General features: G+C 37.1%; 2 protein-coding genes across 4 annotated transcripts; one reads left to right on the top strand and one right to left on the bottom strand.

Moving 5' to 3' along the window:
- The first annotated feature begins 38,769 nt into the window (after positions 1-38,769).
- CHMP2B (charged multivesicular body protein 2B) lies at positions 38,770-69,898 on the top strand. 2 transcript variants are annotated; one of them, XM_020893269.2, is made up of 6 exons: positions 38,770-39,094; positions 56,178-56,269; positions 60,255-60,449; positions 63,995-64,097; positions 67,893-67,999; positions 68,203-69,898. In XM_020893269.2, the coding sequence occupies exons 1-6, from the start codon at positions 39,061-39,063 to the stop codon at positions 68,311-68,313; spliced, it is 642 nt and encodes a 213-aa protein (XP_020748928.1). In that variant the 5' UTR covers positions 38,770-39,060; the 3' UTR covers positions 68,314-69,898. The 2 variants fall into 2 exon arrangements, with proteins under 2 accessions (XP_020748928.1, XP_020748929.1); XM_020893270.2 differs by lacking the exon at positions 56,178-56,269 and having other exon boundaries at positions 38,811-39,094.
- Positions 69,899-74,719: 4,821 nt separating this feature from the next.
- POU1F1 (POU class 1 homeobox 1) lies at positions 74,720-90,210 on the bottom strand. 2 transcript variants are annotated; one of them, XM_020893267.2, is made up of 6 exons: positions 90,069-90,210; positions 86,517-86,666; positions 79,206-79,430; positions 76,590-76,754; positions 75,785-75,845; positions 74,720-74,930 (listed from the first exon to the last, which is right to left on the bottom strand). In XM_020893267.2, the coding sequence occupies exons 1-6, from the start codon at positions 90,208-90,210 to the stop codon at positions 74,720-74,722; spliced, it is 954 nt and encodes a 317-aa protein (XP_020748926.2). The 2 variants fall into 2 exon arrangements, with proteins under 2 accessions (XP_020748926.2, XP_020748927.2); XM_020893268.2 differs by having other exon boundaries at positions 86,517-86,588.
- Positions 90,211-144,179: the final 53,969 nt, after the last annotated feature.

The following is a 144,179-nucleotide window of genomic DNA, read 5'->3' as shown; positions in this document are numbered from 1 at the left end:
AATGCGTCTGTGAAGACCTACAATACCTTATAGAACTAACACCCAAAAAAGATGTCCTTTTCATTTTAGGGGACTGGAATGCAAAAGTAGGAAGTCAGAAATACCTGGAGTAACAGGCATATTTGGTGTTGGAGTACAGAATGAGGCATGGAAAAAAACTAATAGAGTTTTGCCAAGAGAATGCACTGATCATAGCAAACAACCTCTTCCAACAGCAGAAGAGAAGACTCTACACATGGACAACACCAGATGGTCAATACCTGCAGCCAGATGGAGAGGCTCTATACAGTCAGCAAAAACAAGACTGGGAGCTGACTGTGGCTCAGATCATGAACTCCTTATTGCCAAATTCAGACTTAAATTGAAGAAAGTAGGGGAAACCATTAGACCATTCAGGTATGACCTAAATCAAATCCCTTATGATTATACAGTGGAACTGACAAATAGATTTAAGGTACTAGATCTGATAGAGTTCCTGAAGAGCTATGGATGGAGGTCTGTGACATTGTACAGGAGGTAGGGATCAAGACCATCCCCAAGAAAAAGAAATGCAAAAAAGAAAAATGGCTGTCTGAGGAGGCCTTACAAATAGCTGAGAAAAGAAGAGAAGCAAAAGGTAAAGGAGAAAAGGAAAGCTATACACATTTGAATGCAGAGTCCCAAAGAACAGCAAGGAGAAAGAAGAAAGCCTTCCTCACTGATCACTAGAAAGAAATAGAGGAAAACAATAGAATGGGAAAGACTAGAGATCTCGTCAAGAAAATTAGAGATACCAGAGGAATACTTCATGCAAAGATGGGCTCAATAAAGGACAGAAATTGTAGGGACCTAACAGAAGTAGAAGATATTAAGAAGATGTGGCAAGAATACACATAGGAACTGTACCAAAAAGATCTTCACAATCCAGATAATCATGATGGTGTGATCACTCACCTACAGCCAGACATCCTGGAATGTGAAGTCAAGTGGGCCTTAGGAAGCATCACTATGAACAGAGCTAGTGGAGGTGATGGAATTCCAGCTGAGCTATTTCAAATCCTAAAAGATGATGCTGTGAAAGTGCTACACTCACTATGCCAGCAAATTTGGAAAACTCAGCAGTGGCCACAGGACTGGAAAAGGTTGGTTTTCACTCCAATCCCAGAGAAAGGCAATGACAAAGAATGCTCAAACTACTGCACAATTGCACTCATCTCAAATGCTAGCAAAGTAATGCTCAAAATTCTCCCAGCCAGGCTTCAATAGTACATGAACTGTGAACTTCCATATGTTCAGGCTGGATTTAGAAAAGGCAGAGGAACCAGAGGAACCAGAGACCAAATTGCCAACATCTGTTGGGTCATTGAAAAAACAGGAGAGTTCCAGAAAAATATCTACTGTAGCTTCATTGACTACACTAAAGCCATTAGTGTGGATCACAACTGTGTGGATCACAACAAACTGGGAAATTACTTAAGAGATGGGAATTCCAGACCTCCTGACCTGCCTCCTGAGAGATCTGTATCCAGGTCAAGAAGCAACAGTCAGAACTGGACATGGACAAACAAACTGGTTCCAAATTGGGAAAGGAATACTTCAAGGCTGAATATTGTCACCCTGTTTATTTAAGTTATATGCAGAGTACATCATAAGAAATGCTGGACTGAATGAAGCACAAGCTGGAATCAAGATTGCTGAGAAAAATATCAATAACCTCAGATATGCATATGACAGCCCACTCACAACAGAAAGTGAAGAAGAACCTAAAAAGCCTCTTGATGTAAGCGAAAGAGAGTGAAAAATTTGGCTTAAAACTCAACATTCAGTAAACTAAGATCATGACATCTAGTTCCATCTCTTCATGGCAAATAGATGGGGAAACAATGGAAACAGTGACAAACTTTATTTTGGGGGGCTCCGAAATTACTGTAGATGGTCACTGCAGCCATGAAATTAAAAGGCACTTGTTCCTTGGAAGAAAAGCTGTGACCAACCTAAACAACATATTAAAAAGCACAGACATTACTTTGCCAAAAATGGTCTGTCTAGCAAAAGCTATGGTCTTTCCAATAATCATGTATGGAAGTGAGAGTTGGAGTATAAAGAAAACTAAGTGCTGAAGAATTGATGCTTTTGAACTGTGGTGTGGCAGAAGACTCTTGAGATCCCTTGGACTGCGAGGAGACCCAACTATTCCATCCTAAAGGAAATCAGTCCTCAATTTTCATTGTAAGGACTGATGCTGAAGCTGAAACTCCAATACTTTGGCCACCTGATATGAAGAGCTGACATCAGGAAAAGACCCTGATGCTGGGAACGATTGAAGGCGGGAGGAGAAGGGGACGACAGAGGATGAGATGGTGGGATGGCATCACCGACTCGATGGACATGAGTTTGAGTAAGCTCCGGGAGTTGGTGATGGACAGGGAGGCCTGGTGTGCTGCAGTCATGAGGTTGCAAAGAGTTGGACACCGCTGAGTGATTGAACTGAACTGAACTGAATTGATCCAAGCTTCATGCCAGATCCTACATGTAACATCTCATTTAATACAACAACCCTGTTTGATAGAAACCAGTATAGTGCTCCAATGGTTAATGCAGTGTCTGTGTTTTAAACAGATTAAGTTGTTTGCAAAATGCCACATAATAGCCAAGAGTTTAACCTATGGCCATACTTGTTTCCAAGCATTCTGCCCCCTTGTTAGGCAGATAAACCACAATCATTTTATTAAGGTTTATCATTTTAACAATATTATTATTTGTAAATCATTTCTTAAATTTTCAAATGCTTGATTCCCTGGATTTACTATCATTTATTAAACATTTCTGATTTTAAGCCCAATATTTACTATTGTAATAGAGTGAAGTTTATCATTGTAATTAATATTTGGTCTGCTTTTTGATGATCCTTTGAGATTTTATGGCTATCAGCATAAGTGCTACACCAAGGAAACTATCATTTTTAAGAAGTCCATACTCAGAAAGATTGCTGATATTCTTGTTTCAACAATATAAGCAGCCCTCAATCTTTTTAGTTGCCAGCTCCTTTTATTGAAGACCCCAGAAAGCTTTTGTTCATGTGAGTCAGAGCTATTTGCCATATTAGAAATTAAAACTAGGAAAAGATGTAAACAACTAAACACAGTTTTCTCTAGTTATCAGAGTGATGACTCATCACCCACTAAGTAACATGCAGAAAACTGTCCAGTACTCTGTGAGAGAATGAGAGTGAAAGGGCAAGTGATATCATGGTGTTAAGAAGATGCTTTGACCACGTGGTTTCTGTGACAAGTTCTGGAGGAGTCCCAGGGATCTATGGATCACTCTTTGAGGACCACGGCACTATATCATACTTAATATTTTAATTCACCATTTTAAAAAATCTTTTCATTTTGGTGGACAAAGAACAATATATCATCCTTGTTTTAACTTGCATTTCTTTGGATCATTATGATTTGTATCTCTCCTTTTATGATCATCCCTCCTCTTGTAGATTTTTCCTTGTTTTTCACTTCTTATTTTCATTCTGAACCAGAATTGTCCAATTCAAAGTCTCTTCCCATCTTCCCTTGAAATGTAGACAATAACACAACTTAGTTTTTCATCTTCATTCTAGCATGCTGAAGAAAATTTATGTTATTTGTGGTTGACTTCTCTGACAGACCTTAAGCTCATAAGCCCTCAGAATAAGTCCTCCTCACTATGTACATGCCACAGCTGATATGTGTGGGCCCTACAGAACCTTCCAGAAAAAAAAGACCTCTGTGTTGGGATACTGATTATCTGTTTAACTTCTCTCTGAATGTTTGTCATAAATAATCTCCCTTAAAGTTCCCTAAAGGTAACTTTGTCATTCTTTCCTCCCCATTGTTTTCACAGGTACAAGTCAGGAGAAAAGTCATCTTCTTAAACATCTTCTCAGTCATGTCCGACTCTTTGGATCCAATGGACTGTGGCCCGGCAGCAGGCTCCTCTGTCCATGGAATTCTCCAGGCAAGAATACTGGAGTGGGTTGCCATTCCCTTCTCCAGCGGATCTTCTCGACCCAGAGATTGAACCTTATCTTCCGCATTGTAGGCAGATTCTTTATTATCTGAGCTACCAAGGAAGCCCAGAGAAAAGTAATAAGAAAAGAAACAGAAAAGAATACATACTTTCACCCACTGCTACTGTGCCACCAGATTAATTTCTTACTGCTTCTTCCATATGAGTCTTCAAATATTTGTTGCCAGAATACTGATATTCTATATCACCAACCTTTTGCTATTTAATTTCATTGTCTTGACTTTAAAAATAATTCATTTCTAGATGATGCCTACACTTACATTTCTAACCATCATCTATCCACATTTTTCACCTTAACATATAAAATTTGGATTCATCTGAATAGAATATTGCAGGAATAATATTGTTTCAGCTGAAATTGTATTGTCTTGTATGAATATTAATCATATGTCCTGCTATTGAACATAATACTCCATGTTTAAAAAACCTAATTTGATTTTTCCACAATATGGTTAAGTTTATCTCAAAAAATCCCTTGCAGCATTTAGGTTTACAGAAATTATGTTCTGTCAGAATACTTTATAATGGCAGCATTAAATATTGCCCTAAGGAAAAATATAGCTAAAAGTTTACTGAGAAATAATATCTTTGTGCTATGGCAAATTAGAATAATTTTTTTTCTTTCCTGGAGATAATATTTTATGGCCATATTTTGAAAGAGAAGCTATATTTGCCCACAAAGGAGAATATTTAAATGGGAAAGTTAAGGATTCATGATGCATTGCTAAATTATGAATTCGACTGCCACTTCCATACATTTCCACTCATAAAAGCCCCCTTTCCACTTTGTACTAAATGAAGTGGTTAATAGTTTGGGCAGAATACTTAGCTTCTGAAAATAGCCTGCAGATAAAGGATGACATTGGTGATAAATATAATATACAACTGACAATTTACATACAGTGCTCGTGCCTACAGTAGTACATAATAATTAGCAAACACCCCTGGCAACTCTCTATATCCTCCCCTCCATCTGTTGCTTCACTTTGAGTTTTAGGCAACTAGGATATTGAATATTTAGAATGTTTTTCTGGACTACAAAATTTAGTTTTACATATGTAATATATATGCATATATATTATATAATGCAGTAACTAATATTATTGACTCCAGTACTCAAGAACTTTTCTATACCTGGCATTTGTTAGGCTATATGTCAGATATTTGACAAACATTTCCAGACTTCACCTATATATCTAGCATCCCTCTAGATCTTTAAGGATGGCAAAATCAGCTCTGAGTATTGTGAAAGCAAGATCACACAAAAGATTACGTAGAGCAGCTGAAAATAGCCCGTACCAAGGAAATGATCACAATGGCTTAAGAAATATTGTCTTTTTCCTAGGATATGAGACCAAATATTTAATGACATCAATGTGATAAATTAAGAAAGCAAAATTATGTTATAGAATAGTCCTTAAAATATGGATAATAAGAATAGATAGCCTGAGTTAAAATCCATATTCTGCTACTGACTAATCAGGTAACCTGGTCAAGTTTCTTTACCTCTTTGTCTTAATTTTTCTCTTTGGGTTAATGTTTGCATTTGTAAAATGAACATAATATCTCTAGGGTTGTTATAAGAATCAAAAAGGAGCTAATATTCATAAGCACTTATAACAGTGTCTGCCATAGAATAAATTATATTAGTGGTGGTTAAATGAATAAAAAGAAATAAACACACTATGCTTATTTTAGACATAAAACTATGAAAGATGCCCAGATTTGCTTGTGCTAATCAATCACAAAATTCTTATTGTCTCATATTATTCTTTTAAAAATCACTTTATTAAGTGTTAATAATATGATAGAATGAATTCAGTTGACTTCTAACCACATTTGATCATGAATATAATATAATACTTTCACTTCAAAGATAAGATGTCTATTTTTATACTGACCATTGCTTTTTGGGAGTGTTCCAAATGAGACATGTAACTTAGTATAATAACTAACTATACTGAGTAGTCAATATACCCCAAATTTTTTATAAATCTACACAAAGTCTTGTATTACATGTGAATATTTTTAATTGAACAAGAGACCATAATTTAAACTCTGCAGGTATAGATTAGATAATTCATCACAGTTTGCTCTTTGCTGGTCCCAATAAAAATGAGGTGGATCTAAACCATTAATGATGGACAGTGTAATATGAGAGTCGTGGTGGTGCTATTACTCTTCGTTTGCTGATATAGTCCTTTTTAAAATGTATTTAATATTTTTTTCTTGTATCTTTGTCTGAATATCTTTAATTTTAGAATGAATGATTTTACCACATAGTTATAATTAGCAGTACAATAGTAATTTGAAATGGGCAAAAAAAAAAAAATTGTTCAACTCCCTTTATATTTTATATAAGTTCTAAATACAAGGCAAACAATGAAGGAAACTATCCTTTGCTTCCTGCTTTTAAAATATAAATGACATTAGTATTCTTTAGCAATGAAACAATCTGATACCTTAAAGTTAGAATATAACTCCCTAATTAATCTAGTTGTATCTGTATCATATCCTGTCATCTGGTCTTCAGTCGTGTCTGACTCTGTGACCCCATGCTCCACCAGGCTCCTCTGTCCACGGAATTCTCCAGGCAAGAGTACTGGAGTGGGTTGCCAGTTCCTTCTCCAGGGACTCTTCCCGACCCAGAAATCAAACCTGGGTCTCCCACATTCCAGGCAGATTCTTTACCATCTGAGCCACCAGGGAAGCCCTGTCAGTATAATTTATAATAAATGTAAATAAAGCACAAATAAAAAGCTATCAGTTCAGTTCAGTTGCTCAGTTGTGTCCAACTCTGAGACCCCATGGACTTCAGCACGCCAGGCCTCCCTGTCCATCACCAACATCCTGGAGCTTACTCAAACTCATGTCCATCGAGTCAGTGATGCCGTCCAACCATCTCATCCTCTGTCATCTCCTTCTCCTCCTGCCCTCAATCTTTCCCAGCATCAGGGTCTTTTTCAACGAGTCAGCTCTTCACATCAGATGGCCAAAGTACTGGAGTTTCAGTTTCAACATCAGTCCTTCCAATGAACACCCAGGATCTCCTTTAGGATGGACTGGTTGGATCTCCTTGCAGTCCAAGGGACTCTCAAGAGTCTTCTCCAGCACCACAGTTCAAAAGCATCAATTCTTCGGCACTCAGCTTTCTTCACAGTCCAAGTCTCACATCCGTACATGACCACTGGAAAAACCATAGCCTTAACTAGATGGACCTTTGTTGGCAAAGTAATGACTCTGCTTGTTAATATGCTGTCTAGGTTGGTCATAACTTTCCTTCCAAGGAGTAAGCATCTTTTAATTTCATGGCTGCAATCACCATTTGCAGTGATTTTTGGAGCCCAGAAAAATAAAGATAAATAAAGCACAAATAAAAAGCTATGGTTGTAGACAAAGTCTAGATGTTGTTGGCTGATATGGCTGTCATTTAGTTACCTGGATTCAGACTTTAGTAAATTTATCAAAAACTGGGCTATTTGGAAAAATTAAGCTTCTGGATAATTTATTAAGATTAGCTCCTGTACCAGTTAGCTTTTGCTTTGTAACAAACCACCCATAAAATATAATGGTTTAAAACAGCAATCATTTATCATCATTGTTCACAAGTAAACAGTTTGGTTGGATGGCTCTGCTGATCTGGGTCAGACTTGGTTCATCTTAATCACTAGGTAGTGGCCATCTGGACTAACCTAGCTGGATGTTAGTCAGATGAAACCCAGGAACAACAAGGATAACTAGAGCTGTCTCTGCTCATGTAGAAATTTAGCTGAGCCTTGTTCACATGGCAGTCAAGAGTGAGAAAGGGAAGAATCACCCAAGGCCTCTTGATGCTTGGATTCAAGGCCTGTACATCACTCTGTCAGATTCTGTTGACCAAAGCGAGTTACAAAGCCAGCCCAAATTCAAGGATTGGAGGAAAAAACTCCATCTCGTAACGGAAGTAACTGCAAAGAATTATGGTCATTCCTACAATCTACCACAGACACTCTGGGTAATTTAGCAATAAATCTTTAACTGAGCTGAGGTCTGACCTGAGTACAAAGTATACATCATGAGCCTTGTACTTAACAAACTGACTGTTTTCTGTCCCCCCTCCTCCTTTTTTTTTCTTTTCTTTTTTTCTTTTTTCTTTTTTTTTTTTGCCTCTGAGGACTTCTCTTTATAATATTGACAAGAAGATGGGAAGCAGGAAAAAACAGCTGGTCCATTTGGCCTCAGAAAGCCCTGAAATATTTTAGCTGTGGTTCAACTAAACGATTCGGTTGTTGATTCACAAGAAAATATTTACAGGCTAAAGCTTCTTGATTTCATGTCAGTAAGTCAAATTCCTACCCTTTAAATTACTTTGAATTAGCTGAATAAGAGTAGCTGTTGCAATGGTAAACAAACTTGTATTTATTAAAAAATACTCTGTAGAATCCCAGTTGAATTGGCCTCCCAACTTTCCACATAACCATGTAACATAAAGTGAGTATTTCAGCTATGTGCTTATGATCTTGCTAACTAAAAGTGTATCTGTAACAATCTGAAGTTTTGAAATGTACAAACTGCTTGTTAACCTGTTTTCCTGTTCCAAGAACAGCATTCCTGCCTGTGCTTTACAATGGACGCCACCTCATCCCTGTGTTTTTTTGTGAAAGAGTCTTCTAAACTGAATCCTTACAAAGGTGGCAGAAAGGATTGATTAAGAAGAATGTATATGGTATATGTAATGTTAGCATAGTTTACAAGCATACATGTGTGTAAACCCATACCTGTCTTTGCTAGGCAATTTCTTTGATGTCATTTTCCACCCATGTTTGCTCCTCATCCTGTAACTCCTATCTCAATTAATGGCAACATTTTCTGTTTTGTTACTGAAGCCAGAAACCCTGAAATCCTCCACTCTCTCATTCTCTGTCCATAATAAATAACCAAGTCATACAGATTCTAATCCCATGATCTCTCTGCCATCTGACTCCACCACCTCACCATTCTTGACAGCAATTGTGTAACTTCATGCCTGAATCTTACTCAAGTTCCTGCAACTGTGTCCTGACACATTCCCTTCAAATCACTCCCCTTTCCTCCAACCCACTGCCCGTTCTGCTGCAGGAATGAATTCCCTAAACATAATTCTATTTATGTCATTTACTTACCTAAAATTATACAATGGCAACTCATGGCCTTAAGGCTAAAAGCCAAACCTATGCATTCATGGGAAAAGATTTTAAAGCACAATTCTTTCTGCATTTAATTAAGTTCTCATGACAAGGTCTAGAACAAAACAACGGGTGCTACGTGTTGCCACATTCTGAAAAGGAGGTGGTGCACTTTCTAGGTGGAGTGACTGAAAAAGTTGAAAAATCTGATTTGCAACCCTCCACCTTTCACCCACTTCCAGGCTGAAGTTGTAGAGAACTTTTATAGTGCTTTAACAGATATCTCCCTTCACACTCAGATACACACACACATACATACATATTCTCACACACACACATATAATCCTGCACTCTTAAGCATTGGCAGAGGGGGAAGTGGTTCTTTCCTCTTGATCTCAGGTGAGTGACAGGGTCTTTAAGAGAAATATTTGGCCCTAGAAATTTGTTACATACAGAAACCAATATAAGAACTATATCTAAAAATTCCACAGAGGATGGACTGCATGTAAAGGAGGATGGATCCACAGAGGATGAACTTCTTTAAGCTATGATGGGAGCAAACCACAGAAGGCAGAAGAAAGGTATTTGTTCCTTGACTTTTGGGCAGTGGGGCTCTGTGTTCAAGCTGAGCCCTTTTAAATGTTACATAGATGCACCAGCCCCGAGCACTTGTCTCATGCATCCAACCTTGACAGGTAATCTGTTTCACACTTGATAATATACATGTTTTGATTCTGTTCTCTCAGATCATCCCACCCTCACCTTCTCCCATAGAGTCCAAAAGTCTGTTCTATACATCTGTGTCTCTTTTTCTGTCTTGCATATAGGGTTATCGTTACCATCTTTCTAAATCCCATATATATGCGTTAGTATACTGTATTGGTGTTTTTCTTTCTGGCTTACTTCACTCTGTATAATGGGCTCCAGTTTCATCCACCTCATTAGAACTGACTCAAATGAACTCTTTTTAATGGCTGAGTAATATTCCATTGTGTGTGCATTGGGATGACCCAGAGGGATGGGATGGGGAGGGATGTGAGAGGCGGGTTCAGGATGGGGAACACATGTAAATCCATGGCTGATTCATGTCAATGTATGGCAAAAACCACTACAATATTGTAAAGTAATTAGCCTCCAACTAATAAAAATAATTGGGAAAAAAAAGTGTTACATAGATGACTGCCTGGTACGTCAATGGGACTCCAAAAAATGGATGACACTCTGCATGCCCAGGAGCCTGATAGTGGGATCATAAGCAAATGGACTGTCTGAGGCCAGCATTTCCTGCTTTAAAGGTACTGCAATCAGGAGCCGCCAGCAAAGCAGGTGCCTGAGGAACCCAGGAAATGTCCAGCGCTGAGTGTCAGTGGGAGCAGACATTCCCAGGGCACCCTCACTAGATGACACCTGGCCTTTCAGTAGGTTCTTTCCTATGTTTTACATCTCCTAGTGCTAATCATTAACCCTGAAGGGGGCCAGAGTAGCCCAGGGGTGAACTGGGAGTACAAGATGATCCTTGCCCTGGAGAAACTCTCCCTACTCCTGGCAAAGGAACTGGAATTGATGCTGTGAAAAGTGAGGATGGGAGAGAAAGAGAGGCAGATGTGGGGATCAGGTAAAGATAATACAACTTTTCCTTATGCAAATTTTCTTTCCCAGAAATTTACTATAAATTTTTGTCCAGAATGTATTTATATACACTATGACATAATATTCAGAGAGATAAAAAATTCGATGACATACCATTGCAGCATTTAGTTTCTTGTTTATAGAACTAATCTCTTCTTTTTAAATTTTTTTAATTTTTAATTGAAGGATAATTGCATTACAATATTTTGTTGGCCATGCATCAGCATGAGTCAGCCATAGGTATACATATGTCGCCTCCTTCTTGAATCTCCCTCCCACCGTATCCCACCCCTCTAGGCTGTCACAGCGCCCGGGTTTGAGGTCCCTGAGTCACAGAGTAAATTCCCACTGGCGATCTATTTTGTATATGGTCGTGTGCATGTTCCCATGCTACTCTCTCCATCCATCCCACTCTCCCCTCCCCCACCCCCACCCCCTGTGTCCTCAAAGAGCTAATCTCTTCTTAGTCACAGATACATTATGTACTTGAACAGATAAGATAAAATGCCCTAATGTTTCTCTCAGAAAGGGAAATAAAACATCAAAACCTCAAAAGTTTTCTCAATGGTAACAAATAAATGCTCATAAAACTTAATGAACTCTCTGGTTAAAGGAATTTAAGAACAAGGGGAAATATTCTCTAGTAACCCCTCTGGCAACATTTTAATTATAATGCAGTCTCCCTCCCCAGGCAATGAGTCCAATCTATTATAATATGAGCAACAATCTATTTACTACAACACATTAAGAAATCCAAATATCTGGAACAGGTCATATCTCATTTGCTATTGCTGATTAAAACAAATAATGGAGTAAGATGGTTTTCCATCTCTCTCTCTCTCTTATTTGAATCACCACTGTGCTCGTGTCTAAGATTATTTTGGAAATAAAACTAATACTTCAGTATTTGAATCAAGATAATTTTCTAAATTGTTTTGAGAACTATGTTTGTGAGTACTTTTTTAGTGCTAATTTAGAAACTCTTACCTATCTGTACTTTATGTCTTTTGTTGACTATTTCAAGGAGGTCATTTCTGCATAGGTCATTAGACTGTGTCAAAATATCACTACTTGAGTCATGTGAAAAGTGAAATCCCCTCCATGCGTGATCTGAGATCATTTTGTAATCATTTACATGAATTGTCTCTAGTTTCTCTTTTTTGTGTGTGAATTACAGAAATGGTACTGGAACCCACCACTAGAGTCTCAGCTAAATGATAAACACCAAGGAGAGCCAAGCCATTCTAGACCTGCCACTATAGGCCCTGTGTTAAAGGACAGACTGCCTTTCTCCATCTCACTCACATCACAATTATCAGCTCCTTTTTTGTGAATTCAAAGATTTCTCAGACTCCTGTTGGTATATCATTAGTTCCACTTTTCATACAGAACAAAATCTTGAAAAGACAGATTATCTATGCGTAGAGGAAATGATTTTCCCTGAAGGGCATTTTCTTTCTCTTTACCCAGTGTATTTTTAAATGTCTCAAGCGATGAGGCTGGCTGTTCAACCCAGTTCAAGAACACACTTTTATTCAGCCCATTATCTATCATCATGAATTCAAACCTGCTGTTTCTCTCTGCTGATAATCTGTCATCTAACAAGAGCAAGGATGGCTCTAAACCACAGAGCAGCAAGCAGCCTTTGATGTGCCTTCCAAGGAGATTTATTCATTGAACTCCACACACACAAAATGGATTCAATTCGATATTTCCTTGTTCATGTTTTACACAATTCTCCATGCGCTCTACCCCTTTTGGAAACTTACAGAGCTACTACAGAGAATTAAACAAATATTTAAAAAGTAGAAGAAGGATGAATGGATGAATAAAATTGTATACTTAGTCTCTCAAAATTAATCTTCAGGATAATATTTTAATTTAATGTTTATTTTATATTGGAGTATAGTTGATTTATCATGCTGTGTTAGTTTCAGGTGTATAGGAAAGTGATTCAGCTTTATACATATGTATGTATATATAATATATATATACCTCCATTCATTTTCCGATTCTTTTCCCGTATAGGTTATTATAGAATAATGAGTACAATTCCCTGTGCTACAGTAAGTCCTTGTTGGTTACCTATTTTATATATAGTAGCGTGTATATGTTAATCCCAAACTCCAAGTGTCATTATTTTTAATGGGACATAAATCATTATTTTCTGCACAGAAATAAAAAGCAGAAGGGATGTCCTGCTGAAGAACTCTCTCTCCTGAATGTCCTTATTCTTCCTTCATTATGCTATCCATGTTCCCAGGATAGCAACATTAATTTGACATGGCTGAATTATGCTACCTACTGTTCCCTGTATAGCACGTTGAGGGCCTGAGGCTGGGTTTTCCCGCTTTGGGGATAGGGGGCAGAAAGACATTTCTAACTCTACTCTAGTATGAGAAGCAATTAAGCTACAAGTTGTTTAGCTGTAAGCAGTTAACCTCACAAACCTAATAAATTATTTGATTATATAGAATGCGTAGGATTTGACCCCTTTTTGTAAATAGGCAAAGCTTATTTACCTTGCAATAGGTAAATTGCAAAGTTTGTATTATTTTCCTTGTTTTGGTCATTTAACTATTTGAACATTGCCCCTCTTATTCCATGCTTTGGGATATACAAATGGCAAATAGGATAGCTGCAAGGGCCCTTTCGTTGCCAAATCATTCAGTTTGTATTGTCTTTGCCGCTACTATTATCACTGGTTTAGTTGAAGATTGCACCACTTTATTTCTGAATAAAAGAGAAAGCAGCCTTTGTTATTTTGGTCCCCTCTACTCAATTAAAAAACAAACAAACAGGCATAAAACCCTTCATGAACACTAATGAACCCAAAATAGTCTGCAATTAATTTCAAATTCACTGCTAGTTTCAAAAATTAGCTAACACTGCAAATTGCACTGACCATGATCAGGCCCTTAATAACAAGGCCTATTGTGTGAAATGTGCAAGTCAGCAGAAACACAAATGAAAACCTTTCGGCTTCAAACACATGAAAACAAACAGAGCAAGATGAAATCTGAATTTTCAAAAAAGCTTTAAGCCACTACATCTGACACCAGATAAATTAATAAATCACTTTAAAGAACACATTCTTTTTTGTGTACTGATTCTTGTGAGGTCAACCCATAAGAGGTATGAGAGCAAAATTCCTCCTTTTTTCCTAAAACCTCAATAAAAATATACCAAGAAGTCTTAGGTCATCTGCAGGGCTAATGATAGGTAAGTGACTTTTATTATTATTATGAGAATTAATTTGAAACTATGCAAAATTAAAGAAGTTCAAACTGTTATTTAATCTAACACAAAGAAAGATAAAATGTTGGGTTATTATTGTACAGCTGAACAATTTTCTAATTCTGTTTTCAATCTTAATATTTCTGCAGTTTCTTTGCTATTAAAGAAGAATTCAGACAACTAAATCACAAATTTATGTTCATTTTCACTCTCTCTATATATTATTTTCAGTTTCCCTGGTGGCTCAGTGGTAAAGAATCCACTTGCTAAAGCAGGAGACAGAGTTTGATTTCTGGGTGAGGAAGATCCTTTGGAGAAGGAAAGGCAACCCATTCCAGGATTTTTGTCTGGGAAATCCCAAAGACAGCGGTGCCTGGCAAGCTACAGCCCATCAGATAGCAAAGAGTCAGACAAGACTGAGTGACTAAACAATGATGATATATTATATTCACTGTTTCTGTAATTTAAGGTAATATAGACTTGTAGTAATCATTTCATATTATTTGTATTTGCTGTTCTTATTTACCTGCTTTTGAAGCAATACAACTTTGAGGTATAATTTTTGAAACAGTCCAAATGTTTCAAATAGCCTACCGAATCGCAGTATACCGTCTAGCATCATACTCCAGGTTTAAATTCCAGTCTCATCATTTGTCAAATGGAGAAACCACTAAATCTATCGAAAACTTGAATTTGCCAGTCATATAGCAGGGATAACTACCTACTTCATAGGGACAGAAATTGCAGGGGCAATTTATAGGATTGATTCAAAGAATATAGGAAAGATATTTTTCTTCTTCTGTAATTGTTCTGTTGATGACCAGTTTCCATTGAATTCACCACCTTGGCCTTTCTAGACCTCCTCCAAATCTCTGTAACTCATGGCCAATCCTTTTGTTCTTCATGCCTCGTCATTTGCTGCTTCCTGTCTTATGAGAGTGCAACAATTTTCCTTCATTGAAACTCTGTCTCTTGAATACCCTCTCAATGAAAAACCTACGCAACACTTCCTCCTATTCTTTGAAAAGTCTCATTCCAAATTCTTAATGACTTGCCCAACAAAAGAAAAGCAGATGCTCCCCCAAAACTCCAGGTTCCCTATATGTGACACCACACAGAGAAAAACCTCATGTAAAGATTCCTTTTATTCTCTTCATTAATTTTTTCCTATAGCACATTGTTCTGCATATGAATGTTATGTATACAGTCAATTATCCAAGCTAATGGTGGCGAGCTGTGGGAGAGATAATTAAGAAGAGCAGATAATCTACTCTGCTATTAGTGCAGGTGTCAGCAAAGAGTCTGGCCTGAGACAGCATTGTAAGGGGTGTGTGGTGGGGTGAAAGGAGGCGTGTGGTCCCAGGATAGTTACAGAGTAGTAGAGAAAAGACTCTAAGGAGGGGTGGGGGAACCAAGCCTGGTGAGGGGGAGGCATTAGGACAGGTGATCACTCATTAATAGGAATGTTGTGGATAATCCAGAATGTAACATTATGTTTAAATGCCTACCTGGAAAATGATACTAATTGGTCTAAAGTCCCACTTGATTTGTATCATGAGCAGTTAGTTTCCCCTACTCCATAGTTTATATTTTGAAATGACAGACCCTGCCATGTGTCCCAGAAGTCAATATCACAATTGTGCCCTTGTGACCAATAAAGGAACTGGCATAATCCAACACCAACACTGGGAAATCATTTAATACACATATTCTATTGAGTATGGGTTGTTGCCGTTAACATACAAGTCAGAGCTGTGAAAGTCACTCAGTCGTGTCCTCCTCTTTGCGACCCCATGGACTGTACAGTCCTTGGAATTCTCCAGGCCAGAATACTGGAGTGGGTAGCCTTTCCCTTCTCCAGGGGATCTTCCCAACCCAGGAATCAAACCCAGGTCTCCCACAATGCAGGCAGATTCTTTACTAGCTGAACCACAAGGGAAGACCCAAGTCAGAAAGTATACCTTAAAATTATGACCAAGTGATTTTTAATTAATTGTTTCAATCAAGTGATCTGTTTAAAAGTGCAAGAATATGTGAGCATCTCTTCACTAATTGAGTAACTATCACGTAAAGGCCTATTATATGGTTTCCTGACCTAATAATGTTCATGTAGTGGTAAGATTATATGTGTTCCAAGAGGCAATGTACTGTCTCCATACTGTGAAGACAAAATAAGCATTTCAATACTCCATATATGGAATAAAGTCAAAATCATCAACCAACAAAAACTAAAGAAATATTTAAATATACATGGGAGAGTAGCAAGAGTTGTTCAGAGTACTTTATTTAGTGCCTTTAAAAAACTGATAATAATGAAAATTCCTTGGCAATCTAAGAGCTTCTTTCACTTTTTACCATCCAGAGCATCAAAGGAGGCAAAGAGTAGCAGATGCAACCTTTCGATTTACAACCATCTTCTTCCAGCTTTAATGCTCTGGTGTCCTTTGGGCAGAAACACTCCAGGGTCTCAACTAGTGTGTTTTTCAATTACTGATACTATCCTGCCCTGATAGATAGGAAGTGATAAAACAACAAGTAAGAAATCATTTTTCATAATTCTTCAGAGTCCAATCTAGCCTCAGATCTGCTTCTCTTGCAGTCCTTCATGTTGTACAAGCTGAATTTTAGTGGATTCCACAGCCTCACGGTGGAATCACTTCACATATTTTTCAGTAGATTAGCCTCCGGAGTATTTCTTTCTTACTCAAAGTCTACTAAAACAGAGGATGGCCTATAAGCATTCTCACTGAGGAGACATAAATTTCAAACAAAATATTGAAGGAACCTTGCTTTCCGATAGTTCAAACAATATATTTTCATGGAATAAGCATCCCATTTTCTTTCCCAAATTGGTTGAAGGAATCTGGAATATTTAGATGAGGTGTTAAGCAGATAAAACCTCAGTTGATTTGTAAATCAGGAATAGGAAAACTATGAAATTTCTTTGCTAAAAAAGAAATTGAATGTCCAAGGAAATTAAAATGGCAACTTGCCATAAAATGATCTCCTCTTTCAAAGAAGAGGATCAATAATATATTAAAGCACTAAAAATTGATATAAGGAGTCCATTTTAATTGGCTTCACTGTTGAGGCTAATAGGTATTAACTTTCATTTTTATAAAATATTTCCATGTTAATGACTCCAAGATCTATTGTTTCAAGGATTTTCCTGAGGCACATGAAGCTAAGGTTGAAAGCAGTTAAGGTTGCTTGAATTCCTTTACAAGCCTATTATAAGCCAATATTCAATCAAAATGATTATTGCTAGCCATTAAAAAAAGCTGCTAAGTATCAAGGGTAATAACTCTTGCATGTTATTACTGGGAATCCCTACAAAGCAAAAGGCTTTTGTATTACTGTTTGCAAAGACTGCTTAATTTATTTGACGTCCTTGGGAAAAAGAAAAAAATCTGCTGTTCAACCAGAAAAGAAAAAAAAGAGAGAAAGAGTAGTCTTGTCCCCATTATCTCTGAACAAGAAGTGTCAGGAAGCTTCAGGCTAGAATTAACATGAGATAGGCTATTACAGTTGTAAGAGCATTTAGCAGCCGTCCCTACTGACTTCAGGGTGATAATACACACAGCCCCATGTAATCTATCTCTTCTACAGCTCTTTCTTTGCGTCTCTCCTCCTCTCATTCTTTACTAGTATACATGCTTTATTGTAAAATTTAATAAGTGGTAAACAGCAGCATTTTTCTACCAAACTGACACCACTGGCAAGAGTTTTACCTTCAGCAAAGTCATTTAAGAGTCACTGCTTATATGTAACCATTTTTTTAAAGCCAGATATAACATTCAAGCAAAGGAATATTTCATGACTCATGCTCTAAAGAGTAGACTATATCTGGCATCCTTTTCACTAGAAAAGTGATTTTCACATATTATTAATTTTCATAGAAAGAGAATGCAAATATCATCAAATTGAAGTTCAAGAAAAGGATTGTTTAGAATGTGGTATCATAGTTAATGAAATAAAATTCAGTAATGTTAAGAGGAAAAAATATTTCTTGATGATTCAGAATATCTTTAATTATTACTGTAAGTAATAATATCTACCTAGAACTGAGCATGCTCCAAAGGACATTTAAACCAGAGCAGCCCCATCTTCGAAACTTGCAAGGTAGAATGTATAAGAAATGATATTTGAGTATTTTTAGCTCCCAAATTTCTCCAGTTATTTCTAGTTTAATTTCCCCTAAGTTTCCCTAAATTGGTATTATTCCATCCCTTGAAGTTAAAAATAAAAAGCAGAAGAAAAATGACATATGTAATTCAAATCTTAGGCATCCCCCAAATCCAACAAATACCAAGCTAATATAAAATCAAATTATTTCCATGAAAATTTCTTTTAAGCCAGGTGTTTTCAACCTCAGCACTAATGACATGTAGAGATGCATAATTCTCTATCCTGGGGTACCATTCCTAGTATTATGACACTGGGTTTAGCAGTATCTCTGATTTCTAACCATTATATTCCAGTAGCACCCTCCACACTACACCATGAGTTGTGACAACCAGAAATGTCTCCTGAGGGGCAAAATCATCCTCATTGAGAACTATTTCTCTAAGTGGAAGACCTAATCTAAATTTGATAATGTTTTCTTGCATCATTAACTTTGGAAAAAGGAACTATCACCGAACTCTCAGTTGCAAAATTTGAAAATGATTCACACACTAGCTGTGGCAAGACAGAGCTGGGCTTCATGTACATTTCCTGCACACATTCTGGGAAGCTGAAACATCATTATACATATACAGGCTTAAGGCCCAAATACCATGAACATCTGTAGATACCGATGTCTTAGTTTTCTCTGGCTGCCGTAACAAAATACCACAGACTGAGTGGCTTAAACAACAGAAATGTATTTCTCATAGTTCTGGAAGTTGGAAATCTGAGAGTAGGGTGCCAACATGATTAGGTTTTTGTGAGAGATCTTCTCTTGACTTGCAGACGGATGCCTTTTCACTATGTGCTCACATGACCTCTTCTTTGCATGTACCACGTGCCAGAAAATAGAGCAAGCTCTCTGATGTCTCTTCTTGTGTGTGCATGCTCAGTTGCTTAGATGTGTCTGACTCTTTGCAACCCCACAGGCTGTAGCCTGCCAGGTTGCTCCATCCATGGGATTTTCCAGGCAAGAATACTGGAGTGGGTTGCCATTTCCTCCTCTGTGGGATCTTCCCAATCAGGGATTGAACCTGTGTCTTGTGTCTCCTGAATTGGCAGGTGGATTCTTCACCACACAGTTCAGTTCAGTCACTCAGTCATGTCCAGCTCTTTGCAACTCCATGGACTGCAGCACACCAGGCTTCCCTGTCTATCACCAACTCCTGCTGCTTGCTCAAACTCACGTCCATCGAGTTGGTGATGCCATCCAGCCATCTCATCCTCTGTCATCCCCTTCTCCTCCTGCCTTCCATCTTTCCCAGCATCAGGGTCTTTTCTAAGGAGTCAGTTCTTTGCATCTCGTGGCCAAAGGTTTGGAGCTTCAGCTTCAGCATTAGTCTTACCGATGAATATTCAGGACTGATTTCCTTTAGGATTGACTGGTTTGATCTCCTTGCAGTCCAAGAGACTCTCAAGAGTCTTCTCCAGCACCACAGTTCAAAAGCATCAATTCTTTGTTGCCCAGCTTTCTTTATGGTCCTACTCTCACATCTCTACATGACCTCTGGAAAAACTATAGCTTTGACTAGACAGACGTTTGTTAGCAGTTTGTCTTTACCACTAGTGTTGCCCTATATGTCCCTTATAAAGCCACTAATCCCATCATCCAAGACCCAATCCTCAAGTTCTCATCTAAATCTAGTTACCTCACAAAGGCTTCAGTTCCTAATACCTCCATAGTAGGCATGAATATTTGCTTTTATTCTATCTTTGGGTGCCTTTGTCATTGAAACAAACTTAAAAATAAAACAATAACAAAGAGTGAGAAAATAATAGAAGAGATAAAATAATAAACTATCACATAAATGCTTATGGAGTACATTATACAAGTTTATACTATGCAAATATTTAAGCTTGGGCTTAGTAACAAGAGATAGAAAACCATGAGCAAATTTCTTCAAAAATGATTGACAATTTTCAGGGACTGATCATAAACACAAAAGTTAACTGCTGAAGAAGAGGAATGGTTATTGTTCTCATGAATCCAAGCTTTAACCTTGAAGAAAATGCAGGCTTCTAGAAGTAGATTAACAGCAGTACCTACATTAACCAGCATTTGGGGTTCAAAAGGTACTACTGTGAGTCTTGTGCACTAGTAGTAGGCTTGTTTAAGATAGTAGTGAGAAAAAAGATTGCTTTTCATGAATTCACAAGTTAGGTATAGGAATCGATGGGTTTTTGTAAGAGTTGTATTCTTTTCTTTTTAGGAATATAAAATGTTATTTTTTTTCATTTATTTTTATTAGTTGGAGGCTAATTACTTCACAGTATTGTAGTGGTTTTTGTCATACATTGACATGAATCAGCCATGGATTTACATGTATTCCCCATCCTGATCCCCCCTCCCACCTCCCTCTCCACCCGATCCCTCTGGGTCTTCCCAGTGCACCAGGCCCGAGCACTTGTCTCATGCATCCAGCCTGAGCTGGTGATCTGTTTCACCCTAGATAATATACATGTTTCGATGCTGTTCTCTCAAAACATCCCACCCTCGCCTTCTGCCACAGAGTCCAAAAGTCCCCTGAGAGTTGACTAGGTCTAGTGTCTCATTGTGAAATAATTTTGCTAAAGATACAACCCCTAAGGGTTGTATTCTTGAGAATTATTTTTCTTTTTCAAAGCTGCTAGTGAAAGGTATGCTAGAAGAATTACTCAACTAGGAGTAAAATTCAAATTTTTAAACCCCTATTTACCAGATATGATTTTAATTTGGGCATTTCTCATTCCTCCTTCTTTAGCAAAATTATTTCACGATGAGACACTGGACCTAGTCAACTCTCAGGATTGATTCTGAAAGTTTAAATCCTGAAATTCTTCTCACAATCACTTATTATTTCATAGCTCTCACTGTCTGTCTACACTACATTTCTGCTCTGACACCAGACAATGATTCTGTAGCTAACCCCAGCCTGCTTAGCAGCTCTGTGCTGATTTCACACTAATGGTGCTTTCACCACTTTCCTGAATTCTCTTCCTTTCTCATCTTTCTACTATTATACCCTCAGTGTGTGTTAGTTGCTCAGTCATGTCCTTCTCTTTGTGACACCATGGACTATAGCCTGCCAGGCCCCTCTGTCCACAGAATTCTCCAGGTAAGAATACTGGAGTGGGTTGCTATTTCCTTCTCCAGAGAATCTTCCCAACCGAGGGATCGAACCCTGGACTAGTACTCTGCAGGTAGATTCTTTACCATCTAAGCCATCTGGGATGCCTGTATGCCCTCACTATCCACGGATCAATACAAGAATTGCCTTCAATTCTCTTTTATTATCAATGCCTTACACACTGGTAATGATGAATCACATGAAAATATTTATTGGAGTTCACTCAAGTTACAGTTTCTCATTTCACCTATACCACTAAAGTGCTTACTACTGTAATTCTCTTCTTTTCCAGTTTCTCGAGACATTTGTTGTGCTTACTCTTATATGCCTTTCAAAACCCCAAACATATTCTACACTGTTAAAAAAAAAACTGAGTATCACTCAAAAACTCCATAACTGTACTACCATGCTCAGTTACCTGTATGTAACGCCATACATTCTTTTTTCCTTTTCTTCTGCCACTTCAGATTTTTCCTATTCTCAGAGAGTAAACTTTTGACCCGTGAACTGGAAATTTTATTCTTCCTACTCTGGGCTCTCATTCCACTAAATAGCCTCTCTATCTTTACATTATTGAAACTCTGTTTTTCTAAACTAATTATTGCGAAACAATTTGAGTTTTGTTCAATTTGTTCAATCTAAAAACTCTGCCTCAAAAAAATAAAAACATAAAAACTCTGCCTCTCACACCAATCCCCTCAAAATAAATAAATAAACAACTTTCCTCAATATTAGTATCTCCTTCAGTTACTGACTCATCTTCTTCCTTCCTTTTGTGGTCAAACATCTTGAAAGAATACTTTGTTCTTAATTCTGTAAACATCCTGAGTTTCTACTTACTCCTTGTCAATGGTATATAGAGTAGTATAAACCTGCCTTCAGCCTTTATAGTAGGCTGTATATCCTTGGGCAAGTTATATAAATTTTCTAAGTCTGTGAAATTTAATACCTATAGCAAAAATTTTGTAGGACAATTATATGTCATAATGTTACATAACACTTGCACAATACCCAGCACTGTGTAAATGGTCTATAAACAGCAACTACCATCATTCCTATTCTTTCATATTCTTATTGTTCCTACTATTGTTTCAACTCACTGTATTTCACTTATGCTCATGACCTCATCCCCAATTATCTTATAGAACCGCTCTTCCTATACTCACCAATGACTCCTAATTGTCAAATCCAGTGGACTATCTAAAAAGCTTTATTCTATTTGAGTGTTATTAATATTTCATATAGGTAGATGCTCTTGTCACTTGAAATACTTTCCTTGATGTTTCTGTCGTCTGCCTCTCTTAATTCTTCCTTTCACTATTCCTTCACGGTCTCCTTTACTGACTCTTTGTTCTTTAGGTAAAAGTGTTAGTCTCTCTGTCATGTCTGACTCTTTGTGACCCTGTGGACTGTAGCCCACCAGGCTCCTCTGTCCATGGGACTTTCCAGGCAAGAGTACTGGAACGGAGTGCCATTTCCTCCTCCAGGAGATCTTTCCAACCCAGGGGTCGAACCTGCTATCTCTTGTGTCTCTGCATAGGCAAGCAGATTCTTTACCACTAGCACCACCTGCCTTAAATAATCCCCCTCCTACAAACTTTATTTTAGTAGTCTCTATCTTCTAGTCTCCAGTTCTAATTTTGGTCCTATCATACCTCAATTAAAATACTCAATTCATTGTTTGTCTAATGACTTTGAACTCCAGTTTACCTACCACAAGATGACCTTCTCAAAATTTAATGTTAGCAATCCAACGTGAATGTACTTATACTATGGAACTGTACACTTAACATGGTTAAGATGGTAAATTTTTTGTCATGTACAATTCATAAAAATAAAGTTAAAAATCAAATGCTGGAGAAGTCTTCAGTGATTCCAATTACTACAATCTTCTCATTGCAAACTAAATATTTCAAAATCTGTTTCCAATTTATTCCTCTAAATTCCTCTAATACTGCTGTTTCTGTCATTCTGATCTTTGCATATATTGTTCCCTCTACTCAAAATGTGTTCCCTTTTTGTCTAATAAGCACTTATTCATGATGTAATCCCTAATCTTTCTTCTGTTTTCTCAGAATCTCCCAGGTAGAGCCAGTGACTTCATATAGTTATTTCAATAATAGTGTTTTTGTACACATACACATACATAATACAGTGCTGAGGCTTTCCTGGTAGCTCGGCTGGTAAAGAACTCAACCGCAATGCAGGGAGACCCTGGTTTGATTCCTGGGTTGTTGGGAAGATCCCCTGGAGAAGGGATAGGCTACCCATTCCCGTATTCTTGGGCTTCCATGGTGGCTCAGATGGTAAAGAATCCATCTGCAACGCTGGAAACCTGGGTTCAGTCCCTGGGTGGGGAAGATCCCCTGGAGGAGGGCATGGCAACCCACTCCAGTATTCTTGCTTGGAGAATCCCATGGACAGAGGAGCCTGGTGGGCTACAGTCCATAGCGTTGCAAAGAGTTGGACATGACTGAGTGACTAAGCACAGCAAAATACAATGTTTATCACCTTATAATTATTTCTTCTCCATTTCTCCCCAGCTAGACTGTAATGACATTAATCACAAGACTATACCTCATTAGACTTTTTATCCCTAGTTTTTAGTACATTTCCTAGAACAAAATTGTTACTTATTATGGATTGTACAAATAGATGGATGAGAGTAGGTAAAAAAAAATGGTGACATGTAACATTGTGAAAATCCCTATTATAGTACTTTATTTAATCTAAGATGACATCAGTTCTCAGAAGTACCTTCTCTTACGTGCAATTGATAAGGAAAAAAAATCTGCCAATAAAATGATATACTTTCCTGAAACATATACTTTTTATTTTATATTGTTGGAAGAGCTTTTAGACTTATTTAGATGCAAAAAAAGTTAAATATAATTTATGAATATATTTAAAGAAAAATATAAGACTATATCACTTTGGGGAGGGTACATAATTTTCTAAGTCTCAAATTCAATTGATATGCAATTTCTGAAATATGTTTACTTTGAGAGACTACTTTTTTGAATTTTTTTTTATTCCTTCATCAGTGAGCATGTTTTCATACTAATTGTCATCTTTTGTCCTGCTAAATGTGTTTTTGATGCATGGTTATTTTTTACATAGTCACTATTCCCTTCAAAATTTTCATTTAGGTTCCCATTCAGCAGTTTTTATATCTGACACTAGATTAATCTTAGCAGGTGTTAACAGGTAGCTGTCTTTCATCAACAAGGGGTCACACCCTCCTTTAAATGGTCCTTAAATGATTGGTTGGTTGAAAATCATGAGGTTGCAGTTACCCACTCACAATGGCAGCAATTAACAACTAAGTCATTATAGTTTGGGGTAAGTTTATGTTCAAACTGGTCCAATGCATGCCCACTAAATAAATCAAGAAGTGAAATATTGCAGCTCACTAAGAAATGTTCCTACTTGTTTCTTCCAGAAAATGTATATCCAGTCTAATAGTTCAGACAATTTTCAACCTACTGTGTGCATACATGAACCTATGTATGTGCATACAAATATGGAGTAACATTTCTGAGGAGATAATTTTCAGAAATATTTTGAGGTTAAAATGCAACATGGAGGAAACATTTGACCATTGGCAATTATGCACAATTTCTTGGTGACACAGTGTCTTTCTTCATCCATGCCCATAATCTTCATCTTCTCAGTGCTTTGGTATTGATGGTCTAACTTGGAGGCATGTCAAAGAGCTGCAGGATTCATCAGCTTATCCTAGTTGACTAAATCAGAATTTATTCAGTTTTCTTCAACTGAATCACATGTTGCTGGAAGTGAAAGTGGTAATATTAAACTAGCTGAAGTTTCTGGCAAATGGATGGGAAGCATTTTAAAAATAATCTGTGTTACAACTCAGTTGGTCTTCTCACTAATTTGAAACTTCATCAATCTAGGCTGAGATATATGGAAATTTCTCTTTCCTTTAGTTACAGAGCCTGCTGCATGATTTCCAATCTTTTTACAGACATCTCATTAATGAACCATATGCATGTCCTATGTTCTTGGGTCTCACTAATGCTTTTGGTTGTTGTTTTGGTAAGAAATTATAGAATTATGTTTATTTCTCCTCTCACCCATACTTTTCATGCACTGTTCATGATTTTCACAATTTTGACTACCCATCCTTGAAATTCTCTTTCTTTCTGATTTTCCTAACACTAAACCAGAGATCCTCAACTTATTTATTTGTGCTGTTTATTTAATTTTTCTTGGATAAAGCTCACATTTCACAAAACAAAGAAGACAAGAGATTGCTTTCTTTAAAAAAAACAAACTGGTATGTTGAGAACAAAGTCTTCACAGAAAGTCATACAAAGAAAGGAACTGGAGACACACAACTTCACAACTTTTAACCCCACATTTCAAAACTCTGGTTTTCTTCAATGGTGGGTAAAGGAGTTGAAGCAAAAAGGTATTTATCAGGCAGCAGAGACAGGAAAGGATCTAACTTACTTTTAATAACATTCAGTAATATACATTTAGTAACATGCTTATAGAAGTCAAGGGGGTGATTTCTTGGTTCACCAAGATTTCCCTGTATCTGCGAATAACCCACTAATAGGCTAAGTATTAGTTGCTCAGTCATGTCTGACTCTTTACAACCCCATGGACTGTAGGCCTGCGAGGCTCCTCTTTCCATGGAATTCTCCAGGCAAGAATACTGAAATGGATAGCCATTCTTTTCTCCAGGGGGTCTTCCTGACCCAGGAATTGACCCTCTGTCTCCTGCACTGCAGGTACGTTCTTTCCTGTCTGGGCCAGTAGGGAAGCCTGATTATATTGTCCTCTAACCTGCCTATTCTGAGTGTATCTGAATATCCTGGGGTAAATATTTGATCTGAATTAGGCATATTGACTTGGTATCCTTGGAATTCCAAATTTTTAAGGAAGAAACACAAAGGCTTACTGGGCATTTTACCTGTGTCATATTAATGAATGTCAATACCTGGAATAAAAAGGCATTTCTTCGGCTCCTAACAGTCATCCTAGTCCCTCTTATTCAACTAAAGTATACTTTTCACTCTTTCAATGAAAGTTGTAATTCAATATTAAATACTGCATAGATTCACAGTGAGAATATACCATTTGCTGATCCCTCATATAAGACATTCCAAACGCTGCAGGGTTGGGAAGTGTGTTTCTCTTTTGTTGCCCCTCACAGACTCTGGAATAAAACCAAAAGTCCAAATCATGCACATTTTGTGAATAAAATTGAGCCTTATGAGAATCTTGGTAGGTGAACATTGTCAGGACAGATATTTTGTTATCAGGTTAAATGTGATTCTCAGAGTTTTATTAGGAAGTTCAACTCACTTACTTTGTATCTCTTAACCATTTGTTTTCCTTATCATCTGGGCTCTGAGGATGGCTGTATGTTCAGTTACTTTTTATTGTCTGCTCTTTACAACACACCTGTGAGTTAGAGAAATATGATTATTCATACTGTACAGATGGTGGGACTAAGGTATAATGCCATCTACAACCTGAATAGCAGAGTCGGAACCAGGATTTATGATTCCCCAAACCTCACATAGAGCAGTATTTCCCGTGATATCCATGCCCTCCCCTTAACATTCGTGAACAAAAAGCTGCCTATAATTGCAATCTTTAATCAAAATGCCAACCACTTTTCCAGAATGGGCTTGGCTTTTTCACTGTAAGTGGAATATATTATTTATTAAAATATAGGTAATGATTATTAGTAGTACTCAGAGATAAGTTTTAGCTTATTATTGGAAAGTATTATCTTCTGTGTTAGGTATAAGCTTAATTCCTTCTTCATTTGATTTCTTATTTAGGACATTTTAAAAAATTTTATTTTATAATGGAGCATAGCTGGTTTACAATTTGATTTTAGTTTTAGTTGTTCAACGAAGTGATTCAGTTATACATACACATATAGGACATGTTTACTAAAACAAACAACACTCTCTGGTGGGAAAAACGTGTTGGAAATAGCATGAAGCTAAGCTCTTAACCCTTGTGGGAACTTGCCAGCTTAGTCACCTAGGGTAAATGACGTTTTGTGTCAGAAACATATGAAAATTCAGACTAAACTTATTTTACTACTGGTAAAGAAAAGGAGTACATAGGGAGAAAAATAATTTGGACTGATACATTTTGTTATTTATAAAGCAGCTATACATCAATATTGAATTGATAATCAATATTAATAAAAAGGCCTTTCCCCCTCTAAAGACTAGATACAAAAAGAGAACGTATTGGCCTATAGTGTGTATTTCCCCCACTCCTTTTCTTCTCTGGCTAATTTTGGAGAAACTAAATTGCTTGAACATACAGAATAATATTAAAGTTGATTTTCTATTATGTAGAAATTAAATACATCTTTGCCATATTTATCATCTCTATAATATCCAAATTAAGATTTATAATATCCAAATTAAGATTTTTTTAAGTGTTTTCAAAGTTTAGTTTACCATCCATGTTGAGACTTTTTTTGCTGTCAGTTAATGAAGCGCAGGAGCTAACCTAATTCATGTGATTCCCATCTGTCATCGCTGCAGCAGTGATGAAGCCCAAAGTGAAATTCCATTCTTCATTTAGTTCCTGTACCTTGATATTAGTCAGGTAATCAAGCACAACTCCTGGGGTCTTGCATTTTCAGATGAAGAAACTAAGGTCAACTGACTTGGCCTGGGTCACACAGCAAGACATCTAAGAACAAGGAAAAGATCCAGCATCCTTGGACTTTCTCAGACATTACCAAGACCACCGAACCATACCACCTTCTCAGGTAATTGCTTTCTCTGATATCGAGTGGGTCACATTCTCTTACCTCTATTTTTTTCTTTTCTTTTTAAACAGAATTTCTTTCTTCTTTCTCTTCATCTCTTAAACAGGCATTTAGAAATGCTGTTCACTGTTTAGTGTTTCTGGTAATTATCTTCAAGGAAACCAGAATACAAATTTAAAGTAGTCATTAACATGCTGATTAGAAATTTCTCTCAAAGACTCAAAAGGCTGGAAGAGACCCCCAGAGATCATCTGATCCAGCCCCTGACTTCAGGCATGTTTCACCTAAACAGTTTCCAGCAGATGGAAAACTATATTTATGACCCCCAAGGAGAAAGTCCCCATCCTCCCTTGGTAGCAGAACTCTGTGCTTAGACCCGCTTTTCTATGTAATGCGTTATGTGCAAAATGTAGAAAAAGCAACCGCCCACTTTTGTAACATCAGATATTACCAAAATGATGGTTAACCATAATTTATACTTGTATTTATATGACTTATCTGACCAACATTTCTGACTCAATTTTGGGAAGTCTTCCTTATCATTAAGCATTATTTTGATATAAAACTTTTTGTAATTTATTTTTCAATTTTTAAACCATATTCTGGAAGATACTGCATCTTCATGATTTTAATTTAGGTAAAATGCTTGCCCTGTCTATTTTTGTGCCTTTTGCTTCTTAAATGCAGAATGTGTCCCAAAGGAATACTAGTATTTTCTGTCAGTCTCTATTTCACCATTCTAACTTGAATAACCTTACACTGAATTTGAGGGAACTGTGAGACTTAAGAACTGTTTCTAATGGTTTAGAAATTGAATGATGAGCTGAGTGCATGTGTATATTCTGACTTGTTCATGAGAACTGCCTTCATCACTTTCTAAGTTCTTTAGCAGATTGTGGATAAAGGCTTCTCACCCTCATTCATGTTCCCAATCCCACCCTCATGTTTCCAAACCCTTTCCTGGATCGTTCCTTTCAGGAACTGAGTTCAGCTTTGCCATTTATGCTTCTGACCTAAAATAACTTTCTGTCTTCATTAAAATCAGAATATACTTATAAAAATATTAGTGTTCTGAATCTCCGTATTGATGGCAGAAATCACTTGTTGAAAAAAAGTTTCCTAGTTCAAATGTATCCTGAAATGTATCCAAGAGAATGGGGAGTTTACCCAAAGGGCTGATCTCTCATATTTACACAACTGACCTCAATGAGCTACATGAATTATACCCTGGGCACTGAAAGTGGGAGGAACATACCATCATTTCTTCATAAACCAAAATGTCTCAATGCCTGCACATTTCTCAGAGGCTGCCTTCCAGATCCTTTCTTTATTCTTCTTTATTATCTGCTTCTTTATTAAGACAGATCTATAGGACAGGACAAGCACTGACCTGAGACCTGAGTCACTGGAGTTCCTTGTAGAACTCACACTGACCAACAGTGAGCCTCGGCAATTCTTTGTTATGGGTCATGATAGCTATTTGTAAAATGAAGAGCTTGTAATAGATAACTTTTAAGATCCCCTTCACCTCTAAAATTCTAGCACAAGTGAATGAAAAAATGAAGAAATAAATGACTGAGTAAATTATTGAGCATTCTGGTCTGTGCTCAGGATCTCAGTCATGTCCAACTCTATGATCTCATGGACTGCAGCCCATCAGGTACCTCTGTCCATGGCACTTTCTAGGCAGAAATACTGGAGTGGGTTGCCATTTCCTTCTCCAGGAAATGTATTTATTTCTTACAATAAAACTGAGTGGCATTAATCCAAAGTGTATTTTTGAAAAATATTTAAATTATATGCTAAATGATGGTTGAATATTGTTGACTTGATATAAAGTTTATTGAAACCTAAGTTGTCAAACACATGTGGAGGATAAAAGAAAAAGGCAGTCAGTCATCTAAACATTTAAATATGTTGATTGTCAGTACTATGAATGCAGTTTGAGTCTAAAATAAATACCAATTAAATAAAACTGTCATTAAATACAAATGTACTATATCCATAAGAAAGAATTTAGAACAAAGCATTAAGCCAAGTCTGTTTCAGTGAAAAATTCCATGTCAGGACGGAAAATTCCATCTTGATGGATCCTGATCTTTTGGACAAAAGGCTTTTGTCCAAAGATCTTTTACTCCCTTTCATAGAAATTTGCTAGAGCTGATGTGAGAAAGCATCAAGAATACTCCCACAAAATGAAAATAGGATAGTTTAATATTTTGAACACACCTGACTATGATGTATTGTAGTAGAAAAGAGCAGTCTATCCATGTCAGTGGGGTCAACAGTGCTCTTTAACCACATGGGTGGTGTTCCAAAGCACAGGGGAAACAATCTACAACTCAAATATCCCAAAGAATGCTATGCAGCCCAATGATTCACACTTTTTATGAAAAACACAGCCTCACTTCTGGCAGGCAGAATGTTATTCCTCAAAGAAGTTTACCTCCTAAAGCCTGAAACCTATGGATATGCTTTGTTACATGGCAGAAGGAAATCAGTGTCTAGATGGAATTCAAGTTGCTAATCAGCTAACTTTAAAACAAAGAAATTTTCCTTGAGTGTCTGACCACGTCCAATGTAATCACAAGTTACCTTCCATGTAGAAGGTTAGAAGACAGTGTCAGAGACAGATTTGAATATGCTAACCTGCAAGACTTGAAGATGAAGAAAGGAGCAAGGGCCCAAAGAATTCAGGCAGCCTCTAGAAGGAACACATCCCTGATGAAACCTTCATTTTAGTCCATTAAGGCCCATTTTAGATTCCCAGGCTCAATAACTAAAATATTACATTTGAGTTAAGTCACTAAGGTTGTGATAACTTGTTACAGCAGCAATAGGAAAATCATACAGCATCCTTCTGGTAATAAAGTCGAGGGTAGCCACTCAAGGGAAAAGTTGGGAATAAACAACTTCTGAACAGCCTTCTTTATAAGCCAGTTTCCTATTCCAGCTGATCTCAGACTTGCACTTAGACTCTCCACATCTCCAAATGCAACAGCTGTTTTCATAAAAATGGTTTTAAACTATGAAGTCTGTTCTGATGTATCAAATCAGCTTTCTCTTCTTGAATACAAATTTAACCCTTCTAATACAATTACTTTTCTTGTAGGGTTACTCGTCATCACTAAAATATGTTATTTTTAATTTGGCAACTAACTTATCAAATATTTCTTTATACTTCTTTACGCTGTACATGGAACAGATAATCACTAAATATGATTATTGTTTGCACTATTGTGAAGACTATGTAAAAAGTTAGCTAGAGAGAATTTCACAACTGTGTCTAAATACATATTAACAAGATTTCAACAAACTGAGTGCCCAGACTTCTTTTATAAGTGATTGTCTTAAATTTTTATAATATAGAAATATTAAATTTTTAATTATATGTTTTGAAAAGGCTAGTTTGTAGCCTAAACTGTCATTTTCACATATAGAGAGAGAAGATATGAAATCCTCATATTAAACTGTGAAAATGTGATACAGCATTCCTCCAACATATGAACATTGTACATAGATATTACTGATCACTGCACTTGTGTCTATCAACAAGGTCCAGTTTATGAACTTTAGACCTTCTTACATTTTTTTGCATTAAAAATAACTAAAACTATTTTCAAAATTATTTTAACTTTTCATCTACTCTTGGGCATCTTTGAGCTTCTGGGCCAATTTTTTGAGTAGCCCAACTATCTGAAAGATCTCCAAACTTAAAATTTATAGTCATACATTCAATTAAAGATGCAATTTTGTTAGTGACCTCAAGAGACCATATAGTGTGGCATTTAATTCTTGAGTGCATGTGTGAATGTTCATGTCATATCCAATTGTTTTGTGACCCCATGGACTGTAAACCACCAGGCTCCTCTGTCTACAGGATTTCCCAGGCAAGAATACTGGAGTGGATTGCCATTTCCTTCTCCAGAGTATCTTCCTGACCCAGGGATCAAACCCACATCCCCTGCATTGACAGGTGGATTCTTTACCACTGAGCCACCAGGAAAGCCCCAGAGGAGTACATTTATCTTTTTAAATTGTTTAACTCTTGACACACCACTAGTAATTGTAATAGACTTTTAACTTCTCTAGAACAATCTTCATGTCTAACTCATTTTTAGATCCCTCAGAGTTACTTCCCTTGTGGCTCAGCTGGTGAAGAATCCACTTGCAATGGGGGAGACCTGGGTTCAATCCCAGGGTTGGAAAGATCCCCTGGAGAAGGGAAAGGCTACCCAGTCCAGAATTCTGGCCTGGAGAATTCCACGGACTGTACAGTCCATGGGGTCACAAAGAGTCAGACATGACTGAGTGACTTTCACTTTCAGAGTTACTAACTAGCACTATATATTTCATAGTACATGTGCTCTTTCACTGTTTGTTACTGAATAAGCAATGACAAGAAAGCCACATAAATGTAGCTTGAAATGAGTACTACTCTGAAAGGTCAATGTATTTGTATAGAAAGTTCAATGCCATTGTTTTAGTAAATTATTCATACTTACTAATTTACCAAGATCTAATATCCAGAGCCTTTCTTAATTTCTATTCGTGTGAAATAGAAAGTGAGATAGCTATTAAGGTTTATTTTATTGAAGAAGCAAATCCATTACCCCTATGTTGAAGTTCATTTCTATTTTGTATGGTAGTAGCTCTGTACTCTAGAATTCTTATTGATTGAAGAGCAAATATACACATATGCTGTGTTGTGCCAGGGGGCACAAATTCAGTCTTGATTTACTCATGTGCAACTCCTATTAACACTGAGAAATTCAGGGCAAAGTTTAGTTTATTTTTCAAAAAGGATAACACTGTTACATATTCCAAATAACACAAGAACACTTTGTGACTATAAAACCAATGATGTGCAGCCATACACATTTAGGGTACTCATTTAGCTTTTCATTGACTAAATGTCTGCCTTGTCCAACTCATTTTTTATAGCAGATATTTTATAAAGCAAGATTTGACAAAGAGAAAAATGAGGTGAATTTCTGGAACTATAAAAGCATGGAGGCAGAAATTATAGGGAATATTTGAAATTTTAATGCAAAAACATGGTGAACATGCTAAAATATGGGAAAATGTTGCATTTGGCTTGCACACATTATTTGGTGCATAAATGTTGCATACATTATTTGGCTTGAAATGGATATACATGTGTTTAAGATAATCCCATTTGAGTGTTGGTCCTTTATTTTAGTCAGATGGAATAAGTGATGCCTCTCTGCTTTGAATTTGGAGAAGCTGAGAGAGGGGGATCCATGTATAAATATTGAGCCCTGACAAGAGATGGAAGCCAGCAAGTGAAGATAAAACAAGAGGTCCTTCTCTAACATACCTTTCCTTGAAATCAAACCTTGGGTTCCTCTGTCAGCAAATGTGGGAAGCAGCAACCTGAGACAGCCCACACTCTTCGCTGTCCCGTCGCCTGAGTACACACAGCCTACCCACTCACAGCCACGTGGTAACCGACAAGAGCCAACAAAACTGACTACGAAGCATAGACTCAGCAAAGGAGTCTGTCCCCACATATTCTGACTCAGCACCTTGCCAGCTGGACAGCTGTGAAAAGCCTTTTGATTTCTCCCTTAACTGCTACGTGTTTCAAGAAATAAGAGATGTTTGAATTTTGCCAACAACTCTTTCTGCCCTAAGTTTCTAAAGTACTTATAAGTGAATCAATACAAACATGAATGAATGTCTCCAGGGATGCATGAAACTTTTATATGTGGGCTACAATTATCCATAATCAAGAATAGGATGGGAAGACCGAATAGGAATGCATATTTTTTAAAAACACTAAAATTTTTACTTGACTAAAATCTTGATGTAATTCAAAAATTAATAAAATGAAAGGGAGTTCTATCAGAAATTCCATGTAGATAACTAATGGCATAATTTTTTTAGGATCGCATGTAAACAATTATGTTCCATGTGAGTGATGCACAATGAAGAGAAATGAATAGGAAAGCAACCTGGATGGTTGCTGAAGTTCAATCTGTGGAACAGGTGTGTGTGTGTGTGAGTGTGAGCACATTCACACTTGTATGTGTAGTCCAGACATAAGTATTGAGATTATGCTGATCTCCTTCTGAGAAATAGAATAGCATGCTCTGCTCTGATTCACATTTTGACAGGACCACTCTGTCTCTATACTGATACAAAAGAAGAGTGAGGTGAAGATGAAAGCAGGGAAATGCCAATTACATAGATGGTTATGATCTGGAGGAAAATGAAGGTTACCTGAATCAAGATGATCCAAAACCCCTAAAATATGTTTATCCTCTTGGCTTTACCGTATCTTTAAAGGTGAAGCCAATAAGATTTGATGGCATTACTTGTAGGGAATGGAACACCCTATCCCAAGATATTTGGGCTGAGCTATATTTTATTCATAAAAGAATTTCAAAATTTAAAAGAAACTTAGAAACCTTCCAATCAGGCGTTTGATTCTTCAAAAGAATTCTTTCTACCACAACTTGCTCCTGCTTGAGCACTTCTGTGACAAAACGCTTACTATCTCATCCAGCATGCATCCTGTTTTCAAAGAGTTCTGCTTTTGAAAGCTCTTTTCTTTACACTGAGCCAAAACTTGTTCTGTGATGGACACGTATGCTATCATCACATATAAAAAGAAATATATATTTGGTCTTCATCCTCATTTCTGACATAAAGCTCCAAAACCCTTGAAAATTCATAAGTGATAAAAGCAATAAATATGTATTGACATTCATAACAAACCTCTTTCAAACACACTGAGTTTATGATAATAAAGCGACTTTTGTAAAGCTTCTTAGGATGGTGACTGGTCATGAGAGGAACGAGCCATGTGTTAGAGGGTTAGAATTTTGAGTCTCCTTCCTCCAACCTCTGGAGAGGGGAGAGGGGCTGGAAATTGAGTTCAGTCATCACTGATCAATTTTTTAATCAGTCCTGCCTTATAAGGTATTAAAAATCCAAAAGGTTGAGGTTTAGGGAACTTCCAGGTTGGTGAGCCAGAACACATCCACATGCCACCTTGTCTGGGCTCAAAACTCCATGGGGACAGAAGATCCTGCATTCAGAACTTGGCTCTAGCTATCCCTCCACCTGACTGTTGATTCATATCCTTTAATATCCTTTGTAATAAACTGGTAGTCTAATGCAGGTGTCCCCAATCTCTGGGGAGGTTGGCTGGGACCTCCTGTCAAATCAGCAGCAGTATTAGATTGGAAATAAAGTGCATGGTAAATATAACATACTTGAATCATCTCAAACCCCCTCCCTGCCTGCCAAGTTTGCGGAAAATCTGTCTTCCACGAAATTTGTCCTTGGTGCCAAAAGGTTGGAGACCACTGGTCTAGTGAGTAAACTGGTTTCCTGAGTTCTGTTGAGATAATCTAACAAACTAACTAAACCCAAAGGGGGTGCTTCCCAGGTAGCCCTAGTGGCAAAGAACCTGCCTGCCAATATAGGAGATATAAGAGATGTGGGTTCGATCCCTGGGGTGGGATGATCCCTTGGAGGAGGAGATGGCAACCCATTCCAGAATTCTTGCTTGGAGAATCCCATGGATAGAGGAGCCTGGTGGGCTACAGTCCATAGGGTTGCAGAGTCAGACACTACTGAAGTGACTTAGTATGCATTCAAAGGTGGGGGTGAAGGGTTATAGGAACATCTAGTTTATAGCTGGTTGGTTAGAGGCACAGTTAACAATCTGGACTTGCAACTGGCACCTAAGGTGGGGGGGGCGGTGGGTGGAATCTTTTGGGACCTAATGCTATCTCTGAGGAAATAGTGTTGGAATTGTTGGAACTGAGTTAAATTGTAGGACACCCAGATGGTATTGGAGAACTGCTTGGTGTGGAAAAAAAAAATCCCACACATGAGAATTGGAGTTGGAATGTAGTAAGTGAATGATAAGAGACGAAAAGCTGGTAGAATGGTAAGAGAAAATGGTGGAGGAACGCAATTTGTTTCTTCATAGTATGTCCCCAACACATAACATGGTATGTGTCATTAGGAATATAACAAATATTTTTCAATGAATAATTTGGAAGACTAGTATTGGGCCATAATTACCATAAGATATTAAATCATTATTTCTTAAGATCTAAAAATAACATTAGAAAGTTTTCTCTGTCCACTATGCTCATACATGTTTCTTGTTGATTCAGTGAGTTTGTATGTGAAAATGTTGGTTTTAAAGAAATGAAAAATACCATAGTGTTCTACTTTATGACTCCCTGAAAGTGAAAGTCTGTCAGTCGTGTCCCACTCTTTGCGACCCCATGGACTATGCAGCCCATGGAATTCTCCAGGCCAGAATACTGGGAGTGGGTAGCCTTTCCCTTCTTCAGGGGATCTTCCCAACCCAGTGATCAAACCCAGGTCTCCTGCATTGCAGGTGGTTCTTTACCAGCTGAGCCACAGGGAAGCCCAAGAATACTGGAGTGGGCAGCCTATCCCTTCTCCAGTGGATCTTCCTGACCTGGGAATCAAACTGGGGTCTCCTGCATTGCAAGAGGATTCTGAGCTATCAGGGAAGCCCCTATGACTCCTCGATGTCTTAAATCTCAGTTATATTTAAGTGTACACACCCTTCCACAAGGTGGTGGTGGTGGCTTAGTCGCTCAGTCGTGTCTGACTCTTGCGGCCCTATGGACTGTAGCCCGCCAGGCTCCTCTGTCCATGGGATTCTCCAGGCAAGAATACTGGAGTGGGTTGCCATTTCCTTCCCTGAGTGATCTATAAAATATAAACAGGTACAGTTTGGCCACCAACTAATCAGAATAGATTCCAGTTTGCTTATCCAGCTATCAGCCTGCTTCAAACTAGGGGAGAATGACGTTATTCCAGCGCTGGGTTTAAATACTACACATCTCTATTTTGTCTTTATTGTAATGAAGAAGCCCCATCTTGAGCTCCTGCTGTGCACTTTTGGAAGGTCTTCCATATGGTTGCTGCTAAGTATTCTGGCATTTTCCCAACTGTTACAATTGGGTCAGTGGGGGGGATTGTGTAGGAGTAATAAAACAAGGGTGACTGCAGCAGGGAAGAAGAGGATCACTACACACATAACAGCTTATTGCCTCTCAGGCATTCAAGCACTGCTCAACGCCATTCATTACAACAGGCAGCCAGGGTAAACTGCCTCTCTGCCATAGAGCTTACTCCAGGAAAGGCCAGGCCTTGGGTGCACAGACTGCCCTGCTTACCTTTTTTCCCATTTCTTCACTTTTTCAGCTTCCCACAATATCTCAAATAACTTGAGAAGGAGTAAGACGATTATACTTTTCCTGAGAAAAGAAAGTTTTCCTGAGCAGATTCTTAGCTAAATTTTAGTAGAAATGGCAGGAAGAAGAGTTAGCCCTCAAGGCTTTGATGTCTCTACAGGGGGATAAATGAAGAGGGGAAATCTGACTGCTTCAAATACTTAAAAATCCTTGAGACATAATTCATAAAACCAGAGGTGACTGATAATACTGATACTGTTATTGAGGTGTCTTCCTACCAGAAATCACATCTTTGGGGAAAAGTACTATTGTTTTCATCCTGTGGAAGGCAGTGTTGCTTAAAGCACTAAGAGATTGGGAGAAAGAGTTCAATGCAAAATTAAAATTATAAATAGCAAAGTAATATATTAAACAGAGATGTGTACAAATACAAACACACAGAGAGTGAAAGCGGGGGAAGGAGGGATGGAGGGACAGGGACACATACACACACAAAAATGAACAATGAATTTAAGATCTTGATCCAAACATAGTATTTCCCACATTTATGCTTATATACAGAAGGATTCTTTAAATAATTCATTATGCTTTTCCTTGTACATAATATAAAGCTTTTGTTCCACAGTGAACACCGATATACAGGTATGTAGTATTCTAATATCCCAGGGACGGCAGAGCCTGGTGGGCTGCCGTCTATGGGGTCGCACAGAGTCGGACACGACTGAAGCGACTTAGCAGCAGCAGCAGCAGTATTCTAATAGGTTCACAGTATAGCCAGCAATTTTTCTTGAGCAACTGCAAGAAACAGATATTAAAAAACAGAGTTGGAGACATTAAAACCGGTGTACACCAAATGTGTGTGGATTTCCTTTTTGTTTCCAGTCAAGAGCACTAAATAAAACACGTTGCATTAAGAAAGTTGCTCCCCACCCTTCTCCCGGCCACTTCCAAGCCTAGAAACCGGATCCCTGGAGCCCCACACCGGGTGATAGGAGCCCCGGGCCCAGGGCCGCAGTGAGCGCCTTGGGTCCCGCAGGGGGCTGCGCGGGTGGGCGTCGGGGAGACTGCTGAGCCAGTCACCGCGGAAAACTCCCAAGACAAACACCACCAGGGCACGGACCTTAGCATTATCATCAGCCCCTGCACTTATGAAAGGCTTGATATATACAGCAAGGGGCTGGTCATAAATCAACTGGTTCCGGGACGACCCAGGCTTGTCCTAGGGGACTCTGGGGACCCCCTACTTCCAGCTTCCTGGTGGGCACGGAGAGCGCTAAGGGTCATCTCTGTCCCTAGGTCCGCGGAACCCGGACCTAGAAGCCACCTGAGCCCGCCCGCGATCCCCCAAGTACTGCTAGCATCGCAAGCGGTGCATCCCTCGCGGCGCCAGGACCCATGCAAGCTGGAGAGCGGGCAGCCGCTGAAGTGAGGGCAGCAGCCGCGGCTTCAGGCGCCGCACTGCGCAGGCGCGCGCGCAAACGCGCAGGCGCCGCCTAGAAGTGACTTCTCCAAAAAGTGTCTTAGTTCGCGGTCACCTGAGCTCCGGGCAACTCGGCTGCGGCAGGCTTCGTGGATACCCGCTCTCCGCGGGGCCTAACTGCAGACCCCGCCCTCTTCAAGTGCCCATCCGCTCTGCCATCCCGAACCCTTCGAGGGGCTGTCATATCTCTCCTTGTTCTTTCTCACTCGCTGGCCGGATCGGGCCGAGCCGGGCTGCCCGGGTGCGGTCCCTGACCATGGCGTCCCTCTTCAAGAAGAAAACCGTGGATGGTGAGTTCCGTGCCTGGCCGAAAAGGCCTAGCTCTGCGTTTCCCAGGCTTATTTGGGGGACTTCCGGCCTTGACTCTTGTTGCTGTCCCTGGGGGCGGGGCTGGATCAAGTGGCCCCACAGGTGACCGCCTTCGTGCGTCACTTTTCCGCTTCCCTGTCTCTTCGGACGCGCCCTACCTCAGTCTCACCTGGGCAGTCTGGCTTCCTCTCTCTGATAACAAGATCCTTAACAGCCCCGCCCCGTCCCCAGGTTTCTCCTTCGGCTGTATCCTGAGCATTTCCAGGAGGCAGGATGCGGTTGACCCTTGAGTGCCATTAGACTTGGTGATTTGATAAATTTCTTGTTGGTTTCCTCTGAGTGGTTTGCTGCTCCTTCAGTTTGGAGCTGTACTACTTGGGGGCATCCAAACCGGAAACCTGTGTTGACGTGGGGGGAGGGTGTAATAGGCTCGTTACCGAATGAACTTGGTCTGGACCCGTCTTGCCCTGGGAACACCCCATCAACAGAGATATGAAATAAATGCTTCTTGACTGACACCAGTAGAAAAATAAAAGAAATCCAGGGGAGGTACCTGGATTTCGTTTTCATAGTTGACTTCTGTCCCATATAAATATCTTGCTGTCTAAAGTAAGAAATGTGGTTTGCATTATCTGCATAGACGCTTACGTTTTAATATGCTTGCATTGCTTCAGACATTTAACTCAATGTCATTTTAAGGGGAAAAAGTGAATACAGGAATATACAAATTGGTGTTTATGAGCAATGCTTATCATATATGCTTATAATAGCTGTTTAATTAGCCTTGATATTTTGCATTGACTTTACCAGGAATCAAATTCATTCAAGTTATTTAGAAATCGTGTTTCTCATTACATGTTGAGTCTAGGTTGTTGCTGGTTCAATCAAAGAATCACTTCTTTGTAAGGGTCTAACTGCCGCAAATGGAGCAGTGACAGCTAGACAGTGATTGGTACAAACAGGGTGCTCAGTCCAGACGTGGGGTAACTCCTGCATTCCTTTGTATTGACTGTTCCAGTGCCGCCACAATTATTTTGTGGAGGATGACAGAGATAGCATCTTTACCCTCCGAACTACCTTTTACTTCAGCACATGTCTTTTTACCCCTAATTTGTCACACAACATAACACTGTGTGACACATCATAAGAATTTTTGGTTATTCTGAGTGGGTGAAATTGACTTTCTATTAACTGAGAAATACCACTTACAATATTTGAAATAACTATCAAGTTTGGGTAGAAAGTAATACAATTATGTGAAATGAGTTTTATGTGTATTTTACCTGAGAATGTTCATCTTTAACATGACACTATTTTTTCAGTGTTCAGTACCAACAGTATGGTTTTCAGTTATTGTATAGTACTCCGGGGGTGGGGGGGGGGGGAAGGTTTTTTTTTTTTTTTTGGTTATTTAAGTCTCATAGAGTGAGAATTTACTAAACAGAGGGAAAGGGTTGCATCTTCTTACTATGATATTACAAATTAAATTTTTTAAATTAACATTAAAAACCAAACATCTTAGCTCTAATTGCTTGTCTGTCAAATTACAAAGACATAAAAATCAGTTCTGTATTCTCAGTGCTGCTCTTCCTGGTGCTTTTGGCAATCCAGTGACTATTGTACTTGAAGTATAGAGCAGAGAAAAAAAAAAAAGACAATGAGGGTGTGCAGTGAGGATGTTTAACTGTATACGAATTTACAGCTGGGTTAATTCATCCAAGAAATGATGTTTTTGCTAAACAGACTTCCTTGCGAGAAAAAGATCTTAAGGACTTTTGGAAGGAACTATACTACTGACTTAAAGATCTGAGTGTGAAATTTCTGAATATAAATTTGGCCACTATGTACATTTTACTATAACCACCAAACTGCATATGTGATGTTTTCTTAAATTATCATGTCAATTCAGATCACTTAATGACATCTTAATTGTAGATCTGTACTTTTATTATTTTGATGTGGAGATTTTCCGATGCTTTTATTCTTTATTTTCTCAGAAAAAAAAAAAAGATGTTTTGTTTAAAAGCTGACAGCATTTGTCTTAGCAATAATGAGGCTATATATTTTGAAAGTGAATGTATTCTTAGGCATTTCTGCCAGATCCTCAGACTCGTTGATTATTGATCATAAGATCTTTCACTGTATGCTATCTTTATACCTGTTTCAGCAGTAATGAAATTCTGATATATAAGAAAAATATGTAACTGCTTATAGAGCTGGAGAATAATTGAATCTTTCTTGTCTCTTTGGATTGGCTAGAAGAGTTGCATACTACATCATTAAAGAATACTGCATATGTAAATTAAAAGGGGAGAAAACATTACAGCACTTATTACTATTCAGAGTTATGTTTAATTCATTTTTGACACAAAGATGAACAAGTCTCTGCAGTGTATACTTTGTTACAGAAATTAATGAGAATTGTAGCTCAGTGTTAAGGAAGAGAAAGATTCTTTTGAATTTGAAATTACAATTGACTACTTGGTTTTGCTTTTACTGATTTATAAGAGATACATACACACACACACACACACACACACACACACACATTATATAGGACTTCCCCAGTAGTTCAGCGGTAAAGAATCTGCCTGCAATGCAGAAGACATAAGAGATGTGGGTTCGATCCCCTGGGTCGGGAAGCTCCTCTGGAAGAGGTCATGGCAACCCACTCCAGTACTCTTGCCTGGAGAGACTCCATCAACAGAGGAGCCTGGCGGACTATGGCCCATAGGGTCATGAAGAGTTGGACACAACTGAAATGACTTGTGTATATATATATATATATATATATATACACACACACACACACATATACACACACACACACACGCATATATGTTTTTGTTTTGTTTTCCTTTTGTATTTTTTTCCCTAAGTGGACTAATGGCGACCTATTTTTTGAATCTTATTATGAACCTGTAAATCAAGATGCCATAAGGACTTGTGAATGCACAGCTAAATATGCCTGTTAAAAAGTGAAGCTGTTTAAGCACTATATACTTTTTGTCTGTTATCCTCAACAAAGACAAATTTGAGGTGCTAGTCTAAGCCAGCGCACTGTGTTAGCACATTGTATCTGTATCTTATGTAATTCTTACAAAACCTGTAAGTGCTGTTGTCAGCTCCATTTTATAGATGAGGAAACTGAGAAGCAAAGGACTGAACACTTGGCCCAGGATCATTCAGCTACTAAGTGAGAGAGTCATGACCTCCTCTCTTTGGGCATTATCATCGTTATTTGTTTCTTGTTGAAAAGTCTGTAGCACAATTTAATTTTGCTGTTCTTGCTAAGTACATGGAATTCTCAGCATTTGGTAGATACCATGGAGTCGCAAAGAGTCGGAGACGACTGAGCGACTGAACTGAACTGAACTGATGTAAGGCATACGTTTTGTCTATAAGCCAAAATTTTCTTAGAGGAAGCATTTTCCCTTAACTCAACATTTTCTTAGGAAGTATTTTCCAGTCTCATTTTACTCTTCATCTAAATCTCTCAAAGGAGTGATGATGTCTCCTATCTCCTCTTTACTTCTCTAACATCCCCCCACCTGCCATTGTACAGCAGTTTGATTTACATCTCATGTAATAAATGAGATCTTGCTAAGATCATCAGTGACTTCTAGATCACTGAATCCCATTTTTAGTGATCATCTCTTGGGCTGTGTTTTGCATTTGATTTTGAAAATAATTTCTTCCTTGAAATTCTCCTTTGGTTTGCATGACATAACACTGTCTTCATTTTCCACAAATTCCTCTGACTACTCTTTTTCCTTTTATGTTTTTCTTTTCTTTCTTCCTTCCTTTCTTATTTTAACCTTCCCTTTAAATGTTAATGTTTTTCTTGGTTCCATCTTGGATTACCATTATTATAACCGTACATTTTCTCCCTACATGATCTTATCTAAACTGTTATTTTAGTTATAACCTAAGTTCTGCCGGATCCCAATTGTGTATCTTTAGATACATTTTTCTGAGTTTCAGACCAGTATATCCAATAGTTTGCTAAGTATCTCCACTTTGATGTCCCAGAGTACCCCAAATTAAAAGAGGTCCCAAAAAGAATTCATCACCATCTCCTTCAAGTCAGTTCTTTTCCTGGATTTTCCTTTTCCAATGTGTAGCAGTCCTTAATCTTGCCCCCTACCTTTAATTAATTACCAAGTCCTCCTTTTGTCTCTTAACTGTTTGTCACATATGATCTTTCTTTTTCTCATTCAGGTCCCATTTATCTTAAACTTTTTTACATCACTTTTTGTGTTTCCTTCTTGTAGCTTCATAGCCTTTAAATCATTCATCCGTAAAGTTGCCTGTGTGATTGATATATATGAAATCCCAATCTTACTATGCTCCTCCTCAGTATAAATCCATTTATTGAGTCTCTAGCACGAAAGGATCAAGTGAGTGCCATGCTTCCTTACTAGCCATGTCATTTTACTGTCTGAGAACCCTTCTCATATGCATCTGTATATACTGTACTCTTTCTCACTCTGACGTATTTTTAGTTATGGTACCTGTATGTGTAGAGTTCTCTTTTTTTCTTCCTGTAGCTAATTTGAACTGTCTCAGGTTTTTTTCTTTCTCTAGAAATTCTTCTTCAGTGCCACCTCAGTTCAGTTCAGTTCAGTCACTCAGTCGTGTCTGACTCTTTGCGACCCCATGAGCCACAGCACACCAGGCCTCCCTGTCCATCACCAACTCATCACCAACCAAACCCATGTCCATTGAGTCATGATGCCATCCAACCATCTCATCCTCTGTCGTCCCCTTCTCCTTCTGCCCTCAATCTTTCCCAGCATCAGGGTCTTTTCAAATGAGTCAGCTCTTCACATCAGGTGGACAAAGTATTGGAGTTTCAGCTTCAACATCAGTCCTTCCAATGAACACCCAGGACTGATCTCCTTTAGGATGGACTGGTTGCATCTCCTTGCAGTCGAAGGGACTCTGAAGAGTCTTCTCCAACACCACAGTTCAAAAGCATCAATTCTTCGGTGCTCAGCTTTCTTTATAGTCCCAACTCTCACATCCATACATGACCACTGGAAAAACCATAGCCTTGACTAGATGGACCTTTGTTGACAAAGTGATGTCTCTGCTTTTTAATATGTTATCTAGTTTGGTCATAACTTTCCTTCCAAGGAGTAAGCGTCTTTTAATTTCATGGCTGCAATCACCATCTGCAGTGATTTTGGAGCCCAGAAAAATAAAGTCAGCCACTGTTTCCACTGTTTCCCCATCTATTTCCCGTGAAGTGATGGGACCAGATGCCATGATCTTAGTTTTCTGAATGTTGAGCTTTAAGCCAATGTTTTCATTCTCCTCTTTCACTTTCATCAAGAGGCCCTTTAGTTCTTCAATTTCTGCCATAAGGGTGGTGTCATCTGCGTATCTGAGGTTATTGATATTTCTCCTGGCAATCTTGATTCCACCCTGTGCTTCCTCCAGCCCATCATTTCTCATGATGTACTCTGCATATAAGTTAAATAAGCAGGGTGACAATATACAGCCTTGACATACTCCTTTCCTGACCTGGAACCAGTCTGTTGTTCCATGTCCAGTTCTAACTTGCTTCCTGACCTGCATACAGGTTTCTCAAGAGGCAGGTCAAGTGGTCTGGTATTTCCATCTCTTTCAGAATTTTCCACAGTTTATTGTGATCCACACAGTCAAAGGTTTTGGCATAGTCAATAAAGCAGAAACATATGTTTTTCTGGAACTCTCTTGCAAACTATGTTAAATGCCTCACTCCTTGTGCCCTCCCACTTTTTTTTTTTTTTAAAACATCTTGATTTGTATTTTCCTGAATGAAAGTAGATCTTCATGCACTTCCAAAGTTGGATTATGCTTTTCTTAAGTTTTTCCACATTTCGCATTTGGTTGGTTGCATAGAGTCTTCAGCATAAATGAGAATGACTCTACAGCAGTTTAGAATTTAGAGACTAAATGCCAAAATAGTGGCATTTACTAACCAAGAGTGGTGTTCCCAGTATCCAGAGCATCGTATAGTCTACATCCATCTTATCACCACCCACCTTGAACCTTAGTACAACTTTAGAGATAATTTGAAGAATGTTATTGACAATAGAGGAACAAAGCTTCCTGGGTTTTAACTTATTGGGTGCTGTTTACGTATGCTGGTTTTCCAGAGTTCAGAACTTGTGAAATTTTGACTAAGTTGGATAAATCTGTCAAGAGTCAGTTGTGATGCCACATTTTTGATAGCACAAGAGGGGATAAAATTTATCATCTACATAAATTAGATCCCCTTCAGAAATATCCCTGCCTTCTTCCAGATAAACTACAACATTCTCATGGTGCTACCTACAGTACCCAGATCTTTCTTTGCATGGTATGTGTTCCCAGAATGACTATTATCCTGAATATTTTAAAACTCAAATTTTGCTTTCTGGTTGGTTCCTAAATTCTTGGCACACCAAAGAAAAATAATTGAATCATGAACACAGTACTTTTCTGAGCAAAAATATTGCAACATTTTATTTATAGGAATGGAGACTATTTTATTTTATTTTTGAACAATTTCAGATCTAAAGAAAAGCTGAAGTGACAGTATTCAGTGACTACCCATTTTCTCATTGCCTCAGTGTACCAATTATTAACATTATGCCACGTTTGTTTTCTCTCCGTCCTCTATGTATGTATGTATTTTTCAGTACATATGTACACATATCTGGGTTTTTGTTGTTGAATTATTTAGGATAAGTTATAGACATCATGAAACTGTAAAATCCAGCAAATATTTCCCAGAATAAGATATTCACCTGTATAACCACAATGGCATTATGACTCTCAAAAAATTTAATAGTGTACAGAAGTGAAAGTGTAAGTCTCTCAGTCGTGTCTGACTCTTTGTGACCCCATGTACTGTAGCCCACCTGTCTCCTTTGTCCATGGGATTCTTCAGGCAAGAATACTGGAGTGGGTTGCCATGTCCTCCTCCAGGGGATCTTCCCGACCCAGGGATTGAAACTGTCTCTTACGTCTCCTGCATTGGCAGGCATGTTCTTTACCACTAGCGCCACCTGGGAACCCCCAATAGCATTATTTAATATGGAGTGAAATTCCAAATTTCCTTAGTTGTCCACCCAACTCCCCCCAATTCATTACTGCTGTTTTTGTTGCTGTTGTTTGTGGGGGAAGTGATTACCTGGGTGATGAAAAGACTTCCCTACTTACGTGGAATTTGAGAGAAAAACACAGTGTTGAGAAAGAAATAGTTATGTGATGATCGGGTACTTGAGCCTTCTAGGCATAGGGAACAGTAAAGTAGGAGGCCCTTTCAGAAGCACAGGAGCAGTTATTTCTGTATGAAATGTCTTTCTTTTATATTTCTCCATTCCAAACATGATTCCAAAGGCTGGAGTATTAATTTTCATGCTAGCGTTTTCTACCTTCAAGTCCATCCATTTATCTGTGAGACTGTTCTTTCAAAGGATCTTTCACTCATTCCTTTACTTATCTAAGCTGAAAAATGCCCTTGGCAGTTTTCTGAAGTTGTTATTGATGAGGATGCTAAAGGCTGAGACATGAGACCCAAAGATCTGCTGACAGGTGACATCTTAAAACCTTCCTTAAATTCCTGAAAATGCTGATATTTTAATAATCATGAGCAAATTCATTTCAAGAGTTCCTCAGGGCTTGAGTTATTTTTGAGACTTTCCTGGTTGGGGAAAAGCATTCCTTGTTGCTTCCTTTTATGCTACCATAGGGCTAGACTCCTATTCTCTTCTTAGTGTTCCCCCTCATCCTTTCAGGTGAGTCCTGCTGAGTTTTTCAACTTCATCCTGGTTTTTAAGCAAATCCCTGGCTGTCTGGACCAAGTACAGAGTAAAGCTGTTGGCATGATTCTCTACTGTCCTTTTTGTTTCCCATAGTTGTTTATTTATTTTTTGTTTTTATTTTTTCTTTATCATGTATTAAAACTGGATACATTTTCTCTCAGATTTCTGATATACCATGTCCAAAGCCTGAGAAACAGGTTTGCTTTGCATATCAAATTCTGATTTCTTCTCAACCACTCTCTCAGTGTCATTGTCCTTCTGCCTCTGTAAATTTGGTTTTCAAAGCCAACATTATCTAGTTACTGACCTCTAATATTAATATTTCTTTCTTACCCCGTAACCTTTGAGTTTGTAACATTTTTGCAGTTTTTTTTTTTCTTTTTTCTCCTCATCAACCTAAGGAGATGGTATATCCCCACAGGGCCAGTACCCCATCCCCTTTCTTGTTCATTGTGGAGCTCCACATGACGCTTCAGCTGAACTCACGCTCGCAGCTCTTCTGTTCATAGCCACGATCAGGGTTTATCTGATACTCCTTCACCCACTCTACCAGTGCCACGGTGGCCTCTGTTTCCTCTGATACCACCTTGCAGAGCCTGCACATAAAATACAAAGAGGACACTCGCTTTCACAAAAGCCAGTTCATGGAGATAGTAAAGCAGGATCTGGAACCATTTTGTGCTCCTTTTTCAGTCCATGTGATCGTTAGATTCAGGATAGGCAATAAAGTTGCATAAATCAAAATGATTTTTCTCTGAAGAAATACATTTAAAAGCAGAGAATATGGTATATATTAAACTGAAAAGTCCGTCATGACCTTACCTTACCTTACCTTGCCTTAAAGTGGCAAACCCAGTTCATGGTAGAGCCAGTGCAGTCTAGGAGGCCAGCGTAAACACAGCTGAGGGGTATAATCTGTGAGTTGTGCCTTAGTGCTCCTGAGGCACAGTAATCCTGACTGCAAGCCTGATCTCCCTCCCTTCTCTCAAAAGATAGGTACTTGAAAGGATGAAAAAAAAGAAAAAAGTGGGCTTCTCTGATACTTCAGTTGGTAAAAAAAAAATCTGCCTGCAATGCAGGAGACCCTGGCTCAATTCCTGGATGGGGAAGATTCACTGGAGAAGGGATAGGCTACCCCCTCCAGTATTCTAGGGCATCCCTTGTGGCTCAGCAAGTAAAGAATCCGCCTGCAATGCGGGAGACCTGGGTTTCATCCCTAGGTTGGGAAGATCCCCTGGAGAGGGAAAGACAGCCACTCCAGTATTCTGGTCTAGAGAATTCCATGGCCTGTATAGTCCATGTGGTCACAAAGAGTAGGACAGGACTGAGCAACTTTCACTTTTCATATCTGCAGCTTGTAATTACTTTTTGCTTTAATCCTCAGATGTGCAAACAGTATGGACATGAACAGAGTATAGAAATAACATTTATGATTCAAGCTGGGGCTTGGCCTCAAACCCAGTAGAAAATTCTAGTGAGCTACATCACATGGGAGACCCTTTTACATTTTACTTTTTATTTTTGGACTCTCTGTTTTTCTTTTCTTTGTAAGCAGATAGACCTTATTGACTAGGAACCAAAGAATGACCTTAGGTCTGTTTATATCTTCTGAAGTCCAAAATATAAGTCCGTGATCTTATCACTCTTATACACATGTGTTACTTTGTTCAATAAGAAGAGCCTGAAAGGCTTTCATGCCCAAGGTGGAGCTGGCCTGAGTGGCCTTTTCTGTGCTGTGCTGGATGTGGGCGAGGAAAAGATGGGGCAGCCCGCGATGCTTCTGACGTGGCCAAGAGGTAACAGAGAGCACACCACAGGCACATCCATGTATTTTCACAGTTTGGAAGTTCAGTACTTCCTTCTTCCTTAGTAGAAAATGTCATAAAATCTCATAGCTCAGATTTTGCCATTGTTAAATTATCAACCGTCTTTCTTGATAACTAGATTTTATTGGTAAATTATTAGCCATCTTTCTTGATAACCAATAAATTTTTTTACACATTTTTAAAGAACCTGTTAAATTATGTCTATAAGATAAATCTTTTCACATTTTGGTATATATATATACACATATATATGTTTCTACTCCCTTAGATTACAGTTAACTAATATATTAGTAGAGTTGTTGACATGAAGTAAAACGGGAATACAAATAGGTAAATAAAGAAAATATACTTCTTGCTCTTAGCTTGTAATCTTAGGAAGAAATCAGACCTACTAAGACATAAATTTAATGGGAAATAAACTCTGACTTCAGAACATTAGGAGTGTCTCAGAACCTTTCTCATGTTATTTCTTCTGAATTATTTGAAGACCAAATTATTAACTAGGAGTTTAGTACAGGAATTGTTTTTAAAGAAAATTTGTTTTACAGGATACACCCATTATCTCATATGAAAAAAAATATTGTACTGTCTTTTCCCTCTTACCTTAATATATTTTAAAGTGTTACAGTTTTGTTTTATACAATCTAGTGTATAACATTAGATGCTCTGGGATTATAGCTTAGAACTCTTTAAATATTAATAGGTCATTAACAATAGGCTGTGAAATATGCGGTAGTTAATTTTCTTTATTTTTCCTTCTCTAATATACAGTGACAGTTATGGTACACATAGTTACATAAAATTAAGAAAAGTGAAGTCAAACAATTTCGATTACATTATGTTTTATTAATGTATCATGTCATTAAAGTACATGTCATAATACTTGTATTTCAACACAGATGGCTGTATCTAGTCTTTACTCTGATTCTCTGACCCCAAGTGTCTCCAGCACTTCAGTTCCATCCTAACAACAACTGTTCGGAGTCAGTACAGACCCCGCAGATTAAGGGCCCTGTCCACAAAACTGTCCTCATTTAAGAGGCCAGTCACAAGTCCTAGATTGTCACCAGTACTTCTGACTGACCAGCTATAAACACTAATGTCACCACAACTCCCTCTTCAGATTTGCAAACATACTAGAACAACTCTCAGAACTCAAGAATGTAATTAGTATTGCCAGTTTATTTATAAGAACACAACTCAGGAACAGCCAAATGGAAGCAAGGTATTAGGCAGGGGGATGGGGTGAGGGTGGTGCTCAGAGTATCTATGCCTTCTCTGGACATGTTACCTTCCCAGAACATCAGTATGTTCACCAACCTGGAAACTCTTTAAGAGTTTTTATAACCCAGTCTCTGACTCTGCTCCCCTCCCCTGAGGGATGGGGCTGAAAGGCCTCACCTTCTAATCAAGAATTTGGACTTTCTGGTAAGCAGCCCCATCCTGACCTCTCCAGAGGTACACTTCCTTAGATCAAAAGACATTTCTATCACTCAGGAAATTCCAAGAGTTTTGGGAGCCCTGTGCCAGGAACTCAAGACAAAGACCAAATATAAATTTTTCATTATATGACCTTAGTAATGAAAAAATGTCTATTGATAACGTTCAAGATAGGGGAACTATGTCCAAAAAATGGAAATTGGGAGGGTTTAAGTAGTGAGGATGAAAAGGATGATGATTGTTTTGAAAGATGGGGAAATGAGAGCTTTCTTTGCTCTTTTGTTTAGTGTCAGTCTGTAGATTTCAGAGGAAAAACATCATGTGTGTAGACCTAATTAAATTATGTCCACCTAAAATTCATATGTAGAAGCCCCAACCCCTAATGTGACTGTATTTGGCGATAGGGTCTTCACGGAGATAACAGGTTAAATGAGGTCATGAGGTGGAGCCCTAATCCAGGAGGACCAGTGTCTTTAGAAGAAGAAGAAAAGATACCAGAGGAGAGGCCATGTGAGGACACAAGAAGAAGGTGGCTATCTGCATGTCAAGGAGGGCTCAGGAAAAACCAGCCCTGCCAGCACCTCAGTCTTGAACCTCTAGCCTTCAGAACTAGGAGAAAGTAAAATTCTGTTGTTTCTGCCACCCAGTGTATGGTGTTTGTTATAATAGCCCTAGCAAACTAATAAATCATGTTTTTTAAGGATAGGATCCCAGCCAGTGCTCCATGAAACATTTCTACCCAAGAAATGCTAATAGAGTTTTCTTTAAAAGGATTCCTGGTTTAATGACTTTGGAGAATAATCGACCACATATTCTTCCCTTAAAGGTTGACAATGTACTTTTGTATATTAAATGTTCTTAGAAGCCTTGAAGCAAAGAAATTGGTTTAAATTTTTTTCAACTTGAACATTTCCCAAATATATTTGCCTACAGTCTATCTCCTTCCTCTTTTTTAAGTGAAACATGATTTCCATCCAGAAGTTAGTGGGAGGAGAGAGCTCCCTCTCTTCTCATCTCTTATATAGCTATTGTATGGTTTCCTATTGCTGTGTGTAAGGAACGTATAGAATGTGTCTTTAGTAAATCCTCAGTGTGAGCTGTCCACAAATATAACTTAGCCGAGAAACAGAGTAAGTAAAGGAAGAGAAATAGATGTTTTGTAAGTAGGATTTAGGAGCTCTGACATCTTATTTTTAACTTTTATTCAGTCATTGTAGTTGATTTTATATAATGACTTAAAATGTTTTTCATTCTGTTTAACAGTATTATTTGTTGATATCTATCTCTGTTTGTAAGGATTATGTACCTGATAACTTTATTTTTTGTTTTCCTCCAAACTTCACAGTCAGAGGCTTTGGAATCAGAATGCCTGTGGGGTGAAGCCTAGCAGTTTTTCTCCCTTGGGCAGATTACCTCACCAAATACCAATTCCCGCCTCTGAAACAAGTGAAATAATAGTACCTACCTTTGGGGGTTGTTGTGAAGCACTTAATATACCTGTTACTCAGTATAATTAGTTATTTTTATTCTGAGTAAAGTTTCATTATAATAAGAAATGTGTAGAGTATAAGTTGTGATGCTCCATCACTACAAAAGATAATGGTTGCTGGCTTTGCTGCTATTTTAATTGAGTTGAAATTCACTTAACATTAATCATTTTAAAGTGAACAGGTCAGTAGCATTTAGTACATTCACAATGGTGTATAACAACCATCTCTAGTTCTAAAACATTGTCATCACCATAAAATAGAGTCCTGTGTCCATTAAGCAGTGACTCACCTCTCTCTCCGGTTCATGGACATTTGGGTTGTTTGCACCTTTTAACTATTTTAAATAGTGCTGCGTTTGTATAGAGTAATGGTTTAGATACTTTTTTTTCAGTTCTTTTGGGTAAATAGGAGGGAAATTGTGAGGTGAGTTGGTAATTTAATGTTCAACTTTGGAGGAGCTACTGAACTTTTATCCACAATGGCCGAAATAATTTACATTCCCGCCCACAAGAAGAACTAAAGAGCCTCTTGATGAAAGTTAAAGAGGAGAGTGAAAAAGTTGGCTTAAAACTCAACATCGAGAAAATTAAGGTCATGGCATCCAGTCCCATCACTTCATGGCAAATAGATGGAATAACACTTATCAATAAAAATGATGTATAAAATGATAAATGGAAACAGTGAGAGACTTTATTTTGGGGGGCTCCAAAATCACTGTAGATGGTGGCTGCAGCCATGAAATTAAAAGATGCTTGCTCCATGGAAGAAAAGTTATGACCAACCTAGACAGCATATTAAAAAGCAGAGACATTACTTTGTCAACAAAGGTCCATCTAGTCAAGGCTATAGTTTTTCCAGTAGTCGTGTATGGATGTGAGAGTTGGACTATAAACAAAGCTGAGCACTGAAGAATTGATGCTTTTGAACTGTGGTGTTGAAGAAGACTCTTGAGAGTCCCTTGAACTGCAGGGAGATCCAACCAGTCCATCCTAAAGGAAATCAGTCCTGAGTATTCATTGGAAGGACTGATGCTGAAGCTGAAACTCCAGTACTTTGGCCACCTGATGTGAAGAGCTGACTCATTGGAAAAGACCCTGTTGCTGGGAAATATTGAAGGCAGGAGGAGAAGGGGACAACAGAGGATGAGATGGCTGGATGGCATCACCGACTCTATGGACATGGGTTTGAGTAAGCTCCGGAAGTTGGTGATGGACAGGGAAGCCTGCAAAGAGTCGGACATGACTGAGTGACTGAACTGAACTGGCAATGTACAGAGCTACCATTCTCCACCTCCTCAACACTTATCCCCCCCACCCCCGCCTTTTTTTTTTTGTTATAGCCATTTTGGCAAATGGGAAATGGTCTCTGATTTCCCTAATGAGTAGTGATACTTTGTATCTTTTCCAAATATTTGTTGGCCATTTATGTATTTTCTTTGGCGAAATGTCTGTGCAAAGTGTTCACTCATTTGTTGAGTTGTCCTTTGTTTTTGAATTGTAAGAGGTTTATACATATATATATATTTTTTTTTCTGGCTTCTAGACTCATATGTAATGGGCGTATATATTCTCCTATTTTTTACATTGTCTTTTCACTTAATAAGGCCCTTTAGTCACAGTTTTTAGTTCTCATGGAGTCTGCTTTATCTATATTTTTCTCTTGTTGCTTGTGCTTTTAGTGTCATATCTAATAATCTATTGCCAAATCCCAAATCATGTAGATTTACTCCTATGTATTCTTCTAAGACTTTTATGATTTTAGCTCTTATATTTGGGTCATTCTTCTCTTTTGAGTTAATTTTTCTATATGATGTGAGGCAGGAGTCCAATTTCTTTCTCTCTTTCTTTTTGTTCATGTAGCTGACTAGTTTTCCCAGTGCCATCTGATGAGGAGACTCTTCTATCTGTTGTAGTGGTGGTAGTTTTAAATTCTACCTCTTTACTGTAAAGGTACTCTAGTAAAATGATTAAGACCACTGATTTAGGAGACAAAACTTGGATCCAAATCTGGCATTACTACTCACTACCTTGTGACCTTGGGCACATTATTTAAACTTATTAACACATATTTTCTGATACATGTAAAATAATAGAAAAGCCAACTCCATGGCATTACTGTGAGCATCATACTGAATTGTTGTTTTTCAGTTGCTAAGTCATGTCTGACTTTTTTGTGACCCTATGGACTGGAGCACCCCAGGATCCTCTGTACTTCACTATCTCCCAGACTTTGCTCAAATTCATGTCTATTGAATCTGTGATGCTATCTAACCATCTCACCCTCTGCCACCCTCTTCTCTTTTTGCCTTCCATCTTTTCCAGCATCAGGGTCTTTTCCAGTAAGTTGGCTCTTCATTTCAGGTGGCCAAATATTGGAGCTTCAGCTTCAGCAGTGGTCCTTCCAATGAGTATTTAGAGTTGATTTCCTTTAGGTTTGACTGGTTTGGTCTTCTTGCAGTGCAAGGGAATCTGAAGAATCTTCTCCAGCACCACAGTTCAAAAGCATCAATTCTTCGGTGCTCAGCCTTTGTTACGGTCCAACTCTCTCATCCATAAATGACTACTGGGAAAACCATAGCTTTGACTATACAGACTTTTGTCAGCAAAGTGATGTCTCTGCTTTTTAATGTATTGACTAGGTTTGTCATAGCTTTCCTTTCAAGGAGCAAGTGTCTTTTAATTTCATGGTTGCAGTCACTGCTTCCACTTTTTCCCCTTCTATTTGCCATGAAGTGATGAGACCAGATTTCATGACCTTAGTTTTTTGAATGTTGAGTTTCAAGCCAGCTTTTTCACTCTCTTCTTTCACCCTCATCAAGAAGCTCTTGAGTTCCTTTTCACTTTCTGCCATTCGATATCGTCCTCATATATGAGGTTGTTATTTCCTCTTGCAGTCTTTATTCTAGCTTGTGATTCATCCAGCCCAGCATTTCTCATGATGATACTCTGCATAGAAGTTAAATAAGCAGGGTGACGATATATAGCCTTTCATACTTTTGTCAGTTTTGAACCAGTCAGTTGTTCCATGTAAGTTTCTAACTGTTGCTTCTTGACCTTCATACAGGTTTCTCAGGAGACAGGTAAGATGGTATGGTACTCCATCACTTTAAGAATTTTCCACAGTTTGCTGTGATCCACACAGTCAAAGGCTTCAGTGTAGTCACTGAAGAGAAGTAGATGTTTTCCTGGAATCCCTTTGTTTTCTCTGTGATCCAATAGAATGTTGAGCATTTGATCTCTGGTTCCTCTGCCTTTCCTTAGTCTAGCTTTTACATCTGAAATTCTTGGTTCACATACTGTCGAAGCCTAGTTTGAAGGATTTTGAGCACAACCTTGCTAAGATGTAAAATGAGTGAGATGGTGTGGTAGTTTGAACATTCTTTGGCTTTGGAATGAAGACATCTTTTCCAGTTGTGGCCACTGCTGAGTTTTCTAATTTTGCTGACATGCTGATTGTAGCACTTTAACAGCATCACCTTTTAGGATTTTAAATAGCTGACCACATTTCGTCAGAACTCTTCACAATGACTTGTCCCTCTTGGGTAGCCCAGCATGGCATGGTTCATAGCTTTATTGAGTCACACAAGCCCCTTCGCCATGACAAGGCTGTGATCCATGAAGGGATCACATACTATATGTAAAGTACTTAGCAGGTTTCCTCGAAGTGAGGGAACAGTTTGGCAAACATTACCATCCATATCTGTGATCTTTTGAAGTAATCACTATTTAGTAACAATTAATCTAAATTATAGTCGATCAGTTAGACTAATACTTTAATTCTTCAAAAGGTAAGACTGATGGATCCTCATAAATTGAGATAAATGAGAAAGACATTAACAATTAATGGACACTTACAATATATCAGGTCATTGTGAGTGTTATCCGCACCTTCATGATAATTTTTATTTTATCAGAAACTGAGGTTTAGAGTGTAAACTCTAAAGTGAGTGTAAACTCACTTTACAAGAAACCATCATATTGATCTAGGAGCAGAGGTGTGATTCAAATTCCTGTCTGCTTCATTGTAAGGCTGGCTGCTTCTCTTTACTCTGTTATAATGATGACGACTTAGTGTAGAAAAAAAGATTTAATAAACACATTGCCTGTCTTCCTTTTTGGAACTTCATGTAATATTGAAGTAGGGAAGAGATGAAAAAGGTTCTCTGTGTGTGTGTGTGTGTTTGCTCACTTGCTTGCATACATGTGACATATATATTTTTGTCATAAAAGCAATGTATAATAATCAGTTCTCTAAGGGAGTATTTTAGTGTGATTTATATATTCTTTTGACTAAACCTCAGACTATAGTTTATTTGTACTTCAGTGGTTTTTTATATAATCAATATTTATAATTCATTCTAACATTTGAATAATTTTTAGTATATTGAAACAAAAAAATTTAACATCTTGTAAATTTTTTTTTATTGAGGTTTCTAAGTCCAGTATTTTAAGTGGTATTAAAGAAGATCTTACAATTCATACATTTAGGATTCTTTTGTGATTCTCTTAGATGTAATAAAGGAACAGAATCGAGAGTTACGAGGTACACAGAGGGCTATAATCAGAGATCGGGCAGCTTTAGAGAAACAAGAAAAACAGCTGGTAAGTAGAACATTAAATTTCAGTTTAACTTTTCTAACAAATTTAGAAGTCAGTGTTGGAGTAATTAGCTAACTAGGAAAAAGACACATGGCAGGTGGTAAGTGATTTACTTTACTAAGAAATGGCATTTAGTACCTTCCTGCAATTTCTGCTTACGGTTGTTTACTGTGTCATTCTCCTGATTTTTATCAGGAGTCTTTATTCTGCTGAATATAAAGTCAAATTATTCTTCTGTCTGTGAAAGACATAAATGCCTAGGAAGAAATAATTGCTTAAAACAGCCATCTTCTTCTCAATCAACAGCAAACATAAAATAGTCCTAGAACACAGGAGACCTACACAATATTGTAAAGCAGTTATTCTCCAGTTAAAAATAAATAAATAAATAAATAAAAGAAAGGAAACAAGAGAGGGTTGCAAGAAAATAACTATGTTAACCAATGGGGTGTCTTACTTTATATTTTAACTCTTATTGACAATGTCTGTGATAGTGAATATACTTTTAAAATAGATTGGCTATCTTTAAGAATTTTTCTGTTATGTTTTTAAATGTATATTGCTTAAAACATTTTTAAAAACCAACATGGTTGAGGTATAGTTGACATGCAATTGATTGTCCATGTTTAAAGCAAATAATTTGACACATTTTGACATATGTATTAACTCATGAAACCATTAACACAGTCAAGGTAATGAACATATCCATCATCCCCAAAAGTTTCCTTATTCCATTTATAATCGCTTCTACCCATCCGCTTTCTCCCCGTTTCCTCCTCAGTTAGGCAAACACTGGTTGTCATTGTAGATTTTACATTTTCAAGAATTTTATATAGATGAAGTCATAAAGTGATTTCATTTTTATATGGCTTCTTTCATTTGTAATTATTTCGAGCTTAATCAGTGTCATTATGTGTATCATCATTTTTATTGATAAGTGTTATTCCAGTGTATGGACATTGCAAAATTTGACTATCCGTTTACCAGCTAATGAACATTTGGGTCATTTCCCGGCTCATTTCAGGGTTATACTGATCCTGTGCTACTTTCCTCATATTTCTGATACTTTTTGTTGCTGGTATATAAAATACATTCTTTTTTGGTACATTGATCTTTTATTCTGTAACCTTCCTAAACTCACTTAGTCTAGTAGTCTTTTTGTAGATTCTATTAGGTTTCTACATAGACAATCATGTCATCTGTGTAAATAAAGTTTTTCGTCCTTTTATCATTAAGTATATTAGTTATAGGCTTTTTGTAGAGGCCGTTTCTCAGGTTGAAATTCCTTTATCTAGTTGTTGAGAGTTTTTATCAGGAACTAATTTTGTCAAGTGCTGTCTTTTTTTGCCTCTATTGAGATGATAATTATGTAGTTTTTCTTCTTTAGTTTGTTAGTATAGTGAATTACATAACTGATGATTTTCCAACGTTGAATCAAACTTTTGCTATTGGGATAAACTTCATTAGTAGTGATCAATTTTTTAAAAAAATTTTATATCAATTTGTTGAAATTTTCATAAGAATATTAGCATCTCTGATCATAAGAACTGTTAATTTGTAGTTGTCTTTTTGTGTGGTGTCCTTACGTAGTTTAACATCAGAATACTGCTGACCTTAAAGCATGAGTTGGCAAGTGTCCCTTTCTGTTTCATTCACTGGAAGGATCTGTGTGTTTCTTTTTTAAACATTTGATCAGTTTCATCAGTAAAGTCATTAGAAGTAAAGTTTTCTTTGTGGATAGATGTTTGAACTAAACAAAAATCCCTTTGTGGCTAGATTTTTAAATTCCAAAATTTGCAATTTTTAGAAAATAGTTATAGAATGGATCAAGCTTTCTACGTTTTGAATGAGGTTTGGTAGTGCACATCTGTCAAATAATTTGTTCATCTCTACTAAATTTTAAAATGTAATAACATTGTGTTTGTAATATTTTCTTGCTATTCTTTAACATCTTTTGGTTGTTAAGTGATGCCCTCCTCTGCATTTTCAATATTTGTCATTTGTGTATTCTCTGCCTCAGTTTTTTTCTCTCTTCTGATTGGCAGTGGTTTATCAATTTGATCAATTTCTTAGAAAAAGCTTTTGATCTCATTAATTTTATTTATTTTTTCCCTTCCAAGTTTATAGATTTCGTCTCATGTTTATATATTTCCTTCTTTCGATATACTTTGTGTTTTATATTCTCTGCTTTTTTCTACTTTCTCTATTTTGAAGCCTACTAGATACTCTGTTTTTCTAAATGTAAGCTCTAACATTTGCATTTCTAAGAACTGTTTTTACTGCAGCTCACATATTTTGATATGTGCATTTTTATTTTATTAAGTTCAAAATATTATCTCATTTCCCCTGTGATTTTTTTTTTTCTATGTTGTTATTGTTGTCGCGACCTGATGTACTGCAACATGCCAGGCTTGCCTGTCTTCCACTATCTCTCAGAGCTGGCTCAAACTTATGTCCATTTAGTTGGTGATGCCATCCAACCAACTCATCCTCTGTCTCCCCCTTCTCCTCATGCCCTCCATCTTTACCAGCATCAGGGTCTTTTCTAATGAGTTGACTCTTTGCATCATGTGGCCAAAGTATTGGAGCTTCAGCTTCAGCATCAGTCCTTCCAATGAATATTCAGAGTTGATTTCCTTTAGAATTAAGTGGTTTGATCTCCCTGTTGTCCAAGGGACTCTCTCCAGAGTCTTCTCAAGCACTACAATTGGAAAGCATCAATTCTTGCATGACTTATTTTGAACCATGTTACCTAATTTCTGCTTGTTATTTTCCTTTCTTATTTTTCTTACTGCTTTCTAGTTTAATTTCACTGTGTTAGAGATAGTACTTGTAGGATTCCAATCCTTTTATTTTTGTTGAGCCTTGTTTTCTGATCCAGAATGTGGTATATTTTTGGTAATCCCTTTTTTTTTTTTTTTTTTTTTTATGTGCACTTGCAAAGAGTATTCTGCTATTGGCGATGGAGTTTTTAGTGAATGTTGGTTAGGTCAAGTTGGTAATAGTGCTTTTGTAAATCTGTATCTTTATAGTTTTTCTGTCCACTTGTCCTAAAATACAGCAATATACTTAAGAAAGGAGTTGTTGATGTCCCTTATGCTACTTGTGTTTTTGTGTTTGTCCTTTCAGTTCTATCAGTTGCACTTCATAAATTTGGAAGCGCTATTTAAGGTGCATACACATTTAGGATTGGTTTGACATCTTTATGTATTAATTCCTTTATTATGAAATGCCCCCTTTTATTCTGGTAATATTCCCTTTTCTTTCTTTTCTTTTTTTTTTAACCTAGTTAATGTAACCACTCCAAATTTCCAGATTTTGCCAAGTATTTATATAGAATATATTTGTTCTATCCTTTTACTTAGCTTTATTTAGCTTTGTTTTGCTAATCAAAGTTGGTTTCTTGAGATAGCATATATTTTTAATGTTCTGAGAAGGAAATGGCAACCCGCTCCAGTATTCTTGCATGGAGAATCCCATGGACAGAGGAGCCTGGCAGGCTACAGTTCTTGGGGTCACAAAGAATCGGACACGACTTAGCAACTAAACAACATCTAATTTGCCAATCTGTCTCTTACTGAAGATAGTAAATGGACCTTTTCATTGAGGATAGTTGTCTGTATTACTAGCTTCAAATCAACCACTGTACTCTTTTTTTTTTTCCTTTGCCATCCTCTACCAATTCCTCATTTGATTTATTTTTTCCTACCTACTTTTGGATTGAGTTTTTAAATTTTCTGTTGGGCTTTATGTGAGTACTGTTTTGTAGACTTGCTTTGTATGTGTAGAACATAGTACTAGTTCCTTCTTATTCATATAAACATGTAAAACAATTTGCCCTCTCAAATGACTATTTGTATGACTTTGTAAAAGCCTCTTTCTTCATAATCAGGGTGAAAGGGTATAATGTATATGCTCTGTCTGTTCTTCTCAAATCACTGGACTCCCCCTTTAATGATCTTACTCCTTCTGTTATTTCCTCTGTTAGGAATTAGAAATTAAGAAAATGGCCAAGATTGGTAATAAGGAAGCTTGCAGAGTTTTAGCCAAACAGCTTGTACATCTAAGGAAACAGAAAACAAGAACTTTTGCTGTCAGTTCAAAAGTCACTTCCATGTCCACTCAAACAAAAGTGATGAATTCTCAGATGAAGATGGCAGGAGCCATGTCAACTACAGCAAAAGTAAGTGGTGACCTTTATATCCATAGCTTTTTGATTTCATCTGAGATGTTTAAATATCAGCATTCAAATTAGATTGAAAGCTCCTTCATATATATATATATATATATATATATATATATATAAAATATATATATACATAACATATATATGGTGGAGAATCTTTGTAATTTTTAATCAAATGAGTTATAATTAAACATAATCCAGATAAATATTTCTAGGCTTTTTATCAACTTGGTTTAATATAAAATTTTTATTTTAGGTACTTCCACTGTTCCAGGATTGCATGTAGCTTCTAAATTTTTTAAATTGACTTAAAACATTATTTATTTTTTTTCCTTAAATTTTAAAAAGATTTTGGGGCTTCTTATTTCATATGCTGTGTATTTTGATATAATGATTTGAATTATAATTTCCTCTTGATTCATTTTCATGAATATCTCAGAAAGATGCATGAGTATTTTCAGAAGAATTTATCAGTTCATTTTATCAGGAATCTAAGTTTAACTTACAGTCCTTATATTAAAAAAAACAATGTGTTTTACTGTAGAACTTAAAAGACTGTGAGCCTTTCAGACATTTAATAAAGAATGAGCTCTTTGATGTGTATTAAGAACTGTGAAAGACCAGAAGAAATTCAAGATAGGCTCTGCTTTCACATATATTACATAGTTCATTTTGGGAGTGGGAGAAGGTTTAGATGTGCTAAAAAGGAAGCTTTACACTCTACAACATTCTGTGCTCCATGTTTCAGTGAACTGTGCAGATCCTTGAATAGAATGATGTGAAAGACTTTCTGGAAGACCAAAATTATCAGTAGGCTTTAAATAAAGGGAAGAAAGAGTATGAATATGAAGCACTAAAAGAAAAGATTAGCCACAGAGGAGAGAAAGTACAGGGTTATATATATTAGGAAAATAGTCCATAACTGTTAATTCTCATTATTTGCGGTAATTGCATTCTGTAAAGTTTGAGGAACACTGAATTAGGGAATATCGGGCCATTGTTCCTAGGGGAAATGGAGGGTTAGGTTCCTGTGAGCCTTTGATCACAATTGTTAACTAGTCTAGACCATACTTCAGCCCTAAGCTTAGGGGAGCATTGTAAACAGTACAATCACCAACCAAAAGCAAAAAAGTAGACCACAAAGATGACACTAATTTCCATTATTAGTGCTGAGTCAAGATGGCATGGTGTCATCTTGGGAGACTTAAATTGGAATTATGCTTGTTGGGCAGCTCAAACTTTGTGCTACTCTATGCATGTCCACAAACAAGCATAAAAGTACTGCAAGTACTGACATGAGGTTAGAGATACATTTTAGTGAGTAGGCAAATTCACAAATAAGGAGTCCAGAAATAATGAGGATTAACTAAAATTGCCTTTTAGACCACAAAACACATGAAATAGAATGTGTCCATTTTATGTACAATAAGTACAGTGGCACATGGTGTTCCTTAAAAAACAGATTGTTTCAAAGCTGTTAATTCTGAATAAAGCTTATTCTGTCAGTTTACTTACTTTTGATGGATCTTAGTCATTTACAGTGGAAATGCATGGTTCAGAGCAAAAAAAGTTTGTTTTCTTTTTTTGGTTTTACAAATCGATAGAACTAAGTATCTGTCTAATTTGAAGATAAGTTCCTATCTGAAGATCACACACCTGGGCTGGATAACTTTTCAATAATACTGAGGAGGAAGACAACTCATTTTGCAATTTTCTGCAAGTAATAGGGGAAGAAAACATACCTAATGTGGTCCTGCTATATAGCAATGTGCAAATTAGAATTTTCACTTAAATTTCTTAAAAATTTGTTAATTCAAGAAATGTTTGTTTAGGCCCTCTAAGTAGGAACTATAATAAGTGATGGGGATGAAATGGGACACATAACCAGGCAAGTGCTGATTAAAGTCCATTTCCAAAGCAGCCCATTTGAGAGGTAGTTTTAGTTCAGTGATTGGGCTTCCTGGTGGCTCAGATGGTGGAGTTTGTCTGTAACGCAGGAGACCCGGGTTCAGTCCTGGGTCAAGAAGATTCCCTGGAGAAGGGAATGGCTACCCACTCCAGTATTCTTGCCTGGAAAAATTCAATGGAGAAAGGAGCCTGGGCTGGCCACAGTCCATGAGGTCATAAAGAGTCGGACATGACTGAATGACTAACACTTTCACTTTTTTTCCCTTTAATTCAGTGATTAGAAACATGAGCTTTGGAGTCAGATTACTTGGGTTCATACCTTACTTGATAGCTGTGTGATCTCGACAAACTCTTCATTCTTCATTTGTGATAGGAAATGGTAGTACCGAGTACATAAAGACTTGTTAGGTTTAAATGTATTTAACTTTAAATATTATTATATTGAATACATAGAGTGCTTAGAACAGTGCCTGGCACACAGAAATAATATACATCGGCATTAGCTGCACTGTTATCACTGTCAGCGTCGTAGTTGTTACTAGTGTATTTTTGTAACAATACTGTAATTTGCAAGTAAAGTCATATAATTTACACCAATACATAAAATAAACTTTTATCTGTAGTGCGTAGGATTTAACAGGAACATCTGTTCTAACCTAGGGTGTCAGAAACTGTTGCCCTAAGGTAGGAAACTGAAATCTGAAGTATTTATAGTGAAAGCAAATAAAGAAGAGCATTCTAGCAGAGGGACGGTACATGCAGAGGTCCTGTGGTGGGGGGAACACCGTACATTTAAGGAAATAGAAGATCAGTGTATCTAGAGGGCAGTGGTGCAGAATGAGACTGGCTTGTTAGGCAGGGTTAGGATGTTTGGTCTCACAGGTCAGTTTATGGAATTGGGTTTTCAGTGCTAAGAACAACACAAAGCCCTTAGAGAAATTAGGCATGTGTGAGCTGGTGGGGGATGGGAGGGTACAGTGTTGTATTTGAAAAAATCACTTTGGCTGCAGCATGCATAAAAGACTGTGTTTGCTTCCTATCTTTGAACTGACATATTTTATATAACACACATACAATAAACAGATATACCCAGCTACATATATGATAATTTATAAAATACTTTGGCCATACATTAATTTGTTTTAATAAAATTAGTTGTGAATATAAAATATTCATGTTTTTTGCAAAGCTCAATGTTTTTATCATTTCTTGAAATCATGGTTTTAAATGAATAAATACGTTAAATATGTGTCCTATAATTCAGACATTACAATTTTTGGAAAAAAAATAAATTTTTTTTAAATTTAGACATTACCTGCTTGCCACATAATAGACAAATGTAGTTTTCCTATATGAGTAGCAATGGATTTTGTTATCAATATTTTTTTATTACTTAATTTTTTGCCTACTGTTCAGATGAGTTTTTCCACAGTGGTCTTTATTATAAAGATGTTAAGCAGATGGTTTCAAAATGAGTAATTTAATTTTTTTTATAATATTAATACTTTTATGTTTGATTATGGCAGAATGTTTATCTTTTAACAAATCTACCTTTATTGATGTATTCCCTTTGGACTTATTCCATAGTAAAATTTTCATAATTATGTAACATGAATCTTTTCATATATTTAAAGACAATGCAGGCAGTAAACAAGAAGATGGATCCACAAAAGACATTACAAACAATGCAGAATTTCCAGAAGGAAAACATGAAAATGGAAATGACTGAAGAAATGAGTAAGTTTGATAAGTTGTAATGAAATTTTCAGTTTTTTCATCTTTGAATTAGCAAGTTTATTTACTAACAACCTCATATGTTCATCCATGAAGGCACAAATGAGAAAAGAAATGATACAGCTCCCTTCTAAATAGATGACTGTATTGGAATTTCATCAAGTTTTTGTGTAAGGCTCAAAATTCTATTAACATTTAGCTGAAAGAAAAATGTAAAATATGTGATGCCATATTTCTGTGCTATTTGGCCTCAGCAGTTTTACTTTATAGATTAGAGAATCAAAACCAACTTGTGAATAAAACAATGCTTCCTAGTATAAGTTAGATAATTTAAGAGTTTTGTTGATTATTTCATACTGTAGAAGATCTGTAAATATATAGAAGATATATTTATATATTTTCATATTATAGAAGATCCTATATATTTCATATTCTAGAAGATCTGTTTATATTAGAGGTAGAGGTAATGGAGCTCATTTGTTCTTTTTTCTTTTCCCCCTTCCAGAGTCTAAATTTAATATTTAATTTTCTTCTTGTTGAGTATAAACTTCATACTGTGGTAGAAATAGGAGGAATAAGAGGAATAAGGCTATAAACAAATTTATCATTACACTACCTATAGTGTTGATATTATTTCTTTCTTTCCTATATTTTTCTATATCTTATAAAGTGTGATAATATAGATGATTTTGAATCTTATCTTGCCTTTAAAAAACATAGTAGTATAACATAAACATGTCCTCATAACCTTGAATTTTGTTTTTTTTAATGGCTTTAATATTCTGTAACATCAATATATCCTAATTTATTGAACAATTCTTATATTGGTTGGTAAGATTGTTTTAAAATGTTCAGTTTATGTGACAGTCCTTTGATGAATATGTTTCTGTAATATCTTATCTGAATTTCTTCAGTGTTCTTAGACTATTAACTTTTATAACACTTTTGGCTCATCAGTTCAGTTCAGTTGCTCAGTCGTGTCCGACTCTGTGACCCCATGAACTGCAGCACTCCAGGCCTCCCTGTCCATTAACCAACTCCTGGAGTTTACTCAAATTCATGTCCATTTGAGTCAGTGATGCCATCCAATCATCTCGTCCTCTGTCGTCCCCTTCGACTGCCTTCAGTCATTTCCAGCATCAGGGTCTTTTCAAATGAGTCAGTTATTTGCATCAGGTGGACAAAGTATTGAAGTTTCAGCTTCAGCATCAGTCCTTCCAATGAATACTCAGGACTGATTTCCTTTAGGATGGACTGGTTGGATTTCCTTGCTGCCCAAGGGACTCTCAATTTGGTTCAAACTACCAGATTATTTCAGAAGGACTATCCAGTCTTTATTTCACCGATAACAAATGAGCGCCCCTTCACAGCACCCTGGTCAACATTGAATTCTTACTTGTATAATACATTGAATTGTTACTTGTATAATATGTCAAAACTGGCATCATTGTTTCACAAAGATATTGTCTAACTATTTTACAGCTATATAGGGATATGTCAGTGTAGCTGTTGTTTATCTCCTATTTTTATCTCCAAATTTTAATTTGGCAGCATTTATTGTATAAAGTAGTATCTAAATTACTAGGATTACTAAATTCAAGCCTAGTATTTTATTTCAGAGTATCTGTTTTCCTTCTGTGGTTTAATGACACTGTGGTTCCTTGGTGGCTCAGATAGTAAAGAATCTGCCTGCCATACAGGAGACCTGGCTTTGATCCCTGGGTTGGAAGACCTCCTGGAAAAGAGGGCAATGGCCACCCATTCCAGTATTCTTACCTGGAGAATTCTCTGGATAGAGGAACCTCATGGGCTACCTTTCATGGGGATCCAAAGTGTCCGTCATGACTGAGCACACATGGATATGTCTTTGACAGTTTCAAAAATTCTTTAGTTTTTACTTTAACCTTTACTTTTAAAAATCTAATTTTTCAAAAACATCAGTAGTGAATTTTTAGTGACTGAGAGAATTGTCATTTATATAATGATCATAGTAGCTAACATGTTTTGTGAATTCCAGTGATGGCACAGGTGTGAGCAGGTCTTAGTGGAGGAATTAAATATTCCATTAAGCCATAATGAAGAGAATCAATAAGCCTGTATTTAAAACTTGTATCTGTCATAGTTGTTCTCATTTGTATTTTAGTAATTTGCAAGTCTGAAAGAATAGTAGTTATTGGTAGTTACTCGTTTTTTCAGTAAAGTGTATTAACATTAGTATTTTCATTCAAAGATAAATACAAGGTTTAGATGGACATATCTTTTTCAAATTAGAATTTATATTTTACAGTGTTGTTCCAGTGCTTGTTCACATTCAGGTTTTGGAAACAAGATCTTTGGGAAATTTGTATTACATCTTTAATTTTGTTAACACTTTTCCTGAAAGCATTTTTCTCTGCTAATCCTTGGTTACACATTCCAGTGCTTCTTCTCTGTCCTCTTCTTTCATTTTTTTCTGTGAGTGGTTTTTCATTCAGGCCCTTTTTAACTCTAACCTGGACTCCCTACAGCCCTTGTTACTACACTACCATCTGAGTATCACTGCTAAGTAATTTTTCTGGAGGGAGGCTTACTTCTGAGCATGCTGATAAAATTCCCATAGTGGCACTTTTCTAACTATAAAAATAAAGTCCCACATTGTAAATCAAAAACAATTTTCAGGTCAAGCCCCTTTCTTTTCTCAATGCAAATATTGAGGCCCAAAGTGGTAAAGTGACTTCCCATAAAATTGCCCAGTTACTGAGTGTAAGAACTGAGATACTAAATAAAAGTTTAGCATTCACTTTACTTTTTCAGAGATGGTGTTCCTTTTTTTTTTTTTTTTTTGGCCTTAAGCTCTTTAGCTTTTTCCAGTTGATTTTATACTATTAAACTAACACAAAAAATCAAAATTATCAAACAATGTTCAGTAGAGATCTTAACCAATATCAAGCTTTTTTAGCAGTGTCAAGGATACAAGCTATTAAGATACTCACGCAGAACAGAGAGGGGGCGGGGCCATCTGAAATGACTCTCCAAATCTTTTCTTCCCATAACAGACATAAGCATCACAGATGATATGTCTAATCCGTTTCCTTATTTCATGTTGAACAGAACATTTACAAAGTGTAGGAAATATGTTAAATTTATACCTCAAATGATCACCTATCTTATGTGTTATTTTGGAGGAACTCGTAGATATAAACCCATACATTGTAGCTACAACAATCCTAAAACGAAAACAGCCTGCTAAGTTCATAAACAGGGACTCTCTTGCAGGCAAGTATTAGTCTGTTTACCAGACACCCAATTAGCAGGTTATTTACAGAAAGATCAAGCTAGGTTGCTTGTTTCTTCCTCTGGGACCTTCCCCAGTGATCATGTTAATAGCAATCATAGGCCAGTTTTTTTTAATTCTTTCCTTCCCAACCACTTTCCATTTATACATCTTACATAGTCAAACAGAAGCACTTACTCTTCCTTACATGTGTCCCTGTTGCTTTCCACTGTGTCTTTGCTCACGCTACTGTATCTCTATGTGTCCTTCAGTGACCATCTCAAGTATTTTTTCCTTCCAGATGGGTGTCATCTCTTCCTTTTGAAACTTTTATAATCATTTACCTTTCCATTTATCAGAATCTATTTTTTTTTTCTTCTTCTGTTCTCCTTAAATGTAAACTACCTAAGGTATTTACTTTTCTCCATCTATTCATAGATTTTATTTGCACTGTGTAAATTACATTGCTGGGCCTTTTTCTAAAAATATAAGCCCAACCTGAAATCTGCTTGAAAGTAACTTTTGCTTCCTCTCCTCCCCTCAAGTCAATGACACGCTTGATGACATCTTTGATGGCTCTGATGATGAAGAAGAAAGCCAAGATATTGTGAATCAAGTTCTTGATGAAATTGGAATTGAAATCTCTGGAAAGGTATGAACGAATGTTCTATTCTCTCAGATGGAAATACTTTCTCTTCACTTCATTTTTTTTTTAAGTTTTCCTTTATGTTAGCTGTATGTTTTAAAATATTTGTTTGAAAAGTAAATTATACCTCTTTGCAGCACATCCTTTATGTCCTAACCCGAAAGTTTGTTAATACACATTTTTTTTTTCTTTTTCTCTCTTTAACATAGATGGCCAAAGCTCCATCAGCTGCCCGAAGCTTACCATCTGCCTCTACTTCAAAGTCTACAATCTCCGATGAAGAGATTGAACGGCAACTCAAAGCTTTAGGAGTAGATTAATCCAAAAAGCCATTATATTTTGCCTATTATAATTATTTAGTATAAACCAGGCACAGTGAAGATTCCTTTTACAAAGCACATTTATTTTGCAAAAATGAAGACCATGGTAAACAGTTGTTTCCTAACCCATGGCTATTTTGACTCTTTTGCCAAAGAATGACAATGATGCAAAAATGGGAACAGTTTGGATTTTAATTAGAACTATTTGAGAGTGATGATGTGTAAAATGTTGACTTCTTTTCTGCATGGCCTAGAGAAATTATATTCATTCCTTAGTGTATTTATGTTCTGAATCTTTTTACACAGAATACAAATCTTGTTAAAGCCATGAGGCACCAACTTAAAGAGACTTGTAAGAATATTAAAAGTATACCATTAATTCTGTGTCTGTTACCTGTCCTTTGTAAGTGATATGTGTTATGACCATAGGCGGTTCAGCTGCCAAATTATTTTTAAATCACCTAAAAGAACAGTGCTATTTGAACATCTGTGTTAAACAAAACCTGTTATGAGCTTTTCTTTTCTTTTCCTTTGGGAGAACATTCTACTTGGTAAGTTTATTACCTTTGAAAATGTGCTTGGCACCTGCCTTAAATAGTACAAACATATTGTGCACATCTTTAAATTATTTTAACTGACAGAAAAGAACTACATTTTAAACTCAAATTGAAGCCTCTTACAGAAATTAACCAGGCTCTTTTTTAAAGCTTATAAAGTGAATTAAATATAATTAGCAAAAACAGACACTGAATTAATAACATTTTATATTAATAAAACAATATATTTTGGTCTTTCTTCCCAGAACTGAGGAAATTTCCTCCATGTGAATTATAATTTAATCTCTTTAGTTTTGAATTGTATTAATGTGTATATCAAACCTTCATTGAGGTTTGATGAAGCCATCATCCTCAATTAAGTAACACTACTATGACAGTACTCAACCTAAATTTTAAAAATTAGCATTTTTTTCTTGGTAAATAAACTACAACTTTGTCAGAAGTTACTGCCTGAATGTGTGTTAATGTATTAACTGCATTTTTTAAGGTTAAGTTGCTATGGTATTTAATGTATGTATAGAAAGTGAGAAGAAATGAAGACATGGCAGATTAGTTAGATAGAATTTAGCATCAGGTTAGCTTTGAAAAACCATGTTGTCATATATGGATTTTAGCACATCCCACCCTTTAAAAACTCTTCTGAAGGAGATCAAATAGCTGTAACCTGGTTAATTTGGGACAATGGATGTTTTGGACTAATATGGACAACATAAATACATTTTAGGACTAGTGGACATATGGCATAAGGATTGAGAAAAAATGAAAACCTAAACTTTATAATCCATAAACCATTTTATAATGTTCAAAGGTAAGATTCCATTATTGATAACATTAAATACAGTCACCCTGAACATTGATGGGTCAAAACATTTTACTTGATTATGGAATGTTAACACAGGACTTGTTTTGATTCTTGGATGTACATAATAATGCCAACTAACTTTATTTACTTTCTTGTTTACATGTGGGGGTTTTTGTTTTTAAAATTATTTTGTTAAAAAAACCTCAATAAAGATTTATTGCTGTTATGTTTTTTCCCCTTATCTCTTTTACTCTATTTTTGATTTCTGTTAAAGTTAAAAGTTTTATGCATATCTGGTAATTTTTCAAAAGAATAATTTTTATTACTTTCTTGAAAGGAAAAATTAGATAACAATGCTGTTTATATTTTAACAATAATTGTCTGTTTAAGAACTAGCAGTTGGTATAGAACTGAGCTTGTGAGTGGAATAAATCTAATAATTGGTGGTTTCACATGAAATTTATCTGATAATTTCTTTCCTGGAACTTGCAGGAGATAACCATTTTTAAATCTAAACAGATAAGTCTTAGAGATGTTTTAAAAAGATTCCAGTCAAACATGAATGCCACAAGACTTTGGGACTCAAAGGAAAGAGTAGAGTCATTTTGATTTGGCTATATTTATAAAATGCTGTAGTTTTCATGAGCATTGTCTATAAATTTGTAAGTTATGCTGCTTTTTGTTCAGTCGATAAGTCGTGTTTGACTCTCTGCGACCCCGTGGACTGCAGCACGCCAGGCTTCCCTGTCTTTCACTGTCTCCTGGAGTTGGCTCAAACTCATGTCCACTGAGTCGGTAATGCTTTCTAACCATCTCACCCTCTGCCGCCCTCTTCTCTTTCTGCCCTCTCTCTTTCCCAGCATCGGGGTCTCTTCCAGTGAGTCAGCTGTTCACATCAGGTGGCCAGAATATTGGAGCACCTTCAGCATCAGTCCCTCCGATGAATATTCCGGGTTGGTTTCCTTTAGGATTGATCTCCTTGCAGTCCAAGGGACTCTCAAGAGTCTCCTCCAGCACCACAGTTGGAAAGCATCAATTCTTCAGAGCTCAGCCTTGCTTGTGGTCCACCCCACATCTGTACTTGACTACTGGAGAAACCATAGCTTTGACTATACCTTTGTCAGTGAAAAATAAAGCTTCCTTTAGACCCTTAGAATTAGTACACAAGGATTCTTTCACACTGAGTTTAATGAAACAACTGATTTATATGGTTACTTGAGTTTCCTCATTTCCTACTTTTGGCAAAAGGATTTCTTTAGCAACTGACAAGTGTGCCGATAGAAAGTGAGCTGAGGAGGATAGCAGTTTCTCTTACTGAAGGATGCAGCCCGATGTCATATTCTGTTACTGGATGTTAATGTCATGGATGGGGGAGATCACTGAGTCTGAGAGAAGTAGAATTTGGTACAAGAATGTCAATACTCATCTTCGAGAACATAAAATGACCATCCCTGTCAGCTGATTGTGTTTCACAGACTACTCTGTTTGGAGGGGGAGTGCCTGGTTATGGCAGAGGTAGTGGAAATGAGTTCACGAAATTAACACAACCTTGTAAATCAACTATACTTCAAAAAAATGAATTTTAAAGCAATGTGCCTATGTAGACCAGAGTGGGAAATCTGGTGACCTGTGAGCTTCATGTTACCAGCACAGTGAAGTGTATTATTTGTAATGAATACCTTTAGGAGAAGCCTGCCCTCACCCCATGGACACATATACATTCCTTACTAGCCCAGTAGCCACACTCCTAGCCTGGTCCTGGTGGGCCCAATTTAAATATGTACCCCTGTTTCAGACATTCCCATGTTTAAACTGTGTATGTGCAAATCTGGAAAAGAAACCTGTGATAACTTACTCTCTTGATGCCATTACTCTACATGAACAGGGTTTTGCAGCTACAGAAGAATAGATCAACTTTTCAATTTCTATAGGACCTGAGTCCATAGATGTGTTTAAGACAAATCCTATTACTTAGTTCTTTCAAGAGTCAACTGGATTGAATTTCCCTTCAAGGAAGCCTGAGGATCCTCAAGTCTGATTTCAGGTACCCACTATAGGAACAGCATACATACTCCCCCTCTCCACAAGCCATCCTCCCAAGAACCTGAAAATACGCACGGGTGCACACACACAAACATCTCTGTCCCAAACACTGAAAATATTTCTTTTAACTATTTTTACCATTAGATAAGGAAAGTGAAAGTGTTAGCCGCACAGTCGTATCCGACTCTTTGCAGTCCCATGGACCATAGCTTGCCAGGCTGTGGGATTTTCCAGGCAAGAATACCGGAGTGGGTTGCCGTTTCATTCTTCAAGGGATCTCCCCGACACAGGGATTGAAGCTGGGTCTTCCACTTTGCAGGCAGATTCTTTATTTTTACCATTAGATATCGAAAGGTAAGTTAAATGAATTTCTTAGCCACCTCTACAGGGTAAAACTGAGTATACCAATAGGTATAAGTGACAAACAGATCCTTCCATCTTAATGGAACTCAACCGAATTCTTGAAGATGTCCCACAGAAGAGCTCATAAAAACGGAAAGGCTGTGTGGCTAATGTCAGCTTTGGATGTATTCCCAAATGTTAAATGCATAGACACTGCACAGTAAATCACATTTGTCACTTGTTTAATTGCAGCTTAGAATTCTAAATAACATTCACCATTTTCTATTTTTAAGGAAGCCAATATCTATTAAAATACTATCTAAATAGTTAGAAAATATAGCCTCAAAACTCATTTATACAAATGAATGAATAGCAAATACCAGTACATTTACAACTAGTAAATAGCTAGTAATAAGTGACTAGTATTATTACTATTACTAGTAATAAATAGTAAATAAGGGATTGCTATTTCAATATTAAAGATTGCCTCAAAATATTTTTTAGGGACAAAAACTGGTTTCCAATGCTAACTGTATCTAAAGTTGAAAAGAATGACCTTATAGAAGAATGTCTGACTATAATCTAAACTTAACATCTGTAGTGATGGCTGAGGCACATATCCGTGCTTGTTTTTGCTATACAGAGTCAGATTAAACATTCCCAGAAGTTTCATATTTAAGTGCAAAGAGTCACTATTCTAGATTTATAATGCATTACTTTTGCTTTTATTTGCAAGTTTCAACAGCATGTATACATATATTTTTAGGAGTGTCTGTCTGTATGTACCTTTTGCTCTGCCTTTTACAAACTAATGAATCACTTCCCCAACTAATATATATGTTTTAAGCAAATGAATTATCAAAAGAAAAGTACCTATAAATCCACATAGCTGAATAATTTGGAGTTTACTCTCAAGAAAAGTCTATATATACATGCTATACATGTATATGTATAGTATATATATATATATATATATGTGTGCATACGTGTGTGTGTGTGTGTGTGTGTGTGTGTGTGTGTGTGTATCTGTATAGTATTTAACACCTCCTGTGTGCTAGATGTGTACTTAAGCATGGATTATCAGGCCACTGAAACCTGATATTTTGTTTGCTTTTAATAATATATCAATGTTTCCAGCTATCCAATTGATGTTGATTATGTGTGCACACATATATATATATATAATCTACATAGATTATGATCTTCATAATCCTTATTCTTTATTAATATTACAAAAAGCAAGAGACAGGACAGTATAGTTTATTTAGTAAGCATTCTAAATAATAAAATTTAGTCTGTTCCCATTTTTTGTTATATAAAATAAGTTAGATCAACATTGCCAGCAGATTGACATTCAAAATGCAAAACAAAGTCACTATTTGATAGTGGTAACACATTACAGTTTGCTTCTACCTACAAGTTTTAAAGAAGTGCATTCTTTTTTTAAATTGAAGTATAGTTGACTTACAATATGTTAATTTCAGGTGTACAACATTGATTCAGTATAGATTATACTCCATAGATTATAGATTATAGATTATACTCCATTTAAAGTTACTATATAATATTGGCTATGTCCCATATGCTGTACAGTGGTGCAGTCTTATTAATTAAATACATGTTCCTTAGGGTGCAACTCCCTGAATTGAAAAGCTCAATACAGCAAATTTTTTCATTAACAATAAATCATAGTCTAACCAATTAAACCAAAAATGATCCTCTTTTCTGATGGGACCCCAGATGATTTTCTAGGTTGTGAGATTTCAAAAATGAGCTATGGTATTAAATTTGACTCTCTTCAAGTTTGTAGCCACTGTTAAGAGTAAACTCCCTTGTTCATTTAACAAAGATTTCTTTCCACTGTGAGCAAAGGCTTCCCCACGCACTGGAGAAATAGCAAGTATGCCAAACATCTTCCTTGTACTTTTATAGCTTATAGAAACAGTAGTGTGGGGCTCAAGAATCCATAAAGCATATTTTCCACAGCTAAACATCAAAAAAGCTAATGTCTGGGAAGAATAAAAAGATCATAAATTAATATTTCTACAAATTTCTTTTGAAACACTTCTTTGGGCTCTGTGCCCTAATTGTTACTTCAAAGGTGTCACTTCTGATTAAGATTTATTCCTAAATGCAATAATAAAATTCTAAGGCACCTCTGGTTCTTAAGTGCAAAACTTTTAGTTCAAACAAACTATTAAAGCTGATGTCAAGCAGAGCATCAGTAAAGGAATTTTCTAATTGGATCTTCTCTGGTGATATTCTTTATGTGGCATAACTGACTAAAATATTAAAAAGCAGATATACAGCCTTTGGGAAAAGAATCTTTAAACTAAAAGACCACATGTGCATACTCCTGTGTGTGTATGTGTGTGTGTGTGTGTCTGTGTGTGTGTTAGGGAGAGATAGAGGGAAAGATATAGTGAGAGGGACAGAATCATTGTTTTAATCCTATTAGTCTTTGGCTTAAAATGTACAATGTGCCTTCTGAGAATAATTCATTAACATAATTTAAACTGTATTTATTTTTAAAGTAGAAAAGAAACACTTCTGCAAAAATTACTAATGTGATGTTTTGAAGCTAACCAAATAATTTCTATTTTGGCTGGAGAAGAGAAAGGAATGAAAAATGGAAAAGCTAGCTATTACACAATAGGAGATCCTATCTGCATTCAAGATGCTCCTTAGAAATAGTAAATAAACTCTGATTCAGGCTTGTTTTCACCCGTTTTTCTCTCTGCCTTCGGTTACAAAACCAAACCCTCACCACTTCTTTCTCCAGGTTCAGTTCTTCAGCCATCCGCAGGATCTCCTGAGAGGAAGGCTTATTCTGTTCTCCAAAGTGTCTCTCCAGGGCGTCTTTAGCGGCAATGCTGGGAGGTGGGGAGTTGGCAGCAAAGAGGAAGGGAGATGATGGTTTAGGCACATCGAAATCAAGTTAGGTTAAATTTCCTAAATATTAGTATTAACATTAATGTAAAAAGGAAACCTAAAGAATCTGAAAACACCTTCAAAGCTCTTCAATAATAATAAATGTGAAGTTTTTTTGAACATTTAGATGCTTGTCTCATGTAGGCTCCTTTTAGAGAGTCACAGGAAGAAATTAAGGAGGGAAACCCAGACATTGTTTATCCACCTTCTGCCACAAGAGGGCACTGACTTATTGAGAAGAAAATAAACTATGCATTGCTAAATGTCCCCCGGAACTCAGGTTACTGAAATGTATAGTGTACAACCAATCAACCAAAACAAAACCTGTATTTTAGCAATTCCTCCGTGAGCCTCATGGAAACTACAAAAAGATAAATGAGCAATCTGGCTTGAAATGCTAGAAGTCACTTTGAACTTTAAGCAACTAGAATACCGGCAACCAGTTTTGTTATTTGTAATAACATAGATAATATATTTCCAGAGCAAGACTTATGTCTAAAAGGACAGTAGAAACAGTCATTCTTTTTAGCTGTGATTGTACAGCTTCTGTTTTATCCAAAACTTGCAGAGCAAAACTGTTTTGAATCAAACAATACACATTTTTCCATCAAATTTTAAATTTCCAGCTGTTTCTCAGCAGTAATTTATTGAATATTGTGCTTTTTCACCTATCTTATTTTCTCAATTGGCTGTATTCATTTTTATGTTATATTGAACCTATATTATACTCAAATGCTCATTCCATTTGTAAAATATCATTTCTTCTCCACTAACTTTTAATATCTCAAAAGTATACCTGATAGTTGTTCTCCGTTTCCTTTTTCTTTCATTTGCACCAACTTTCTCATTGTATAAAGCTGTGATGCAAACACAATGAATAATTACAAAAACAAAGCAGGTTTTTTTTTTTTAACTATCAGATTTGGATTTAAAGTTTCTTTATAAAACAATACAAAATAAAATTACCATACATTTTTGTTTTAAAATTTTGCAGTACACATCATTTTAGATTACAAGCCCTAGATTAATATGTTAACACAGAAAAAATATTAACTTATAAATATTAACAGTTGTCTTTAAATCATACCCTATCTTTGTTGAAACAGTTGCTCTAAATGGTATCAAACCTTGCTCTTTAGCCAGCCTTGACATTAACATAAGTAGATAATTTTATCACATTAAATTGTTCATCTAGCAATTGCTTGTTATTCACTAGAAAGAATGGTATGTGCAAATGGTCTGGCTACACTTATTTTAGGTTATAAAAATGATTCATGCATAATTACTACAGTATATAGCACAGCAGAAAAAAAATCTGGATATATTAAAAAGAATCATTTCACCACTTTACACCTATGCCACATTGTCTAGAAACTTTCCTATATATTTTATTCTCTATTTATCTTTTCAATAAATTTATTTCTACACTTTCACTGGTTTTGCTTTTCCTTTTAGTGTGATGAAACAAGATACTTATTTTTCATGTCAAAGAGAAAAATCAAACCAAACTTCAAACCTCTTGCTTTAGCACAAATCCAGTCGAGGGAAACCACTGTTTTTAGGTTAAAACATCATTGTTTCCAGAAACACAGCTTTTGTACCTCCTACTTGCTCGGCTTCCTCCAGCCATTTGGATAATATTGCTTTTAGTTTGCATGCATTTTTGAAGCTGAGCTGCAGGTTTTCAAATCGACAGATCGTTGTTTGACTGAATTCCGAGCCATGCACAGCTGCCAGAGCTTCCCCAACATTTGTTTGGGTGTATCCTGTGAAAGAACAAGGCCATCAGCTTCAGTTTTGCAAGAAACACTGATTTTGGTCCTCTATTGTACAAATTTGTGTATGTATCTTTGTCAACTATTAAATATTGCTTTTAACCATATATCTGTTGGCAATTTAGAATAACAGTAAGGTTATTCAGTGTAGAATTGTCTAGTATTTTTAAAAATTCCTTCTAGTTAGTAAGTTAATATTTTAGAAGTCAAAAGAATTCAGATAGGAACATTTGCCATTCATATTTAGCCAAATTGGATAAATGTGTCATACACACTTTGCAAAAATATATAAGAAAAGTTTCTAGATAATGTGGCATAGGTATAAAGTATTGAAATGATTCTTTTTAATGTATCCAGATTTTTTTTTTGCCACTGTGCTATGTACTGTAGTAATTATACATGAATCATTTTTATAACCTAATATAAGTGTAGCCAGACCATTCTTTGCAACCCCATGGACTATATAGTCCATGGAATTCTCCAGGCCAGAATAACAGAGTGGGTAGCTGTTCCCTTCTCCAGGGGATCTTCCCAACCCAGGGACTGAACCCAGATCTCCCACATAGCAGTCAGATTTTTTACCAGCTGAGCCACTGGGAAGCTGAAGACTACTGGAATGGGTAGCCTATCCCTTCTCCAAGGGATCTTCCTGACCCAGGAATCAAACTGGGGTCTCCTGCATTGCAGGTGGATTCTTTACCAGCTGTTCTACCAGGGAATCCCTCATACACACTTTAGAAGACATTTAAAAAGTCTCTCTAATCATTATTATTAGACGTCTGTTGAAATATGCTCAAAATCTATAGATATTAAAATATAATACATAAAATATATGGTGATATATCACAAATATTTTTATCTCAACCGTAAGAGTGAAAAATTCAACATGTTGAAGTTACCAAATAAAACTAAGAACTGTGTTTACTTTCCCTAAAAGCATGCTTATTATTAGACTTTGGTCACACAACATTTTATGTATATCACCAAACATTTATTACGTCATTTGGTAATGCTTCTATCTCCAGGCAAAAAGTTTTCATAGATTGTATCAAACATTTTCAGAATATAAGTTGATAAATGTCATCAGTGTAGAATTTGAAACATTCACAGTCATATAAAAAGTAAATTGAAAATGAATGTTATAAAGATGCCTACTGCTGTGTTTATGACAAATAGTAACTACGTATTAATTCAGGGCCCAAGGCTATTTACCTGTATGCATAAAATGATTACATATGATACCCATCAATTGATATCATTAAAAGTCACCAATGGCTCAGTCCACAAAAGCAGAAGTTTGTACTATCAGTTCAATCCATTAAAAATATATTTCATGCATTTAAATCAAGGTTAATTATATGACTATTTACATTAAAAACACTTCACCCTAGAAAGTGAGCAAAGGCTATGAAGAGATAGCTCACAGAAAAGGAATTACAAATGACTGTCAACACATGAAAGAACTTCTTTCACTCTTCACTCATAAGGGAAATTTAAAATGAAACTACTCCCTTTGCCTAACTGATTTGCAGGTCCAAAAGATTAATAGCATCTTTTTCCTTCAACAACTAATTTTTATTCTACATGCCAGTCACTGTTCCAAGTGCTGAGGATATGCTATTAAGGAGAAAGCAAAAGGAAGTAAACAAAAAACAAAAAACTTCAGCCTTAACAGAATTCATATTCTGAAGAGTGGCAAAGCAGATGCTCATGGTGGCAATTAAATTTGTTAGAACTTACATAGAGACCAATTTGACATCTATTGAAATTACAAATACACCTACTCTTCAATAAAGCAACTTTGCTTTTAACACTTTCCCTACACATATATTTTTATAGGAGCAAAATGCTATTTATGAAGTTAATCATTGCATCATTGTCTTCAGTAACATAAGATTGAAAACCATCTAAATTCCATTAGTAGGAGACTGGTAATATATTCATAAAATGGAATTGAGAGATGCATTGAAAAGATGAGCTCTCTTAAAAACTAATACTGAAAGCTCTCCAAAATAGTCAAGTGAAAAATGTCTATATGAAGAAATACATGTATTAGCTTATTTGAATATGCATAGAATAGAAGGATACACAGAAACTAATAACATTGATAAACAGGAAGGATAAGCAGAGGGATACAATTCACATAGCTTTTTAGCCTTTGAATTACACAGAAGTATTTATTCAAATAAAACAAAGCTATTTCTAAACTTATGTTTGAAAAAGAGACCATTAATTTAGAAATCTATGTATTTTGGCTGCTAAGAATTTACAAGGAAATGAAGGTTTCTGTAGGTTTTCATAATTCAAGTAACTTACATCCACAGTAGAGATGTAGAATGAGAACTGTCTTGAATTTCTGAGCAGCGTGTAAGAGACTAACAGTAATAGAGTCAGACTTAGCAGAAGGGGTTGTGTGTCCCACGGCTGTTAACAAGTACCTACCTAGCTTAATTCTTCTCACTTTAAACTCATTGGCAAACTTCTCAAGTTCTCGGATTTCTGGAGAATCCATGTCTATTGGCTCTTCAACCAATTTGCTTTTCCTCCTGAGCTCCTGCTTGAAATCAGCGGCAGTGGGGTCCTCTGAAAGGAGAGGCTGATGCATGGGAGGAAACCCATGACTCAACGTGTGGTCAGGAAACTTATAAAGACAAGGGGTTAAGCTCCCTGTAACAAGAAGAAAAGGACCATTTGTAATCACCCCTCATTTTGATACACGGAAAATTTTGGCCCATCAGATTATTCTGTGACGGCCAGTCTCAGTTCTCAAAGGTTACCTGACATTCGGTTTTCCGAAGTAGAAGTCAGTGTAGCTTAGGAGAAATGTGATCATTTTTCCCACCTTCCTGGGAGCAGCGAAAACAAAGATAATGCAAAGCCGAAGGAAAGAACCAGGGACTTGCAAATAATTAAAATAGAAATAAGCAAATTTCAAAGAAGTGTGAGTTTTCCATCATTGTTTTTCTCATAAAAGACATCTAGGGACTTCCCTAGCGGTCCAGTGGTTACGACTTCATCCTTTCAGTATAGGGGGTATGGGTTTGACTCCTGGTTATGGAATTCAGCATGGCTCCCCAAAAACAAACAAACAAAAACCTATTCATCAGTTCTTGTGAATCTGAGGTTCAACTCTACCAGAATGTATATTTTTATCTCTATTTTCTTAATTATATAATCAAGGTTTATGTTAAGTGCTATGCTGGGAAATTTTCATAGCATTGAAAAATTGATTTTACAGCATTAAGAAATCCAATGTTTTATCAGTAAATGCTTAATTTAGTAAAGGCAGGTAAAAAGAAAATTATGAGAACACAAAACAGATTAATAAGGTTTAAATAGATTTAATGTTAATGATGGATGTTGACAAAAAGTAACTTTTAAAGATCTATTAGAAAGTCAGCAACAAGATTCTTGCAAAACATACTATGATGGAATCATTTCTTGATTACTATTTAAGAAGAAAACGTAAGTGTCAAGGAAGGGTGCAATTCTAGATATGATACATAATCCCTCATAAATGATGAAGCACTGAATCCATTGAGTTAGTTAAATGAGAAATCTCAAAAAACTACATGATTTAATTGTTTAATTGCTTCTAGATTTCACTCTTCATTTGGAGAGAAGAGACTCAGTCAGGGTGTATGGGTGACAGGATGGTATAAGCCAAATTCCCACACATTTTATTTCTGTTTTCTTCAGCAGTATATTACATTTTTATTCTTTAGGATTTCACTTTATCTTAAATGACACGGGTGTAACCAAGACATTTTGATATAAATAAAATATTCAATAATTAATCATTTTTCTTATGAGTATAAATTAAATATAAATGACTATAGAATATAGGCAGTAATCATTCTTAGAAACTTACTAAAAAATACATCAGTTTTATGCCATTTATAATTTCTCTATAAATACAGTCACAAATCAGACATGAGTAATGGTGTATTTTGCCAGAATATATAAATCTTACATTAATATATCAATATGTAATGAGCAGAGAATATTGCAAGTCAGTAAATTGTTGGCTCATATTATTTATATGAGAAAATATAATTTTGAAGTGTACCCTTATCCAGTAGACTATTATTTTTCTGAAGCAAAATACATACAAGTGAGAAATTAAGCAAAATACCATAAAATAAGTTTAGCTGTTTCATGGATATAAAAAATGTACAAAAGAAACTGTTTCTGTCTAAAGCAACTCATATTGCTTTCAAAAATCAAAACTATCCAGTTTTTTTTTGTTAATCATCCACTTTTTGCTTTAGTGGGTAGTACATTGAATAGACCAGATAAAATTTTTTTTTTCCATTTATTTTTATTAGTTGGAGGCTAATTACTTTACAATATTGTAGTGGTTTTTGCCATACATTGACATGAATCAGCCATGGATTTACATGTGTTCCCCATCCCGATCCCCCCTCTCACCTCCCTCCCCATCCCATCCCTCTGGGTCTTCCCAGTGCACCAGGCCCGAGCACTTGTCTCAGGCATCCAACCTGGGCTGGTGATCTGTTTCACCCTTGATAATATACATGTTTCAATGCTATTCAAAGCTCATTTTTTAGAGTTCATTTTTAGCCTAATATTAGTTTTAGATTTCTACTAGTTAAGTAAAATACTAATATATAAAAAAATTGATCACTTTTATGTTAACATTTACTTAATATTTATCTAAGGACTTCTGCTTTATTTTCAGAGAAAAAATGTGTATTTCTTTATCCACAATTTAAAATTTATATAAAAACAAATAACTCCTTGGGTGCTAAGATGAATTCACTATACAATTGAAACTAGAAGTGAAGCCCAGTGAACACTGCAATAAGCCACATCAAAATAATCAGTTCATTTTTCAGGTAATCTGTACTCAGGGAAATCAAATGACTCAAAGATTTCTACATCTTAAACATATTTGACTACATTAAACAAATGCTTTCCAACAAAAGTATTATAAATACTTACTAAAATATTGGAAGTGTGCCATCTCTATTTATGGGAAAATTTAAAACTAGTATATATATTATAAATACTCTGGAGAAATGGACATTTAGAAAATAAATTTGAACATGAGTCCATAAAGAGTACACAAGAAATACCATGTTCAGAAGTTTGGCATCCAGAGGAGAAAGGAAAACACGTGTGCTGCGTTATTTTTCATTAACTGAAAGTATCCACAATTATCTGCAGGGACAGTTTTCCTGAAACTAATGTTAAACAGAAATTTGGGCCAGTCACAAGCACAGTCAGACAAATGATTTCTATTATATGATCCTATATTTGGGGGGAAATGGGGAGTGATTGGTATGGCATATGTGACAGGGTATTTTAAAAGGTTTTTCTAAAGCCTAGAATATTAAGAAGTCGGGATTTGAGCAGGGAGAGAAAAGATGCAGTGAGTTGTGTGCCGCAGAAGTTTCATGAACAATTTCCAAAACATTGATAAAGCAAACTTATCTATAAGCCTAGAACAAGTGCACGCCTAAATAGCTTGGAAGGGTTTGTACGTTCTTTACAGTCCAAGATGGATTTTCACCCTGCAGATTAATCCACCGTAGCCTCTTTAACTGCTCTGCATGGATTTCTGGATGGTAGAGGAGGGAGAGAAACAGAGGGTAAGTCTTTTAAAGCAGATGATGGGAAGCTGAGGTCCACCTTGCCTTACAGGCACCTGATTCAAGGTCCTGTGATACTGGGCAGACTGCTTTTCTGCAGCACATGGCTTAGCCAGATGCTGACAACACCTGAGGTTGTGGGCTGGAAGCTTTAAAAGAACAGACAGGGGAAGCAGAAGGACATAGTAAAATACCCCCACCTTGCTGTGACGTGCACAGCAAAGTTCATTTGAATATTTCCATTTATTTTCTTTTTTTACATTCATGCATGACAACGTGAAACAAATCATAAATGTGAATTGCGATATTTTTTTCTCTTTTGTGCATTGCTACATCCTATCCACATATAAACAGGTCTTCTGCCTAGTTCTGTAAATTAGGTTGATTTGGAGCATAGCCATGGCCATTTGTTTACAGATTGCCTGTGGCTGCTTTTGGGTTGTGAAGTTGAGACAGATGCTACATAATTTAAGGAAAATACACAGCATCCATGCTACTGCAGGTGGCTTTCATGATCCAGGGGCAAAAGATGGTCAGAATTACTCCTTTCTTTAGTATCAATACATCGAGAATAAGTGAGGCAAAAATAAAACTAAATCAAAAAAGGAAATAGAAAAAAGACAACTTAAGGATGAAGAGATGGCCTCCAACGTAGACTGCTTTCCTATGTAAATAGGAAACATATTTCTGGTACCTTTTGTCCTAGCCCAGGTGGAAAAGACAGTTTTCAGCTATACTCATCTTTTATTCTTATTATTCACATCTCATAAAAAAAAGAGCATTCATCTCCTTGAATAATTTTCCAGCATCAGCTATTTTGCTTTCCTCTGAAGATCAATTTTTAATCAAGGACTCTTACTGCACATCTTGGGTGCCCATCACAACTCATAACCTTGCTGGGTTTAGCAATCATTCCCATGGAGCTGATTTGCCCAGTCTACGCAGGATGGTGGACGAGGTACAGAGCTCATCAAGTTTGTTTTCCAACTTTCGCCCAGCTTTACAAATGAGAACAGACACCACCTTGTATACCCAGAAATCAGAATTTTGAAAGGTTTTTGTTATTAGTTTTCTTCTGTGTTTTTCTAGAAGAGATCTTTGAATAGCATTTGTAGTTCCCTGTTTCGTATTATCCATCCTATAGGCTGTTGAATTATTTAAGTACTTAGGAGAGAAGAGGAGGAAGAAGAAATTTAACTACGAATGTATCTGAAGAGAAGATCAAGGAGAAAACCAGAGTGAGTTGGTAGAAAGCTGCCACAACTCAACTCCGATAGAGCTATGTATGGTACCTGTCACAACTTGGATATGAAGAGACTAACACTTTGAGATGCTAACTTGAACGAGGTTTATAATTAGTTCCTGGTGTGGCTAATTCATTTTACCCCACCAATCATTCTCTTTGATATCCCCACACCTGGACTATGAGGCACAGAGGATTCATCTGATGATTAGAATCCTTCCTACCAACCTTAGCTTAAAATATGAGCTGTAACTCTTGCTTTCCAGTGGGTTATTAATTTAATGAAATGCTCAGACTAAATGTAAGCATCAGAGCATAGGGATAAAATAACCATATTCAAATAAAGCAATTTCACACCCTTTGAAATATTGCTCTTTCTGCAGCTTCACTTTTATATGGAGTGTGTGACAATGAACCTTCCTTGTTGGTGATTAGACGCTTCTGTGGATTGTGTGGAAGTGGCTGATTTGATGAACGCCTTGAGACTTCTCAGAAAATTCAAATGACATTACCAGGTTTCTCTTGTGTATTTTAAACCTTTTCTGAATTCCTGAATACTTCTGAATCCCTGTGTTTTATAACTCAATTTGTGTAGCTTCTCTGGGGATGACGGCAGAAAGGTTCAGATTCTCTGAGATTTAATCCACCGTGATGCAAAGGCTAATACTGAACATATGTCAAAATAGTGACATTGTAACAAATTACAAAACACATCACATTTTAACGATCTCCCTCTCAAAAATATTCAAATATAATCTCTATGCTTGCCATGGTGAATTTTTCTTTCAGTAACAAAATATATGTAATTTTGGTTTGAGCGATACCTCCAAAGCTTTCCATTTTTTCCATTTTTATCATCAACCCAGACTTTGAATCATTTTAAAAGGTTTTTCCAAAGACCTCTCCTTTTTAACTTTTAATGAAGAGGAGAGTTTGCTGAGGGCCTGCTGAGGAACCTTGGGCCAGCACAAGCTGAGTTGCCTGTGGACTCTTAGTGTGAATCTGGGCTTGTTATCTGCAGTCCTGGAAACGGGAAGGATGTCAGATTTCTCAGGCCAGCTGTGAACTCAGGAGCCTCTACCTAGATCTGGCGGGAGGGTGGTAGTAGTAAAAACCATCTCACAGTGTTGGTCTGAGCGCTCACCTCCACCCATTGCTGCCCTTGCTGGGTGCAGAGATGACTTAAGTTGCACCTGGGTTCCTAGGAATTACTATGAAGGAGCAGCTAGGACTCTCTCCTCCAAGAAAAAGCAGCACATGTCTATGAGCTCGTCATTTCTTGTCTCTGTAATCCAAGTGTGGTGGGGGCCGCAGAAAGCATTTGGCACCTCTAGTGGCTAAATGCACATTGTTCTACTATTTTTATAATGAACGTAGTTCATCTTCAACAAGAGATCCTCTCATTAACCATGGATACTGATTAACAGCTAAGTACATGAATCATAAATGGTCCGTTTTCACAGAGGAAGAAAAATATGACTTTCCTTATTTTTTAATTATTGAAGAAAGACATTAGGACTTAAAGGTAACCATTAAGAACATCAGTTTTCACTTCGTCATAAAGGTGAGAATATGAATTTATGCAGAATGCTTTCTAACAGAATGTAGGGAAAGCTAATTTGTTCTGGAATATATCATTTTAAAGTTTTAATGTTTTATTTAGTGTTAACCTGAGAAATTTTTAGAAATTAAAGGTTAGTGAACTAAATTCTGTGTTCAATTTAATTTCAAATTTATAGGCATAAACCTATGTTTGATTTTTTCAATTACCTACGCTAGATAACAACTATCACACATGCACACACACATTTATATTTTTCACATAGAACATTAGTAGTTTATTGTCACTGAAAGTATTTCTTACTACAGAAATAAATATAAAAGATTAAGAGATACCTAAATAATTTCTGTGCACAAAAAAATTATTGTATAGTCATGGTCTAAAATTAAGTCATAAATTTTGTGATGAGTGGATCTCTTAGGTCAGATTTTGTTTTCCTTAAGAAATTTGCTAACAATACCTTCATTTAAGTGTCAACAAACAAGATAGTTTATCTTGATCCAGTGATGCTTTCTTTATCCAGAGGGAAATATGTGTGTAACTTATACTATTTCAATCTTATCCAAGACTCAGAGCATCTCAGACAGGGCTGCCAAAGATTCAACTATTGCTAAAGCAGCTACAAATCTTGCTTAGCCTTCAATGTCTTATCTTTACAGACCAAATGGCCGAAAGAAATATTGTGATGAGGAAAATACTCTATAAGTTAGTTTATCTGCTTTGGTAGCCACAAAAGATTATTAAACACTTTCCTGTTTCATTTTAAATTCAGGAACCGAAGGAACAGCCAAAATCTCAAAGGAAATGAGGACTATTAAGTTCCATACCTCATAATCGTTAACCCTGTTGGTATGGAGGCGGGCAATGAAGTGGTCATTTAAAGATTTTGCTGACTTGCTCACTGTTGGCAACTAAGGAATTTTAAAGCTGACCTTATTTTAGTTAATTTACTTTTAAATTTAAATAGTTACATAAGGCTAGCAGCTACCTTATTAATACCAAAGGCAAGCCCACCAATGGCATAAACAAGTGACAATTAGCAGTTTGGCAACAGAGAATTAGAATAAAAATCATACAAAGCAAACACAAGAGTTAAGAAGCATAGCAGTTCATTTCAGGCTTGTGGAGAACAGTGGTGATCAGGTATAACTATTATGATCTCTGAAGGTGTCACAGATCAGGGACCATTATAGTAAGTGGTGGATTTAGCAGAAATTTCTAAGTTTAGGAGATCTGAATTTCATGACACACTCTGGTCAAGGTTCCCTTCGACCCAGAAAATGCATCCAAGCGTCCCCAAACTCAATCTTACATGTAAAGACAATTTTTCTTACCTGCCATCACGCCATAGGTCGATGACTGGTTTCCATAATGACAGGAAGGAACTGAATAATGAAGTCCTGTCGCTGTGTTTCCCAATGTTGTCACCACAAAACATGTGCACAGACATTTAGGAGTTTGGATCAAAGACAAAATAGACGGGACTGGTAAGAAAATGTATGAGGATTCAAGACACATTCGTTTCATTTCAGAAGTACACATTTATGCTGCTCTTAAAGTTATATGCCAATAATTTGTTCTCATGTGTGGGCAGAGTTCTCTGATGAGTATGCTAAAACTAGGGGTTGAAATTTTTCTCAAGTAACGAGTTCATGAATCGTCACAGTGGACTACAGCCTTCGTTAATTATCTCCAGTGCTCTGGTTGGCATGACTGACCAGTTTTAACCTTGGTGGGCTACAGTCCATGAGGTTGCCAAGTGCCGGACATGACTGAGTGATGAACACATGCACACACTGGAAGCTGCAGAATTCTTGCAGGTTTCACCCAATACAGGCATTGCAAAGAGCTGACCAGAGGATAGTCTCTTAAAATTCCCGTATAACCTGGTACTATAAAATTGTCTTTTTCTGGAGGAATGAATACAGAAATCAACTCTTCATGTGTCTTTACTTTTACTTCTGCTTATTCACCTAACAAATTTATTCCATCAAAGAGGAAGTGGCAGAGCCACTAGCCTTTTATTAGGTATGATCATAAAACTCCATTAAATTCAGAGGTTTACACAAACTGTGACAATGTACAATGTATTTTAGGCTGGTATTGAAACCATGAGCTTGTAAATTTTCTGCATGCACACAATTAATCGAACAATTCTAATGACAAAGCTGGTCAAAAAATAAGTTCATTGATCATTGAGTAACTAGAAGTTTGTAAAGGTTGAATCTAGCATATAACTTGGAGAAGTCAAGTGTTCTCCAGTGTTCTTGCCTGGAGAATCCCAGGGACAGCAGAGCCTGGTGGGCTGCTGTCTATGGGATCGCACAGAGTCGGACACCACTGAAGCGACCTGGCGGCAGCAGCAGCAGCATATAACTTAACTTCACTTATAAATAGCTACAAGTCTCATTGAATTAAGGTGTACTTTGAAATTAAATTTGACTTACTTAAATTTTATCAAGCTTTAAACATGAATCACAATGAACTACTAACAATAAAATCACTAATCAATGTTTTCTTATGTATCTTATTTTCTACTTTTTCCCATTATATCCTGAATAGAGTGATGGATTTTCAAAAATATAACTGTATCTTCTTGAATAATGTGAGATATTAGAAGAGATTTATAATCCTTTTTGAAAATATGTAGTCTACCAATTAAAGACATAAAGTAAAACATTTTCTCTAACTATAACTCATTTTTAATATTTTAAAGTATCTATATAAATTTTCATTTTACAACTGACTCATAGAATTGAAGTCATTTTGTGTTATAATGGTTTCTATGCATTCCAAAATTAAACAAACATGAACTACACTGAATATCCAACTTCTCCTCTCATTATAATCATTTCTAATTCTTTATCTAGACAATTAAATATATATGATTACAATTTGATGGAGAAATTATAAAATCAATGCTATTGCTATTTAAAACAATAACAACAGTCATGTAGGACATTTTTACTAATTATGAATTTTTTTACTTCCAAGGTTTAAATTCCTTTTGTTTTGCTGATTTGGGGAAGTCATATAAATGACAAGCTAATTTACTAGATACATTATTTACTTTTAATTTTATTTATTTGAAAATAAATAGCGTTTTGAGCTTAGACCTGCTTAATTTTAACCTCAATTCCAATTTTTATTCTAGCCAAATAGTATCCATGTACAGTATATTGTGCAAACAATGCATTATCCTTCTCATTCTCAATCTATTTAAATGTCCATTACTTAAAATATACAATTAGCTATGTGATAGTTGTATGGACAGACTTCAGGAGATAGTGAAGGACAGGGAGGTCTGGCATGCTGAAGTCCATGGGGTTGCAAAGAGTTGGACATGACTTAGCAACTGAACAATACCACAATATGTGATAATTGTTTAAATTTACTTATGCCACACCTCTTCATAAAAATACTGTATTACATTGTTTTAAAACCATGTTTGAGGATATTTGCATCAGTACATGTTTAACTAAATTCTGAGACTCTTCAGTAGATAAAAAACATCTCTACATTAATAATTTTCCCAAAATCTAGATATATGATCTTCAGATACTTGAAAATTCTGTTGAAGATTAATACCAAATTTACAAATAACTTTCAAAGCTGCTTAATTATAACAAAATATAAGGCTAAAATATTTTAAATTGGCATATAAATGTATCAACTCAAATTTGATTTTTAAATTTATAAAATTTAGTTCATATTTAGATCGTTTTACAAGTGAAAAGTGCTATTAAACAGACATTTACCCAAGACTTTGTTTATTAATCAAAGTCCTTTGTTACTAAATAAAAAGTGGACATGTTAACAAAACATACTTATTTGCTTGGTTGTGTTTGAGACCATATATTTGAATTAAGCTTAATTTTCATCCACGAAAGTTATATAAGAAAATATAAAAACTTGGCTAAAGGTTGAAATCTCTTCAGAACTAAATTTTGAAAAAATTCAAATCAGCTCATGGGTTCTAAATATTATATTGCCTCTAGCCTAGATGGGAGGGGAGTTTGGGTAAAAATGGATATGGTACATGTATGGCTGAATTCTTCTGCTGTCCATCTGAAAATATCACAGCATTGTTAACTGGCTATACTCCAATATAAAATAAAATGTTTAAAAAATAAACAAATAAATATTATATTGCCTCTAGACTTGATTTCTGAGTTTTTAATTATTCTAAAGAAGTTAAGTGTATTTAAAGTGAAAGTGTTAGTTGTTCAATTGTGTCCGACTCTTTGCGACTCCGTGGACTGTAACCTGCCAGGCTCCTTTGTCCTTGGACTTTTCCAGGCAAGAATAGTGGAGTGGGTTGCCATTCCTTTCTCCATGGGATCTGCCTGACCCAGGGATCAGACCTGGGTCTCCGATATTGTAGGCAGATTCTTTACTGTCCAAGTCAAGTGTATTTAAACATCTAATTATTTTATTCTTTGAAACACACTGTTACTGGTATTAGGAATCATTCAGTTGTGTTTACTATGAGGTGTATGGCATTTTCTAGACATGGTAGTAAATGTAACAAAAAACCAAATAAATCTATAAGATGAAAGAAAATCACCTTTTAAATTGTTTTACACTATTTCTTTAGTTTTACTCTTTATCCATACATGTTTGCATAGAAATGGTTTTCAGGCTCACTGTTTACTTTTATAGAAGACAGAACTTTATAATAAAATCAACAATACTTGAAATTACTACACTTACTAATATTTCTTGAATATTTTCTTAGGCATTTTGGCTTCTTTTATACCCTGAATATTTAACTTAATAAACATTAAAATTTAAAAAAAAATGAGATTCTAAACTAACAAGATTCAAAGCACCCATCCTGACATCTTAAGGCGCAGCCGCATGTAGACCGTTATTGAAGTTAGTACCTGTGGACATCACGTTGGTGGCGTGGTTGGAGACCGGTAGGCACTCCGCAGCACTGGGATGCATTATCAGAGGCAGAGTTGCAGAAGACTCAGAATTCAGAGGTATAAAGGTATCAGTCGAAGTAAAAGGTTGGCAACTCATTCCCACAAAAGAATAGAAAACGGAGAAGAGATGCCACTCCTCAAGTCAGTTTTATTATATTACCATCTCAAAGGGCCGTTTCAAATCTCACTACCTGCATATATACATCAGGGAGGCTCTGAAGCACCAAGAGAGCGCATGCTGGTATTTATACTGCAGGAAAATCCCTTTATACATGTTAATCATCTTTTCCCAGGGGTATTGCTTTATCAATCTGGACAGTCTTCCTTCTTACCCAAACATAATCCATGCCCAAGAGGGGAAGCTGGTTCTTGGGTAGGGACTGAAGGCAAAGGAGAAATCTGAAACTTAATTTGACAACTTCAGTGATTCAGACCTTTCAGAAAGGAATCAAGAACTTAAAAAAAAAAAAAGTGTCCCTCAAAGAAATAATGCTGCAATGAATTGAAAGAGACTGGGTGCCTCTTTGCTATGAACACAATGACAAATTTATATGAATGAGATTTTTTTTTTCTAATAACTTCATTAAATCTGAAAAATAACATAAAAGTACAGGACACAATTTTAAGAAGCAGACTCTTTAAATTTAATTTGAAAGAAGCATAGAAGACTAAATGTGAGAATGACTATATTACCGACTACTGATTCAACAGTGCAATCCTGAAAAACTGTAAGAACAATTGAACTTTTCCTATATCATAAATAGGAAATGATAAAATATTAAAGTTGGAGTCATTTGTAGATAAGATGAACAGTATCTCTCCCTTGATTTCAATTTGCTCAACCAGATGTACTCACTTAGTGAGCTCTTAGTAGATGTCAACACTGTTCTAGTCACTTTCCACAGTTATGTCAGCAAATTTCACATCTTTGTGAGATCTGTACCATTCTCACTAAGCTTAATTCTGCCAGAGCCTCTGATCTTAGCCATTCTGCTCCAGAACCTTCACTGGGCAGAAACTTTCCACACAAATTATATTGACATTATAAGACTAAGGAAAAAAATACTATAAATAATTGTTTTGAAGATATTTATCTGTATGACAAGTTCACAATGATCATGGTTTCTACATATAAGTAAATGAATGCAATACTATCTTTAGAATGTATACTAGGGAACATATAGGGATGAGATGTAACTTGACAAGCATAGATATTATTGACATAATCAAGAACTTGTGCTCCATTCGATTTATTTTGAAATTTTATATCATGGAGTTTTTAACTTGGAGTTGGTTGCTTCGTGCTAAATTTAATATTAATGTTGATGAGAATACTCTTTAAAAACTTGAAATTTGAATGCTTTGTCATTAACCAATTATTTTGTAGGAAAAAAAGATCGTTAAATATTGCATGAAAAATATTTATTCTAAAAATGACATATTTTTCATTCTGAATTCTCTTTTAAGTTCCATTAGTCTTCACTAATGAGAGAAGACGGTTACATATAACCAAAACTATTTCGCTCTTGCAGAATTCTTATAATTCTTATAATTTTTTACATATACAAAAATGTATTTGAAATACATTTTAATTAAAAAAAATTTAAGAAAATTTTTATAAAGAGAATTTGCTAAGAAAATTTAGTTAAAAACTTAAACTAAATGGTATTTAGAAAGAATAGCACTTCGAAGTTTCTCCTAACAATTTTGCTATAGTTTAGGTCATTGGAATATGTCAATAAGTTATATCAACCCAATAATAAAGAGGAGCACTGTAAAACTTGCCTGGGACAGCAACAAAGAACTTCACCAGTATTTGCCATGCTACCTAATATTCTAAAATTGCAATTTTATACATAATTTCTTTAATAATGATTTATTACTTTTTGACTATTTATGCTGTGAAGTGGAAACCACACTGTTACAGTTAGAATTGTGTATAGCCAGGAAATAGGTGTTCCCATTATAATCTTTATTTAGCACTGTAAATTATTAACATCAGATTTTTAAATCAGCTTTTGCAAATAGTTTTCCTTTTGCTGATTATTGAACTATATAAATCTATTACAATTTAGCCAGTTGTCTACTTCTTTACTATTTCTTTATTGTTTGTATCACTTTTTGCTTTCACTTCTATATGTGTGTGTCAGGTTGCTTCAGTCATATCCAACTCTTTGCGATCCTACAGACTGTAGCCCAGCAGGCTCCTCTGTCCATGGGATTCTCCAGGCAAGAGTACTGGAGTGGGCTGCCATGCCCTCCTCCAGGGGATCATCCCGACCCAGGGATCGAACCCATATCTCTTATGTCTCCTGCATTGGCAGGCAGGTTCTTTACCACTAGCGCTACTTTTATACATACATACATACATACATACATACACACACACACACACACACACACACACATAACAATGCAGTTAACTCTTTGTTCAATTTTTTTTTTTTTTACACAATGCATTTTTACAATTTATCTGTAGGCTTGTTTTGAATATCCCTCCTTTAGGATGGGTTCTTAGAAATGGAATTATGAGTTTGCCTTATGATATTTTTAAAGTTCTTGAAAACAGTCTCAAATTGCTATAACAACAAAAGATTTTTTAAAGGGCAGTTTTAGGTTCATAGCAAAGTGGAGCAGAGGGTACTAAAGGTTCTTGTAGGCACTCTGCCCCCACACACGCACAGTCCTCCTCACTATCAATATCTTGCACCAAAGTGATATATTTGTTACAACTGATGAACTGATTTGTTGTAACTGATTTGTTACAACTGATAATGATACATCATTATCACCCAAAGTCCACAGTTTATACAAACATTCACTCCTGTGTCTTCTACTAGCTTGAACAAATGTTTAACCGACGTGTATCAACTATTGTAGAATCATACAGAAGAGCTTCACTGCCCTAAAAATCCTCCCCTTGCTCTGCCTATCATTCTTCCCTTCCTCCTAACCCCTGGCACCACTGATCTCCATAGTTCTGTCTTTTCAGAATGACACGTGTTTGGACTCAACAGTATATAGATTTTTCACATTGGCTTCTTTCACTTGGTGACTATGCATTTATGTTTCCCCTAGATCTTTTTAGGGTTTGTAGATCCTTTGTTTTTAGCTCTGAATAATGTTCCATTGTGTGGATGTGCCGCAGTTTATCCGTTAACCTACTGAAGGCCATCTCCTTACTTCCAAGTTTTGATGATTATGAATGTGTGCACCCAGTTGCTTCAGCTCTTTGCTCTTTGTGTCCAGCTCTTTGCTACCCGGTGGGCTATAGCCCCCCAGGCTCCTCTGTCCGTGGAATTCTCCAGGCAAGAATACTGGGGTGGGTGGCCATGACCCTCCTCCAGGGGATCTTCCTGACCCAGGGATCGAACCTGCATCTCCTGTGTTTCTTTCATTGCAGGCGGATTCTTTACCCACTGAGCTATGTCAGAAGCCTGGCAATTATGAATATGGCTACTATAAACCTCGGGCTTCCCTTATGGCTCAGTGGGTAAAGAATCTGCCCGCAATGCGGGAGAGCTGGGTTTGATCCCTGTGTTGGGAAGATCCTCTGGAGAAGGGCAGTGCTACCCACTCCAGTATTCTGGCCTGGAGAATTCCATGGACTGTATAGTCCACTGAGAGACTTTCACTTCCCCTTTCACTATAAACACCTGTGTGCAAGATTTTGTGTGGACATAAGTTTTAAGCTCTTTAGTGTACATACCGAGGAGCAAGATTGCTGGATTGTATGGTAAGAATGTGTAATTTTGTAAGAAACTGACAAACGCTTTTCCAAAATGGCGGTACCATTTTTCATTCCCAACAGCAATCATGAGACTTCTGGATGCCCTACACCCTCACCAGCATTCAGTGATGCCAGCATTTGGGATTTTGACCATCCTTTTGACGTGAAGTGGTATTTCCTTGTTTTATTAATGTACTATTCCTTTTGTTGAATTTTACGGGTTCTTTATATATTTTGGCTAACAATCCATTATCAGGTATGTCTTTTCTCAGCTTGCAGCTTGTCTTTCAAGCTGCTTTTCAAACAGCTTGTTCTATGATGATTTGGTTTCTTTCAAATATCAGGATCAAGTTGAACAAAAAATAGTTGTTTGTTCTTAAGTAACACAGAGGTTTCTTAGAACTCACAGAGGCGGAGCCATAGGGAGACACGGAACAGGAAATGAAAGTCATCCGCCATGTCGCTCTGATTCTCCTGTTTCCTTCATTCTATGTCTCTCACCTTCCCACTCTTCACACCACAGCCTAGGCTGAGTACATCTACGGCCACTGCACAGATCTCCAGATCATACCTTAAACTTTTAACCAAGAGATTACTGTCTGTTCCTCAGTCTACCTTTATGAGAGAGACAGTCTGACTGGCCATGGCTTTTGTTGTGTTCCAAAAGAACAACATGGTTCCCTCTGTTGACACTTGCGAATGGATTGGTTTGCCCTGAAAGCTTTCAGGCATTTGTAGACAATGAGGGATGGAAGGATTGTTAACTGGGAAGACATCCTCAAAATGTGACTGATGCTGTTCCACAACTTCAAAATAACATTAGTAAAATAAAACTTACACTTTTGCTGCATTCTCAGTGGTATTAATAAAGTTTGATCACTTAGCTCTATTTGTCTCTTAAGACAGTAGTATTTTATTAATTTAATTTGTATTTCATTGCTAATATGCTACTTTTGCATATTTACATTAGCTATATGTATTTATTGTTTTGTTAACTAACATGTTATATTTGCCTTTTACTTAATATTTATTTTATTATCAATTTGTGATTTTAATATATACTAAGAATATTAGTTGTCATTGTTTCCATCATTTTATGGTTAAATTTTTTAAAATTTCCTGTCTTTTATGTTTGTTTTGGGCATTGGCATAAATAATGTTTTTGCACTTGAACTAAATACTTTGATCATTTCCTTTGTGCATTTCTTAATGATTTTAAGTTTTAAAATTCATTTTTTGTCTAGAGGTTTTGTTTTGTTTTTGTTTTTTTTTTTTTTATTATTTTGAAGGCTTAAAAAATTCCTGTAACATTTTAAGCTGTCACATGCATTATGTTTCTAGAGTTGATTGATTTAAAATCTTTTTCTTCCACTTTTACTGAGATACAATTGATATATAGCACTGTATAAGTTTAAGGTGTACAACATTATGATTTGGCTTAAATATCAATATGTAATAAAATATTTACCACAATAGGTTTACTGAACATCCATCATCCCATATAGACACAATATTAAAGAAATAGAAAAAATTTCCCTTGTGATGAGAACTCTTTAGATTTACACTTTTAACAACGTTCATATTTAACAAATAGCAGTGTGAATTATCTTTATCATGTTGTACATTATGCTCCTACTATTTATTTATTTTGTAACTGGAAGTTCACACATTCTAACTGTGTTGTGCTATGCTCATTTGCTCAGCCATGTCTCTTTGCAACCTCTTGGACTGTAGCTCACCAGGCTTCTCTGTCCATGGGGATTCTCCAGGCAGGAATGCTGGAGTAGGCTGCCATTCCCCCCTCTAGAGGATCTTCCCAACCCAGGGATCAAAGCCAGGTCTCCACCAGGGAAGCCCTACCTTCAACCAGTTTCTCTTTCCCCTAACCCCCACCTCTAGTATCCTCAAACCTGATCTCTTTTACTATGTTTTGTTTGTTTTTTTAGTATAATTGACCTGCAACACTATGTTGGTTCCTGGTATACAACATAGTGATTTAATATTTCTATGCATTTCAAAATGATCATGTTGATAAATATGGTTATCATCTGTTATCATGCAAAATATTACATAATATTGACTTTATTTCCCATATGATGTATTTCTTACCCATGACTTACTTACTTTGCAACTGAACTTTGCACCTCCTAATCTCCCTCACCTATTTCTCTCCTCCCTCCACTCACCGCCCATATGGTAACCACTTGTTTGTTCTCTGTATTATGACCCTTGTTTCTGCTTGAAGTGAAGTGAAGTCGCTCAGTCGTGTCCAACTCTTTGCAACCCCATGGACTGTATGTAGCCTACTAGGCTCCTCCATCCATGGGATTCTCCAGGCAAGAATACTGGAGTGGGTTGCCATTTTCTTCTCCAGGATGTTTCTTCTTTGTTCTGTTCATATGTTTTGTTTTTTAACTTTCACATGTAAATGAAATCATACAGTATGTGTCTCTCTCTGCATGTCTTATTTGACTTAGAATAATATACTCTTGGTCCATTCATGTTGTCACAAATGACAAGATTTCATTCTTTCTTATGGCTGAGTAGTATTTGACTGTATACAGATACCACACATTATTCATTCTTCTAATTATAGACACTTAAGTTGCTTCCATATCTTGGCCATTGTAAATATTGTTTCAATAGAGTTCATTTATAATTGTCTAGATACAAATAAAAATTACAACACAGTTTGAAAACTATCAGGTTAATAAGAAAAATTCACTTCAAATTAAGGTAATAAAATAGAGTAGCAACTTTGGTCAGGCATATTTTTTAGTTTGGGTCATTCACTGTGGCTTCTCTTCAATTGAGTAAACAGTTATTTTTTAAAATACATTAAGTTTTGACAGAATAATCATATTTTGACAAAAATATATAAGCCTAGTAAAAATGCTATTAGGAAATAATATTTAAACCTATTTACTTCCAGGTAATAGAATTTAAATAATTTTTTCCAGTTTCACATCTTTGTATTTTACTTGCCTATATTCTTGCATGAGTTGAGAAGTGTAGTGGTCATTCAGTGTGAATTGGGTTGGCCAAAATTTCTTTCAATTAGTGAATGTGTTGTTCAATAAAGTTCTTCATTTTCTCCACACCCTCTCGCCATTCATCATTTGTAGATTTTTTGATGATGGCTATTCTGACCGGTGTGAGGTGATATCTCATTGTAGTTTTGATTTGCGTTTCTCTAATAATGAGCCATGTTGAGCATCTTTTCATGTGTTTATAGCCACCTGTATGTCTTCTTTGGAGAAATGTCAGTTTAGATCTCCTACTCACTTTATGTTTGGGTTGTTCGTTTTTCTGGTATTGAGTTGAATGAGGTGCTTGTGTATTTCGGAAATTAGTCCTTTGTCAGTTGCTTCATTTGCTATTATTTTCTTCCATTCTGAAGGTTGTCTTATCACCTTGTTTATAGCTTTCTTTGCTGTACAAAAGCTCTTAAGTTTAATTAGGTCCCACTTGCTTATTATTGTTTTATTTCCATTATGCTGGGAGGTGGGTCATATGGGATTTTGCTGTGATTTATGTCATACAGTGTTGTACCTATGTTTTCCTGAAAGAGTTTCTGATCTTAATTTTAGGTTTTTAATTCATTTTGAGCTTATCTTTTTGTATGCTGTTAAGAAGAGTTCTAATTCCATTATTTTGCACATAACTGTCCAGTTTTCACAACACCATGTATTGAAAATATTATCTTTTCTCCACTGTATATCCTTTCCTCCTTTTTCAAAGATAAGGTGCCCATAGGTGCATGGGTTTATCTATGTGTTTTCTATCTCGTTCCATTGGTCTATACCTCTGTTTTTGTGCTACTACCATACTGTATTGATGACTGTAGCTTTGCAGTATAGTCTGAAGTCAGGAAAGTTGATTCCTCCTGCTCCATCCTTCTTTCTCAAGATTGCTTTGGCTATTCAGGATCTTTTGTGTTTCCAAATGAATTGTGAAATTTTTTGTTCTAGTTCTGTGAAAAATACCAATGGAAAGCTATGACAAAGATAGACAGCATATTAAAAACCACAGACGTCATTTTTTATTCTTTTTTCCCCAAAGCAGAGGTATCACTTTGCTAACAAAGGTCCATATGGTCAGAGCTATGGTTTTTTCAGCAGTCATGCATGGATGTGAGAGTTAGACCATAAAGAAGGCTGAATGCCAAAGAATTGATGCTTTCAAACTGTGGTGATGGAGAAGACACCTGAGAGTCACTTGCACAGCAAGGAGATCAAGCCAGTCAATCCTAAAGGATATCAACCTTGAATATCCATTGGAAGGACTGATGCTGAATCTGAAGCTCCAGTACTTGGCCACCTGACGTGAAGAGTTGACTCACTGGAAGAGACTCTGATTCTGGGAAAGATTGAGGACAGGAGGATAAAGGGGCAACAGAGGATGAGACGGTTGGATGTCATCACCAACTCAATGGACACGAGTTTGAGAAAACTCCAGGAGATAGTGAAGGATAGGGAAACCTCATGTACTGCAGTTCATGATCACAAAGAATTGGACACAACCTAGGGACTATTGTATTTGGTAGTATAGTCATTTTCACAATATTCATTCTTCCACGCAGGAACATGGAATATGTCTCCATCTGTTTATGTCATCTTTGATGTCTTGCAATGTTGATGGGAATGTAAATTGGAACAGGCACTATGGAAGGCAGTATGGAGTTTCCTTTAAAAAGCTAGGGGAAAAAATATCATATGACCCAACACTCCCACTATTGGGCATATACATTGAGAAAATAATAAGTGAAAATGACACATGTACCCCAATATTCATTCCAGCACTATTTACAATAGCCAGGACATGAGAGCAACCTAGATGTCCACCGACAGATGAATAGATAAAGAAGCTATAAAGAAGCCATACACAGTGGAATATTTCTCAGCCATAACAAGGAACACATCTGAGTCAGTTCTAATGAGGTAGATGAACCTAGAATCTATTATACAGAGTGAGTGAAGTAAGTTAGAAAGAGAAAAACAATATTGTAAATTTATGCATATATGTAGAATCTAGAAAGGTGGCACTGATGAACCTATTTGCAGGGCATAGACATAGAAAACAGACTCTTGGACACAGGTGGGAGAGGAGGGGGTGGGATGAATGCAAAGAATCATGGAAATATATAGATTAACATGTGGGAAATAGATAGCCACTGGGAATTTGCTGTACGGCTCAAGGAACTCAAACTAGGGCTCTGTGACAACCCAGAGGGCTGGAATAGGGTGGGAGGAAGGTTCAAGAGGGAAGAGATGTATTCATATCTATGACTGATCCATGCAGATGTATGGCATAAACCAACACAATATTTTAAAGCAATTATCCTTCAATTTGGAGAAGGAAATGGCAACCCACTCCAGTATTCTTGCCTGGAGAATTCCATGGACAGAGGAGCCTGGCAGGCTGCAGCCCATGGGGTCACAAAGAGTTGGACACAACTGAGCAACTTTCACTATCCTTCAATTAAAAAGAAATCAGTTTAAAAATAATAAGTTCCTCATGAAAATGAAAAATGTCTTTTCTTTTTACTCAAAACCAAAGGAACTTTTTGGCCAACTCAGTAGATACATATTAGAGACAAACTCTTTGGCCTTGAACTCAAGATTGACACCTTAATATCTGTATAATGACAGGAAAGTAACATCACCTTACAGTGTCTCAGTTTACCTTTTCTGAAAAATGGATATAATACTAGCCTCCATTTTATTTAAGATAATGCCAGGCAGCTAATTAGTTCTCAATAAATGTTAACAATTATTAATCAATGAATTTTGAAGTAATAAATATTCATGTCTATTAAGCCTATGTGCTGTATGGATATTACTTCATTTGATTCTCACATTAATCTAGTTAGCTAGGCAACATTTTACAGACTGAGAAACTGAGGCATAGAAAGGGTGAAGACTTACCAAAAGTCATACAGTAAGTAGTGGAGCTGATATAGAAATCCAAGACCTTCATTTGAAGCTACATAATACTGTCTTTTATTGTATAAGGAAAAGGTATGATTTTTGAGACATATTGAACTCTAGTTCCCTATCTCTAGTTATGTATCTCTATATCCAGAATTTTGCTTGCCACATGACTTCAGGGAGAAAATATTGAAAAAGAGCTAATTCTCTAGAAGATGCAAGTGTTCTCATCTTTTCATTATGTGGATCTCTCTTAAAACCTATATTGGGTTTATTATTATAGTATATTACCAGCATGTGCATGTGTGGATGCTAAGGCACTTCAGTCGTGTCTGACTCTTTGCAACCCAATGGACTGCAGCCCACCAGGCTCCTCTGTCCATAAGATTCTCTAGGCAAGAGCACTGGAGTGGGTTGCCAGGCCCTGTTCCAGGGGATCTTCCCAACCCAGGGATCGAACCCAGGTCTCTTGTGTCTCTTGCATTGGAAGGTGGGTTCTCTACAACTAGCGCTGCCTAGGAAGCCCCATGTTACCAGTATACTACATGACTAATATAAATATTATTTCTTGTTGGGTAATGGACTGGCACTGCTGAGTAATTTAACCCTATTCAATAATGCGTTCAATTGGTGTTAATATTCTTTCTTTACCAACTTGTAATTTAAGTCACTCTGAACTAATTAGAATTTGTAGATATATGTTACATGCATACATATTATATATATACACACATACATGTGTATATATAATATATAGAGAGGGAGATTTATTGAGAGCAGTGAAGAAAGGAGTTAAGACAGGGGACTCCCATCAGGATATGAAAATGAATCTAAATTAATTTATTCAGTTAGTCTAAGTGAAAGTGTAGTATTCCCACAACTGAAAAAGATGATAAATTTTACTCAAAGCAGTTTTTAAAGAAAAGATTATACAGCCATATGGCTTGAAAAGAAACTTTGCTACATTGAAAGCAGACATTATTCAAAACATGCATCCATCATGCATGTCATATTTAGCTCTTCATTGATAGTGAAAGCAGCAACAAATGTGTGCATTATGCACTTTATTCTCACTTAAATCCTTTCATATCTAGAAATCAAGGTTCTTTATGGCCCAAGGAAGAGATAATGTCAATGACTTGCAGCCTTGCTGAAGATGAATGCTTTCTTAATGCTGTCTAAAGGGTAAACTGGGTACTTATGGAAAATAAACGTCAAGGTGAGACACCGACTTAGGAATGATGGTCGCCCACAAGGGTAGTATCCCTGTTGTACTGCCGTTTATGGGTAGATTTATTATTTCCCTCACTCACTTAAACCAGAGTAAGTCTAGTCTAAACAACGGACTGCTGTGCTTGAATTAATTTAGTTGAAAAATCTCTTTGCTCTGAGTTTAATTATACCATATTAACACACGATGCTTGTACATTTTAGAGTGAGTAAATCTTTCATGAGAGATGTTTGCTATTTGAACCTAAATTAGAAGTTATATTGTTATTCCTTATACTCACGGTGTTAAAAAAAAATCATAGATTAGCTCCTTAGTAGCATTATTGGGTGACACAAGGATATCATGTGGTGTAACAAGAAATGTATATAGAGCACAACAAATTAATTGATACCGTGCTGAGTAAGTCTGACTCCTTTTTTTCACTTAGGCATCTCTGAAGATGAAAGAAGCAAATGCTTTCCTTAGTTACCGCAGTGAGATTATTTAATTATCATCATCTGGCTGCGGCTTAGTTCATGACACAAGATAATCTATTGTAGGGATTCTAAAGGGAGGACAAGGTAAACAGGGGTACAAAGTAGGAGAAGCCAAGGTGTTTCATTTCCTCTGATAGAGATCAAAGACTCCCTGTGCTTACTTGGGATAGCCTCGGTGTTTTGTGCTGTTTTTGAGGGGGGCTGAAATATGTCCACTGAAAAATCCAGTCATTTATGTGTAATTCACAACATTTGCTAAAAAAATACTTCCGTAATGTCAAGGTGGTAATCATTTCACAGTGCACATAGTCAAATCATTATACTGTACACCTTAAACAGTGCTGTCTGTCAATTATATTTCAATAAAACGGGAAGAAAAATGTTCATAAAAGTGAAGGTAAGCAAGGTATTACAGATCATGATGAAAAATTAGAAGGTTTTCAAAAAACAAATCCATACTATGTGCTACTTTAAGACTCCCTAGCCTGAAACATCAACTATACCATCTCCTCTTATGTTTATCCTTGTTTTATTATTATTTTTTTTTACTACCATGTTTAGGCTGCCTTTATATTTTCTACTTATCAGATAGTGAGTGCAGGACAGTGAAGCCTGGTGTGCCGCAGTTCATGGGGTCACAAAGAGTCATACATGGCTTAGCAACAGAAAAACGAAAACAGCTTAGCAGGCAGTAATGTCATGAGCAGATAAAGTGTTTTCAAACCTTTCATAAATCTATACTAGGGATGGGGTGGAGAGGGAGATGGGAGGGGGGACCGGGATGGGGAACACATGTAAATCCATGGCTAATTCATTTCAATGTATGACAAAAACCACTGCAATGTTGTAAAGTAATTAGCCTCCAACTAATAAAAATAAATGGAAAAAATATATATAAATAAAAAAATAAAATAAATCTATACTATTCTAAATCAGATGTGGCTAAACCTTTCAATTAATGATTAAAATGGGGGAAAACTGAATGGCTTAGTGAATGTGGGAGAACTAAGTAAATTTACTGAAAAACCTCCATGTCTGAGAGCCTCTCTTGGCCCAAAGGCACATAGTACTGCTTTGAGCCCAATTATTAGGATAAAACATTTTTGTATTGTAAATAATAAGACTTTTTTCTAATTTGAATTCAGATTCAATTATTGTTTATTGTACTTTGTGACCCATTTGTGCTGTGCTTTGAAGTATGTTTTCCCATCATAAGTTATTTAAATGACTGTAGTTTTATAATATCCAAGTGATTTTTTTGTTGATCTCTGTTCTATATTTTCCCAATATTGTCACATATACAGATTATTAAATATAAATTTTCTATTTACATTTCTTTAGTTGAAAATATTTCCCTTATTTTTTTTTAGTGTTACCATCACAGAAATATCCAAATATTCTGATTTGTACTTGCTTCGACTATCTTAATCCCTTCATATATTTTCATCAAGTACAAGAACCTTTTCAATGTAGTAACTGAACAAGTCTGTGGAGGTAATTTCAATTCTTTATTAGGCTTCTTATTAAGCAAGTAAGATGCACTTTTTTCTTCAGGGGAAAATGGAGACAACAGATTAAAACAATTTATAGAATTCTTTCCTATGCCCTGAAAAATAGCAATTTACCATATATGTGTGTGTCATGTGTATATATGGGTATACACATATATTTTTATGACTTATTAGCTGCCTAGATCTCAGATCTCTGAATAAAAATGAAAATAATTACATGACTCTTGACAGGAACCTAGAAGTTTAATTACGAAAAATGGAGGTTTCAATAAAGGGTAAATAAAATTAGAATTTCTTTCAGTGAGACACCTGCCCTGCACCAGACTGATTCTGCAAATGAAAACCACTCTGTTGTACATTAAAGAAAGGAGCTATCTCTGAGGATAAAGCTGTTCTTCCCACGGTTCTCAGAGAACATGTGAAGTATAAACAAAGTGTTTTGACAGAATTTTTTAAAGCCAGGTCAGCTAAATTTTGCATTTTAAATCATGATAAATAATGAATCACAGTAAAACAATAACTGACCTGGATTGTTTATGACTATAAAGTTGAACACATAAAATAAATAAAACCAATACAAGTTATAAAGCCAATGACACTGATATTGTTAGGATCTTTGAAAATTAAAAAGTGAGTTTTAATGGAATCATCTATGAAATTAAATATGGTCAGAATCACCTAATTACTTCACTCTATGAAATAAGATCACTTAAAAATACACTATACATTAAACTACACTATACATTATATGTATAATGAAAAATTGAATCAATGATTGAAAAGTCATGAATGATGAGTGATAAAAATATTGATAATACATACAAGACATAAAAAATACATGACAATTATTTTGCAAAATAGATTTACCTTTAATAAACAAATATATTGACTAGTTGATATACAGTGGAATAAACATGTTTCTTACTTGTCTTTCTTTAACTCTATATATTTTCCAAGGGGTCAAATAGGTTGGAGAGGGTGAGAGGAAATGTGAAGGGGATGGTAAGGAAGAGAGAGTTAGGAGACAGGAGATGGATGGACCAGAAATGGTTAATGATTTACTATGTGTTTAAAAGATCTGCTCCTATAATGAGAGAATCTAGTGTAATGTTAGGTAGAAACAGACATATGAGGCATATATAGCAGGGAATTCTGGTCATTCTTCACATTTGATAAATATTAACATCAAAGATAAGTATATCACATCATATGATTCACTTAATTATGATATAGTAAGCATAATCTAAAATATTACAAAGAATTTTGTCTTTTAAAATTTTTCTTAGTATATCCTCTACTAGCAGTTGATATCCATAATCTAGATATAAATTTTAGGGAAATAAGAAGGATGAAAATAGGAATAGAACACGTTCCTAGAATTAGCCAATTGCGCAAATTTGCAAAGCTAACTAACTACAGAATTCCAGTTTCAAAATGGTTAGTAATGAGAACAAAAGTTCTTCAGAGTTCACAGAAGCTTTGTAATATTTTAATTGCTTTTTTATATTGAAGAACAAAGTACAAATCATAAAGGTATTGAGAAATGATGACCTAATGGAGATTAACATGTAAGCAACAGAGAAAATCCATTTCATTTTTATTCATACCTGAACTTTGGACACATATTTCTGTTTAATGAATATTGGTGCATTAGGCAGAAAAACATCATCTGTTCAAACACAGTTGGTAGTTTAAGGTTTCATTTTTTTATCAAACATCTCTCAAACCAAGTGATTTCATCAGCATATTCAACTCAATACCCATCACCTGTAAAAGGTCACTTGTAACACTTTGAAAAATAAAAAAGAAGGTAATATTTTTAACCTAAAAACATTATAATAGAATTATTTTCTGATAAAACATTTTTAATATTTTATATTTACAATAATTTGTCAAATTCTATTAATTTCAAAATCATTTATATATAATATAAATAATCAAGTATCAACATGAAAATTTTGTTTCTGATGTTAGGTACTTTACAAATCAGTAGGGAAATAAAACATTATTTAATAAATGGCTCTGTGACACGGCTCACTTTTGAAAAATATGTTGGAAAAAGAGCTTCACTCTGAATCATATATCAAGTAAGTAAACATGGACTAAAGTGCCTATTATTTTTAAAAATGTAGTCTTACAAATAGAATATGTAGGTGATTATTTTATCTCATGATAGAAAATTTAAAGAAAAAATATAAAGGATTTTTTTAAAGACATTCAGATTCATCTTTCCATACATATATAAAAGTCTGTATACCAAAGTCATCATAAATACACTAATTTGAATACTTTCAGTTCTGAAAAAAAGGTAACGAACCCAGAAAAATTTCTGCCACAGATGGAAATGCTATATAAGGGCTTTTTAAAACATATATAACTAAGATTGAGAGAGAGAAAGAAGGAAGGAAGAGAAATCAAGAAAGAGAAAACAAATCTCAAGATAATAGCAACAAACCAGGATAAACACGTTGTTGATGCTATGCCAGACTTGTGTTGCTATTATGGTAAAGTGAATGTTTGGCTTCATAATAGTTGGGACCCTGGGTTTAGGGACCACCCTAAACTATTGGGTTGGCCAAAAAGTTCATTTGGGTTTTTCCATAACATCTTCCAGGAAAAACTGAAGGAATGTTTTGGCCAATCCAATACATGCATTCACACAAGGAGCAGAAGGTATAGCCATCCAAAGAAATATTGAAGTTAAATTAAAGAAAATAAGGATGTTGGGCAAGAAAAATCAGGAGTTATCCAACACAAAACTGGATCACTTAGAGTGAAAGAGAGATTAGAAATAGGGAGAAGAAATTCAAACTTTTTAAGAGAAGTTTTATCCAATTAAAAAAAAAATCCTGGGGAGAAAAAAAAAAGTTTGGAATAGAGGAAAGTAAAGAAACTGAGTGGTAATTGGTGTAGGTGAGGATATTCATCAACAGCAAACCACATAGAGACTCAGGATGGGAGCCTAGAAATCTTTGAGCTATCTCTCTTCCATGTTTCTCTTCCACTCCACTCTCGCCACAAGGACCCACCTCCACTTAGTGCATTTGGAGGTGGTGTGATCTGGGAGACACTTGCCTGCTACTTCCAGGAAGAACAGTACCTGTGACATTGGGAATGAAGCATCTACAAGGCAAAGTCAGTTCAATCAAAAACAGCAATCACCTGCCAGAACAAAACTTCAGTGAGTACTGCTTCTAAAAGACTTCTCTCCCCATCCACACCACCTACTAGAAGTTGGAAGAAATACATTTGTGGGGAAGGGATCTGAGATTTGGCCTTATCCATGTAATATAGTACAAGAGATCAAACACAGAAGGTCCAGAGAGGTTAAACAGCGTCATCAAGTTCTCACAACGAGGAAACGGCAGACCTGGATTTCCACCCAGGTGTCTGAACTCTAAAGCTGGCGTACTTCCTCCCTCAGGATGGGACTTAAAGCATCAAGGAATTTGTTAGAAACTGCTTCCCACCAGCTCTACTTTAATGTGAAGAATGATAATGCAAAATTTCTTCCCAAACAAGGCTCTATAATACAATTTCAAACAATACATTTCAAACAATTTCAAACTAAACAATACATTTCCATTCAGAAATTCAGCTGTACAAGAAAGACTGTAGTTGACCATTTCTGTAAGTAGTGTCCTTTTAAACTCAAATATCTCATCTCATAAGGCTGGAAGGAATGTAATTTAAGACATTCTTGAAAATCCTCACCCCCTCTGTTTTTCAGAGGTCCTTAGTCCCTGAAGATGTATTCATCTGATCACACTGGTTACTGTGTAGATATGTTTTGTTCCAATCTACATGGTCACTTCAAGTCTTCATTGTTACACTTATGCCATTACTGAGAAACAGAAATCTTTGGTGCAGAGCTCTGGATATGAACTGAACCTCTTCAAACACTTCTGTGTATCCTTCCTGATGTCCTTGGCTCCCACCGGAGACTTGTCTGCAAGTCCTCTCTTCAATACCAACACCACTCTATTCTCTTGGCCTGAAGACTTTGAAAGCTCACCTCTCCCTTTCCTCAAGTGCTAGAGTTTTGGAAACATAACCCACAAAGCTTTGCCATAAAAGTCATGGAAGCACCTGAAGAGATGTTAGAAAAAGATGGAAAATGTAAGAACAATACACATTCTTCAAAAAGTTTTTCAGCCTAAATTCTAAGACTTACTCAAAGGAGATTATGAAAAGAAAATATTGTCCAAGTTGAAGTCATTATGAAAGTTATATATGGCTGAAATGCAGCATTAAAAATGAGCAGTAATTGAACTGGAGGAAAGGCAATTAGGATAGCATAACTCTAAGACCAAATGAGAAGATTTGCAGAGGATGTTCGGAGAAGGCAATGCCCACTCCAGTACTCTTGCCTGGAAAATCCCATGGACGGAGGAGCCTCGTAAGGCTGTGGTCCATGGGGTCGCTAAGAGTCAGATACGACTGAGCGACTTCACCTTCACTTTTCACTTTCACACATTGGAGAAGGAAATGGCAACCCACTCCAGTGTCCTTGCCTGGAGAATCCCAGGGACGGGGGGAGCCTGGTTGGCTGCCGTCTATGCGATCACATAGAGTTGGACACGACTGAAGTGACTTAGCAGCAGCAGAGGATGCTGGAGGAAATGCAGGGAGCAATGGGGACTGCTCTCCCACCTGCCTTCATGGCCACTTGGGCAATATCCTAATTACACTGCCATGTTCAAACACTGATTCTTTTTTAAAAACCCAAATGTAAATTTATCCAAGTAAATAAGCAAAGAAATAATCTGGGATGTGGAGAGGAGCTGGAGCTTGTTGAATATTTTTTTTAAAAAAAGACTACAAAGAATATTACTATCATACAACTCTTTAAAAATCTCTTCATATGTATTTTTTTCTTTAGAATAAGTTCTTCTATGTTTTCTAAATTATACCTTTGAGATAAGTAGGAATCATGCCCGTTTCTACCTACTCCCTGGCCTCATTCATTGCATTGGAAGAAGATAGATGCTGGCATCTGGTGGTTTTAAATGTGCATTTGTGATGCTGTATTATCCTATTTACTGAATGCATAGCTTGGAGAGAAAGAACATCTACACTCTGTTCAATTAATATTTAGCATTAAAATCTAAAAGATTATATTTGAAAATGAAATGAATAATTTCATAGGAAGTTTAAAAACCTCTAACTTAACCCCTTTGGCTAGTAGGAAATTAGGCTTCTTAGGAAGATACAGAATAAATTATAATGCTTCATGGAAGTACAAAGAATGAGATGCATTAATTAAAAACTAGAAGCAACCAAAGTAGATGTGACAGAAAGAGGCAAGTCTTTGAAAATAATGTTACATATTTTCTCTTCAATGAACATAAGATGAACAGTTTACTAAACTATACAATTCATTGGGGGTAATTAGTATGAGAGCTATTAGTCTTAGTTAAAGATGAGGAAATCAAGCTTCAAAATTTTAATCAGTTACAAAAAATAGAATGAAAAAATCATCATAATGCATTGAATAATTCAATTTCTAACACTAAGACAATATCAAGACTAGTTTTACATAAAAGATTTTAATACTTGTTTTACATTATGTTACTGACCACCCCTTTCTTACACCCTGGTAATTACCTCCACTGACAAGTCTTCGATGATAACAACTAGTTATCTGTTTATTAAAACAGTCCCTTTTGTTATGATTAAGGTGATCATATAACTTATAATCCAAATATGGACAGTCTTTAGAAGTAAAATGGATTCTATTAAAAATTATCTTGGGTAACAGGTGTGAACTGAATAAACTGGGATAGAGTGTTCTATGTGAGGCATCTCTGGCATGGTTGAAGAAACATAATTAGAGACCATCATAACCATAACCTGTCAGAAGTATCTAGAATAGAAGTTCAAGTAGACATATATCAGGCATATACTCACTTGGATTTTAGGATTAAATGGTGGGAACACTTAATTTGGGCACCCTGGTGGCACAGCTCATGACTGCTAAGAACACAGGTGATGCATGGAGGAAAGCAATGACCTTCACCTTCTAAAGCTTAATGAGAACAAACTAAAAGCAATCTAACCATTATCAACCTCAGATATGCAGATGACACCACTCTTTTGGCAGAAAGTGAAGAACTAAAGAGCCTCTTGATGAAAGTGAATGAGGAGAGTGAAAAAGTTGGCTTGAAGCTCAACATTCAGAAAACTAAGATCATGGCATCTGGTCCCATCACTTCATGGCAAATAGATGGGGCAACAGTGGCTGACTTAATTTTTGGGGGCCCCAAAATCACTGCAGATAGTGACTGCAGCCATGAAATTAAAAGATGCTTACTCCTTGGAAGGAAAGTTATGACCAACCTAGACAGCATATTAAAAAGCAGAGACATTACTTTGCCAACAAAATCCGTCTAGTCAAGGCTATGGTTTTTCCATCTATCATGTATGGATGTGAGAGTTGGACTATAAAGAAAGCTGAGCACCAAAGAATTGATGCTTTTGAACTGCGGTGTTGGAGAAGACTCTTGAGAGTCCCTTGGACTGCAAGGAGATCCAACCAGTCCATCCTAAAGGAGATCAGTCCTGGGTGTTCATTGAAGGGACTGATGTGGAAGCTAAAACTCCAATACTTTGGCCACCTGATGTGAAGAACTGACTCATTGGAAAAGACCCTGTTGCAGGGAAAGATTGAGGGCAGGAGGAGAAGGGGACGACAGAGGATGAGTTGGTTGGATGGCATCACTGATTCGATGGACATGAGTTTGGGTAAACTCCAGGAGCTGGTGATGGACAGGGAGGCCTGGTGTGCTGTGGATCACGGGGTCGCAAAGAGTCAGACACGACTGAACGAAGAAACTGAACTGAACTGAACCATTATCAAGACTCGCTTATGTAAATTTTTATCACATTTAGTGTTTGAGATCTAATTTTATGTAAATGTACATCAGTTTTTAATTATAGCCTATTTCATTTGTCCAGTAATTTCAGATTTTCACACATCCTTAATGAAGACCACCTCTACAACACAACTCTCCTATCTCTTAGACAGGTATACCTTCATCCCTGGAGAGAAGGATAGCATAGATTTTATATATACACATTGTGTGTGTGTGTGTGTGTGTGTGTGTGTGTGTGTGTAATATATGTGTGTGTGGTATATATATATATGGCTTATTGACAAGTAAAAGTAAATATCATTATTAGCAAACAAAATGTTAAGGGTAAAGGAAGATTTTGATTAAAGAAACTAAAGTCCTAAACTTTTTTCTCCATAGTTGTAATATATATATTTATTATTATACATACATTTGTATATGTGTATATAATTGATGCGACTTATCTAATGCTTTCACACTGGTTTTTTTCTTCTCTGTTCAGGATTAAAGTTAGGTGCTTAGTTGGAGCATGTGATCTGGCACTGTTGGGAGCAATAGTGACCATCTTTGTAGGCCTTGTAACCTTGTAACCATCTTTGTAACCATTGTAGGCCCCTTCTCTGGTGATCAGAAAGGCTGTTTTTAACTTCTTCCATTCCAGTCTCCTGTCTCATAGCCTCTACTTTCCCAAATGACATTTCCCTTGTAAGGAAGGAAAGACCAAGACAGGAGAGTCATGATAAACATTAAGATATATCTGTTTAGTCAGTCAAATAGAACTTGGTTAATAGTTTCTGTCATTATATATTTGCATCATTTTTTATGTAACACTATGAGCATTTCTCTATTTCTTAAAATAAAGCCTGAAAAACATATCAAATGTCTACATCATGTTTCCTCATTTTTACTTATCTGTCAATAATTATTGAACATTTAAAGCAACTTCAATATTTAATTATACTTAATGCTGCAATGAAAATTTTGTATGTAAGTATTTGCTAATATCTATGATTGCTTTCTTCAACTAGACTATAGTAGTCTATGAATTGTTATGAAAATGAAAACAAATTCTTCAAAAGATAGTAACAGTTTAAGAGTTGAGATGTGTATTACCAAATTACATTCATAAAGACCTTTTAAATTTACTCTTTAACTGGCTATTTATGTGTGTGAAGTTTTCAACATACTCTTGAAGTATAGAACAATAGGTATAGAGAGATGGAAAGAATACAGTATCTGATTATTGCTCTTTGATTCTTTTTCATCACTAATGAGGATGCTTATTATTTGATTATTTGTTGGTAATTAATTTGTTTGGCCTTTCAATTATTTAATTTGTTTTTTTGCCTCTTAATTTTGATCTGAAGAGACTAATATGGAAGAATGTCAAACACTGTCAATATTATTATACATGTAATTTCATCAATCTTCCCTCTCCAATGATATAAATATAACTAATCTTGAAGGCTGACATTCAGGAAGGAAATATTAAAAATATCTGACAGGCACAATCATGTTAACATTGCTTAGGAACATTAAAGCCAGAAGGGACTTTTGAAGTTATCTAGACCTCTGAGAAATCATCAGATGCCTTAGATGATAAACTCAGTTTGAGAAGGATTTTCAGAAGGAGTCTTCTACCCTAGTCCCACAGTTTTTGTTGCTGTTAAAAGGGTCTATAGATGTTGATTGTCATGCTCGCTAATACCGAACTATTTGGTTGCAGCATCGGCATCATGGAAGAAAGAAAATCGGACAGATGAGGTTTCAGTGAGGGTGAAAGAATTGGTAGTTTGAGTCTGTGCAGTGTTTTCAGTTGTGACACGTGGGGAGCGAGCAAGTGAGCCAAGATGGATTGTTCAGGTCTCGCCTCTGTGTTGTGGTCAGCTGCGTCCTCTTTGCCATCTCCCGGAGTGCAGCCTGCCAGGCCCCTGTGTCCACGGGGATTCTCCAGGCAGGAATACTGGAGTGAGTTGCCATTTCCTTCTTCGGGGCATCTTCCCAACCCCAGAGATCGAACCAAGGTCTCCTGCATTGCAGGTAGATTCTTTACCTACCGAGCCGCCAGGGAAGCCTTTGTAAATGACTGGGTAACAGCCGAGTTCATTTGTAGCACTGCGCATGTGCGTCAGGAGATACTCTCCCGGTCACGGGTTGGGATTGTGCGCGGTGTGCATTTGTGAGCTCCACCTAGAAAGCGGTGGAATTTTACTGCCGCATCACTGCTGCCGTGTCTGTTGGGTCCACCGTGAGAGGAGAGAATACAGCAAGTCTGCTCCTATAGTTGATGCGTCAGCTAGGAGAGAATACTGCTATGGCTGGTGTGCCAGCCAGGAGAGAATAAACTTTGTAGTTCCTACATCTCCTCGAGTCTCCTCCTCCTAGCCTCTTGGCTGGCCCTTTGCCTACCATGGGTTCAGTGAACAGTGAGGACAGTGTGACCAGCAAGACAATTGGCGTCTAAACAGGATCAACAATACATGATAGCATCAGAAATATTCTTTTACAAGTGTTCTAACAGTAAATTGATTTACCATCTTGGGTTATTAATAAAAGCTCACAATATTTGTCTCAGAGACTTTGCAGAGGTGAATCTTGGGGCATGCACATATTTTCAGAATGCTAGTTGAATCAAACCACCATGATAATGCAGGGCAGGTGTAAAGAACAACATCTGTGCCATGTGGGAATTAGTTCCTATTTAGAAAGCGAAACAAACTTACATATTTCTCAACGTTTGGTCTAACCAAATATGTCCAACTCTCTACTGCCTCAATTAAAAAAAAAAACCATAAATTAGGGGAAAAAAACAGGGTATTTGTCCTATAAGTCATGCCACTGACTAGTTCAGGTCCTATATTTGAATAACAGCTCTTCTAAAGTTTCTGTTTTTGCAACTTGTTAAAAACAGACTCTTCTTTCCACAATGGTGTCTTTTAGATTACTCGTTCCATTTTCAGAGCATTTATCATTTTCTATTTTTCACTTCTGCCCAAACCAGTTTTTTAAACAAAAGTAACAGAATTATTATTTAAGGAAAGTAATTTCATTTTAAAGAAAACTGAAGTGTAGCAGCTTTTCAAAAGTAGCAACCTCCCCTTATGTGATACTATTTTGTCATTTCACTCAAGTTTTGGAGAAACTAACAGAAAAAAATGGTAATAAAGAGAAATTAGTCCCATTAGGTCCTGTGATGGTTATTTTTCTATGTCATTTTGGTGAGGTTGTAGCTTCCCTGGTGGCTCAGATGGTAAAAAAATCCTCCGACAATGTGGGAGGCCTGTGTTCAATCCCTGGGCCAGGAAGATCCCCTGGAGAAGGGCATGGCAACCTACTCCAGTATTCTTGCCTGGAGAATCCCATGGACAGAGGAGCCCGGTGGCCTGCAGTCCATGGGGTCACAGAGAATCGGACATGACTGATGCATGCATGCATGCATCCTAAGTCATTTCAGTCTTGTCTGACTCTGAGACCCTTGGACTGTAGCCTGACAGGCTCCTCTGTCCATGGGATTCTCTGGCAAGAATAATGGAGTGGGTTGCCATGCCCTCCTCCAGGGGATCTTCCCCACACAGGGATCGAACCTGTGTCTCTTTGTCTTCTGCATTGGCAGGAGGGTTCTTTACCACTAGCGCCACCTGGGAAGCCCATACCCTAACAATGATAGTGACATATTCCAGATGATCAGATATGTGATTGCTTCTTCTATTTGTCAATGTCTTATGTCATATCACATCTAGAGAGTTGTAAATCTTACAGTAGAACAAGGCAATACATGCATTCATGATAAAACAAGCTTAAGCCAAAATATTACTATGAAAAAGGATTTGAAATTACAAAAAAAAAACTGCTACCAATGTTACTATATCATCCTACAATCTGATCTTACAAATATGTGCTTAGGAAGAAGCACTGTCCAAAGCTAATTTTTCATCGTCTTCCCTAAGATATGATTCAAGTCATCTATATGGTTACTTGAAACATTTTTGCAATTTCCTCTCAAACTGCAAATATTGCTTAAGCATATTACCAAGTCAAATGCAACTCAGGAAAGGTCCCTTTTGTGGACACAGATGTCAGAAAGCGGATAGGCTTATTTATAGACTGCACAGTTATTGCTTGAGGGAAGAACAGATTAACACTGTCACATTTGTCCATCTTGTAAATATTCCATCACAATATTTTTTAAAGTAACTATGAATAAGAAAATTACTTAAATACTGCCATTCTTGGTAAACATAATACATAAAACATAATGTGAATGTCTACATAGGTGAGCTGGCAGTTTTAAGCTACAAACAACTTGATTTGAACACTTGAGAAAACACATCATTTCAAAGTCAAGGGTTGTTTACCACAATGTCATTAATTGCATTTAAGTTTGGTAGGCTCTATATTTGTGTGAACCATGAACTTCCAGATGTTCACGCTGGATTTAGAAAAAGTAGAGGAACCAGAGATCAAATTGCTCACACCCAGTGGATCATCGAAAAAGCAAGAGAGTTCCAGAAAAACATCTACTTCTGCTTTATTGACTACGCCAAAACCTTAACTGTGTGGATCACAACAATCTGTGGAAAATTCTTCAAGAGATGGGAATACCAGACCACCTGACCTGCCTCTTTAAGAAATCTGTATGCAAGTCAAGAAGCAATAGTTAGGATTGGACATGCAACAGTGGACTGGTTCAAAATCAGGAAAGGAGTACATCAAGGCTGTATATTGTCACCAGTCTTATTTAACTTACAAGCAGAGTACATCATGAGAAATGCTGGACTGGATGAAGCACAAACTGGAGAAATATCAATAACCTCAGATATGCAGATGACACCACCCTTATGGCAGAAAGTGAAGAACTAAAGAGCCTCTTGATGAAAGTGAAAGAGGAGACTGAAAAACCTGGCTTAAAACTCAACACTCAGAAAATTAGGATCATGGCATCTGGTCCCATCACGTCATGACACATAGATGGGAAACAATGGAAACACTGAAAAACTTTATTTTCTTGGGCTCCAAAATCACTGCAGATGGTGACTATAGCCATGAAAGTAAAAGATGCTTGCTCCTTGGAAGAAAAGCTATAACCAACATAGACAGCATATTAAAAAACAGAGACATTTCTTTGCCAACAAAGGTCCATCTAGTCAAAGCTATGGTTTTTCCAGTAGTCATATGAATATGACAGTTGGACCATAAATAAAGCTGAGCACTGAAGAACTGATGCTTTTGAAATGTGATGATGGAGAAAACTCTTGAGAGTCCCTTGCAGTGCAAGGAGATCAAACCAGCCAATCCTGGAAGAAATCAATCCTGAATGTTCATTGGAAGGACTGATGCTGAAGCTGAAACTCCAATAGTTTGACCACCTGATGGGAAGAACTGACTCATTGGAAAAGACCCTGATGCTGGGAAAGATTGAAGGTGGGAGTAGAAAGGGACGACAGAGGATGAGATGGTGGGATGGCATCATCGATTTGATGGACATGAGTTTAAGCAAGCTCCAGGAGCTGGTGATGGACAGGAAAGCCTGGTGTGCTGCAGTCCATGGGGTCAGTTAGAGTCAGACAGGACTGAGCAACGGAATTGAACAGATATTTACCTATAATCTCCAAGGTAAGTTGGTGTTAAAACTTCACATACCAAATCAGCAGTCATGATGGCAAAGTATACCAGCATTGATCACAGCTTCCCTGGTGGCTCAGACAGTAAAGCATCTGCCTGCAATGCGGGAGACCCAGGTTCGATCCCTGGGTGGGGAAGATCCCCTGGAGAAGGAAATGGCAACCCACTCCAGTACTCTTGCCTGGAAAATTCCATGGACTGAGGAGCCTGGTAGGCTACAGTCCATGGGCTCGCAAAGAGTCGGACACGGCTGAGCGACTTCACTTTCACTTAGGTAGGCAAATGGGCCAACAACTGAGTCTTTGTATTTCCTAGCATAGGACTTTTATGATTTGGGAAAAACTTAGTGTGCTTTGGGAGGTCCCAAGTTTTGGCATTTGGCCATCAGGATGTTGACTGGACATTCACTTCTGTAGGCACTCTTGCACTTAACCTTCCTACCTTTGAAGTAGTCTATGACTACTAGTTAGTCAATAAACATTAATAACACACAAGCAGAAAATCTGTCGTCTCCTTATAGTAAATAACCTTTTGTCAGGTAGGCAGGCACTTCTTGATAAATTAGTATTCATTTTTACTAAATCTCATTCTGCTAGTTTTGGTAGTCCACACATCCTCAAAGGTATCCAATTTACTCTGACAGAGTGATTTTTCATGACTCGATTGTACATTGTGTCTGATCAAGGATAGGCTAAACAGTTTCCAAGGACAGATTTAGAATTTTAAATGTAATGGATACACTGAAGCTTTTACTTGAAACTAAACCTATCTTTTAAAATAGTTCTTTGCTGCTGCTGCTGCTAAGTCACTTCAGTCGTGTCTGACTGTGCGACCCCATAGACAGCAGCCCTCCAGACTCCCCCGTCCCTGGGATTCTCCAGGCAAGAACACTGGAGTGGGTTGCCATCTCCTTCTCCAGTGCATGAAAGTGAAAAGTGAGGGTGAAGTCGCTCAGTCGTGTCCGACTCTTTGGGACCCAATGGACTGCAGCCTACCAGGCTCCACCGTCCATGGGATTTTCCAGGCGAGAGTACTGGAGTGGGGTGCCATTGCCTTCTTCAAAAATAGTTCTTTAGAGACAGAAAAAGTACTATTAGCAAACTTACATATAAAGATAAGTTGTTTAGGAAATGAAAGAAGGCTTCGTCAATGACGTGCCAACTCAATTCCTCAACAAATTAACATCAAATAGAATTAGTCACTTTTCCTGTTGCTCACCAAGCAGATGGCCAGCATTGACCACCATTTAATGATAAAGCAACACAGGGTAAGAGTGTGAGTTTTCTCCTCCAAAGGAGATTAATGCTCTGAATCAATACACAGTATTTTCTATTCAGGTCAAGCCATGTCTCTCCACAGTGATAGGTGATGATGCATGGCTTTGCTGCATTTTGGTAGATTTAATGCTTTGCATAAGAATTACAGAGTGTTAAATATTTTTTCCTGTAGAAATCACATTAGATTTGGTTTACATTAGCAAGCCTATGGAAGTTTCAAAATTCTGCTTGTTTGTTTTGTCAAAATGGGCTGTGATGATAATAGAAACCAAAATGAGGTTAGGCCTGGCAACTTCACTGTTAAATTCCTGTAGGGTCAGCTCTGATTTGGGGTTCTAAAAGCAATAAACAAATTGTGGACTTCCACAAGACCTTGTTTCCTACCCAAAACCTGCTACTAGCATATCAAGTAGATAAAAAACTCACATTCATTTAATTCCTTTTGGTTTATGCAAAGTTTTGAAAAGGGTCAACCATGCAAAGCCTTAGCCAGGAATTTGTTAATTCACTAGTCCTAAGGATCATTTTTCAGGAGAAGGTTTTCAGGGGAAATAAAAGCCTACAGCAGGTATTTATTTATTCGCTATATTTAATCTTTACACCTAGGCTACTTTTAAAGGAATTTAAGGTAGCTTATGGCAAAATCACTTAAAATTTTACTATTAAAAATGGAGTAGGGGATTTTCCTGGCAGTACAGTTGTTAAGATTCCATGCTTTGGAGGTGGGGGTAGGGGGCGGGCAGTTCAACCCCTGCTCATGGAACTAAGATCCCTCAAGCCTCGGGGAGCAGCTAAAACAAATCCCCAAAAATGGAGTAAAAAAAAATATTGGAAGCCATGTAGCAAAAGGAAGGCAGAGAGTGGTACCATGGTTTTTGGTCCAAGGTGATGACACCCTGACGACGGCATTAATGGAGACAGTGAATATTCCAGTGGTGGATATTTAGTGACGGCATTAATGGAGACAGTGAATATTCCAGTGGTGGATATTTAGTGACGGCATTAATGGAGACAGTGAATATTCCAGTGGTGGATATTTAGTGACGGCATTAATGGAGACAGTGAATATTCCAGTGGTGGATATTTAGTGATGGCATTAATGGAGACAGTGAATATTCCAGTGGTGGATATTTAGTGCAGGTCACTGGGTACCTGGAGAGCAGGATAAAGGCATGGATACTAAATGCCAGAATCGTTACCAGAGAGGGTTCTAGAAAGGCTCAGAAAGTTGATGTGAGGAAACTATTACATTTACATAAACTTGTCTGCTACACTATTTTACCTTCAGGGTGAATCTGATCTGTCGTTTTTTCTTCTATTTTTCTGCCCCAAGAAAAGAGCAGTTAACTGTTGTTGGAAAGATGTTGAAGGATTGGGAAGAGTGAAAATTGGAGTCAGTTACTAAAAGTGAATGGGCTTCCCTGCTGGCTCAGCAGTAAAGAATCTGCGTGCAATACAGGAGAAGATCCCTGGGTCAGGAAGATCCCCTGGAGAAGGAAATGGCAACCCACTCTAATATTCTTGCCTGGAGAATCCCATGGACATAGGAACCTGGTGGGCTAGAGTCCATAGGGTCACGAAGAGTGACTTAGCATGCAATGAGGTTGAACATATGGTGCTAAAACTTTTGGTTCCTTCATCTATTACAAAAAAAGAAAAGATGCAAACTTTCTAAGGTAAAGATTGGTCTTCTCTCCTCCTTCTACCAATACTCTACTATTAAATTAAACCTTTTTTTTTTTTTTTTTTGCATTCTGACACTAATACTTCCATTATGATTGTTTAGGATTTTATTTTAAAAGCAGTTGTTCACTGGTTAGGTAGTTTCCATGAATATAAGAGGCTATAAAAAGAAAATTTAAGGGAAAGAGAGTGGCTAGTATTATGAAATACTCTGACTGGCAGGCAGTGATTGCTCATCAGTTGACTTGGCAAATAGAGTAGAAAGTTGATTGAGGGCATGCTTGCCATTGATGAGTAAGCATCGGCTAAATTATGTTCTGAATTTTCTGTTTGAGAAAGCTGAGAAGTATAGAGAAATATTAAAAAATTTCAGAGCAAAAAGCCTGAATGAAATCAATTTTAGTAACTAAAGTTGGAAACTACTCATGAAGAAATTTAGAAAGTTTTACAGTTATGAAAAACTTTGCTAAAGGTCTAAGACAATTTCACTGCATTTAAAAGTGAACCTCTGGAAAATAAAATACGTACTAACTAGGTGAAGTAACTTTACATACCTCAAGTTCGTATTCAAGATTATTCAATTTTCTAGCTCCTCCTAATGCATTTTAAAAGCATTTCTAACCCCTCCTAATGCATATAAAAAGCAGAGACATGACTTTGCCAACAAAGGTCAGTCTAGTCAAAGCTATGGTTTTTCCAGTAGTCATGTATGGATGTGAGAGTTGGACTATAAAGAAAGCTGAGTGCCAAAGAACTGATGCTTTTGAACTGTGGTGTTGGAGAAGACTCTTGAGAGTCCCTTGGACTTCAAGCAGACCCAACCAGTCAATCCTAAAGTAAATCAGTCCTGAATATTCATTGGAAGGACTGATGCTGAAGCTGAAACTAAAATACTTTGACCCCCTGATGCGAAGAACTGATTCATTGGAATAGACCCTGATGCTGGGAAAGATTGAAGACAAGGGGAGATGACAGAGGATGAGATGGTTGGATGGCATCACCAACTCGATGGACAAGAGTTTGAGTAAGTTCCAGGAGTATGTGATGGAGAGGGAAACCCAGCGTGCTGCAGTCCATGGCTTCGCAAAGAGCTGGACATGACTGAGCGACTGAACTGAAAGCATTTTTACACTATGTTCCACATGTAAATTGCTTTTATTCGTGATACTGACATTTCTTCAAATATACCAGCAGGTGGCAGTACCACACATGGAGAGCCAAGAAAACAGAAACTATTAAAATTTACCTGGAGCTATTGACTACTGTCAGGAAAACAAACTTTTCTCAAAAATGAGACTAATTATTTTTTAAATAATAACTATAAATAAATGTCAAAGTTTAACTTTGGACAAACTCATTTGAATTAAGCAGATGATTGTCTAACTGTGATCTTCTCTGAAGAAAATCTGGAGCCACTTCAGAGAGAGACAAAGAATGCACATCAGATGTCCTTCTAAGACAAACAGGATGAAGGGAGATAGTTGTATAGTTTTCCTGGTGCCTGGAATAACCCTTGAAGTGGCATTTGTTTAATTTAATAGATTTCCAAATGTATTTATTAATTAATTAAAAAAATGATGTTTTTCAGTCACGCAGTCATGTCTGACTCTTTGCAACCGCATGGACTGCAGCACGCCAGGCTTCCCTGTCCTTCACTGTCTCCCTGAGTCTGTTCAAATTCATGTCCATCGAGTCAGTGATGCTATCCAACCATCTCATCCTCTGTCGTCCCCTTCTCCTCCTGCCTTCAATCTTTCCCGGCAGCAAGATTCTTTTCCAATGAATTGGCTCTTTGCATCTGGTGGCTAAAGTATTGGAGCTTCAGCTTTAGCATCAGTCCTTCCAATGAATATTCAGGATTGATTTCCTTTAAGATTGACTTGATGGGGAATACATGTAAATCCATGGCTAATTCATATCAATGTATAACAAAAACTACTGTAATGATGTAAAGTAATTAGCCTCCAACTAATAAAAATTTAAAAAAAAAAAAAAAAAAAAAAAAAAAAAAGATTGACTTGATGTCCTTGCAGTCCAAGGGACTCTCAAGAATCTTTTCCAACTCCACAGTTCAAACACATCAGTTCTTTGGCACTCAGCCTTATTTATGGTTCAATTCTCACATCCATACATGACTACTGGAAAAACCATGCATTTAGCATGCTAAGTTGCTTCAGTTGTATCTGACTCTTTGCGACTCTACGGACTGTATCCAACCAGGCTCTTATGTCCATGGGATTCCCCAGGCAAGAATACTGAAGTGGGCTGCTGTTTCCTTTTCCAGGGGATCTTCCTGACCCAGGGATCAAACCCGCATCTCTTATGTCTCCTGCATTGGCAGGCGGGTTGTTTATCACTAGGGCCACCTGGAACATGTGGTTTTGGAGCCCAAGAAAATAAAGTTTGTCACTGTTTCCATTGTTTCTCCATTTATTTGCCATGAAGTATAATTAAAAAAAATATATTTAATGATTAAAATAAACTCTGAATCAGGAGTAAATATCAATTGGCTGTTTCAACTCTCAGTAGCACTTATTTTATTATTTTATATGAATAATCTTACCACTAAAACCATAGGTTCATGAAGGAGCATACTTTTAAAACAAAGAAAAGTTATGTTGTACACAAGGCATTTTCAAGAGTTGCAATTCCAAAGCCTGCATTAAACTTGTTTGCTAGCATAAACTTTGCTGAATATGAGGGAGCGTGTGAGAAAAACTACTGAGTGAACACTGGTTAATATATTCCATGGACCTAAGTGAAGTGAAGTGTTAGTCGCTTAGTCGTGTCCAACTCTTTGTGACACCATGGACTGTAGCTCTCCAGGCTCCTCTGTTCGTGGAATTCTCCAGGCAAGAACACTGGAGTGGGTTGCCATTTCCTTCTCCAGGGGATCTTCCAGACCCAGGGATTGAACTCAGGTCTCCCACATTCCAGGCAGATTCTTTACCACTGAGCCAACAGGGAAGTGCTAAGCACAAATGAAAAAGGATGTTTTGTTGTTGTTTAATATATCCTGGTCAACACTCTAGAACCACACACTAGGTTAGGCAGAAGGATCTATTCTACCAGCTGCTTTGGTTAATATAGTTTTATTGGAAAATAGCTCTGCTCATTTCTTTGTGCAAGGTCTGTGGATGTTCTCACACTTCACAGCTGAGCTGAGCAGTTGCAACAAAGATAAAACAGCAGGAAAAATCTAAACTATTTATTATCTGACCCTTTAGAGAACTTACCAAATGAGCTCTAAAATACACATTTTATTTATCTTTTCCCCCTCGAATTACATGAAGAAACTACATAAACAGAAGTACAGCAGTAAAGTATGTATATGTGTATTTGTGATTTCTCTTTATCAATCATCATGCAATTTAATGAATGAAGCCTCAAAATCCATTACTCCGTAATGAATTCTTCTGACTTTCAATAATCACAATTGGATACCATGTGAGGCCCAGGGCCTACAGTTATGACTTAGTTCCCAAGATCCAAGAGTTTATGATCTTTGGGGAGAGACATAACACATAAAAGATGAGTAAGTGGGTGTTAGTCGCTCAGTAGTGTCCGACTCTTTGTGACCCCATGGACTGTAGCCCGCCAGGCTCCTCTGTCCATGGAATTTCCCAGGCAAGAATACAGGAGTGGGTTGCCATTCCCTTTTCCATGGGATCTTCCCGATCCAACCAGAGATTGTACCCGGGCTCCCACATTGTGGGCAGATTCTTTACCGTCTGAGCCCCCAGAGAAGCCCCTATGAAAGATAACTAAAACACTAACCAACATCAGCTAAATTTCACAGAGAAGGCATAGTCAGTAAACACTCTAAGAACTCAGGGAAATGAAAGAATTATTTAAGGTAAGTAAATTTAGAGGTTTCATTATCAGTAACTATCTAAGCCACCAGGGAAGCCCCATCCCTGGTGTCTCAGATGGTGAAGAATCTGCCTGCAGTGTGGGAGACCTGGGTTCAACCTCTGGTTCAGGAAGATCCCCTGGAGAAAGGAGTGGCTACCAACTCCAGTGTTCTTGCCTGGAGAATTCCATGGATAGAGGACCCTGGCAGGCTACAGTCCACGTGGTCGCAAAGAGTCAGACATGACTGGGCAACTAACATTTATTATCAATAACAATTTTAAAGGTGAAAAATAAACCTGTTCATCATTAATAAGATTCACAGTTTTGGCAAGACAAGGAAAGAAAATTCCAAAGAAAGGAAATAGCTTGAATGATTTTGATATGTGTACATGTATTCTGAACTTATTATAGTTTTATCATTAATATGTTAATATATACTTTAGTTTGGGGGTATTTGTTGGTATTTCAACTTACAATATAAATTCATGTCCAATTTATAAGGAATAACACATACAATAAATATATTTTATAGAAATATAATGATTGCATTCTGGCTATAAAAACCTTTAACTTGTAACTAAATTTCTCCTTTTCTCTTTCCAAAATGAATAGCTTTTCAATTCAGTGAAATATAATTTAAATAATATTAGTAGAGCTAGTCATAAAATTTGCCCTAATTTTTAAATACAGCCATACCTCAGAGATAATTGCTGGTTCAGTTCTAGACCACTACAATAAAACAAATATTGTTAATAAAGTAAATTGCCTTCTAACTAAATTTCAGCACATATAAAAGTTATGTTTACCTATGCTGTAGTCTGTTAAACGTACAATAACATTATGTCTAAAAATACATATATCTTAATTTAAAAATACTTTATTGCTTAAAAATGCTAAGCATCATCTAAATCTTTAGCAAGTCATAATCTTTTTCGCTGGTGGAGTGTCTTCCCTTGATGTTGATGGCTGATGACTGATTAAGATGATGGCTGCACGTGTCTCTTTCAGATCTGGTTTCCTCGGTGTGTATGCCCAGAAGTGGGATTGCTGGGTCATATGGCAGTTCTATTTCCAGCTTTTTAAGAAATCTCCACACTGTTTTCCATAGTGGCTGTACTAATTTGCATTCCCACCAACAGTGTAAGAGGGTTCCCTTTTCTCCACACCCTCTCCAGCATTTATTGCTTGTAGACTTTTGGATAGCAGCCATCCTGACTGGCGTGTAATGGTACCTCATTGTGGTTTTGATTTGCATTTCTATGATAATGAGTGATGTTGAGCATCTTTTCATGTGTTTGTTAGGCATCTGTATGTCTTCCTTGGAGAAATGTCTGTTGAGTTCTTTGGCCCATTTTTTGATTGGGTCATTTATTTTTCTGGAGTTGAGTTGAGTTCATCGCAGCACTGTTTATAATAGCCAGGACATGGAAGCAACCTAGATGCCCATCAGCAGACGAATGGATGAGGAAGCTGTGGTACATATACACCATGGAATATTACTCAGCCATTAAAAAGAATTCATTTGAATCAGTTCTAATGAGATGGATGAAACTGGAGCCCATTATACAGAGCGAAGTAAGCCAGAAAGATAAAGACCATTACAGTATACTAACACATATATATGGACTTTAGAAAGATGGTAACGATAACCCTATATGCAAAACAGAAAAAGAGACTCAGATGTATAGAACAGACTTGTGGACTCTGGGAGTAGGCGAGGGTGGGATGTTTCAAGAGAACAGCATTGAAACATGTATATTATCTAGGGTGAAACAGATCACCAGCCCAGGTTGGGTACATGAGACAAGTGCTCGGGCCTGGTGCACTGGGAAGACCCAGAGGGATCTGGTGGAGAGGGAGGTGGGAGGGGGGACCGGGATGGGGAATACATGTAAATCCATGGCTAATTCATTTCAATGTATGACAAAAACTACTGTAATGATGTAAAGTAATTAGCCTCCAACTAATAAAAATAAATAGAAAAAAAAAAAAAAGATGATGGCTGGTAAAGATTGGAATGGTTGTCGCATTTTCTAAGTGGAGTGACTGTGACATCAACTAAGTTTATTTCATATCCTAAACACTGTGATGCTATTTCCACAGTCTTCACAGCATCTTTACCAGGAGTAGATTTCATCTCAAGAAACCACTTTCTTTGCTTATCTAGAAGAAACAACTCCTTGTCCATTCAAATTCTATCACAAGATTGCATCAATTCAGTCACATCACCAGGCTCCATTTCTAATTTTAGTTCTCCTGTGGTTTCCACCACATCTGCAGTTACTTCCTCCACTAAAGTCTTGCATCTCTCAAAGTCATCCATCAGAGTTGGAATCAATTTCTTTCAAACTCCTGTTAATGTTGATATTTTGGCCTCTTCCCATGAATCACAAGTGTTCTTAAAAGCATCTGGAATGGTAAATCCTTTCCAGAAGGTTTTCAATTTACTCTGGCCTAGATTCATCAGATAAATCACTACATATGGCAGCTATAACCCTACAAAATATACTTCTTAAATAATAAGATTCAAAAGTCAAAATGACTTCTTGATCTATGGTTGCAGAATGGATGCTTTGCTAGCAAGAATGAAAATGACATTAATCTTGTACATCTCCATCAGAGCTCTTGGGTGACCAGGTGCATTGTCAATGTGCAGGAATATTTGGAAAGGAATCTTCTTTTCCGAGCAATAGGTCTCAAATTTGAGGCTAAAATATTTAGCAGGCTATATTATAAGCAGATGTGCTGTCGTTCAGGTTTTGTGGTTTCATTTATAGAGCACAGACAGAGTAGATTTAGCACAATTCTTAAGGGCGCTAGGATTTTCACAACGATAAGTGAGCACTGGCTTCAACTTCAAGTCACCAGCTGCATTAGCCCCAAACAGGACAGTTAACCTGTCCTTTGATACTTTGAAATCAGGCACTGACTTCTCTTGAGAGAACTAGAATGGCATCTTCTTCCAATACAAGGCTGTTTTGTATACATTGAAAATCTGTTGTTTGAAAGTGAAAGTGAAAGTATTAGTCACTCAGTTGTGTCCCATTCTTTGCAACTCCATGGGCTGTAGCCTGCCAGGCTCCTCTGTCCTTGGGATTCTCCAAGCAAGAATACTGGTTGGAGTTGCCTTGCCCTTCTCCAGGGGATATATCCTACCCAGGGATCCAACCTGGGTTTCCCACATTTCAGGCAGATTCTTTACTGTTGGAGCGTAGCACTAATTATCTTAGCTAGATCTTCTGGATAACACACTTCAACTTCTACATTAGCACTTGCTGCTTCACCTTGTACTTTTATGTTATGGAGATGTCTTCTTTCTTTAAATCTCATGAACTAAACTCGGGGAGCTTCAGACTTTCTTCTGCTTCACCTACACAGTCTTAACAGAAATAGAGGTAAGACCTTCTCTGAATTAGGCTTTGACTTAAGAGAAAGTTGAGGCTGGTTTGATCTTCTATCCAAACAACTAAAACTTTCTTCATGTCAGTAAGAAGACTGTTTTACTTTCTTGTCATTCATGTGATCACTAGAGTAACACTTCTAATTTCCTTCAAGAACTTTTTCTTTGCATTCCTAAATTGGCTAACTCTTTGGTACAGGAGGGCAACTTTTGATCTACCTTTGCTTTCCGTGTCTTCCTCACTAAGCTTCATCATTTCTGGCTTTTGACTGAAAGTGAGGGGGGTGTGACTGTTCCTTTCATTTGGTTATCTAGAGGCCATTTTATGGTTGTTAATTGGCCCAATTTTAATATTGTTGTATTTCATGAAACAGGGAGGCCCAAGGAGATGTAGAAAGATGGAGGAATGGCCAGTTGGTAGAGTAGTCAGAACTCACACAACATTTACTGGATAAGTTCACTGTCTTTTATGGGTGGCATGGATCATGATTCCCCAAAACAATTACAGTAGTAAAATCAAAGGTCATGGATTACAGATCACTATAGCAAATATAATAATAGTGGAGAAGCTTGAAATATTTGGGGAATTACCAAAATGTGACACAGAAACATGAAGTGAGCAAATGCTGTTGGAAAAATGGTGCTGACGTCCTTTCTTGAAATAAGTGTTGCCACAAACATACAACCTGAAAAAAATAAATAAATAAATAAAAAAGCCCTCAGTATCTGCAAAGCGCAATAAAGTGAAGCACAAAACCAGGGATTCCTATACCTAGGCATGTGTGCTAAGTTGCTTCATTCATGTCAGAATCTTTGTGACCCCATGGACTGTAACTCACCAGGCTCCTCTGTCCATGGGATTCTCCAGGCAAGAGTACTGCCGTGGGTTGCTGTGCCCCGCTCCAGGGAGGCTTCCCAACCCAGGGATCGAACCCCCATCTCTTACGTCTCCGGCACTGGCAGGCAGGTTCTTTACCACTAGAGCCAACTAGGAAACTTAACTGTATTCTATCCTAGCACATCAAAAGAGACAAGGGGCTAGAGAGACCAGTAGTATGTATTTTATTTTCAATCTAATTCATGTGTTTTAATTTCATGGACCACAATTGTTAAGAACATTCAAAGTATGGTAATATTTTGGTATGGTAATATGTAAAATGAATTATTATTAGAGTGAAATTTATGGCATTACAATCTTTGAAAATGTTGTTTTGTTACTCCTGGTTGACAACGTTGGGAGCTCCCCAGGTGGGAACTGGCCCCTACATACGGGAGGCAAGTAGAGGCAGGAGAAAGAGGCAGATCATTTTAGATTTGTAGGTGTCAGGTTTAATAAGCAAGGGAACGGACAGACTAAAGAGGTTTGCTTGTGGCAGGTGCAAGACAAGTATACCTTGGCACTTGCCAATCAGAATCTGTATATAAAAGTTTATACAGAAGTCTTAATATTGGATTCAGTCGCATAAACCATCCAGATGGTTTCAACAGCATATTGCTCTTTCATGGCTATGTCGCGTGAGCAACTCCTAGACAGGGAAAGTGGGCAGAACTTACAATCCAAGGAGAAGGAGCAGGTGAGGAGATTCCAATTCCCCAGGTCACACTCAAGCATCAGAAGGCAGTCAGGTCTTCTTGGTGATTGTCTCCAAAAGTTACAAGTTCAAAGTAGAAGAAATATGTTAAAAGCATATTAAATGCTGTTTCAGTGTGGTGGAGTGGAAGTATGGGCAGTTTTGAATGATTATGCTTTCCTTATTTTAGAATATATTTCTAGAATTTCCTTAGATAAAATTAAAATTAGGAAAATATCTCTTTTTTTAAAGTTCTGCTTTACTACAGTTTTAGTGTAAATGTAGAGAAAAATCTGAATAATATGATTTTGGAGTATAGGAATCATAGTCTTAAATAGGATATTAGAAGGAGGTTTTAATTAAGTACAATAGTATCAATTATATGGCATCATAACAGGATGTGTTCAACAAAAAAGAATTGTTTGATGAAATTAGAGAAAATCACTTTTGGGGTTAAAATTTTTTAAAAACATTTTGATTTGCTAAAGAACTAAAATTATTGAACATTATCCAATGTTTTCTAGATGATTCAAGATCATTGTTATTAACGTCAACTATCTTTAACTCATTACATACCATATATGCCACTCCAAGTGTGTCCACAGACTTGGTCAATCTAATGGATTTGTCCCGCTGTGAGTACATGGGAATACTGTTTGCTATTCTTCGCTTCTCTCTTCTGCATGTGGCCTTGCAGGTACCGTGAGTCTGTGAAATAGAGTGCCCTCTCCCATGCAGGTTAGTTTTGACTTGTTTCAGCAAGTGCAGTATGGTTTGTCTTGCCATGCATGCTACGTCACTCCAGTCGTATCCGACTCTTTGCAACCCCATGATCTACAGCCCATCAGGCTTCTCTGTCCATGGAATTCTCCAGGCAAGAATACTGGAGTGCGTGACCATTCCCTTCTCCAGGCCTTACCAGGTCTTAACAAATATTGTACACTTCTGCTTGCCCTTATTAGCTCTCCAGAGAAGCATATACCTTGGACACCTGCTGGTATGAGAGCCACAGAGAACGGGAACCCCCTCCACAGCCCAGCTGACCCACACCCTGAGTCAGAGCTGCCCTGGTGGCCCCATAGGTCTGTGAGCAACAAGAATAAACATAATTTTGATATTATTACATATTATGTTTATTATAATGTATAATCTGTTGCTGCCCACTGAATTTCAGCGATAGCTCTCTAATACATGAAGATATTCTGCATGAGCCAAAAACTTTATTTTTATTGACCTTAGCATATATAGATTATGAAAAAATCGTGATGCCTGCTATTGAAATTTGATGGTGGTAAGTCACTTAGATTTTATACATAAATAATGCAAAATGGAACTGTTAGTGGGGAAAGTCCTGAGTATTTTTCTAGATAAAGAATTAGCTTTGCCTACTGTGTTAGTCAGCCTTATTGCTATAAGGAAATTTATAGACTGACTGATTTAAATAACAGACATTGTCTTCTCACAATTTGGGGGCTGGGAAGTCCAAGATCAAGGTGTCAACAGATTTGGCTTCTGTGACAGTCCTCTTCCTGATTTGAAGACAAATGGCTTTTCTCTGTCCTTACATGGAAGAGAAAACAAGCTCTGGTCTTCTTTTTTCTTCTTATAAAGACACTAATCCATCATGGAAGCTCCATTCTCATTACCTCATCTAAACCTGATTACCTCCCAAAGACCTCACCTCTAAACACCACCATAATGGGAGTTAGAACTTCAACATGTGAATTCTGGGGAACACAAATATGGTCTATAAAACCTATATCTTGATTAGATGGTTCCAGGGAGCATCCAGTATCTCTAAAAAATTCTGCTAATTTGATAAGGTTTGGAATTTCTTTAAGGGAGCACAGTAATATTTTTATTTCATAATTATAAATAAAATTGAAATTGAATTATAGAAAAAGATTATTTTTTTGTAGATTATTTCCCAAAATGGGCAGCAGAAATAACTTCCACTCCTGCACATGTATGCTGTTCTTCTTATCATGAAATAGTTAATATCCCCTTTCTTTAATATATGTTGCCATGCAACTTGTTTTGACCCAAAGAATGTGGCAAAGTGATCCTGTATCAGTCTAGGACAAGCAAATAATAGACTTGATAGCTTTCACTTTTGCTGTTTGGAAAGCTGGGCCCCATGTTAGAAGCTGAATCTTGTTGGGAAGAAAAGACCAGTCAAACTCAAGCAGTTTCATCCACCCACCCCAGCTGAGGTACCAGACATGTAACTGCTGCTGCTGGGGCTGCTAAGTCACTTCAGTTGTGTCTGACTCTGTGTGATCCCCGTAGACGGCAGCCCACCAGGCTCCCCCGTCCCCGGGATTCTCCAGGCAAGAACACTGGAGTGGGTTGCCATTTCCTTCTCCAGTGCATGAAAGTGAAAAGTGAAAGTGAAGTCGCTCAGTCATGTCTGACTCTTAGCAACCCCATGGACTGCAGCCCACCAGGTGCCTCCATTCATGGGATTTTACAGGCAAGAGGACTGGAGTGGGGTGCCATTGCCTTCTCCAAGACTTGTAACTGAGACCGCCTCAAATACCCCCTTATAGCCCAATTCTCAGTGGAAGGCAGATACATAAATTACCTCAGCTGATACTTTCTAGACCTGAAGAACCATCCAGTTGAACCCAGACAATCCAAAAAATCATGAAAACAATACATCACTTTTGTTCTATGCCATTAAGTTTTCCAAAACAATTGAAACTTTATTTAAACTGTAGTGTCAGAACATTTCTGGGAATTTGAATAGGAAAGAATACAGTGGAGGCAGGGAAAGGCCAAAATTCTAGGCCTGGGGTATTTGAAGTCGAAGTTCACTTCCTTCATGGTTTGTCTTGCTATTCTGTGTAATTTTCCTAAGAGAGACTAGGCTGAACCACATGAGCCTTTGAGCTTCTGAGTCTTGCATTATACAATTCAAATATTTCCAACCCTTGTGTTCTGTGAGAGTATACTTAATGTCATATATTCAAGTTGCCAAGTCATATGAAAGCCACAAAAGAAAGAGAACCTGACTTTCTTTAACTTTACCAGCATCCTACATGAAATAGCTATAGATTAACATCCAACTGGATACCCATAGGAACTACCTTGGATTGGAAGGGCCTCAGTTTTTCGAAGCTCTCATCTTGGTACAAGTTTTTCTTATAGAATAACTTCTCCTTTATGTGAGGAGATAAGCATCTATGAATTGATAAGTAACTCTCAACATAGACTTGGCATGCCTTTATTCTCATTAAGATTCTGAATGTATGCAATCCAACAATTCTCTTTTTGGTTACTAGGGCTATAACTCCATGAGTTAATCACAGATCAGTTCAGTTCAGTCGCTCAGTTGTGTCTGACTCTTTGTGACCCCATGGACTGCAGCACACCAAGCTTCTCTGTCCATCACCAACTCCTGGAGCTTGCTCAAACTCATGTCCATCGGGTAGGTGATGCACAAGAAAAAGAGCAAATGAGACAATACTTTTTAAAGGATAAATCAAGTATGTATAGTTGGCACTCCTTTAAATTTTAATTTTTGAGAAAAATGTATACCTCTAGCTTACTAAAACCAAGTCAACATATTTTCTCATAGCAAATAGGGATCTTGGGAATTTACACATGTTTAAAGAAGTTCTAAATTTATTGCCCACCATTTGTAGGAGAAATGAAAATCTGAAATATAAAAGGCCATCTTTGCTATACATGTACATATATCCTTTTTAAAAATTTTTTTCCCATATTTTGCTGTACTTTTTCCCCACATGTTGCCTGAAACTAATGCAGCATTGTAAATCAACTATACTACAGTAATAAAAAAAAAAAGAACATTTTTGCATTCTTTTTTTCTGCAAACATTCCGAGTTGAAAAAGTCTACATTTCCTCCATAAAAATAGAAATTGATGACGGGAAGAATGTTTCTTGCTTACTTCAGCATTTTAACAATGTATTAGAAGATTCAGTAAGGATCTAAAAAATGGCAATGATACAGCAAGCAGTTATTTAAAAGCTGAAAGGAATGTGTTGTACGTTAAGAATGCTAAGCCACTATTTACTTCACCATGATAGCACTGGAAAAGAGGAAGCTAATGCAGTGAGGTTCACAGAATGTTTAACCATATTTTACAGTGTGCACAATGGAAGCCAATAGGAACTTTCAGAAGATGACTTGATTGAACTTACGCTTTTAAAGATCATTCTGAAAACAGTGAAGAGAATGGGTCAGAGACTAGCACAGGCGGAAAAAGGCCGTCTGCAATGGCCCAGAGTTAGAACTCAGGCTGTAGGGATGAGGAAACGGAGTCAAACATCTTCAGTCTGGAATCCTTTTTCCTACTTTTGCATCTCATGCAAGGGTTCAAATATCACTGTATCAGAAAGGTGCATCCTGACCACCCTATTTAAATGGCTTAACCAGCACTCTCTTCTCCCTTTATACTATGCCTATTTACTTCTTTTTTTTCCCACAATGTCTATTTTTTCTGTATATCTGTTCATTTTTGGGTTTCCCTGGTGGCTCAGATGGTAAAAAGCCTGCCTGCAGTGCAGAAGACCCGGGGTTGATCCCTGGGTAGGGAAGATCCCCTGGAGAAGGAAATGGCAACCCACTCCAGTATTCTTGCCTGGAAAATCCCATTGACAGAGGAGTCTGGTGGGCTACAGTCCACGGGGGTCGCGAAGAGTCAGACATGACTGAGCGACTTCACTTTCTTTCTTTCTTTTGTTACAGTGTAAGCTACTTGAGGCCATGACCTCAGGTTACTATAGCATCTTGGCTCCTAGATTTCCTAGCATCTTGCTACTCCAATTATAGCCTGTGGACCAGACTCTTTGGCATCTTTCTGGAGCTTATGAAAAATGAAGAATTCCTCAGAACTACCTCAATTAGTAGCCAAACAAGATCTCAGTGATTTGTATACACATTGAAGAATGTGACATACTGGCCTAGAAAGTTTACATTCTAAATAAATGATCGAAAACAGCATGAACAAAGAATAGAGGATAGTAATCAGCTAAACAAATAAACCGAGAGGGAGAAAAATTATAACTGAGTTTCTGGGTTTCTTGTTGTTGTTCACTCAGTCGTGTCCAACTCTTTGGGACTACATGGACTGCAGCAGATTTTCCTATGCTTCACTATCTCCCAGAGTTTGCTCAAACTCATATCCATTGAATCGGTGATGTCATCCAACCATCTCACCCTCTGTCGTCCCCTTCTCCTCCTGCCTTCAATCTTTCCCAGCATCAGGGTCTTTTCCAATGAGTAAGTTCATCGCATTTGGTGGCCAAAATATTGGAAATTCTGCTTTAGCGTCAGTCCTTCCAATGAATATTCAGGGTTGATTTTCTCTAGGATTGACTGGTTTGATCTCCTTCCTATCAAAGGGACTCTCAAGAGTCTGCTCCAGTACCACAGTGTGAAAACATCAATTCTTCGGTGCCTTTCTTACAATCCAATCTCACATCCATATATGACTACTGGAAAAACCATAGCTTTTATTAGATGGATATTTGTTGGTGAAGTGAGGTCTCTGCTTTTTAATATGCTGTCTAGGTTGGTCATAGTTTTTCTTCCAAGGAGTAAGCATCTTTTAATTTCATGGCTGCAATCACCATGTGCAGTGATTTTGGAGGCCAAGAAAATAAAGTCTGTTACTGTTTCCATTGTTTCCCCATCTATTTGCTATGAAGTGATGGGACAGGATGCCATGATCTTAGTTTTCTGAATGCTGAGTTTTAAGCCAACTTTTTCACTCTCCTCCTTCACTTTCATCAAGAGGCTCTTTACTTCGTCACTTTCTGCTGTAAGGATGGTGTCATCTGCATATCTGAGGTTATTGATATTTCTCCTGGCAATCTTGATTCCAGCTTGTGTTTCACCAGCCCGGCATTTCACATAATGTACTCAGAATATATATTAAATAAGCAAGGTGGCAATATACAGCCTTGATGTACTTCTTTCCCAATTTGGAACCAGTCTGCTGTTCCATGTCCAGTTCTAACTGTTGCTTCTTGACCTGCATACAGATTTCTCTGGAGGCAGGTCAGGTGGTCTGGTATTTCCATCTCTTGAAGAGTTTTCCAGTTTGTTGTGATCCACACAGTCAAAGGCTTTAGTGTAGTCAATGAAGCAGTAGATGTTTTTCTGGAACTCTCTTGCTTTTTCTATGGTCCAATGGACATTGGCAATCTGATCTGGTTCCTCTACCTTTTCTAAATCCAGCTTGAACAACTGGAAGTTCTCAATTCATGTACTACTGAAGCTTGGGTTAGAGAATTTTGAGCATTATTCTGCTAATGTGTAAGATAAGTATAATTGTGTGGTAGTCTGAACAATTTTTTTGCATTGCCTTTCTTAGGGATTGGAATGAAAACTGGCCTCTTCCAGTCCTGTGGCCACTGCTGAGTTTTCCAAATTTGCTGGACTATTGAGTGCAGCACTTTCACAGCATCATCTTTCAGGATTTGAAATAGCTCAACTGGAATTTCATCACCTCCACTAGCTTTGTTTATAGTAATGTTTCCTAAGTCCCACCTGACTTCACATTCCAGGATGTCTGTCTCTAGGTGAGTAATCATACCATCATGGTTATCTGGTGGTTATACAGACCAGATGGTGGTTATACACCATGGTTATACAGATAACCATGTATCCTTCTTCTGGGTTCTGAATTAAGCAATTAGGAAGGTGATGAAGCCACTCAGTGAGATAGGGAATACTAGGCCTAAGCAAAGTTGTGAGTGGAAAGATGGAAATTCAACTTTGAATATTTTTAATTTGATTCTCTTAAGAACAGCCACTAGGTAATTGAATATAGAATTCAAAAGGGAGATCAAGATTATTCAGATTTTCTATAGGCATAGAGTAGAAAAATCCTGAGACACACTTTGCAAGTCTCCCAACATGTACATGTATCATGGGCATATGGAGATAAACAGGAGCAGTCACAAAAAAACTACTATTTAAATGTTGAACTAATCAGAACGTGGTTTCAGCTGTAAATCCCATGGATTTAACTTTGCATTTCATGATTTCAAAGGAGAGAAAACTTCTGCTACTCATTACTCAAAATTTTGAATCATTGTAATTTACTGTTTATACTATTTAGTCAATCTCTTCTGATGCTAATTAAATTTGTGGTCATCAATGACTACTTGATGCTAAGATTTAGAGAGACAGGTCTGCTCAGGGTTGTTATTCTGAAACTCACGCCTTAGCTATGTATACATTATACTCTTGGCGTGTAATCATGATAAATATTTAGGGGGCAATTCTTCCAGCTTCACTGAAGCATTTAACTTAATTGATTACACTTGGCTTTTACAGATAATGAGGAATCCCTGGTTGTAAATTGCTCAGAGGACTATTCTCAATGGATGATGATATAATTGAACAATAATTTTTGTTTCAAATGAGAAATGTTCACCAACAATAGGAGGCTTCCACTTACTTTTTGACAAAATAATTTAGGAAAAGTACAGAACATCATATCAAAAAGCAGTGGGTGTAAGAGAGGATGCTCATCATTTTGAGGTCAGTTTTTACTTTAACTACTAAATCAGCAAACTTTAAAAAAAAAAAAGCAATGCTGGTTATAATGAAGACAGTCTGGTGTGTTAATTAATCTCTGTGAGTACATTATGGAGTTCAATTTGTTAGCGTGTCTCAAACAGTGCATGTTTTTTTCTCTAAATTTGCTTCATCTCTTCAAGAAAATTTGAAATACCAAGGGAACATTTCATGCGAAGATGGGCACAATAAAGGACAGAAATGGTATGGACCTAACAGAAGCAGAAGATATTAAGAAAATGTAACAGGAATACACAGAAGAACTATACAAAAAAGATCTTCATGATCCAGATAACCACGATCGTGTAATCACTCACCCACAGCCAGACATCCTGGAAAGCAGAGTCAAGAGAGCCTTAGGAAGCATCACTACAAACAATGCTAGTGGAAGTGATGGAATTCCAGTTGAGTTATATAAAATTCTAAAAAATGTTGCCGTGAAAGTGATGCACTCAAAATGCCAGCAAATTTGGAAAACGTCAGCAGTGGCCACAGGACTGGAAAAGGTCAGTTTTCATTCCAATTCCAAGAAAGGAAATGCCAAAGAATGTTCAAACTACTGCACAGTTGCACTCATCTAACAGCTAGCAAAGTAGTGCTCAAAATTCTCCAAGCCAGGCTTCAACAGTAGGTGAACCGTGAACTTCCAGATGTTCAAGCTGAATTTAGAAAAGGCAGAGGAACCAGAGATCAAAATGCAAGTATCTGTTGGACCATTGAAAAAGCAAGAGAGTTCCAGAAAAACATCTACTTCTGCTTTATTGACTACGCAAAGCCTTTGACTGTGTGGATCACAATAAACTGTGTGGAAAATTCTTCAAGAGATGGGAATTCCAGACCACCTGACCTGCCTCCTGAGAAATCTGTATGCAGGTCAAGAAGCAACAGTTAGAACTGGACATGGAACAACAGACTGGCTCCAAATAGGAAAAGGAGTACGTCAAGGCTGTATATTGTCACCCGGCTTATTTAACTTACATGCAGAGTTTATCATGTGAAATGCGGGGCCGGATGAAGCACAAGCCAGAATCAAGATTGCTAGGAGAAATATCAATAACCTCAGATATGCAGATGACACCATCCTTACGGCAGAAAGCAAAGAAGAACCTAAAGAGCCTCTTGATGAAAGTGAAACAGGAGAGTGAAAAAGTTGGCTTAAAACTCAACATTCAGAAAACCAAGATCATGTCATCTGGTCCCATCACTTCATGGCAAATAGATGGGGAAGCAACAGAACCAGTGACAGATTTTATTTTCTTGGGCTCCTAAATCACTGCAGATGGTGACTACAGCCATGAAATTAATAGACGCTTGCTCCTTGGAAGAAAAGCTATGACCAACCTAGACAGCATATTAAAAAGCAGAGACATTACTTGCCAACAAAGGTCCATCTGGTCAAGGCTATGGTTTTTCCAATGGTCATGTATGGATGTGAGAGTTGGACTGTGAAGAAAGCTGAGCACCGAAAAATTGATGCTTTTGAACTGTGGTGTTGGAGAAGACTCTTGAGAGTCCCTTGGACTGCAAGGAGATCCAACCTGTCCATCCTAAAGGAGATCAGTCCTGGGTGTTCATTGGAAGGACTGATGCTGAAGCTGAAACTCCAATAGTTTGACCACCTGATGGGAAGAACTGACTCATTGGAAAAGACCCTCATGCTGGGAGGGATTGGGGGCAGGAGGAGAAGTGAGTGACAGAGGATGAGATGGTCGGATGGCATCACCGACTCAATGGACACGGGTTTGAGTAATGGGTTTGGAATGGGTTTCACCCATTCCAGTCCATCTTAGTTCGCTGATTCCTAAAATGTCGATGTTCACTCTTGCCATCTCCTGTTTGACCTCTTCCAATTTGCCTTGATTCATGGACCTAACATTCCAGGTTCCTATGCAATATTGTTCTTTACAGCATCGGACTTTACTCCCATCACCAGTCACATCCACAACTTGGTGTTGTTTTTGCTTTGGCTCCATCCCTTCATTCTTTCTGGAATTATTTCTCCACTGATCTCCAGTAGCACTTGGGGCACCTACCGACCTGGGGAGTTCATCTTTCAGTGTCCTATCTTTTTGCCTTTTCACACTGTTCATGGGGTTCTCAAGGCAAGAATACTGAAGTGGTTGCCATGCCCTTCTCCAGTGGACCCCGTTTTGTCAGAACTCTCCACCATGACCCGTCCATCTTTGTGGCCCTATATGGCATGGCTCATGGTTTCACTGAATTAGACAAGGCTGTGGTCCCTGTGACCAATTTCATTAGCTTTCTGTGATTGTGGTTTTCATTCTGTGTGCCCTCTGATGGATAAAGATAAGAGGCTTATGGAAGGTTTTACTGTTTAGCAGGTGAATAAAAATGAGTGAGGAATTTCTAACTTTGTTAAATGAAGTTTCAATGATAAAATTTATAATACTATTTCCTTACAGCTGTTGATTAGCTATTATTAGGCTACACAGTCACCTTTTTAACATTAAGTAGTCATCAAGTGACCTATGGTTTATAATAAGGAGAAAATGACTTGAATTACAAGAGATTTGCACTTGGTGCCATTAAAAGGTTCATAAAAGTGCAATTTGCTTTAAATTTAAGCATTAGCATTTTCTAATCTTCAGCACTTTGATCACCTCTTCTAAGAGTATTAACATATAATAGTTAATGCAAAAAGGTAAGCCCTTTTGTCCCTTGATTTCCAGCTTTTGAACCTGAGTAATTATTTGAATCAAAACATATGAAACAAAAAGACAGAACTTGCCCTCAAAGACTGCTTAAATGTTTATCAGTTAACAAGTCAAAATCCCCAAAGGGCTCCCATTCTATAGATCATGGATGGGAGGGCAGGTTATAATGATAAACACAAATAATAAGCGTGAAGGTAAATTTAAAGGTAATAATTGCCAAGCGATGAAAAAAACAGAAGGGCTTAGGGATTGAGTTTGTGAGGGATCAAAGCTGTGAGGGTTTGAGAGTGTTGACTTAAAACAGACTAAAGACATTTCTCCAGCAAAGATGGATGCATTCAAAATTGGTGTGTTTCTGTGTGTGTGTGTGTGTGTGTGTGTGTGTGTGTCTGTTAGTTGCTCAGTCGTGTCCAACTCTTTGTGACCTCATGGACTATAGCCCAACCGGCTTTTCTATCCACGGAATTCTCCAAGCAAAAATACTGGAGTGGGAAGGCATTTCCTTCTCCAGGGGATCTTCCCGACTCAGGGATCGAATCCAGATCTCCTGCAATCCGGGTGGACTCTTTAATCATCTGAGTCACCAGGGAAGCCCCATTCAAGATCAGCAGAGAATTGCAAATCAGAGTCTGCTAGTCCTCTCCTCACAAAGGAAGAAGACTTCTATAAAGGGAAAAGGGAAGTTGGCAGGGCTGTAACACACAGAGGCTGTGGTCTTTCACTGACTGAGTCCAGGGAGCCTTGCTTTCTGCTGGGCTCTGCTCCAGTCACAGGATGTGACTTCTGTTTATTAACTTTTTCCAACACTTTGGGGTGTAGGGCAGAGGGGGAAGGGCATTGTTGTGATTTTCACGAGAGCAGTCAGTATCTGTCTTTTAGAAATGCAACCTGAACAACGAGTTGAAGAAACCTAAGGAAATAGCATTTCACGCAGACAGAGAAGTTGAAGAAATGCCTTAAGGCAGGTGGTGCCTGGTTTGGTGAAGGACTGCCAAAGAAAGGGAGAATAGCAGAGATGAGCTCAGAGAGGCGTTGTGTGTGTGGCGGGGTGGGTGAGTGCCATGAATACTTACATCTTCTTGGTCTTGTCCCTCTGTAGCTCTGGCCATTGCTGCTTCAGCTGATCAAGTGGGGCCTGTATCACTGCACCTAGAGCTGCTTGATGGGAAGACTCCTGTAGGTCCTGCTTTGCTCTCTTGGCTTCTGAACACACCTTGAAGTGCTAAGGTGTCACCCCCTGGAGCAGCCCGTGACTAATGGGTTGTGACTGCTGATGAATAAATCTTCCCCCATCACACGCAGGCACAGAGGACCTGGGACCTCAAAGGAGCTGGCAGGATGGCTGCCAGTCGCCCCCAGAGAAAACCACCTTCATAATACGCCCTTGGTCACGCTTCTCCATTTTGCTGTCTCTAGCTCCCTTACACTCTGCTTCTCTGGAATCATGTCCCCAAGTAAACTTCTTGCTTGTAAGCATTTTTTCAGGCTTTGCTTTTTGGGAAAATGGAAGTGAAGATAGAGCTGAGTGACCAGGTCATGTAGGACCATGTGAGTGATTTAAGATCTGTAAGACTCTGGCCATCTTCCAGTGTGGGGCTTTGGACCAAGGAGGTGAGATCATCTGACTGAACAAAGTAGAAATGGAGGAAAAAGAGAAAGAGAGGTGACCGCAGATCAATCAGTGACTGCAGACAGCTATTTGCCCCCACACGCAAGAGCACAAACAATCTCTAGTCCTTATTATCTGATGAAAGTTTGAACTAAGATTCAGAGCAGCCCTGCTTAAAGTTTCTTTGGCCCTGTGGAGAAAAAGAAACTGTTCCTTTTTTTCTCACATTGGTACCAGCCAAGTGAAAAATGTCCTAAGTAGGCTCTTGAGAATTTGTAAAATGGATGAAGAAGGAAGCAGGTTGTAAATGAGACCAATTACTTTTAATTCTCTCAACCCCTGGATGTTACTACTGGTCATAAAAGCAGAAAGCATTTTCAATATACAAAGTATGCAAATCATTCAAAAAAAACAATGTTAATAATAAGCAGCTTGTTTCTCATTTAATGTCTCTGCAATAGTTTCTTAAAAATGACTAATTTCCTTTAGTCTTTAATAATCTGTTACTAGAACTCCCCCAAAAAATCTGAATTGTCTTTTTTGTAGAAATACACAAAATTTTGATGCTTATTATATTATTACCCTTCAAATAGTCTATTGATATATTCTACTACTACATAGTTTTTTTTCCCCCAATATAATGCTAATATTTGGGGATGTTGGTTTCTGACACATTAAAACAAAAACATGCTACCGTATGTCAGAGACTATTTTAAGTGAACCTCTTTAGGATACCAATAACCTGGATGCTAAATGCTTCCTTTTTCTCTCCTAATGGACAATTTGATCATTCAGGGTATTTCATTTAACTTTGTACGTCAAATGTGAAGTTTATTTATAAAGTCAATTTTTATATAACTTAAATTACAATTTTGTGTATCTTATTTTAATCAAATTTTGTGTCAAGAGCCATGAAGGGGTTTTACTTCGCTTGGAAACTAACAGCTGAGCCTGCAGTTTCATGGTCATTGGCAGAAGGTGCAGCCACTGGGGTTGGAGTCGAAGGGCTTTTTAACTCAAGGTACAGCAAGCAGGATGAGCCTTACGTTTGCATCGGTGCTTCTTCCCCTCGCCCCCACCAAGGCCACAGGGGTGAGGTGCAGGCGACTACAGGTGGTTCTGAACATGCAGCGAGTCTGTCTCACAACTGGAGAATCCAGAGCTGGGGAAGCCTCAGTCTTTCATAAGGAGACAGCAAGCAAATTATCTCAATCTTTGCACCAGAGAGAGACATTATTTTTATCTCATAGGCAGTAAATAAATCTGTCCTCTGCTTCGGAGAGAGACATTATTTCTGTCTTCGAAGGCTGTTCACTACACAAATATCCTTGAAAGAATAGTCTGGCACAAAAAGTTGCCAATGCTTCTGCTTACAAAATGTTAAGAAATGTGAGTGGCATAACATTGTATTATACTTGGTTTTGTAATTGAACTAATCCTTGCTTATGACAAAGAAAAACACAATACTGTAGAGAAGTATGTAAAATAAACAAAATTTTTTCACAAATATGAGATCATGGGATTCTGTGTGTGTGCATGCGTGTGGGTGTGTGTGGGTGTGTGACATAAAAGAATAAAAATGTTTTATCACAGTTCTATAGTCCAGAAGCCCCAAATTAAGGTGTCGACAGAGCCATGCTACCCCTGAAAATGTATGGAAGAAACCTTTCCCTCTTCTAGCTTCTGGTAGTGGCCATCAATCCTCAGTTCCCAACTACGTCACTCTCATCTCTGCCTCATTGTCTAGAGCATTCTCCTTGTCTCTCTGTTTACACTTCTCTCTTCTTATACAATATCAGTCATATTAGATTAAGGTCCACCCTAATTAGTATTACCTCATCTTAACTTAATTACATTTGCAAAGACCCTATTTTTAAATAAGGTCATGTTAACAGAATTATGTAACTTGACATTTTCAACTAGTTCTGTATTTCAAGTTTTTTATATTAAGACATAAAAATATTCCACAATATTTTATAAAAATATTAAAAACCATTACACAGATTTATTATAATTTATTAAATGACTCCCTGATCAGTGAATAGTTCATTCTTAAAAGTTTTACCTACTACAAACAATATTGTACTAAACTCCCTGTACTTTTTTTTTTTTTAATCTTTTTAGAGTGTAGATCCAACCAGTCCATTCTAAAGGCGATCAGTCTTGGGTGCTCATTGGAGGGACTGATGTTAAAGCTGAAGCTCCAATACTTTGGCCACCTGATGGGAGGAAGTGACTCATTTGAAAAGACCCTGATGCTGGGAAAGATTGAGGGCAGGAGGAGAAGGGGATGACAGAGGATGAGGTGGTTGGATGGCATCACTGACTCGATGGACATGAGTTTGGGTAAACTCCAGCAGTTGGTGATAGACAGGAAAGTCTGGTGTGCTGCAGTCCATGGGGTCACAAAGAGTCGGACACAACTGAGCAACTGAACTGAACTGAACTGAGAGTATAGATATAGGATTCAAAAGTAGGAGGATGTATGGTTTCCTATTGAGTCAAAGTGTATGTGGGATTTTAATTTGAAGGCTCTAAAATGGATCTATTTAAAATTGCATCAATTTTTCTGTTTCCTTACAATCTTGTCATTTTTGGGTGCTATCAAAATAATAGCTATCAAAATAATGTTCCCCTGAAGACATCCACGTTCTAATCCCCAGAATCTGAGAATATGTTATCTTACTTATAAGAGAGAGTTATAAAGGACTTTGCAGGTGTGATCCAGTTAAAGATCACAAGATGGGAGACTGTCTTGTACTTAATTGGGCCCCATGCAAATACAAGGATCTTTATAAGTGAAAGGAGAAGAGAAGGAAAATTGAGGAGGGAAGAGGTTGTACTGATGTAGATGCTGGTTGGGGCCATGGGTGAAGGAATGTGGGCAGCCTCTAGAAGCTGAAAAAGGCCAAGAAACAAATTCTTCCCTAGAGTCTCCGAAAAGAATACAATTCTGCCAAGTCTTGATCTTTAGCTCAATGAAACTCATTTCAGACCTCTAACCTCCAGAAGAGTAACATAATAAATAAATAAATGTGTGTTGTTTTAAGCTACTCAGTTTGTGACAATTTGCCACAACAGCAATAAAAAACTAGTACATTCAGATTATTTAGTATTTGCCACTATAACAAGTAAATGGCAGAATCTCATTGCTAAATTTTTCATTATTTAAATATGACTTAAACTGACTTCCTTTAGTGTGTTGTGTACTTTTTGGTTAGTCTTTTCATATTCTACTAAAAATACTCTTTGGGGGGATCTCTGTGGTGTTCCAGTGCAGACAGTATGGGTTCAATCCCTGGTCTGGGAGGTAATATCCTACATGCCTTGTGGCCAAAAAACCAAAACATGGAACAGAAGCAATAGTGTGACAAGTTCAATAAAGATGTAAAAATGGTGCATATCAAAAATTAAAAAAAAAACTTTTTGTATTTAGGAAATTATTTATCTTTCACTAATACTGGAAACATTTTTGCCATTCTGATTTTTGTGTGAATTGTAATTACATTCCTGACAGGCCTGTGTGTTTTTTTTTTCTGGCAGACATTTGTATAGTTACGTGTATATTTTGTGTAGAAAGGAACCCAGGTCTCCCACACTGTAGGAAGATTATTTACCAGCTGAGCCACAAGGGGAGCCCAAGAATACTGGAGTGGGTACCCTATCCCTTCATCAGATTATCCTGACCCAGGAATCTAACCTGGGGTCTCCTGCATTGCAGGAAGATTCTTTACCAACTGAGCTATGAGGGAAGCCCTACTTGCTATGAAGTAACAGAAAACTGTGTGTCCTAAAATGTGGTTTTTGGTTTGTTTTTAGTAATAAGAAAATAAAATGTTTATGCTACAGTTAAATGAACATTATAGGATTTAAACCTTAAATATCACTTATATTCATAAAGTGACCATAAAAAATAAATTTGGAAAAATTTAAATAAAACAGTGACTTGTACAGTAAGGAAATTGGGGGTTCTCATTATCTCTGGAGAGTTAGTTGGATCTCCCACATCCTGTTCTTTGAAATCCATTAACTACAGCTGTTTTTGAAGATCTAGGTTTTAGATGTACCTGTTGGTCAGCTCCTGACCCAAACTAAGTCAAGTAATTCCTCTGTCCTTGGGAATTTGAAACTAGAATTCATGATAAAACTAAGAGTGGCTCAGTTATTTTTTTAACTACATACATATGTGCTCAGTGACTCAGTCACGTCCGCCTCTTTGCGGCCCCATGGACTCTCTATCTACCAGGCTCTTCGATCCATGGAATTTTCTGGGCAAGGATATTGGAGTGCGTAGCTACTTCCTTTCCTGGGGATCTTCCCAATCCAAGGATTGAACCTTTGTCTCTTGTGTCTCCAGCATTGGCAGGCAGATTATTTCCCACTGCTGCCACCTGGGAATGTATACCAAAGCAGCAAGGCCAAATTTAGAGAAAGGAGATAAAGCTGACCAAAAGAAAGCGGAAATGAGATCCCTATAGCTCCTGATTCTTCCCTTTTAAGCATCATCTGTCTTTTCTTGTTCTAGTTTCGTGATAGTCCCTGTATATGCGCACAGTGTCCCTCATGGCTTTAGCTTGTTTGAGTAGGTTTATGTTTTTTTTAACAACCAAACAAATCACAAAAAATTATGGATAATTTAAATTTTCTTTTGTGTACTTTTTGGAATTATCCAAAATTTTTATATTAAAAATATAGAATTTTAAAATCAGGCCAAAGATTTATTTAAAAGGTTGTGCACAAATATTCAATTTAAAAACTTTAAAAAAATCAAACAGTTTTAGCTGGATGGTCAAAGAGAAAATAGGTTTATACATATTTATGTTGCATCTAAGTCCCAAAAGATCTGAGGTGATGAGAGTAAAATACATATACTGTAGGCAAAGTTTATGTTAAAAAAAAAAAACTAAGCCAAGAAAAGAGCTGGTAGATATTATGCCAGGAAACTGGGGGAAAGAAACCATAGCAACTGAACATAAAATTTGATTGAGAGTTTTGTAGCTGTCAATGGGGAAAGAAAGCATAATGGATGATTTTCTAACTATTTTCTAATTAAAGGAAGCATTCAGTTTTTCAGAATATACAAGTT

Source organism: Odocoileus virginianus, chromosome 25 (genome assembly GCF_023699985.2).
Source record: "Odocoileus virginianus isolate 20LAN1187 ecotype Illinois chromosome 25, Ovbor_1.2, whole genome shotgun sequence".
In the NCBI taxonomy this organism is placed as follows: domain Eukaryota; kingdom Metazoa; phylum Chordata; class Mammalia; order Artiodactyla; family Cervidae; genus Odocoileus; species Odocoileus virginianus.
The sequence above is the reverse complement of the archived record's forward strand: the minus strand, read 5'-3'. Positions and strand labels throughout refer to the sequence as shown.

What these genes read in the sequence shown, in the direction of transcription:
- CHMP2B (XM_020893269.2), top strand. Translation starts at nt 39,061, where the DNA reads ATGGCGTCCCTCTTCAAGAAGAAAACCGTGGATG. An exon ending in AGAAACAAGAAAAACAGCTG is followed by an intron (nt 56,270 to 60,254) that starts GTAAGTAGAACA and finishes TTCCTCTGTTAG; the next exon opens with GAATTAGAAATTAAGAAAAT. An exon ending in GAATTGAAATCTCTGGAAAG is followed by an intron (nt 68,000 to 68,202) that starts GTATGAACGAAT and finishes TCTTTAACATAG; the next exon opens with ATGGCCAAAGCTCCATCAGC.
- POU1F1 (XM_020893267.2), bottom strand. Translation starts at nt 90,210, where the DNA reads ATGAGTTGCCAACCTTTTACTTCGACTGATACCTTTATACCTCTGAAT. An exon ending in GACCTATGGCGTGATGGCAG is followed by an intron (nt 79,431 to 86,516) that starts GTAAGAAAAATT and finishes TTCTTGTTACAG; the next exon opens with GGAGCTTAACCCCTTGTCTT. An exon ending in GGAAGCCGAGCAAGTAGGAG is followed by an intron (nt 75,846 to 76,589) that starts GTACAAAAGCTG and finishes TTTGCATCACAG; the next exon opens with CTTTATACAATGAGAAAGTT.